The sequence below is a fragment of the Rhamphochromis sp. 'chilingali' genome, assembly GCF_963969265.1.
Source record: "Rhamphochromis sp. 'chilingali' genome assembly, chromosome: 16".
In the NCBI taxonomy this organism is placed as follows: Eukaryota; Metazoa; Chordata; class Actinopteri; order Cichliformes; family Cichlidae; genus Rhamphochromis; species Rhamphochromis sp. 'chilingali'.
This window is the reverse complement of record NC_137943.1, coordinates 19854189-19998367: the sequence shown is the minus strand read 5'-3', so window position 1 is coordinate 19998367 and position 144179 is coordinate 19854189. Positions and strand designations below refer to the sequence as shown.

Sequence of the window (144179 nt, the reverse complement as noted above, 5' to 3'; positions counted from 1 at the left end):
ACTCCTTTTTTCTAGGAAGAAACTGTGAGGTGTGATTATCCCACCGGCAGCCCACCAGCCACTCTATTCAGTTCAGTTCAGCTTTATTTATATAGCACCAAATCACAGCAGCAGTCATCTCAAGGCTCTTTATTTAGCAAGGTGGAATATTCGAGAGAAAACCAAATCAATGAGGGTATCCCCTACGAGCAAGCTCTTGGCAACAGTGGAAAGGAAGAACTCCAGTTTAATAAGAAAAGACCTCTGGCAGAATCAGGCTCAGGGAGGGGCCCCCAGACATGGGGTGATGGGAAAAAGAAGAGAAAGAGAGTGCACACAGAGACAAAGACAACAAACAAACCCTTGGAGGAAAGAGAAAACAAACGTTAATGACACACAGTAGCAGCATGTACAGTAAACGCATCAGGGGTCAAAAGAGGGGAGTGGAGAAGACAAGCTCAGTGCACCATGGGAAGTCTATTCCAGCATGGTTCAGGGTGACCTTATCCAACACCCAACTTTATAAGCTTTACAAAAAGAAACATTTTAAGCCTATTCATAAAAATAGAGAGGATGTCTGTCTCCCGAATCCAAACTGGGAGCTGGTTCCACAGGAGAGGACCTGATAGCTGAAGGTTCTGCCTCCCATTCTACCTTTAGAAACTCTGGGAACCACAAGCAAGCCTTCAGTCTGAGAAGCAATTGCTCTGCTGGGCTCTGTTGGCATTTTCCCCCATTCAGCAAAGTGTTATTCTGCAGCAGTTCCCTGCATGCTGTAAAATTACTCTAAAAGGGTACCTGGAGTGTTAAAATGGGACGAGAAGGGGTTGTGACCAAGCATCAGTACATTATTGACTTAGGAGTAGGAATGTGTTGATCAAACACACTTCATCTCCATTTCCTGACACTGTGCATCAGTCAGGCATGGATAAAGGTAAGCCCTGAGATGCAGTGAAACAGTAAATGCATGATTAAATTTCTCTTTCATTCAGGGTTCAGTGGAAATAAAGAAGAGTGAATATTTGCAGAAAGGAAGTGTGCATCAGCAAGCAAGTACATCCATAAATGGGGTTTTACTTACTGATTAGATCTCTCCTTGGGAAAGCAAAGACATGTGCAAACTGCTCTTGACTGACATTACTTTTACCCTGTGATTGGTTTTGTTCTATCTGTTCTACACTGTCAAACTTACACCGGACAGTTTTAAAGATGTAATAAAAATCAATTCAGCAGAAGCGGACATATAAATCCCTAATCAAAATCTGGCTTCTGCATTACCCACAATAAAACTCAGCCTGTTATGATACCAACAGCTAATGGAGCCTTAAGACATGAGGAGCACATTTGAGTTAGGTCACCTCTTTCTACGATGATTTTTAAACCATTTACAAGCAGGTAATCTTTACAAAGTCCTCAATAGCTGTCAGCAGACGTGGCAATTTCAGCCACTCCCTTATTTACCAAAGGGTCGCCACAGCAGATAGATCCCCCTTATTTGATTTGACACATTTGCCTTTGCTGACACAACCTTCCCATTTACCCAGGTTTGGGACCCTCACAAGGAGTAATAATAACAATAATAATGGTAATAAAAACCTTTATTCATTTAGCACTTTTCTTTTCACCTTTTTGTCAAACTACTGTTAGCAGTGCTCTACGTAAACTACGCCTGACAACAACAGTAGATGTAAACATTAAAAAAAGTATTCAGTAACTATATCCTTCCAATAAATATATATTTGTCTTTTACATGTAGATATATTTGCACACCTCCAAATAATGAATTAATGTCTTTGCCCATAAGTACAGTGTTGAGCAACTGCACTTGTTACTTCACGCCACTGGTGAGGAGGGCTGGACTGTCAATGGGAGCAAATCTCCAAAGATCAATGGCCAGTGAAACAATGGCATTGGGAGTGAATGCAGCAAGTGGCTCTGAATCAAATTCCCGTTTGCACAGGAAGCTGTAGAAAACCAGGAAAGACACTGCCCTCGCTCTTCCTTTGGTACGTCAAAAATACTCCAGCTCACGGCACCAGACGCTGCCCGATCAGGATCCTGTTTTCACTCTTTCGTTTTTGTTTTTTTTTCTTCTGTTCAGCATTTCTAGCTTCCAAACAGGAGAAGGGTCAAGATATCATTAGCTCTGTGCCATACATGTGACTCCTACTATAAGGGAAGTTATAATATCCTAGCAAGGCATCTAATTTTAGTGGATACATATGACCGAGTTGGCTGATATCTAACTGTACTGTAGTCTAAAGACATTGAAAGATTTGAAGAGTTTGTTCGGTTTGAGGAAGTGATTACTGCAGCACTGCAATGATTCACTGAGCTATTTCTAACTCATGAATACTAGTCACATTATTAAAGTGACAGTGATTCATAAGTCACTTGACATTATTAAAAACTGCTCGTGAAAACTCGAGCTTTTCTCTCTGACCTTTAAGATGTCAGATGTCCAGTGTTGGAGTTGTTGCTTATTTTCTCTCCAAAGAGGGTAACCTGGTAATAAGCACGACACATTACACAACATGGTCTAAGATGTTTGCAACACAACATAAATGGCTAGACTGCACTTCATTAGATATACTTTTCTAGTACCACGCCTTCAACAAGGTGCAGTTAGTCCAGATTTTATAATTGCACCACATCCCAAAAATACTCTATTGCCTGGAGACCTGCTGACTCTGGAGGCCATTTGAATACAGTGAGCTCATTGTCGTGTTCAAGAAACCAGTTTGAGATCAGTTGAGCTTTCAGACATGGTGTGTTATCTTGCTGAAAGCAGCCATCTGAAGATAGGTTCACTCTGCTCATAAACAGATGGTCAGCAACAATACTCCGGTAGGGTGTTGTGTTTAAATAATGTTTAGTCGGTACTAAGGAGCTCAAAGTGTGCCAAGCCTGAACTGTTGATGCAAGGTAGGATGGATCCATGCTTCCAGGTTGTTTACACCAAAGAAATCAAGAATAATAATCTTCTGTTTGGTAAGCCTGGTTGAATTGTAGAGTTTTCTGTTGTTAGCTGACAGAAGTGGCACCTGGTGGGGGCTTCTGCAAGATTTGACATGTTTTGCTTTTAAAGATGCTCTTCTGAATACCTCTACCTGTTGTGTCCGGTGGTTATTTGACTTACTGTTGCCTTCCTTGAAACAGACTGACCAGTCTCCAGTCACCCATCGACTCAGTGCTTCTGTCTGTCACACACACACTGAAATGAGGACTGAAGGAACTGGAACTGCACCACTAAGCTGCCTGCTAGCCACAAATCCTTACCTTTACAAGGATATACACAAGATGCTAAATCTCACACTCTAGTCGTTTCACACAGCAAATTAGAAGTACTGTGAACGCCAGAATTTAAATACGCTTGACACAAGATCTCGTAATTATGAGGTGCATATGTGCTCCTTGGTAAATCCTGTGCACTTTTGCATTGCTAAGCATTAGTGTTTTGTTTTTGCTTGTAGCTTCCTAAAGAAAGCTCTATACTGTAGTCTTACATCTCAGGAGTGTCAGAGTCACCAAAGACTTAAAATTTTTAAAAAAGCACCAAGTACAGTTTATTTTTTTAATGCTTTGAATGGGTCTGACCCTTCAAAGCATAAACAAGCTTCATCCATCGGTATTAAAAGTTATTTTCAGCAATAGTTTAGCATTTGATGCTTTGAGCACTTGTTATTGACAAATGTGCTACTTGCAATGAAATATTTCTACGTCTGAGTACCTTCTGCACCGCTGAAAGCACAGCAGCAGCTTGGCATACAACACAAGTAATGAAACAGAAATGGGAAAGTACCATGTAATGTAGTATCTGCATTCAATCTCCATCTCCTTCCTTGTTAAACTATAGCTGTGCTGCACTCCTGCTAAGCACAGAGGCTAAACTTCCAGCTGGAAATGTTCTATTGGGCTTTGGGCCCATTTCCTATAATCTTTGCTTATTAAAAGCAGCCCCTCCTGCTTTATTCACATGCTCTGTGCGACAGAATACTATAAATCCTTGTAAAAGACTGAATGTATGCGAGAGACCAAAAGACAGAGAGAGAAGGAGGGAGAACAAGAGAGTGAAAATGAAAGAGAAAGAGGAATGGGCAGAGCAATTATTCACCATCATTATTACCATCTTGATCCATTATCCTACTAATTACTGGCTCTCCAAAGCAGGACAGGGGACAATACTTTAGAGTGAACTCAGCATGCATGATTCTTCATTTGTTCCACTTCTTTTAATGACAGAATGTATTACCTTATGAATAATTTGCAAACTGCTGGACAAACACTACGACAAAAAGGTGATTCGTGCAAGTTTTTATTACCTGATGTATGGTTTTGATATTTGCCAGTGATGAATGCGAACAGGACATCTATAATCAGATCTCTGCATAATCAGGTTTTTGGGGCTTTTATGTTGGACTGAATGGAAAATGACAAATTAATAAGACCTTTCTAATAGGAAAAATATGCAGTTTTAATTAATCGTTTGGGGTATATTATTGATACCGATCGTGCTTCACTGCACAGACATCAATTTGCAACACACTGAGGAAAACTTTTTTTCTTCTTCTTCTTCTTTTTGGAAAATTAGTTTCAGACTTTTAGTTTGTTTTAGGGTGCATAAATTTCGTTGCAAATCAATGCTAATAAAGTGAATCCATTTAATTAGAATTTAATCAAATGTTTGCATAAACTCCAGGGCTTGTTTTTCAAATTACCAGGCGCAATATCACATGTCAGGACAATCTTCTTACAGCGAGCTGGGAGGATCCAAGTGATACACATGTTCAGCCACGATCCGAAGGGACCTCCACGTCATTCCCAGCTCCTAAAATTAAAATCAAGATTCCTTTGAACTTCCAGGCTTCTCGAGCAGTTAGAGATTTTTTTTTAAAAGGTTATTTCTGGCGAAGAAGAAAACAAAGATTATCGAGCAAAAGATTTTTTTGATCTTTTCCTCTTATTGTTTTTTTTAAGGGCATTTTCTAAATTTAGATTTTTTTTTTTCATATGTTTCAGCTTCATGGGCATGAGTCAACATGCGGACAGGGGCTGTGGCAGCATGCTTCCTTAAAATAAAAACAGGGGTGCAAGTCACTCCATGAACAACACAAAGAGATCAATAAATTGCGTTTGTTTGTGCGTGTGGGTGGTTTTGTGTGTCCCTCTGTGTGTCGTGGGTGGGGAAAAGTCATAAATGCACACACACAAAAAAGAGACTGCGGATGAAAAGCTACATAATCCTGAAAGTGTAAGCGCACGCGTGTGTGTGGCGTTTTGTGTAGTACTGAGTTTGCATTTTCTCTAACAAGGGTCTGGCGTCCCCACAGCCGTCAGTGGGATCCACGCTGGGCCCTTTCGCAGTAATCAGCCAGACTGTCTTGCTCTAATTGTTTCCAGATTTGTGTGGGAGGTCAGAGCCCCAGAGTGCTGATCCTTGCCAAGTTTATAAACAGAGCAGTGTTTCCAGATGGCCACTGGCTCCAGACTGGCTAGCAGGTTGATTGGGACCAGAATAATAACAGGTGGAGAACAGACAATGAATTCCTTGACACTTTTTACCTCGCGCACACACACACAAATGCAGACACGCTCGCAGACGCACCGACACTGTCTCAAACGCACAGTAACACGCTTTCAGTACGGTGAGCAGGAGACGCTGCCTTTGTGGTTCGACCTCAGCCGAAAGAAGGTCTGAGAGAAATCCACAGCAGCCTATTTGAATATTTTATACACAAGAAAACGAAGAAAAACGAATGATTTTAACATTTTTAGCTCTGAATTTGAAGATTTAGTCCGTTTTAATCTTGCGCTGTTACAAGAAATGACTTCTTGAACTACATTCAAAAAAGAAACCAGTTGCAGATTTGACTTCTCTTTTGTGTTGAGCGATGTGTGACGTGGTTTTTGTTTTTTTATTTCTTACAGTGTCATTTTCCGGACTTGGCCTTGTCTCAGCTTTATGAAACCTTTCCTTTTTGTGAGGAACAATGTCAGCCGTGAATTGCAAAAGACGAGATTACAAAATATCAGGTTCCTCCAGGAAACCATCTGCTTTCCTATGTTGTTACTGGATACCATGTCAGTTTGTGAAATGATTTCAAACCTGCAAAGCTTCCAGTCATTCATGTTTTTACATTGCAATCATATATATTTAAATATATTTATACACACACACACATACTGTAAAATCTATGTATAATTCAAATCTCTCCCTCAGTATTTTTCCCTTTATAGTTGCCACTTTTCAAAGTCTTCATGTTGCAAACTTTGTCAAAGCTGAAGGTTCACTGTGTTCATACACACACACACACGCAGTCACACTTTCAAAGTGGAGACTTCAGCAGATCACATCATTAGCTCCAGCATGTCTCTTAATGCTTCTCTCAAGTTTTTGTTTACAAAATCCAGTCCTTCCAAGGTCTTTATAATAGCTTGAGAGATCTGCACTCTGAAGAGAAGGGGGGGGGTTGAGGATGTGTGTCTGTGTGTGCGGAGGGGCTGCCTTTCATCGGCTTTGCTCGGCTACACTTGTTTGGGCCAAGGTTGGCCCCTGTTTTTCAGTAAGCGTACTCCACTCCAGATGTGCGGCGGCTCCAGAGTGGCTGCCATGTACAGTAAATCGGCATCTGAGGGCTCGTCAATCTGTGGGGTAGAGCGCTGCGGTGTCGTCAGCCCCAGCCACTGGTATAAACGGAAATTTGTACTGCTGAGCTCCCACGAGGCCCCGGGGGAGGTGGAGGTGGTGGTGTTGCAGGGGAAAAGGAGAAAAGGGGGGTATTTGGAAGTGAGAAGACCAAACTGCAACTGATGAGTAGCGAGGGACGGGGATTGTTAACATGCACAAAAGATGCAGCAAATGTCTGAATATTCTCATCCAAAAGGGATAATGAGCTCAGCTGGCTCAGCCGCGGGTCGCTAAATGAGCAGAAGAGGATGACGTCGATGGGAGACTAAATGATGACTTTTGCAGAGAACTTTATCCACCGCTGAAATAGGAGACATGAGTGTGGAAGCAGGTCACAGTCGGGGTATTTCAGGGCGCTTTCAATCAAATCTTCCAGCTCCAAGTAGATAAAATGATACAAGTTCATAAAGCGAGGAAACAAGAGCGTTCAGCAAGCAAAACCAAATAAAACCTGATTGTGCAGGAGGATTTTACAGAGCTGCACTGTAGCTGTTCTTGTGAGTGGAAGTGTCTGAGCCAAGCGATAAATACAGAAAAATGGAGGTTATTAAACAATACAATATGACTGAGTTAATGTAAATACACAAGGCTTGAGTCATAGTCAGACTTGAGTGAGGACACAGAGCAGACTCTGGAGTGTCATCAGGGTAGACAGCATTTCCCCCGCACATTCCTCTCTTTACATTTTCCCATGCTCTGAGCTCAGGCCCTGAGTCAGCGCCATTATCGCTGAGACCAAGTCATCGGAAAGCTGCTGATGACTTGCAGAGTGAAGCCCTCATGTCCAGACTAATGTTTTAGCTCCACGTTCGATGTGGTTTCCTCCCGCCTGATGTTACTGATGTTAGTGAAGGTCAGCCGCGCTGCAGTGTGAGGCATGAGAACGCTACAGCTATGAAAGGAATTAAGTGGATAAGCCACTGATTGTGTCTGGACTATTACCTGAGTAAAAGCTTTATTAGAACAATCAGCGTGTTTGTGTACACTCAGATGACTGGGTTATGGCTTTTGTATGCTGTGTAATTTTGGGCTGACGGCAAATTTAACACCAAACTTTTCACTGTGAAATTTAGAACAAAGATCAGTGCGCTCCAAGTTTTGCCAGACAGTAAGTGGTCAGCTCCACATCTTTAATGATATGAACAGATGCAATCTAATGAATAATTTTTAAAGATATTTAATATCATTCTTGATGCAGAACTTCAGTCAAATTTCTCATAAGCAAGATATATACAATTAGTAGGAATGCAATCTTGTTATTGTTGAAATTGCTTAAATATGTTACAAAATATTTTGTTTTTGATCACCTAATTAAATATCTGTGGCAAAACTTAAAATCCCAGTGCTGCTGCTCCCCTTGTAGAATTAGTTTTTTTCTCTAGCTTATGGATCGTTTTCTCTACTTACTGTTTCATCAAGCATCCAGATAGATAGATAGATAGATAGATAGATAGATAGATAGATAGATAGATAGATAGATAGATAGATAGATAGATAGATAGATAGATAGATAGATAGATAGATAGATAGATAGATAGATAGATAGATAGATAGATAGATAGAGCGAGAGAGAGAGAGAGAGAGAGAGAGAGAGAGAGAGAGAGAGGGAGAGAGAGAGAGAGAGAGAGAAGTGCCCAAAAGGCAGACTTTCTGAATAAATGATATATGAATTATGAATTAATGATTTGAATTAATGGATGATATAAATTTATAATAACGATTTCTTTAATAGGATCTATGGGCTTAGGTGACTAGAGAAATCTCCTTTCAGCAGCTAGATTGAATAACCATGTAACCATGTTTCTAATCTCGTTCTAACATCTACATGTACAAGACCAAACGTGGGTGACTGCAAAGTAATGGATCGTCAAAGCTGCTGGATACCGAGTGCATATCTTAATTGTTGCTCAGTTGTTATCGTTGTGTAGGAATGCCCACATCATGACCTTTTCCTCTTTGAAAGACAGACTCACTGCCCAAAGTCTGTCCCAGCTTTCCTCTGGGATCCCCCACACTCAACTTTGGGTTCCCTCCCCTCCCTGCCCGGTAACGAGGCAAGGCGTCAGAGGCCTGATTATTTGCACTGACCCGGGTCTGTCTCCTCAGGGCGGCTGCCTCGGCACAGTTGCACTGGATCCCATTGACACGGTGAGAGGGAGAAGACGGGGGGAAGAAAACAGGACCTGGCTCCAGTCAGTCGGCCCTCCTCGGCAGGTTGATGAATGTCCAGGACTTCACGAACTTTGCCACCCAAGCCAGTGGAGTCAGGCTACAATGAGTTACAGTCTCTAGGTTAGAAAACCCTCCTGCCTGCCACCAACACCACCACTAACCCCCACTGCCCCACCCCCGTCAGCCAACCCACGAGCCCCACAGTCCCCCCAGAACCCGAGCTGGCTGGCCTCCCTCCCTGCACAAACACTGGAGGTCTATCCTTGACTACACCGCGCCGCACTCCTGCCACCACCTCCCTCGTCCTTTGCGCGTTTCTATCGGGTAGCACGCACACACTCGCAGGTACAACCACACAAGTTTGCCCCAGCGTGCCACTTGGAGCTGCTTATGGCTGCATTCATGAATCTGACACCTGACTGTGACTGAAAACATACCTTCAAGTTAATTGTAGTTTTCCCATGACGGAAACTGCAAAAAGAACATTTTGTCCCCCTGAGGGTGACACACATCGCCACCAGCTGAAATATACTAAATAATAAATGAGATACATATTTTTTAAACCCTCCGCCTTTCTTTGCTCCTTACATCACAATGCGTCTACCTAGTAAATGCAAAACAGAGGCAAAAACGTGTGCCTGGGATGGCCATAAAACTAAAACCGCAATGGCAAGAGGAAAACAACAGCATTGTTAAGATCAGCCCCCTGCTGCTACAGCTAATTGTGTTTCAGTCACAGGCTATTCAGAGTCACAGCTACAGTAGCTGGAGGCACGAATCAACTGACTAAGAAATTCTCGCTCAAGTGTTTTTTCCATCATTTGTGCTTTAATAATGAAGAATGGGCTGATGATAGTGGCTCTGCAGAAGGATGAATGTAATCACAGCCTCATACAACTGCTGTAATGTTTCGTGACACTCGCTGTCTCGTGTGAATGCAGTCTCCGAACATGTTTGTGTCAGTAGGCTGAAACTTTGCTGATAAGCTGAAATCATTGGAATGAAAGGGGGGGGAAAACAGCGGGTGGTATGATGCAACACCACAGAGCTGAAGGCAAATATGCCATGCTATTAGAATTGCAATTATTCATTATTACAGCAAAGCACACTCATTATGTTACCCTACAATTGAGACTGGCAACATTCGCGGTAATTTGATGACGCATAAGTCCTGATGCTTTTGGCTGAAGCGAGTCTGAGTCTGAGTGTTTAACGCCATTTTTCCATCTTTAGCCAGAAATCCAGACTGACCTCTTTTAATCACCGCAGATTTTTCCCTCTTTCTGACTCGTTGGCCTACTGGGGATTTGTTTAATGTGAAAACATTAGAATAATTCCACCAAGTTCTGACGACGTTGTTTCTCTGAGAACTTTATTCATTTGTTAACTCAAACCCTATGAGACATTGTTGGGGGAGCACTGAGTCAGCACTTGACTTGAATCTAGAAGCAGGTTAAAGTTTGTCTTGTATGAATACGTGTTGTGCACGCAGACATTTGTATATATGCCTCTCGTCTAAATCAATGCATGCATGTACCCTCATATCAGGGTTAAATGAACCTGTATATGTCACGAAACCATTCATTTATGAAGATTTGGGGTAGATTGATATATCAATCATGACTCTTTGAGGATGGAAAGTTTTAACCCTATAAACTCTAAACCATGAAAAAAAATCTCTAGCAAAATTTTTGAAAATGGATTGTTTATAGAAACTTCTGACAAATTAATTTAAAAAAGAAATTGAATATTCATTTGCTTTTATGGATTTTAATTTGGACCAAATTTTCTACATCCGGCATTTTTTTATTTTTATTTATTTATTTGCAATTTAATGTTTAAAAAAGTATCATGGAATTTATTTAGGCTTTTTGGGGGTAAATGATGTAGAGGATTTAAAAAACTCACAAACACGTGCACGTCAAATATGGTGTTAAAGGGTTCATTTTTTTAAGTTTCACTGACCTGAATACAGTTTGCGTTATTCAAACCACTCTGAATTCCCTAAAAGTTCAATTAGATAATTTCAGGTTTGTCTTGTCTTCCAATTTACACGCAGTACAAAAACTTCAGCAAACGTTTGAGCTGTCACTCGAGAAAGGATCGTGCCAAAAACAACAGAAATCAGTTTTGACTTGAGAAAAAGAATAATTGAAGAATAATTGCTCACAAAGCAGGAGATGGATATACAGCATATATCACAGCGTTTCCAAGTGTCAAGAACTGTAGTGAGAAGTGTCATCAAGAAATTCAAAAAGAGCGACACAGTACAGAACAAGCCTGGCAGAGGTACGAAGAAAAAAATTTCAAAGTCTTTGGAAAGAAAACTAATGAGAGATGTATCTAAAGACCCAAGAACAACTGGCAAGACAAAAATGAATGACTTAGCCAAGTCACCAATTGTAGTCTCAAGAACATAATCACTAGAAGACAGCACAGGAATGAACTGCAAGGTTGCAGACCAAGAAAAAACCCAAAGAACAGCATCCCCAGTGAAACACAGTGGTGGTAGTATTATGCTGCGGGGATGCTTCGGGGCATCTGGAATTGGGAATGTTATCAAGGTGGAAGGACTCATAAAGAAAGAAGAATAAGTGAAGATTTTAAGAGAAAACCTCAAACAGTCAGCAGCAAAACTGGGTCTGGATCATTGCTTTGTCTTCCAACAAGACAATGATCCAAAACATACATGAAGGACTGGCCTGCAGAAAACCCCGTCTTGAATCTCTCTGAAATCCAGTGAGGTGAACTGAAGATCAAGGTCCATGCCGCAAGACTATGAAAGGACTATGAGGAGCTTAAGAGCTTGAGAAGAAGAATGGGCTGGGATTGGTTAGGAGACATGTGTGAGACTTGTTGCAAACTACAACAAACAACTGCAGCCTGTTACCCAGCAAAAAGAATACGCAATTGTCTATTAGCATCAAGGGTCGTAATAATTTTCGCCCTGGTAGTTTTTGGTTTTTGTGAAAAGTTTCAAGTACAAAATAAAATAATGTAAGCAAACTAGGCTGTTTCCTCCCTTGAGATACTCTGCCAGGCTTTTTCTTTTAGTTGCTGCTTTAGCTGCTCCCTGCCTTCAGTCTGGTATTTAATAACTGAAGAGCATGCTCAGTTGGGTTGAGATTAGGTGACTGACTTCACCACTGAAAAATATCCAATTTCTTTGCTTTGAGAAACTCTTGGGTTGCTTTCGGGTCATTATCCATTTGTTCCGTGAAGCTCTGTTCAATCAGTTTTTGGTCTTTCATGCCTTTTGGTGTTGCTAAGCTGGCCGGTGCATTCATTCTTTTTAAAATTGGCCCAAAATTGTTGATTTGGCCACTTGTAGCGTTTTTTGTATCTCTCTGAAAGGTTTATTTTGGCTTTTGAGTCTAATGATTGTCTCCTTCACTTGGATCAACATCTCTTTGAACCTCATGTTGAGAGTTTCGATAAACAACTACAAAATGTTACTTCGGCACTTGATTTTCAACTTGATTTGTCATGAAATAACAAGAGAACGGGCCTCGTTTGGCCATGAAGCTGCTTTTCAGTCAATTGACTAATTAATTTTGAGCCTCTGAAAAAATCCTACAATCACATGTGGACTCTTTGATTTAAAATCTACTGTTGTTGAGTATAGAGGCAAAGTTATGAAAAACAACAACATCCTTAACATTCCTCAAAATATAGTGATGTAGAGGAGTTCTCCAGAAGGAAGTAGTAATGGAGAAATTATTAGAAGTTATTAGTTTTGGTCCTTAACTGGATTGGAGGACTAAACAGGCAGACAATGTCAATATAACACTGCGGTGTCTGTGAGGCTGAAGTGTTTCTTCACATCAGAGAAAACAGCCAAAGGACTTGTAATCAGCTGACAAAGTCTCTGTCAAAGGACTCTTTGAATGGCTGTTCAAAGGAAACACTGTCCGCACACGGTTCATCCGTCTGTTCCCTTTAAACCATGTAACTTCCGCTCAGCTGCCCCCCCTCTGGTGCAGGAGACATTCCTCACAAGACGGTTGAATGGCAGTCCTGTTGCAGGTCAGCCTAGGCGGCAACAACAGGCGATTTACAGGGTCCCTGCTGTGCAGAGCTGTGACCCGGCCTCAGAGCAGTGCTCCCAGGTGACAAATAAAACACTGGCCCTCACAGTGGCTGACTTCAGGCTCCACAATGCTAATACAACATAATGTGTCTAATTGTAGCCTATTCCAGAGTGGCTAGCAAGATCCTATGCCAGCCATTCAGAGGATTACTGCTAATTGGGAAATAAATGTGTAGTAAAAGAGTCCGGGAAGAGGTAGTTTATGTGGAGCCATCTTAATGGACACTTAGAGCTTATTAGGTTCATTCACAGAAAGTATTGTTTGATCAGAAAGGCACAATTATTTTCTCTTCATGGGTTCCTTGAGATTTGGGATGCAAATTGTTTTGGTAGGCGCCACCAAAAGGCAGCAGCAAAGATGTTAAGTACGGTAATGTTGCTGCTAAATATCAGTTCAGCTATCTAGTCAATTTCATGCCATGCATTAAAGCATAAGAAGTCATGAAAAAGTGTATTTTAGTAACAGACATGAGCTGCTATAGATACGGACTGGTCATTAACCAATCCAGAGACCAGACGGCTGCAGCTTATCGTTGATGGCTTTATTTGATATTTTGTGGAGCAGCTAATGTGAGAGCAGAAACTATGGACTCTACCAGTCCTTTAAGCGTATGCCAGCATTTGCACAACATGATCTAGAAATCAGTAGGTAGGCAAGCCTCTTTTAAAGGGGTGGCTGTAGCTCAGATGGTAGAGTAGTTCCCCTACTAGTTGGGAGGTTGGTGGTTCGGTCCCCGTCTGCTCTAGTCTGCATGCTGCTAACCCCAATTTACATCATGGAACCATGCTCTTAAAAACTGGCATAGATGTAGTGCTTTGAGAACATGTGCAGGGACTCACCCTACGCAGCTGAGATGGGTTCTGGCTCCTTTGTAACCCTGAACTAGATAGGTGGAAAAAGATGGATTTTCCCACATAGGTTCAAGAAAACATTCAAACTTTAGGTGATGCTCTGTTAGGATTCTCCTTAATGTTTGTTAATGCTGCACTGAAAGCACTTGCATGAGTTAATTGATGGCTGAGAGCTGCTTTGCCGTCTCAGGTAGGTGTTTTTATTTTTGTGGCTGATCAGTGTAAATCTGTAACTGTGATAAATCTCAAAGTGATTTAGCTCATATAAAATTACACAGTCTTAAAATTGCTGTTATTTCTTTCTATATATCAACAGGTGAAAAAAGCTTGAGATCTATGATCTTATTTCTGTGTTCTGTGTTTTGACTTCAAATGATTTATTGCTTCAAATTTATGTATTTTTTAAAATAGACAGTTTCCAGTCTGACCCAGAAGGTGTTTTGACCTAGAAATAGCTGCCCTATATGTTGGTAATATAAAATTGCTATCATTTCGGAGGCAGTGCTTTAAAATAACACCTATCTGCTGTGCCCTCAATTTCAAGTTTGGAACATCAAATTGAGGGCTTAGGTAGTTTGGGTCATCAATAAGACATATGGTCTATAAAGCGAGACTCACTCTGAAACATTGCTGCATCCCATTTGTTTCAGCCAACAGCACAATGTTGTTTCCTTCTCAATTAAGGGCATGAAGATGGCCCTGAAAGCAAATTGAAACTGAGTGTTAACTGTGTAGGGATTAAGCTGAAAGTCTGTGGGGTAAGAAAATACCAGAACTGGGCCCTGACCAGATATGCTGTTGTTTCAGTGGCTGATGAGGCTCTTATTTATTTGTTTCCATTCACTTGTTGCATCAGTAGCTTCAATTATTCAGTGGACCTCAGCAGACTGCAGGATAATATTTTGGTAATTACCTGCGTGACAAGAAGAAATCCACAAATATGAACCCAATATGTTTAAAACATGTTCAGCACATGGCACAGGAAGCCTGTTGTCTCCATGCAGGAGACTGTTCATGTAACACCTACATCTTGTAACTTTCACTGACCTTTTGCATTTTTAATAAACTGCGTCTCTGGTTTACTCAAAAGGTCACGCTGGTGCTTTTGCATAATTTCGCCAATTCAGTAGAAGTCACATATACTTTGCATTTCGCTGACCAATTTCCTAAAGCAAACTAGAGCTTTTAATACATTTATCATTTTAAAACAGCTGCAGTCAACTGCTAAACAGCAAACGTTGTGATTAGAGTAGTTTCCAAATTCAATTACTGTCAAATGAGGCTTTTCATAAGAACCACATTTGGCTTTTGTTTGTGGAAAGAATTTAGAAAAATAAAACTTATTTTCATTCAAAATGTCTGCACTGCATTATGTCATAAAAGCAACGTCACAATGATAAATGCACTCGCCGGTCACGTTATCAGGCGCATCGGTTCAGCTGCTCATTAACAAATATCTAATCAGCCAATCACAACTCAGTGCATTTAGGCATGTAGAATGGGGAAGGAAGGTGATTTAAATTACTTTGAACCTGGTGTGGTTGTTGGTCCGAGTGTTTCAGAAACTGCCTGTCTGCTGAGATTTTCCCACACAAGCATCTCTAGGATTTGCACAGAATAGTCAGAAAAATGGAAGTCGTCTAGTGAAAACGTCTCAGACTGCACTGAGCTAAACACTGTTTAAACACCACCGCCTGCTTGAGTATTGTTGCTAATCATATCAAACCCCTATGACCACAGTGTGCCCATCTCATGATGGCTACCTCCAGCATATCACAAAACTCAGATTATCTTAAACTGGTTTCTCAGTACTCAAATGGCTTTCCAACTTCAACAGATCACAGTCCAGTAGAGCATCTTTGAGATCTGATGGTACAGTAGATTCTCATAGATGTGCAGCCATCATGCCATTTGCATCAACTTTGTGATGCTTTCACGTTAATAACATTTTCCAAGGAATGTTTCAAACACTTTATTATAAGGTAAAAGGGTTTCCAACCAGGTACTAAAAGGTGTACCCAATAAATAAGTGTAAATGAAACATGTTGCTTATTCTTGTATTCAGTTGATTTTAATTCTCTTTTATATCAGTTATACACTATATACCTGTCATAAAACAGTAAGTATTACACCATTACATCGGTCAGGTTATTGACTTGAAACAGATCAAGGAGTCTTTTGTCATCATGAAGTCATGTGACCATGTGTCAGGTTTTATAAGCATCAAGTAATAAAGGGTTTATTAATGATTAATCAAGAATTTTATATAGCTCTCACAAGCTCTTAATGTCATCTCCTGGCTCATTTCTGGGTTGCACAACATTCCTTTGTGTTTGGTTTTATTGCTTTTCAAACAAGGACCCTTACCAAATGTACGATTATGGACTGGATTTTTTAAAAACATAAAAAAATATTTTTTTCTGATGACCTATAAAAACTCATGTGCATTTATTAATAAATTACCAACAATTATTCTTGAAATATTGTCATATTTTGAAGCTATATAGGTTTTTATTAATAATATAACATGAATGTATAATAAATAACAATTATTATATGCCCAAGAGAAACAAACTTTAGCACTAATAGCTATTTCTGTCTTCCTTGAACCATTTTTTTCAGTAAATTGACCTGCACTTGCCTCTAGTGTGAAGAAACTGAATCTTGAGGATTGTAAATCTCATTTTGATATGCAGAATGAGTCGCCTCTAGATCACCTACCACTGAGATATCCAAGAAAGCCTCCCACAGAGCAGCCTGCATTAAAAAGAAATAAAATCCTCTTTTGGTATATAGGACAATGAGTCTGTGACCTAAAATTGCTAGTTTACATATCAAACTTGTTCCTGACTTTTGAATTAAACTTGACTTTTAAATGTGTCCTTTATGTGTCAGGTTTTTTTTTTTTTAATATAGACACATAAAGACACATGTTTTTATTGTTGGTTAAACACACTTTAGTTTAAAGGTTGGATATTAGTGTGGATTTGTATGAAAGAAGACCAAACATGTGCATACTTATCTATAGGATTATAAATGAACTTTCTGATATAATCAAGTGGAAGACGCTGGTTGTAAAACAGTCCCAAGCAGGCTGTTTCTGGGATCAAATGGGCAGGTTCTCAGCATGCTATCAGCACTGTTAACATTGGCTGTAAACCAAACCTCCCTGAAGGTCAAAGGTCGAAATGTTTGGGCTTCAGAGAGACGCCACAGCTTGAGCATGGCCAGGATTTAATATGAAGTATGACACACAGTTACTGCCTGTGAATAAGTGACCCTCACATTCACTCTCATATATGGAGCAAGACAGTGAGGAAGTCCAGATGTACATCATTCAGGCATTATATGTGTTATATAAACATATAAAACATATAAACATATAATATGTATTGTGATATATAATTATACATACTTCTTCACAATATTGTTTGTTTTTTAGCAACGTGGCAACACTCTGTGGATCATGTTGTTGCTGTATAACAACTGAGGTTATTATAGTTACTACAGCTAAACTAAAAACTAAAAGTAGATGTCAGAAGTAAATGTCAGAAAAATGTGTTTTTTCTTTGTGTGCTTACAAAACTAAGTGAAGTATAATAAAAATGTGATCCCTTCTGTTTTAGTGTTTGTGCATGCGGTTGAAAACAACAAGTGTTTGTGGGGCAATACCCACTCTGAACTTCACCTAACACAACAACTAATAAAACTTCTAAAATAAAGAAACATGTTTCAAATAATAAAAAACAAGAGAACTCACTGGAAATTGACTGAAATTAAATTTGAAAATGAAAAGTCAAAATCAAATAAAATTTCAAACTAAAAATTTAACCTATTGAAAAAACTGTAACTGTAACCACTGTAACAGCTCGGTGGGTTCCTGAAGGAAATAAGTGTGTAAAAGTTCTTAATAAATATTGAATTGATCATCATTAGGTTTAATGCGTTTGTCCATCTTCCCCAGTGGGAAAAACTGTAACACTCCTTTTCCCTGTTTAGGGCCAGTTAGCAAATGTTAGCATGTTAACATAATAAACAAAGAAAATAAATATGGTAAATTCTTCACCTGCCACGTTAGCATTGTTATTATTGGTATATTAGCATGCTAACATTAGCATTTAGCTTTAAGTTGTTACTGTGGCTAAGATCAGGTGTTAAAGTTGGCCAGAACAATCCGGAATGGCCTATTCTCGTTTAATAAACAATTACATCTGATAGGAAGGTTAACACTTAATTCTGTCAAATACGTTAATCATCAAGTGCTTCCACTTACACACACAATACATACTTTTGTCTTCTCACCCCTCACAGTAATAAAATAAAATCCATAAAAATATGTTACAGTTTACTATTTTAAAATGAAAGAATTTTCTTTAACAATTTTTTAAGAATTTTTAACCACATATTGACATTTACCACTTACAGAAACTTCAGAGGAAAAAATGATAATGTACTGACAGAAAGTTACCATTACATTTTGTTTGTTTGTTTGTTCTTTTACTTGACCCCCACTAAGTAGGATGTTGTAAGAAAGAGATGACAGTAGAGGAATTATTTCAAAGGTAAGGATTGCTCAACAAGTGAAATTTCATAAAGGGCAAATTTTAAGTTCCTAAATAATTTAGAGCTTTTTAATCACATGATGTGCATGATGCGTGGCTGAAATAGTTTTTCCATGTTGTGAAATGTCTTTTAAAGCAAACTGAAGCATACTAATTTTGTGTTATTCAAAGGCCCCGTGAGGCAGTTGAGTTGAGGATAAACTGGTTAGTTTGCAATACTGAGGTGAAGTCTATAGTAATGCATTATGTCAGACTGGTGCAGAGCAGGCTATGGTGTTCATGGTCAGTGAAAGGTTACATTGAGGATAGTGGACAGTAATTCAAATTTGAGGTGATGATGCTGATTAGATTCACTCACCTTCATACTAGATGTAGTTTACCCTATGTGGGTTGAAAATCTATGGAAGCTTGTTTCCACCACTGAAAAAGAAAAGGTTAATTCAAAATTTCAAGTTATTATCTAAAGAATTTGACTTACCTGAGTAGTATGAATTTCAAGTACCTAACTCAAAAGTTTGAGTTATTAAACCAAAATTTCAACGTATGAACCTAAACTTTTGACTTTTGAAATCAGCTATGGCCGCTGATTTAACATCTGCTTTTGTCTTGTTCAGTTCAGCTGTTTAAATACACAAAAATGTACTGGAACTCAGATTTCAAATTATCATACAACTTATTTCTTTCCAATTTCCAATCTTAGGATTCCCTCACCTGCCAAATCCTACTTTAGCACCTGGCTATGATTGTTTTTCATCATATTAACAACTATATTTCCATCCACCAACTTAAGTTTGTTATCATTGTTCTATATATTTTGTGTTTCAGGGGGTGGATCAGTTGTCTTCTGGTATAATTTATTAATCACATGTTAAGCTTCTTCTCCAAATAACCCCTGTTCATACTATTTAATTAATAATAATCCATTACAGAGAATAGGCTAATGTAGAAAAGTCAAAAATATACAAGTACACAAAGAGAATAAAAAACAAATGATTAGCAAACAAAACCTATGCTGTTGTAATTATAATCATGGGGAATTTACACCTCTTTCCCTTGACACAACAGGAGAGAAATTAATAATAGTGTACCTCATAGTTGCTGGACCTCGTAAAACACGATGATACATTCAGTCTGGTGAGTGTGCAGCACTCAGTGGTGGTGCTGGATGATTAAACATGATACCACATCAGGAATCTGGAAACTTGTGTGTGGTGTGCATTTAGATTAACCCCGTTCACGTAGACTGGAGCAAGTGTGTCATGACGAGCTGTCCCGTGACACATTCAGGTGAATTTTCTTGTGGTTCTTTTGATTTCATTGTTTAGTCGGTCACCTAAAAGAGAATTTCTTTCGAGTGGTTTTAAACTTGGGTTTTTGTTTTCTGATATTATCTGTAAATTTCCATCACAGCTGTTTCTGGTTACAACTAAAAGGCTAAAAGTTGCTTCCATTGTGAGAATAGACAGAAGCAGCAGTGTAAATACTTATGCAACAGACATAAACAAGGTGGGGGAGTTGTTTCATAAATACTAAGTGACAACATGGACAGTGAAAAAGATAAGCAGTAAGCCCCCAAGCTTGTAATTCATTTTCATAGGTTCAAAGGCTCCATTAAGTTAAACAGGAACTTCACCAGATAGAAAAGCAGTTTGTTGAGAGGACGAGGTTAATTTAAACACAATAGTTTTTTCCCCCTCTCTGAGATGCTTATACGATAAGGCAGATAGTGAAAGTGCTTCGACAACACGGCCAAAAAAGCTACACTTCTACGTGCACTGCCTAATTGAAGGTTGCTTCAAATGAATTATTTCTTTAAAGAAATTTCAGTAACACCCCAGATAAGAGACTTAGAGCACTCTTGCCTGCTTCCCATGCTTGCTCTTAATTTGGAACGCATTTTGGCAGCCACCTCAATGCACTGCGCTCCAGGCTGGTGCAGATGATAAAGGGAGAGGAAGAGGGGGGCAGGGAGAAGGACATCCTCACGATGGGGAGAAGAGAAGGAAGGGAAAGTGGTCTGTTATCAGCAGCTGGGAGCAGGAGCTTTTACCTGAGACGTGCACCTGCTGGTTCAGCGGGTGTACTTGCAGAGGACAAACCTTCCACCGTGCTACATCTGGACACACTTGGAACGTGGAGCCTAATTACCAAGAGTATTAAAGCGTCCTGTGACTGGTATCACAGAGATTTGTACGCACAGCACTCTGCAATGGCACAAAGCCTAATTTTCACACATTTGGAGGTCAACCAAACTGAGCACAAGACATCCAACTACATGCGCACAAACCATGGAGACATGATAAATGAGAATAAAGTACTACAATAGTTTGGTGGAGTACGTGTTTTCAAGAGGAAAACTTACAGCACTCTTATATCTGAAAAGAGCTAGGAGCTCATTTTTTATCAAACTAAAGGTTGTATCTAGTTTGGTCTTTGGGCCATGTTTGTTTGTATTTTGATGTGAGAGTGCTAGGTTAACAACTAACCCTTACTAGCCTTGTTTGCAAGCGGGGTTAACCACACTTACCTGCTAATTAGTGCATATGTGCACTCATCAGCAACTTCCTTAGGTACACCTGTTCATCTGGTCATTAAGTCAATCACATGGCAGCAGTTGAATGCATTTAAGCATGTAGACATGGTTAATACGGTCTACTGTTTCAAACCGAGTATCAGAATGGGGAACGAGGGGGATTTTAGTGACTCTGGCATGGTTGTTGGTGCCAGTGTTGGTGGTCTGATTTTCCCACACTAGAAAATGTCTTGTTTATGCTAGAGGTCAGAGGAGAGTGGCTGGATTGTTTTGAGCTGATAGGAAGGCAACAGTAACTCAAATAACCACTTATTACAGCCAAAGTGTGTAGAAGAGCATCTGAGAATTCACCACTTGTGAAACCTTGAATCAGATGGGCTACAGAAGGTCACTCCTGTCCAGTGTTGGTCAAGTTACTTGAAAAAAGTAATCAGATTACAGTAACGCGTTACAAGTAACACGTTACTGCCCATCTCTGCTCCTGTCAGCTAAGAACAGGCTCAAAAAACAGGCTTTGCCTGGTCTGTAGAGTCTTGATTTCTGCTACAACCTCTTTATGACCACACTGTACCCATCTTCTGATGGATGCCTCCACCATGATAACTGATTTTTTGAACATGACCATGAGTTCTATGTACTTAAATGACATCCAAAGTCAGCATAACTCAGTCCAATGGAGTACCTTTGGGATGTGCAGCCAACAATTCTGCAGTAACTACTCGATACTATCATGACAACATGGACCAAAACCTCTGAGTAATGTTTCCAAGACCTTGTTGAATCTTTGCCATGAAGATGTACAAGCCTCAGTGGCTTTTGGCTTCATTTTCCCACCTTGGAGGGAGATTCCACCTTGGCCTGACTCTAGATGAAGGCAACACAATCCATCTATCATAAAGCTTATTTATGGAATGGATATCACATTAATATATATAAAACCCAAAGCGTAACAATCACACCATTGTATAAGATTAACACCATCTTGTGGCTTGATTTTTAAATCAAGCCACAGCTAGCAGTTGGTCCAGCTAGCAGCTGGTTAGCTTAACTAAGCAGGAAGTCTGGAAAGTAAACAGGGTGGAGATCTAGCCTGGCTCAGGATCAAAACTTATTTTTATATCAGCATGCTTAAAGCTCAGTAATTAACATCTCGTATCTCAATTGTTTGATCATTTTCCAGCTCGATTTTTTAATATGGATTTAACAAACATGATATAGTGGGTTAACTGGTGAGCTTTAGAGGTGCTCATACATGGATTATGTTATCTTTGGACAGAGCTCGGCGAGCCATTTCCTCCTGTTTCCATGCCAGGCTAAGTTAGCCAGCTGATTGCTGCAGCTACATATTTATTTTTAATGGTATCACACTTCTTTGGCAAGAAGCTAACTATTTGTATTGTGTTATCTTGTTGTCAGCTTTACTCATAAAAGCTAATCAGTTGTTTCTTCATTTGTGTCTTTGTGAGGGGCTGATTACCCTCCTGTCCCTCCTGTGTGACTGAGCCCAAGATGAGAGCTATTGTAGGGCGCGCTAATACAAACCAGATGTTAAACTTGTGTCCTCAAAATGAATGGGTCTATTGGGAAACCAAAGCGAGTCTCGGGGGACATTCCACTGGAGGCTAAGCTGATTGGTTCATATTGAAACAACATGGCCAAGATAAACTGGGATTTCAAGAACGGGGGTCTCTGGACGCTGGAGTCTAAAATAAATCGTTAGGGCTAAAGGAGGAGCTTAGCTCATCCTCTAAGGAAAACAGTGAGTTTTGCAAGTGACTGACACACATGATGACTGTGGCGCCAGGCAACCTCAGTCTACAGCCCAGTTGTGGGCTGCATGGGAAGTGGAGAGCATCAGGGGCCATGCTTCTTTTGTGCTGATGTCACAAAGCTGTGGGGTATTACTTTTTCCAAATTGTTGTATTTATTTTCCCCTCATGACTTGACTGTTTTTGGCAAGAAGAAAACTATGGCTCAAGTGGTCTTGTAAAGACAAAGATTGCCCTTTTAATCATAAATTTAAACACTGCTCATTTGTTTAATCTTGCATAAAGACATCAAAGGTATCATGTGTGACTTCATAACTTTGGAGACAGAGCTCTGTCTTAATCTGCTCACTTTAACACAGTTACTTAATTCATAAAACGGATATAATGAAGAGCAGAAAACCATTTAACGGTCTATTTTACCTCTCCAGTTGATTATCATTTCAAATCCTTTGCTTTTCATGTCTTCATCATTTAAAGATTTGGCTGACACACAGCCATACAGAGTACAGTGTTCACTGATATATGTGTGAAAGACTGAGACCTACATACAAAGACAAAAAAAGAACATTTTAGAAGTAGAAATTTAGCAAAACTTTAAAAAATATGTTATCATAGATGCGTAACTGCTGCTGGCTCCAGTCTTGTTTTCGTGTCAGGAGGTCATTTGCCGAAACATTAAAACCATTTAAAACACATTTTATGATTTAGGGTTTAACCCTTTTGCAGATTGCATCGAAGGTAAGTAAGTGTGCACTGCATACTTTTATTGGTAAGTGGGAGCGCTATATTTAAGTGCCACCATGTGTAATGGTCTGCTTTTCTTGCGTGGACTGATGTTGTCTCTTGTTTGTAATCCGGCTATCTTCATATTCTTGACTTACTAGACTGCATTTTTTTTCTCCAGGAGTTTTCCTACTAATTAATCTATAACTGAGATCACCAGATACTTTTCTTTTCTCGGCTTCTTCTTCAGTGAGCGTTTCGGTTCCACATTCGGTGCAATTAAGCTTTTTCTTTGACGTTGCCTCATTTGCCCTGCGTGAAAACTTGAGGTGCAATCAGCAGTTTCTTATGCAAATGATAAAAAGGGGAGTTTCTGCATCAGGTGAAAACAAGCTCGTGCGTATCCCTAAAAATTTCAGGTTGATTGAGATTTATGAAAGAGGACTGCATGCGTGCACAGCTTGATAAGCGTGAAGAAAAGAATGCATATGCACTCCTCAGTTTTAGTCATGAAATGAGCTGCATGCATCTGGGCCCTGGACTGTTATGACCCTTCGTTGGCATTTCCTGTTCTTCTTCTTCTGTCTGCTGCTCCCTTTGGGGGTCGCAGCAGCAGATCATCTGGCTTCATCTTACCCTATCCCTACCATCCTCCTCTGTCACACCAACCCTTTGCGTGTTCTCCTTCACTACCTCCATGAACCATCTCTGTTTGTAAACCATATTTTCTATTTTAATCATTCCACATAAAAAAACCTAAAAAAAACCCTCTACAAATGTGAATATTTTCGTCAAAACTGAATAACACCTCAGGGTGCTTTTTCCTAATTAAAACATAGAGTTTGGGCGGCTTATCAAGGAAGCATGTGCACAGGAGTGTTAACAGCAATTAAGCTGATGATGTAATAGCGTCATTGTGCCCCCTGCTACATATATCCACCATAGAGCTTCATACATTAAAAAAATGTAAAAGAAATCACACAGATACCAATTATAAGAGGTATTTTATGCCAGTGAGTTTGTGGATTCTCATTATAGCATTTCAGCATCAGTGGTGCGAGCAGTTTTGTAGCCATGTGGTCGTCACAGTGCTACCACAGCTTGCTTCCTTTAGACTTTTTTTTTAACCTTTATTTAACAAAAATTGAAAATACAAAGAATAAAAGACCAACGTATCTTCCAGGTCTGAAAAGTGAAGTCCTTGAAACCTGTATTCTGTTTAATGGCCACCAGGAGCAACTATTCCTCTGGTTTCCCAAAAGGCACTTGGTCTTATTGAGGTTTTGTAGACACAGGACCACTAACCAACGGACGTTAACTTGCCCACCGTTTTGGACGTGTCACAATCACGGTGACGGTGTAGGATCAAGTGAACAAGGCCGCAGTCACGCAGGCTTAGAGAGCCTGACACCCAGCGGTCAATAAGGATACATTTGTATTCCCCATCTGGTTGTGAATGGTAGCTTTGAAAATTATTTCTAGCCCCAGTCACACAGACTCATCATTGGCCCCCTGACAACCACCTGTCACGGGAGAAAAGTATGCATTTCCCAACCAACCTGTTGGCAAAAACCTCCTTGTGACTGATTTGGCTGTTAGCATGTTGTTGTGGTCGTAGTTTGAATGGAAGTGACACATTTGTCTGAGCAGTATTTGAACTTTGAAAAGTGCAACGCAAACTGGAAATGTTTACCGTCAAAGTAAAGAAGTTGCACCTTCTGAAGCAGGATGGCTGCAGCTTTGAAGCACAACTTGTACTTTAAAGTCGAACCTTCTCCAATTCTAGTTTGTGTCTCTCTTTTTCAAATTGTATTGCTGCTGAGCTAGTAGTTAGCAAGTGCTTATAGACAAACAACAAAAACTACATGCAACAATGGCAATCTGCTAGCAACCAAAGCAATCACTAGGAGGTTTTTGGTGCAGCGGTGCAGAAACTTCTTTGCAACTAATGTCCCCCATTGACAGCCAGCAACCTCCAGGAACCACTGACAACCACTCGGAGAATACATGGTTTTCCCTAGCAACCAGAGGTTGTATCACGTCCAATATGGCAGATGCCCATGATGTCACGTGACAAACCTCAGTGGAAGTCGGTGAGAAAAAAGCCCTCACCAAAGTGGATATTATACATAGTTATGCTCAGGATATGTTGGCCAATTTCCACTGGAAATGCCTGTTGGTTAAACAGCAAGGAATTTGCATTTGCACTGTTAAATTTTTATGTAGCTTTAATGCACATAAAAACAGCTGCTTGTTTAAGTGAAAATACACTCAGTGGGGTTTTTTGCACTAATAAAGTTGTGGAGTTGTAAAGTATTTTGTCTCGCTTCAATTATATCATCAGTTATATCATTCTTGCAAATTTTCAAATATATATCGTGATAAATATTTTGGGCCATATTGCCCTGCCCCACCATGAACTCATCAGGTAAATCTTTACTGAGGTCATGGACTTTGGTACTAGTTTTGAGTTCATTTTGTAAACTTTGGTTATTCTAATGGCCGAAAGCAGGATTATACAGGGAGGGTGTGCTGACTGGGTAATAATTTGTGACTGACAAGTGTTTAGCCAACGAGTGTGCAGTTAGATCCACCTTTTGCTTATCACGTCCGCTTTCAAAACATCAAGGCCGTGACGGCAAAAACATTCAGCTCGAGGGTTGGAAAAAAGACTTTGTCAACCAATGTGTTACATCACAGTGGCAACGTCAATATTTTATACTCTCTCTGAGAGTAAAACCATTGAGATAAATAATCTCTTTTCTCCTGAGCTATTAAAGCTATCAGGTTATCCTGGCAGGTTTTTGGCGGTGGGAGGAAACTTGTGCAAGTACGGAGAAAACTTGCAACAGCTCACCGGAGCTTGGGACACTCTTACTGTAAGGCAACAATGCTAACCAGTGAGTCACCGTATTCCTGTGTGCTGCCCAGAAAGGTTGCGATATAAAAATAATAATAAAATTCTCAAGGTCACAACAGTGGCATTTAATTACCATCAGTCAGTCATGGAGGTAATTGCTGGTGCCATGTCCTCCAGTACTCTGAGATGTCAGACTTCACAAAGAAAGATCTAAAAAGAGAAGCACGCTTCCACACAATAGCTGGAAAGCGGGAGTGCGGCGGTGCTTTCCTCTGTCAGTGAGCCGGCTGGCCTGTTTTGTAAGCACTTCCATCCTGTGAAAGCCCCCTGGTAGACCTCCACCTGCTAGCTCGCCACTAGTCTGCTGCGACTTCTCAGAGAGAACTGAGCCAGCCTCTCCCCCTCATTTCACTGGCGCCAGTGCTCAATGGGCCCTGCACTTTGATTATTTGTGTTAACAGTTAATTTAGCACCACAGACACATGTGCCAAAGCTGGCTTCACTTCCTCATGCATCACCAACAAATGTGACTTTTATGAGTTCCTTTTCACAGGGCCACCCCCCTCGGCTAAGTTCTCGCTTCTCGGCTCAGTCTCCCCCCACCCACCTCTCACCCTGCGCACACATACGTACGTTCACCCGTGCAGACACCATCTCCTCACCTCCTCCTCCATCTCATTTTCCAACCTCCTGCCTCCACTCACTTATTTCTTTGGTTCAGTCTTAATCTCTTCCACATCTTGCCTGGAAGAGTTATTTCTGGCTCCCCGGTTCCCGATGTTTGCATTATCAGGAATACATTTCATGTCAATTTATTCATTGGTTAAATACCACAAGAGAGTGGCTCTCTGGGAGATTTGAACTGCAGTCGAGAAGAATGATTATTCCCCCAAAAGAGGGTCCTCTAAACATTTTGTGACTGCTCTTTCCACTTGGATCAGATCTTGCAAAAATAACTACTCGGGAGGAATGAAAGAACAGTAAGCTCACTTAAAAAGACATCGCAAACCACAAAGCATGCACGCTTTATTCCGATTGATGATAAATGTGGCTGTCCTCCAGAACACTGGCTGAGAATAGCCACTATTGAGCAAAGTGTACCAGATATTAAGTAAAACCTGAGAAGTTGACCTGCACTTTTCACTATTAGGTAACGCAACGATATAATCTGCCTTTATGAAGACCTCTAGCCTCAATACCAAGTGGAGCCACAGTCTGGAGGGGAGTGGGAAAGGGAGCACAGAGGACTTTGTCAATGCCTAGTTAGCACTGACATTGATACTTACAGACTGGGAAAGAACTGTGCTGAGGGAGCACAAACTAGCCGCACACCGATGAGCTCATGCCAGGACTATGCAAGCAGAAGGCCACAGGAGCCATGGAAATATTTGGACATCTTTTTTGCTCCCCCGCTTGTCTGTAGTGCAACCCAGTGCATCATCTTTTGTGGTCGAGAGACACGTTTTCAAGTGGCCAGAGGCAGAACCTTAAAAGGTCGGGCTTGCATTTTTTTTATTTATTTTTTTTTTATTGTGCGACTGCATTTCAGCCACTCAGCAGGAGCAATTTGCAACCACATCACGACACCAGATTCTTCTTCATTAATTCCCCATCCGTGCCATGTAGTCTATCACTGCTTGAGCGCTGATTCATGCCCAGTGATCTGTAATAGCTTAGCTCGGCCACTGTAACGCCCTGTTTTCAGTCAGACGAACACGGTCGCTGCTTGTATCCTGAAGCGGTGTTATATGTGACGAAACAGGTTGTGGAAACACGAGAAACTCACACGTAATCGCTGCTGCTTTAACATGTTCACAAAGGGTCACTGACATAAATTAAGCTACATTTCAGTATGGATTCAAATGTCATTCGAATTTCCCGTATCGAGAGGAACAAAAAAAGTCTTGACTTCAACTATCAGCATTCATTCAACCAACATATTTATTTTTATGATTATTTTATGCAAATATTTACTACATGGGCATACGGTGTTGTATTAGCAAGTATTTCTAGCTGTGGCTAGCTTGGTTAGCAAGATGCATTCATAATTGTCTGTTACATCACAAGGAATCCTGGTTTAGAGTTGTGAAAAACAGGATTTAAACAAAATGCACTTACTCTAGAAACAGCTGACTGCTCAGAGTAAAGGCAGATTATGCACTTTTCTCCCAGAGCTGTTCACAAATTCACCTCACATACAGTCAGGTGAAAAAGCAAGCTTTCACTTTGACAAAAAGAAAGTTATTCAGGCCTGTGAAAAACTAAGTACACGCCATGATTAAAGAGCTTACAGAGCCAGTCGCTCAGGTGGTTTTGGAGGAACTTTGGCCCACTCTTCTTTACAACACTGCTTCAGTTCAGTGATATCCTTGGTCATTTGTTTATTCTGTCTTAAGGTCCCCCCACAGCATTTCAGTGAGATGCCTGAAGGTGCCTGAATCATCGCCCCTCCACCACTGAGGTGTTTGTGCTGATATGCAGTGTTAATGTTTCTCCAAACATGGTACTTTGCATTATAGTCAAACATTTCCGGTTTGGTCTCATCTTTCCAAATGTATTTCGTCACCCTGTATTCATGCATGTGTAATGACAATAAAGTTGAATCCTAATCCAAAGGACACTGTTACAGAAATATTGTGGTTTGTTCAAATGCACCTTTGCAAACCTGTGAGTCCCATAAAATCTTTCCGATTCCACAACTATGAAATGTCAGGAATTGTGAAATTAGCTAACAAAAGTGGCTTTCATTTCTGCTGGGAGTCTATGGGGATGGACTTACTTTTGGAGTCAGCCTCAAGTGGTCATTTGAGAAACTGCACCTCTATGTTGGCTTCGTATTTTAGCACCAGAGGTTTCTGCTGGTTTTAAGTCTAAAAACATATAAAGTACCATTTCTACATTGCTCCCTCTGCTGATGTAAGTAAACTTGAAAGGGAGTTTTTCAAAAATTATTATCATAAATGAACCTGGATGCTACAAATATCTCATTTTAAACACATTAAACTTAAAGTTTTGGGCCAAATCATGAAGCCAGCATGGGCCTACCTCTATTAATAACAAAACCATGAATTGTACAAGTGTAGGAAGTGTGAGTCAATATGTCCATTGTCCTCGGTCTACATTAGTGTCATAAACCACTTGTTAAGAGGTTCAATGTTGCGTATAAATGCTAAATACGGGCATTTAAATAAAGCTTCTGAAGCCAACCAAGTGATGGGAACACCTAAATTAAAAATGAATAATACCGCAAAGTAGCTGGACAAGAAGCAATCTGTAGTCTCGTTCCTTGGCCATGCAAAATGCAGAGGATGACAAAGTCTATCCTCCGGGGAAGTGGGGTTGGAGGGTGTCACAGGGGAGTGCTCTCACAGACACCCGGCTGACCGGGCTTCTGCACACAGCTCCGGGATTCCCTCCTCTTCCTTCCCAGTATTGTCTCACATCCTGCAGGGCCACATCTCCTCTCCTCTGTGGCCAGCGCTGCCACAATAGCATCAGCGGGCACCGGGCATTGAGGGGTGACCAGAGGGACACCAGCAGTCAGCCTGACAGGATGTGACACACTTCTCTCAACAATTAATGAGTACAAAAGGAGCAGCTGACACGACATGACAGCTTAGCGTGGCACTTCAGGCCCTAATGGCTCTCTGAGTGGCAACTTCACACGCGGCCATCGCGCTCCGAAACAGAAATGGCCAGCGATGGAAAAAAACACGATAAAATGTTAAACTCGACAGGAGGTCGTGCTCTTGTAAGGGAGAAAAAAAATGACACAGCATTAGGAAATCGGTGACAAAGCTCATGCTCACTGGTAAAAAACAAGTGCACTTGTGGATAATTGTATGTAGACATTATGATTTAGAGCCAGAAATGTCTTAATAAACTGCACCGGATTGCTTAAAACACAGAATACTGCATGCATAGTGATGCCCTGGCAATAATAACCCAATTTTATAACACTTACAGCCAGCTGCCTAATGAATATTTAGACTTTTAATACTTAAAGTACAACTTGCTGCTCAATCTGCACTTTTATTTCCTGCAACAAAGCTCTTTCCTAGCAGCAGCTTTAAGTAAAATCACTTCACCTTCTCCAAAGCCATTAAATAGTAAAGAACAAAACCTTGGCCCTCACCGAACTTAAAGCAAAGACAGTTATTTGTTGTTATATCTGTCAGGAAGAAGCCTGAAAAGGCGCCAAGATAAAAACCTTCAGCAAACTAGTATTGATATCTTCTTTCCCCAGTGACTTCTCTGGCCTCCGTAAATGAGCATCAGAGCTGAATTACTGCCTCCTTTTGGCATCTGCTGCCTGTGAACAGCAGCTTTCTCAATATTAATAATAATATTACCGATGGCAGCGCTGAAATAAAAAAAAAAAAAAGAGGGATTAGCGCTCATACTGCTGGATGAGAAGTCACTGCCTGGCTGGTATACGTGTGGGGATTTTATTTGACTTTTCTTTAAACACAGCGAACGGGAAGCCAAAAATCTTTTTCATTTAAGAGCAATTAAGTGGATCCCAGAATCACTGGCTCCAGCACGCCGCCGAGGCCTTTTTTTCCCCCTGGTTTTATTACCCATTTCCTCTCCCTTGCGCCAGCAGAAGGAATGCTCACTTTTCTCTCACAAAGCCACATTTCCAGCGTCAGAATCACACAGGGACCACCATGATTAAGTGCAAACCAGTGCTTCCCTAAACATGTGAGACATTACGCCCCCCTCCTCCTCAAAACACTGGAGAAGTGTTGTGTTCCAACATTTATGTGAAGTAATTAAAAACATCCACCAGTAATTTAATAGTTCTCACCAAGCAGAGACATGAAGTCTACACAGTTTTTTCTTTTTTTCACTCTGTATAAATAACCTGGAATGCAGTGAGTACACAGACAGACGATTTGGTCATTTTCTCCCCCCACCCCTCCCTCCTTCCTGCTTTTTGCAACATTTTGTAAGAAGCCCTGTTCTGTGTCACTTTGACCCGCGATGAGGTTGTTCACTTACAAGCAACACGCTCGGCTTGACTTTTAAATTCATGTTCCCGATAGCGTACGTCCATACATCATACGCTGACGGCAGATTCAAATCAAAGCTTCCCTATAAACTGCAGGCTGTCACTCTGCGAGTCTCTCTCGACATCAGCGAGCATAGAAATGACCTCGAGCTCTCGGCGTTGCATCCGAATGTGGACGGCTGTGTGAAGTGCATGTCAATAGCCCAGGGAGCAGTGCAACAAGACATGTGGTTCCAATCTGTCTCCTTTCTCACAGCAAGAGTGGGAGCGTTCATTTATCTCGCTGTAAGTACAGCACTTAAACACTTATGCACACACGTTTCCAAGCCCCCAAATACTGTCTGTGTGTGTTTGATTAGCTTATGCGAGCAATGTCACTGTGTTTTTTACCCCATTCTTTGCCACCATTTAAATGTATTATTTGAATCTGTTTAATGTTTGGATGCAAAACTCTGTTCCACATTAAATCCTCTGTTTGTTAGATGGGGTGAGGTAACTGTGGCCCAGGAGGAGGTGAACAACCGGACTCCTTCTTCCCGCCTGTTACGACCCGGTTATATTTTCTTATCAATTAAGAAAATATAACTTAATTGATAAAGGAAGTTGAATTTTCTCGTTTAGGGTTGCTGCGACTATCCACCTGTTTGTGATTAAAAGGTGCAAGAGAAGAAGAAAAAAGCCTGATTAAGCTGGCTGTTTTGTTTTCATGGCACATGTGTTTGCTTTAGCCACAGCAGGGCAAAAAGCTTGGATAAAAGTCGATATGGGACCCGATCAGTACTGCTGATCCCAGTGGAAGGTCTGGCAGCTTTGCAGTGTCATATTTCCAAGAAGCAACCTGAGGAGCTTAAAGTGCAAGAACCTGCATTTCCTCTAGTGGCCACTTGAGGCTGACTTCAAAAGTGAGTCAACCTCTATAAAGTGCCATGTTTAAACATCCACTATACAGAAGTCACAGCTGGGTGTCACATCTCTCCAGTTAACCTTGTTCCAGTAGCTTTTATCGCTATTTCATGTCTATTGTGTGTGTTGTGTATAGATACACCTGTAATTTTTACACCTGCCCGGTATTTTCTAGAATTGCTTTAAGCTTTCCACAGAGATTAGTATTACAGAAGATATTCTAAGCACTTCCCTTAGTCACCATGCATATATAGAGAGGGCCATCTCTCTGGAACAGTTTACCTAAATCATTAACAGTAGCTACATTATCGCTGTTTGAGAAACATCCAAAAATGTTTACAATTAAACACTTTTTAAATCATATTTTATATGTTTGTCAACATATCTCTTATCTAAATGTAATTTTGTTGGTTCTTTTAATTTAAAAGCTCTCTTCCACAGTGTGTCTTTTGTCCCGTCTCCCTCATCTCACTCCCAACCAGTCGCTACAGACAGCGTCCCTGCCTGATCCTGATTCTGCCAAAAGCTTCTTCAAGTTAAAAGGGAGTTTTTCCTTCCCATTATCGGCAAGCGCTTTCTCACAGGGGGTCGTCTCGTTGCTTTCTATTATTGTAGGGTCTTTACCTTACAATATAAAGTCTCTTGAGCTGATTGTTGTCATGTGGTGTTATATAAACAAAATTGAATTGAACTGAATAAACTCTTACTGTTGCCTGTGTTGATATTTAGAAGGGTGGTGTCGTAGTGCGTCTCTTTTGTCTTCTAACCTTCGTCCTATTTTATTTTACTTTTACAATGAGTTTATTTCTTTTTATATAATGCACAGATAAACTACAGTAGTAGTTGGGAAAATGCCCTTTGTTCTCCTCCAAGCAAGGCAGAGTCACTCAGCTATCAGCAGCAATACAACAAACACAAAGCAATGCCAGTGTTTTTACACCCAAAAGTGCTGCAGCAGCACGTTTGCAGATAGAGCCTGGCTCTTTCTGTGTGTGACTTGTTTACTGAGTCACAAACACAATACAGTGGTAGTACAGATTACAAGTTTTGCAGTTTTACTGCTCATGCTCACTGGTGCCATCTTGGATTGCAAAGTTGGGGTTGGCGTGGCTTCTTCAACTTCTTGAGTGAGAAAGCTGCCTTGTGGGCCCTTTCCAGATAAAAATTTCCACCATCCCACTTCAAATGGAACGCAGGATAAAAAGCATGGACTCTGTGGATAGTTTACACTATCAAAACAACTCTAGGTGAGGTACAGCTTTTATAGCTCATTCATCTAGATACAGGAGCAAGAGCTTTAAATGATAGGGGTGCCTGTGAACAGGCAACTGGTGGCTGAGGTGACCTCACATTTGCTTCACTGAACTGTGCTGTTGGTGCCTTTTTTCAGTGGACTTTATGTTTTGTGCAGTCCATCCAAGGAATCAGTGCTTCAGTTTTTGTGAGTAAGATTTTAGTCTTTTCTTAGTCTGTTACTGTTTGTGGAGTCAGTAAGCATTAGCTGATATCTTAGCACTCCGCCCTTTTGTCCAGATAACTTAAGCTAACATGAGACTGGAAATTATAGAGTCTATATAGGATTCCCTCAGCACCAGGTGGCGACCAAAATAGAGAAAAATCAGAATCACATACAGGATCTAGATTCAGGGTGCTACAAATTACAATAAAACTTAACTAAAGCAGGTTAGCTTGGAATAAGTAAGTCAACATGTTGCTAAATGGGTCAAGGATGCAGTTTTCTACAATTTTACAAAGTGCTGTTCTTCATATTCACAGGTGATCCTCTGGTTCTCATCATGCAGGATCTATGATATTCTGCACGTTCAAAGGAGCCAGTTAAGGTGGGTCGGGCATCTGGGTAGGAGGTTTTCTGGGCCAAATGATCTATCTTGTCTGGCCTGGGATCACCTTGGAATGTTCCAGGGAGGAACTGGAACGTGTGGCTGGGAAGTAGGATGTCTGGAATACCCTGCTTAGGCTGCTGCCACCAAGACCCCACTTTGGATAAGCGGGAGACGATGGATGGATGGTACAACACATGTTCAAAGAACCTCAGTGCAAAATCTAAAATGTGTCTGACGCCAATATCAATATTTTAGAGAAATCTGACATTCTGCATTAGTGAAACACATGAATAATTTCTACACATGGGTACATTTTTTTCATATTTATATCCTGTTCATAGCCTGTACATACTTATAGTTATAGCATATTCATAACATACTTCATACCGTGTACATTATAACATACCATAATAGACCCATTTCTGTAATATACTTACATATCTATATTATTGCTAATATATATTGTAATACATCTATATCACTAAAGCACTTCTGGATGTATGCAAAGTGCATTTCGTTGCCCTGTACCTGTGACATGTGCAATGACAATAAAGTTGAATTCTATTCTATTCTATGTGCAAAAAGCCAGTATCTGTTAGCTGCAGATACTATAGATATTTATGACTTAATTACAGGGGACTGTTGGGAGTATGAGGTTACCCTGAATAATGGAGATTAGAAAGGCGCTCTTCGCTTTAAGACTCAAAATGTAAGTGCATGGGGAACAAGTAGGGTTTCCCAGGAAGAAGGACAGTCTCTTTTTAGTGGACATAAAGAAGACAAAGCTTTTTACAGTATCAACAGACACAAGACGCGCCCTTTTGGCCCCTCGGGGCAAAAGGTGAGAGCTCTGGGAGCAGAGGCCTGGTTCCAGCAGTCTGCCGGCAGACGAGACGTATGTCCTCCTCACCGCATTCCTTCCCATCTTAGATCACTGAACAGCTCTCTCCGGCTTTGTGCCTCGAGTCCCCTCCAACCCAGAGCAATATAACTCTTTATTTTTGCCGGGATGGCACCTTAAAAAGAAACTAAAATAGCACAGTTGGTACAAGTGTAATAAGCTCAGTTGGCTTCCAGTGCTGCTTCAGATGGTGCTTTTGTGCAGGTGCCTGAGTCTAAAATTCAGATTAGTCTGTTGGGACTGGAGGTTAAATAGTCAAGCAAGGATTTCCTACCTCCATTCAAATGAGATTCCCCCCCAAAAAAGAAAAAAGTGGTTCAGAGAAGTCTACTCTAAAAATTCATGTGGTGAATAAAGGACTAAGCCTGTGTAACCTGGGGCTCTGCCTTTTATATATATGGGATGGCTGAGCCGCTGAGTGAACTGGCTGCAACACAAGCCACTTCTGATTTCATATTCATGACTTCCAAGGGGACAAGAGGGAGGAAAACAAACAAACAACAAGCAGGGAGAGTATAGCTGATGGAGGCTAGGCCCATACACTAACTGTCACATCCAGAAAGTCAAATCCCGTCTTGCACAGACTGAGGATGAGCGAGGTCATCCTCCGCAGCAAACACTGACTCATCTCACACCCACATGCACGCACACCAAGTCGAAACAGGAACATTTGCCAGCTTTCAGATATCCATTGGCTTTATAGTAGAAATGCTAGTTAAATGTGCACAACCTCAGCTACTTTTATAAAGACACATGGGGACACCAGCTAGGAGCCTCTGCACAGCAGCGGGGCTTCAGCTCCCTGAGCAAAGTAAAACACATCATGTTTCTAAAAAGTAATGACAGCATGCACAAATGGAGCCTGGAAGCATCGCTGCCTTTTCAGACAAGCCATGTCCTCTAAACACAAGTCCCTTCTCAGGGCACTGCTAGGGACATACGTGAGTTTGGAGCGCCCTCTAGGGGACAGAGCTCTGATTTGAGAGGACACAGTGTGGCCAAGCACACAGACACACACAGACACACATAAAAGCTTATTCTTTGCAAACAAATTAGGAAACAAGTTACTCAATCATGTCTTGTTTTTCTATAAATGACGCTTTCTCAATTATGCAAATGTGTAATTTCCTGCCATGTAATTAAAAGATTCCTTTGTAATTCTATTCACATTCAGTTCACCTGTTTTTTAAGTAGCGTATTTATTTAACATGTGGCTTAAGTCAAAAGGCAGGGTTTTACCAGCTATTTAACAAGCTGCAGACATGGCAGACAGGTGTGCATTCATCTCAGCCCCGAGACGAGACAAGCTGCCCACAGGCCACAGCGAAGGAGATATACAGCTGGGAGGTCACACAGGTTGATCTAGGACCACTGCTCATCATTTTTAGAGGTCACACGCTCACTTGGGGCCTGATTAATAAAGAGCTATGGTAATTTAGAAAAGTGGCCTTGCACTTTTTAAAATTCAGCATTCATCGTTGCAGCCCAGTGTCTCACCTCCACATAAAGGAAGAGTTATGAAGACATTAAATGTCATTTTCACTGGGATGTAACTTTGTGTGAATGGGCCAATATTAATCCTTTCAAAACACGTTCAGCCTGCTTCTTGTTGATTGTGGGAATTTAATTCAGCAGAAATAATGCAAACTGCAGTGTTAACCCTTCTTTCACAACCCAACACCCTCAGAGGAATAAAGGCTGCAGTCTTATTCAATCTTCCTGGTAATTAAAGTTTCAATATTAAGATTCAGACACCTCACTGCACAGTTTGACAGATAAACTTAATCTGCTACATATACACTCACTGGCCACTTCAGTAGTCCTACATTGTTAGTACCAGGTCAGGCCAACTTTCACCTTCATAGGTGCCTTAATTCTTTGTGGCATAGATTCAACAAGGTGCTGAAACTTTCCTCAGAGATTTTGGTTCATATTAGCATGAAACGTTGCACAGTTGCAGCAGATTTACATCCCAAAGATGCTCTATTGGGTTGAGATCTGGTGACGGTGAAGGTCATTCGTCGTCATGTTCAAGAAACCAGTGAGATAATCTGAGCTTGACATGGTCCTGCTGGAAGCAACCATCAGAAGATGTGTACACTGTGGTCACACAGATGGGCGCAGTCAGCAGCAATAACGAGGTGGGCTGTGGCGTTTAAAAGATGCACAGTTGGTACTGTGGAGCCAAAAGTGCACCAAGATAATATCCCTCACACCATTACACCACTATCAGCCTGAGTCATTGCTACAGGGCAGGATGGATCCATGCTTTCATGTTGTTTCTGACACCATCATCTGATTATTGAAGCAGCAGTTGAAACTCATTAGACCAGGCATTTCCAGCTGTCCAGTTTTGGTGAGTCTGCTTCACGAGTCCATCTGCTACAAGGTTTGACATGTTGTGCTTTCAAAGACCCTCTTCTGCATACCTCGTTTCTACTGAGTAATTGCTGCCTTCCCATCAGCTCAAAACAGCCTGGCCCTTCTCATCTGACATCAACAAGTCGTTTTCACCCAGAGAACAGCAGCTCACTGGAAATTTCCTTCTTCAGACCATTCTCTGTAAACCCTACAGATGATTTTGCAGGAAACTGCCAGTAGCTCAGCCGTTTCTGAACTACCAATCACCATGTCACATCTAAACTGAAATTACTTTTCCTCCCGATTGTGATGCTGTTTGAAACTTCAGGTCCTCTTGACCTCATCTCCTTCTAATAGCACCAAGCTGCTGATTAAATATTTGAATTAACAAGCAGCCTAATAAAGAGGCCTGTGCGCGTAGATCATCACAGCATCTTCTTTAAACACTCCGATATGCTCATTTGGTTTATTAAACTTTACGGCTAATCCCACAGCTGCACAGAGGAAACCTTGCTTCTGCTTCTCAGAACAGATAAAAAGCTTTTTATTATTCTAACTGGCACAAGTGACTGCAGCGTGGTTTGAACCGGCTTTCCCACGGCATAATCCACGAACTGTGTATGTATCCGGCTGTTTAGAGGAAGCCTATTTGTCTGGCAGGGCCCTCTGGTGGAAAAAATAAAAAACACTAGGTGTGGGAGTCAAATACACGACGAGCCTTTTTTTGCAGACAGTGATTTAATTTGAGAAAAATCACAAATTCATACACCTGCCATTTCCACTAGAAGTTAAATGCAAGGGTTTCAGAACCGAACAGGCTTCAACGTCTGTTACATGTCAAAGAGCCGCAGAACAGAAACATATTGGTATCGTGTCAAATACAGATATATATATATATATTTATATATATTTATAAAAAAAAAATCTTTCTTACCTTGTGACACTACTTTTAGACTACAGCCACAGTATTCAATATTCAGCGATCTGCATGATATTTCAAAGAACCTGCTAAATTTTACTAACATCTCAAAAATGTGGCTTCTCTTTGACTAGGTATTAGTTACAGAACATGCCTTCATACCCTTCCCCCAATCTTGCCTTTTACTTCAAGCCATTTAAACAAAAGTACTGGGACTCTGGTACAGCCTCAATGTGGCATCATGCTTCCCTCTTCAAGCCTACTCAAGCTGGAACCGGTCAAAACACAAAAGTCATTGTCAAAGAAACTTTATTATAGGCAGATAAGTGTGGTCTTGTAGTCTTTTTACTATCTATTCAGTGCTTAACTGCAGGGACTTTTTTTCCATTTTTTTGAATGAGCTATGTAATAAGAAAGTCCAATCTTGCTCTTGCAGACGATACTGTTGATGTGCGAAGTGAGCCTCATGATGATTTTACACAATATTTCTAAGAGAGTAAGGTTTAAGACAGAGGGTCGAAACAATCCATTACGATTAAGTGCTGTAGGTCTGTCCTTCTGGTGGTTGTGGAAGCTTCATATTTTCTTTGGACATCATTAGACGCCTTAACTCTTGAAGAACAATTTTAATGGTATAAGAATTCTGCCATTTTGCTAATATTGGTATGCTACGTGAATCCACCTGCGAGACAAAAGGGGAGAAACAAAAAACAAAAAACAAAAAACAAACAGAATCAGTCATTGTGACAAGACTGCTGACAGTGAGTTATTGCACGGCTCGCATCACAAAGCTGCGAAACAATTTCACAACTCCCGAAATGATAGAGAAGATAGCGAAAGCCATACATAACCTTGACAGATCTGTGATGACACTCACCGTCCCGTTGGAATTATTTATCCCATTCATGCTAATTTTTGTTACAAATCTAACGGTCGGCGCTGTCTCTGGGTATCTAGGTCCACATTCCACTTTCAGACTGTATATCCTGTTCTCGTAATTGGTCTGAGGAAGAAAAGAACAGAATGGCTTTGGTTACGGTGTCTAATATGAATAGCGGGCAGTGTGTTCATTCACGAGATTCCCGTGCTTACTCTCGCTGGTCCGATGATCATGCCTGTCCATCGTGTGAGAGTCATGTCTTCGTCATCCTCCAGGCCCCAGCTGACTGTGCCGTCGCCTTCGCCCTTCTGGCCCTCTTCAAGCTCTTCCAACAAGCGAAAATTGCGTGGGACTTTAACTCCTAAAATAACAGAGGAACGAAGAGAATACGAGGATCGATTTAAAGGTGTTTGCATGGCCAAAAAAGACAAAAACTAGCCATTCTTTAATGGGTTGAAGAGATTATGAAACTCTCGGCTGATAACAGGACTTAAAATAATTTGTCTATTGGTCGATGGCATTCGTTTTCTTGGGCTATTTTACTTAGACAAACACAAAATCCCCATTGAATCTTTCAGCTCTTCATCGTGCCATCTGTGAACAGCAAAAACACATCAGCCAACGCAATAAAGTTGCGTCAAAAGAAGCAACTATGTGGCAACCAGAGGCCACATGAAGTCAATGACATTCAGCAAAGTCAGCCAATGACAGGCAAAATAACTGCTGGCAAAGTGAAATGTACATTCCCGAGTTACATCAGCAACTTTTTTTTTTTTTAATAAACACTGTCTACCAGCGAGGACGAATGATACTACTCACTGACGTATGACAGTGTGTCAAATAACGTGGAGGGTTACCCAGGCAACTACTGCCTAGAACAAGCCCTAGCAACAGCTACAAAACCACTACAGTGAGACGTCAAGGGACACATTTTTATAACTCATCCAGCTGGATACTATTTAAAAAAATAAATAAATAAATAGTCGCGCATAAGACAAAATTTAAGGTCATTGCCTAAAAAATGTCCTCAGATTTTGAGTCAAAAAGGCAAGAATTTTGAGATATGCGACTCAAAATTTGGAGTTGGATGTCCCCGTTTGTCCTCGCTTTTTCAGGAATGCATTAACTCAGGAGTGACATTATTCCCAAGTCGAACATCAGAGTTCCGAGGTATCCTGAACAATAACCTGAGCGATAGCGGCGTGGCTGCTCTAAATGACACATGTCCAGAGCCAATCAGCGTCGCCAGGCCTCATCCACTACTTCAGAGTCATTAAACTAAAACTCTCCACAGCATTGGTGCCTTTTGCAGTAACGCATTATCTGACTAATATTAAGGCTTGCTGCATGCATAACTGGATCGTTTATCACACATATCCTCAGGAGGCAGTGATCTTAGGACTAGAAATCGCTAACAGGAGAGCGAACAGTAGTGAGGCTCAATGAAGTCATTGTTTTCTATAAGTTTAGCTTTCACGAGATTTGTTACTAAAGAAAAAACTAAAATATTCATAAAGTATAAACAGATGTGTCCATAACAGCTGGTTTAGAGCTGTAATGATCACCTGGTTTTATGGGAAAGCTGCATTTTGTTATGTAACATTTGTCACCTACTGAAAATCCTACCAGTCTGAATTTGCCTTTTGCTGCTTGGATGCAAATCACTTTTGTTGACAAAACAGTTTTAAAATGCCGATCTGAAAACGATTTTCACTGTATGACAATCTACAGGTCAAAAGATCAATTGCCTGACTGAATATATGGCAAATTAATTGGTACAGCGCACGAAGCTGAAACAATTAGCTGACCGGCAGGAAAATATTCAGCAGCCACCACTCTGATAATCTGCGGTCTGCTTTTTTCCGTTGCTAGTGTTTCATGAAAATTTGACTTCACACTTCGGATCAAAACATGCAATCCATGTACAAGAGTGAAGCAGTTAAATGTGCGTAAAACAGGACAAGCTGATACAAAAAAATAGCTCGGCAGACCGCGGCTCACAGTATGTTACGTTCACCTTCTGTGCCTCGAATTTGATACCTTGATCAGAAGTCACTCGCTGAAGACATGCGATGCCGCGTTAACACTGAAGCTTGAAATATATCGGCGCTTTGACAGCTGTTTGGAAATGGTCACGAGAGCTGAAGCACATGGGCCTATACTGCTGATTTTTAACACCTGATTCAGAGTAAAATCCATCTTATGACCAGCGTCTTAATATCTGGGCCGATGAGAACATCGCTCAAAACTCTTCAACCCAATGTTTGGCTGCTCGGAGAGGAGGGTATTCGTAGGGGGGCTGATAAGTTGGCATAAAACACATAGCCTGACAGGCACTCAGCAGACTGTAAATGATGAACTTCTTAGAGGAGCGGTGGCTGCGCATACGTGAAACTACTCACGATCCTAAAGACAAACCAGCAGAAAGGGAAGTGAAGGGAGTTATTTTCTTCAAAAAAGAAAAAAAAAAAAAAAAAAAAAAAAAAGACCACATGCCTGGAGCGGAAGGCGAAGAAATGTAATCTTTCATTTCACCTCATGGTCAGACTTCAGAGATAAGTTTTAAAGAAAAAAAAAATATCAGCCCTTCATCTGAGACTGCAATGGCTGACTCTTAAAATGTCTCTGCTCCCTAGAAACTGTTGAAAGATTTCAGTCATTGCAGAGACACCGATGTCAACAGGACTGTCTGTAATAGGGCTGTGCGATATGACCAAAATCTCATATCCTGATATAAGACATCTATCATCCCGATAACAATATAAATCACACAAATCTAACATTTTCTGTAAATTCTGTGAATCTCAGGCAGCTCGACTTGCGTGAAGTGTTTCCAGCTGGGCGTCGCGTACCTGGAGTCGAATGTTTTAACCGATGCATGATACTATACATTTTTAGACATAAGTTGTAACGGCCGCCGTTTTCTTTGTGAGTATTTATTACACGGTGTGCTGCGGGGAAAAGCCTGTTCTAACGTCTGAGTCTAAGGTTTATTTTTTAGCACCCGATGGCTCTTTTTCGCTTCTCATCCATAAATACTCTGCATACTCTTTCACGTGATTCAGTTTATTTTGAAAAGTCTCAACAGGATCTTGAGCTTTATTGTGAAAGGTTTATGTGGAAAATAAGTAAGCCACACGCAGGGATTTTACCGTCGTTGTTGCTAAAGACAACGCATAAAAACAGGCGCTTGTCCATCTGTAGTGTGGTTATATTAAATATAAGAGAAAGAAAGAACTTTAAGAAATTAATATAGCCACTACAGTGACCATCAAAACGATGAAAAAATATTGCCGTAAACAGTTTATTTTGCGACACCACGAAACAAACGATAGCATAAAATGAAACGATAGACGTTTTTATATCGTCATCCGATATATCGTTAGCTTCATAGCATAATTGCCTAAGTCATTTGACTAAGTCAATGACTTAGGCACTTATGCTATGAAGCTAACGATATATTGTTATATCAAACATCCCTAGTCTGTAATAGCAACATTATAACTGATTGAGAAAATAAATGACAAGTTAATTGACTAATAACGGAGTTGAAGATCGTCAAAAGATGCTCAGAAATTCTAATGTAAGACGAGGAAAAAAGCAAGACATTACATTTATATTCACTGTGAATGGCTTTTTTTGTGCAATTTGTTTTATTAAACAAAAATTATTTATACCTTTCTGTAAATACTTAGCTAATTACAAAGTTTTAGCTCTGGGAAAGAAATTAAATTCCCAATGGGAAATTTGTTGTTTGCGTTTTCTGGTAATGGTCTGTTTTTCAAATGGAAGATGAGCCACTAAGTGCAAGGTTTTGGTCATAAAACATACTTTGTTTGTTTGCAAAAATTCAGCAATTAAAAATGTAAAATACTGATTTATCAGTCAATATTATCTACATATACACACACCAGGGTAAAGTTTAAGTGAAAGAAAGATTAAGTAATAGAGCACAGGAGCGATCTTGAAATGTCAGCTGTGCTAAAAACAGTCAAGAGGAGCAAAAGAAGAGGCTCTAAACCAGTTACCAGCATTTTTGTCTGTATTGCTAATTAAAGATTATTCATTAACACATAGATACGGACACAAATGCGACTGGTTAATATCAGCAGACTGATTCATCAGCTGGTCTCCACAACAGCACGAGCCGAGTTGGTGACTGTTGGTCTATCATGTCAGGTTGGTGCAAAGGCCACAGAATAAAGGATCGGCTTAGTAATGAGTGTGTTCGCCACATCCATCACAGTCCAAACTGAATGCTAGTTTTGTTGCCCTCACCTGTCTGACAAGTATTATCAGTTGCAGTCACGGTTAAAGGTAGTGCTGCAATTCAAATTAAGAACTCGACTGGAAGACATCTAAACAGCTCCCCACGTCCCCACATGTGTGTCGTTAATGGGGCAACTTAAATCTTTCTCTACTTCGCTCCCTTTTGCCGTTTCGTCTCCGTTATGGTTGCTTAAGATCTGCACAAAAATAAAAGCCGTTTGCTGCGACTTGCTATTATTCATTTGTTTTGTCGTTCAGGGCGTTTATTTTGCAAGTTTGAAAAGCCACGCTTCCTGTTGGAGCGCTGAAGGCAAGCACGGGCCCCGACTACTTGCTGAAACAAAGCGTGCCCACTACAGCGGTTGTAGTTAATCGATCTGGTGCTCGACTATCTTCCCCGCCCTACACCTGCAAATACCCACCTCGTGTAAATACAATACATTTTTTACCTAATGGAAAACGGGTTAAACAAAGGCGTTAAGCGTGCCACAACAATAGCGAGCAGCGTGCTAATGAAAGCAGAGGCGGAACTGCTCCCCACATTAAAACATTTCCGATACCATTATGTGTACTGCCGTGTGTGATGCTTCATGGAGAAGCTATACAAAATTTCTCATAAAGCATGTTTAACTGTTCGGTTATTGTGCTTTTGTTGCTATTTAATCACAAAATACGCGTTTACGACATTCATATGCGATAAGAATATTCCGATCAAGCTAGCTGGACAAAATGGGAGTGAGTGCCGCGCGGTGCTGGAATATTCTAGTCGCTAAGTTAGCTTCACTAGCTAATGCCATCTATGGTTGTTTGCGAAACACATTAACAGAAACCTACAAACCAAATCAAAAATTTATACTGGATTTTTATAGCTAACGTTTGTTTCACATGCACGGTGTCCGTATGGGCCACAGCGAAGACCACCTTAAGCTATTTCAGCTAACTCACGGGGCCAGCTAGTCACTCCTTCGCTATATAGCTAGGGTTAGCCAACACACCAGTTCCGTGACATAGATGGCTCCCGTGAGGCTCACTGCTTCATCGACTGCAGTAAATTACAAATCAAAGCGATTTCATAAACCTCTCTCCTAAGTAAAAAGTCTCAGTGTCGTGACTGAAATAACATCGAGGCCTCGACTTGTGCTGCACATTGCGTCGCTGTATATGTTAGTTTGAAGACACACAAACCTGAGGAGGCCGCCATCTTCTTCAGCCGAGTCCAGAAGCACACAGATGTGTGACATCACGGCGGTTAAAAATCGGGCGAGCAGCATCACACCGGCGGAGAGCGGCATTGCACGCTGCTGACAGGCTGTTCGCACCTGTCCACTCTCACTCTCGTTCCATTCTTTCATGTTTCATATCGTCAAACTAATTTCAGTGTTAGACAAAGGTAAACACAGCAAATAAAAAGTAGTTTTTAAATGATGATTCCATTCATTAAGGTTACAAAGTTACTCAAACCTGCCTGGACTTAATCCTGATTACTGGTTGTGGCACCCTTGGCAGTAAGAACTGCAACCAAGCATTTGTAGATACTGGTAATGAGTCTTTGACATTGCTATGGAGGAATTTTGGCCCACTATTCTTTGCAGAATTGTTTTAATTTAGCCATACTGTAACCTTTTCATGTATAAACAGCCTGTTTAACATCATGCCAAATCTGGACTTGGTCACTCCAAAACCTTCATTCAGATCTTCATCCTGCTGCATAATCCAAGTACACTTGAGCTCCGGGAGACAAACAGATGACTGAACAGTCTCCTCCAGGCTTTTTTAGTAGCGTTGTTTCTGAAGTACCATAGTAGCCCCAGACCATCACACTACCACCACCATGTTTGACTGTTAGTGTGATGTTATTTTCTTTGTTAGTTTGTAACAAAGAAAATGTAACAAAAGCTTCCCAGAAGTTCAGCTTTTGTCTCATCAGTCCGCATAACATTTCCTCAAAGGTCTTGGGAATAGTCACCATGTTTTTTTGGCAAATGTGAGACGAGCCTTTGTGTTCTGTCAGTTATTTGATTGTATCGTCAGAAGACGGCTGCATTTATTTGTTAACTTGCTTCGTGTGGTTCAGATTCTGTGCTCTTACAGTAGGCCTTTAACTTGCTTGGTACCATCCTTGGCCAACTGGGGCTGAGGGGCATTAACGATTGGAAGTGTTTTTACATTCAGCATATAAAAGAGGGGCACAGCTGGAGTTTGCAAACCAAAGCAGTGGCAGGACTTGATTTAGAGTCATGAGTTAACCTAACTGGTCACAGTCCAAACTCCATGTGTTTGGACTGTGAGAGGAAGCCATGCAGGGATGGGGATCATGGAAACTCCACACAAAGCGGCCTCAGCCAGCCAATGCATTCAAACCCAGGACCCCTTTGTTGTGAGGCAGCAGTGCTAACCACTGCGTCACCATGCTGAAATTAAAGTTAAGACTAAGTCAGTGCAGCTTCTTTTTGATTAGGATTAGAGCCTTAACAACTTCACTAACAGATTTAATATAAATATGTGCAGGCTGTATTAGTTTTCTATCATACCCCCATACTTTGGACATTATGACCGACAAAAACTATCATCTTTTTCTGGTAAATTTCAGCCTGGTTTCAGCTGACAGCTCGGCAGGTTAGGATTTTGCACACGTCACACATCACCGTTCAAAATTAAGCGAGCATCTCCCAAATTGTCGGGCTTTTGACCTTCTTAGACAAAACCTCGTCTGCTGATTTGTAGAGTTCAGTTACATTTAAAACAGGATGAGAAGGGTCGGATATTTCACAAAACAAAAGATTTATTTTATTTTTGAAACTTTAAACACACTTTTGTGGATAATACAGGTGTCCATTCCAGGTCCAGAATTTATGCAGGTTGCACTGTTAGAAGGAAAGAAACAGTTAAGCTATCAAGAGCAGAGATCTGAGAGATTCGAGACACATCTGGCTTAACTGCATCTTTTCAGTGGTCAGGTTATTGGATAATTTAAGCTTACAGATCTGGATTAAAGGTTTTTCTCCCTCCAATATCTTATCCATTTATTTGGCTAATGTCAGACCTGATAAAATTGGACTACAATAAAAATACAATAGCAAAAAACATACTTTTTACATTTATAATCAGGCCAGAGATTAACTGCTAGAGGATGTGCAGCAGATTTGGGAAGCAGATGAAGTGTGGTCACAGATAAGACAAAATGGTGGATGTAGCTGGTCAAGTCACCCACTCTCATCGCTGACTCGGATTGCTGCCATGTAGCTGTAGTTGCTATAGCAACACATCATTCTGGCTCCAGCTGCAGGTGTACAAACTCCGGGGTCTCCGCCATAATCTGAGATAAAGCCACAAAAAAGAGCCGCTTGGCACGTCCGTTTAAGCATGATTTTATACGACAGCAGGCTCTCGCGCTCATGTTTTACCACTTCAACCCCCCCCCCCCCGCTGAGTAGGTCAAACTAACTTTTTTTTAAATTCATGGCTCCGATTGCTTCACAGATATTGAGCTAAGCCAGTGTGAGTGAAGGACTGCACCAAAGTGCCAGGGAGCACAAAAGCAACAGTACACTGAACACTGGGACAGAGAGTCTGACTACATTTATTCTAGTTTGGGTCAAGATAAATGAAAAATGGTTGGTTGGTTCTAGTTTTGATGATATGGCACAATGCTACCAAGACCAAAAGTTCTTAATTGAAAGCAGAAATGACTATCATACATTTTGACCTTTGGGGAAAAAATGACCTAAAATAGCCACTCTTTCTGAACTAGCCATCTAGTTTTGATTAAATTGGACTCTCCTGAATAATCAAAGTATGAAAGTCAAATTAAAATGAAATTATGATTTTGACCCTTTGACCTCAATTCTGACCTTGGACCTTGACCTTCTGGGAAATGTCTGGGAAACTCAGAAATGCTTGGAGAGTATATTTTTGAAGTCGTTTTAAACCATACTCAATTATTCATGCACCAGTGAAATGCTTTCAACATTTGCATTTCCTCTGCTCGAGCCCTACATTGTTAAATGATAAAACGGGTTTGGTAGTGGAGACCATCATAGACAAGTAGACACATGACGAGACCAGCATGTCTACATGTCATTATTTAATGGTTCACAATAAGTCTCTGTATACTTTTATCACTTGTTACATAATGGAGGAAAACTGCATTACTGTGTAGAGTGGCCACACACTGATCATCAGAACAAGGAAGAGAGATGCCTCAAGTGACTTGTAATGTGGTGTGGTTGTTAATACCGTTTCAAAAACTGCTGGTTACGAGGATTTTCCCACACAGCCATCTGTAGAGTGTACAGAGAACGGTCCAGAAGAGAAAACATGCAGTTCTCTGGGTAAAAATACCTTGTTGATACCAGAGGAGACAGCTTTGAACTAATAGGAAGGCAACAATAACTTACATGATCACTCCTTACAACTGAGGTATGCAGAAGAGCATCTCCAGACCCATGGGCTATAGCAGAAGACCACATCAGGTACAATAAGAAAGAAATTAAATTGGAAAAACATGTAATAAGTCAGTTTCTGACATGTGACTTGGATGATGGGGTCAGTATCAGTGTAAACACGAAAGCTTGGATCCACCCTGCCTTGTTTCAATCATTAATCACTGGCTCACCTGCACATCAGAAGCCTATTTGGCCAGGATACTGGAAACTGGAACAAATCTCAGTCCATTTACTACCAAGATTTACCCAGTAAAGTCAGCAGTAGGCTCTTCCGCATAGATGATACAGCTAGCAAACAACTTAACATAGAGAAACTGGTGAAATATGCAGGTCAGAAGTAAGAAACCTTTAGTGAACATCATTTTATTTATTCTCTATAAACAAATAGTCAACATGAGCTACTCAATCCAAAAGAAAAAACACAAAATAAGTTCAAGCTTGCTTTAACAGTTTCTTGAAGACAAAGTCTGCGATTATAATGTACAAGTTATCCAAAGAGCTTTTTAATCACAGCACAAAACAAGTTAACAAAGAAAATAAGTACTTTCAAATATGAGCTCTTTAAGTCAACACTGGATGCAGTTTTTACACATTCCTATAAAAACTGCAACAGGAAACCAGCGTTTAATGAGTCATTGGGTCCTTCTGAATCACCAATCTGGGGTGCTATAAACATCTAATACACCCAGATATTCAGCACATGCTGGTTCGGTTAAACAAATACGTTTTTTTACAGCACGAGTAAAGAAGTCGACATGGGATAGGATTTAAAATTAAGGACTGTACATAATTGCAGGGTGTGCCTCAAGCAAGGAGACGAACAGTCTTTCCAGTGACTGTCAAGTAATCCTCGTCAGCCAGAGCTCGCAACGCCTCGTCGAACAGCTCCTTAGTAATCGCCTGCAAACGGGGCAAGACAGGAGGAAGCCATTAGAGAGGAAGTGATGCAAAAGTGCAGCAAATACTCAGAGAGTGCAAACGTGTCGACGGCTACTCTGGCTGAATTTTGTGATATTTCAGAGGATACGGAGAAATGTTAGAGCTTAGCTTTTGTTCAGTCTAATGAGGAACGAGTGCCATGCTACAGCCATAGCGATCGCCATCTGAAGAGCTGAAATCAAACTGATATTTGAGCTTTGACTTCATGCTGGCTTAATAAAAATAAAGATTTAAAAGACTCACAGTTTCAGACTGTCCTCTGAGGTCATCGAGCAGCTGCTGGTATTTCATGGCTGGCGTCTTCCCTTTGGCCTGGATCAGCTTCTTCAGGGCCTGGGCTACCTCCTCCTTGCGCTTGCGTGCTGTGGCGCTCATGCCTGTAATCAAGCAAAGAACAATGCATTGAAATGCAACTGCAGGACTGAACCTAGAGGTTATTTGCATAATTAATCTGGGGTTAAAAAGTTGTCCTATAAAGAGGCCGGAAAAGCCCAAGTGGCACCTTCACAATGGAGAAAATGGAACTAGTATTTCAAAGCAAGGCCATTGTAAAATGAGCCTGACCCTCATAAAGTGCATCTTTAATTTCTCATGTCAGCACCTTTAGAAATACATTCACTGTCTTCCGTACCTGTTGTCAGAATAGAGATGTCTACAAATCCTGTTCTAGGATCTGTGGCCGACTGTTTCAAGGCCTCTCGGTGCAGCCGCTTGGCCTCCTCCACGTCAATGGTCTCCACTTTCTCGGAGAAGCGTACCTTGGCGTGGGCCTCTGCCAAGCGGATCAGGGACTCCAGCTGTCTGGGGTAGGCGGACACCATCCCACGGCCGCTGCCTATCTTTCTCATGTCAACATAGGCCTGCGGATGAACGTAAACAAGGTCAGCTACATAGAACTCTAAGAATTGACTAAAATGTTTGCTAAAAGGGTTAAATTAAGCCACAGAGTTTCCACAGACCTCAATGAGGGCCTGGCTGGCTTCTTCGCTCAGTCTTGGGTTGATGTACGTTCGCGCGTACGCGATGTAGTCCTTCAGCACGGCCATGTCCAGGAACTCTTCCTCCATCTGCTCCTCGGTCTGGTAGTAGAGAGACACCAGGTGGTGAGCCAGCCTGCGGTCGTAAGCCTCATCCTGGGGATCCAGCATCAGGAAAATGAGGTCGAATCTGACGGCGCAACAAACACAAAGTTACGTTTAGTTTGCAACACAGCAACATGTGGATCGGTGCATCGGGAGTTTCAATGCAGTGATGTTCACCTGGACAGGAGAGTGTGAGGCAGCTGGATGTTCTCGATTGTGGTCTTTTTGGGGTTCCACTGGGATTCCACTGGGTTGGCAGCAGCCAGCACGGCGGTGCGGGCGTTCAGCTGGCAGATGATTCCAGCCTGAGGGCACGAAAACACAAACGCCGTGAGACCGAAAGCTCCTTCCGTTTGCGTACTTCCAAACGATTACGTATTAAACGTGGTGACATATACCTTTGCAATGGAGAGGGTCTGCTGCTCCATGACCTCGTGCAGCACGGAGCGCGTGTTGTCGCTCATCTTGTCGAACTCGTCGATGCAGCAGATGCCGTTGTCGCTCAGGACCAGCGCGCCGGTCTGCAGCACCAGCTGCCTGGTCTCTGGGTCCTTCATCACATAGGCGGTCAGACCCACAGCGCTGGAGCCCTTTCCTGACGTGTACTGGCCGCGGGGCACCAGGTTGTAGACGTACTGCAGCAGCTGGGACTTGCTGGTGCCGGGGTCTCCGCAAAGCAGGATGTTCACCTCGGCACGGAAGTTCCCGCGGCCGGTCTGACTGAAGTCCTTTCGAGTGCCCCCAAACAGCTGGAGCAAGATGCCCTGGTACCAGGAGACGGAGAAAGAGACACAATCGAATCACAACTTTAATCTAAATTCATCTTCAACCAAAACTTTTATTAGGGCATTTCTGCATTTCACCTCTGCTTAAAATGTTCTTTTTTTAAAAGCTGCAGCAGAGTGACCGATATGCAGGAAAGAGGGCGTGGCTGTTGTGGGCCTTTTTGGCTATGTGATAGCCAAGTGTTTCCACCTTAACAAGTAGCCTTTGGTCTTACCTTTTTGATGTCTTCATGTTCGTAGATGCTCGGTGCAAGGGCAGAGGAGAGGCGTTCGTAGACGTCCGGCTTGGCTGCGAGCTCCTTCAGGGTCTGCACGCGGTCTTCGGTGAAGAGCTTCTGCTCGGCCTCTTCGTCCAAACCGTGCAGGCGCTTTTCGTCTGTCTTGCGGAAGTGGATGGCATCTATGTGAGTCTTGTAAACCGACTTCACGTTGCTCTGGCGTGGGTTAACGCGCATTGGGACGGCTCTGTAGATACCTGCACAGATGACAAAGGCTGTTAGTGATCCGACCACAACGTGACCTTCAACGACCACCTTGCAAATTTTTTTTTTTAAAAATGCTTTAATTTCATGCCAAACACTTTAAATCCACCTGATGACTTTCTGCAGCCAGGAGCTGCCCCCTGCTGGTCATTAGAAATATTGCAGCTCAGCTCTTGCTTCCATTTTCAGCCCCATCTTTTACTCTTCATACAGGTCATCATGAAATTAATATTATCAAGATATTAAAGAAATCTCACCAGTGATGTTCACCCTGTCTCCTGGCTGCACTTTGTCAACTAGATCGTTGTGAGCGTAAACGATAGTCGTGTGAGGCGTCTGACCGGCCGGCATGTCTTCGGGAGATTCCTGAATTTTTATCTGTTGCGAAAGGAAGAACGGTAAACAAACAGTCGCCATGACCTCCGCAGCAACACATCGGCGATTACCATCCGTGTATTCTGAGATAAGGTGTCGCTGACTATGAGCAAACTCTCACCATCTGTTTGTCTGAGAAGACAGAGCGATTGTGAATCAACGCCAGGCTGTGGGTGGTGTTGCAGTGGCGACACACAGCCGGCTCGGCGATGCGCCCGCGATCCACCTCCACGCGGGTGCTGTAGGCGCACACCTGGCACTGGAAGAACGCCTCCTGCATCTCAGGGATGAGCTGCGAGGTGCGGATCACCATGCCGCTGATGGTGATCAGCTGATCGATGTCTGTGGAAGAAACACAGAAGTTGACACCTCACTGTTTACAAAAAACAGAAGACAACATGGGTCCCGTAACACGTGTGACGTCAGTTCAAACCTTCTGGGTTCAGGCTCCTCATGCTTTTGGTTTTCACGGCGTTGTAGGGGCGTACTTGGATCTGATACTCAAGGAAAGAGTCGGGGAAACGCTCGAAGAAAAGCTCGTTGACCGCCATGTCAAAAGTTGGGATGACTTCCTGAAAACGACATAGTTAACTCCATTAATACGCAGCCAAATTCCACAGAATTTCTTCCACGGAAACAGGGAACGATTTAATCTTTAACAGAGTGCAGATGCCAGTGGTCCTGTGGATAAAGTGACTAATAATATTATAGATGGATATAATAAAAATGTAAATAAACCCCTCATAGAACAAAAAGTAAAATTTGCTTCTGTATTTGTCTTTGGATTCATTCACCTATCCATTTGTTTTCTATATAACCTTGTTTGCGTCACATTACACATCACTTCTCCCTTTGCATTTGCATCCACTTATTTTAGTTTTATTTATTCAAGACATCACCGTATGGCATTACTTCATTATAAAAATCAGAAGGCCGCCATTTCACTCATCAGGGGCTCAAGGTTTCATCCTCTGTTTAATCCGTACTCACGAATACACCTAATGACGTAATAAAAACAACAGCAATGAAAAAAAATAAACAAATGATGGCAGATGAAGCGAGCTTTACCTGTGGGTAGCAGGTGAGCTGTCTGTAAAGTTCTGCATCAAAGGACTGCACGTGGCGGCAGTTCACGTTCATCACAGGATCGCCGACGACGCTGATCTGTGGGACGAGAGGAGAAACATTGATATTACGTCTTTGAATGCAATCCCGCGCAACCGCCTCCTCCTGTATTGTCTCATTTCTTGGCTGTTGTTCATCATTCAGAAACACCATCGTGCAGTGCGAGTCTGACTTAAAAACGTTTGGAGCAGCAAACAATAAAAATTGCACCTCCTCCAGCTTCTGCATGTATAACGGCTCGTTCAGGTCCAGACCAGCGTTCTCATCTTCAGTGGAGGTCGGGTCAACAAACCTCTGGAGAAACCTCTGGAAGCAGCGAAACGCAAAGCATGCCGATGTTAACTCATGGACTCCCTACAGGACATTTATTATGGGATCTAGCTGACTCGGCTTCATACCTGAAACTTTTCCTTGCAGGTGCCGACATTCACATCAGTCCCCCAGATCACCAGCCTCTGCCCGGCGTTCGACTCGCTGGCCACGGCGCCATCTGCGCTCGGCTGAGAGAAGATAGCGAATAGTTAACTTCTGAGGGTTCAGGCTTCATGTGAGCTCAATACATGACAAACACAAGGTTACTGACCGGCTCAGAGTGAAGATCAACTTGGGGAGCCTTCCTGACTGATCCCAGATCAGGACGCTGCCTGGCTGGTGTGCCCCGCACTCCGCTCCGTGGGGTTCCCTCAATCCTGGAGCTGGGAGTCCCGTACATCAAGGGGGAGCTCATGTCCACCTCGTTAGGAGGCACTGTTAAAAGGAGGCAGATTTATAAAACAATTTAAGAATCCAAACTTGAGTCCACAAGACCACAACAACTCAAACATGTCATACCTGAAGGTCGGGGGCTGGAGAGCAGAGACGTGTCCTGGGGTGCTGCAGGACTGAGAATGTCCGTGGCTGGGGAGGTGGGCATCGGCATCAGGTCCCCGGTGGAGGAGTCCTGACCTCTGCGCCGCTGAGAGGGAGGCGAGGTGGGGTCCTCACTGCTGGCTAAAATCGCACAGACACGAAGAAAAGTAGGCAACGGTCATCATACAATCACAGGAGGTCCATATGCAAAAGGATGGAGCAGGTGGGGAACTTACGTGTAGGTGGATTGGTGTTCCTTCCACGCTTACGGCCACCAGGGGTTGAAGCTGGAGAAGACATTGCTGCTGGGAAATCAACAAAAGGTGACACTCAGTAACGGAAATGTAATAACACTTACATACTGTCGCTCTGGCTGTAGGACATCACTGATGGCTTCAAGTTTGACTGAGCATTTAGAAAACTGACATTCACATATGTGGCTGGCTGAAAAACTTTAACTATTTCCTTTTTGTTTTATTAGATCTTTTTTCAGTTTTGTGGAGAAAATGACATGAGATGGATATAAACTGAGCAGCCTGCCTTTCGCTGCTTCGTTAACAGCCCGGTTACATTTACATGCAATGAGGTAATATTTGATGTAGCACAAATAACCTTGTGTAACAATTAGTCCAAGGTTGGGGCATGAAACAAACCAACTGTTTTTCCTTACATTTGGTACTTGGATCTATGTTATGAATGCGTGCTTGAATCGCTTCCAGATATCAGTCAAACAGCACGAAAAGTTCACTTAACTATACAAACAACACTTCCGGCGCGCTGATGTGCTACACTGCGTGTCTTTTTTAGATGTTTTGAAGTGTCTTATTTTCACTAAAGCACTAACTGCATTAAACCCTCGACCTCCATTTGACATGTGGCTGCAGAGCACACAATAAGCTGATCCTCGACTGCGACGATTTAACATTAAACGTCAGCGTAAAACAACAAAACACCTTCGTGCACGTTTAAGTCAACCTGATTAACGTGTCACGCTCTCACGAAACCACCAAAACTACAGATGTAATAAGCTAAAAAATATCATTATATACGTCTCTTCTTACCTCTTCTTGTGTATACGTCCGAGCGGAGAAGATGTGGCGCGAAACTGCGGGTGACGTTATTTTCGCGGGGAACTTTGGGCCAATGAGAGGCTGGGATTGACTTTCTTTTCTTTCCGGTCGATCCCTTCACCGAAAAAGGGGGGTTCTTGTTCAGCGTTTACTTATCCGGCTTCAGTTTAGCATCTTGTAGACTCAATAAACAAACAGATTAAATAGGAAATAAATAAATAAATTTACTTTTAATTTTTGATATGTCAAATACGATCTGCGTTTCCTGTGCGCTCATGTGCTCCATCAAACCCTCAATCGATTTGGTTTGGCCCAGCAGTAAGAGACTTTTTTTTTGCCCCTGCCCTAATCTTTATTGTAACGATGCAAACGACACGCAAGTGTGAAACCGCCTCCCAAATACTAAATGACAGCAAATCCGTGACAGGCTACGGATGTAAAGATGTAACATTTGAATTAATACAACAGCAGAAGCTAACCGGGAAGTACTATTCACCCTCTTTTCCTACTCTACATGTAGGATGTATGTTCACCCGGTTATGTTACAGCGGTGGTTGTAGTGGTTTCACTACAGGTAGAGGTACTCATGTATGCCAGTGGGTGAGAAGAAACAGCTCTCAGTATGATGAGGTCCAGCGCATCCCATATTTCTGTGTTCACAGTAATGCACAGAAGTTTGTGTACACTCATTGTGGCCATGACTGTCATGATGATTTGGGGGTTTTATTGATTTCTTTAACTGATTTTTTCCCCCTGTGTTGAATGATTGTACAGCACAACTCTTTAATGGCTCCACATGCAATCACTTAAATCTTTTTATAACTGGTGCTGAAGGTTCTGCAGTGTCTTTTGACTCAACAAGGAAAGGGTGTATTAATTTCCCATTGTCGATTATGATCGACTATAAGTAGTTCATCTCTCCCAGCATTAAATTGATTTATTTAACAGCACTCATTGGATTGACCAATACTCAGAACAATAGGAAAGTCCAAGGAACTCAGTGAAAATCCAAGAATGAGATTTGCAGATTTCCACAAGTTGTGAAGGCTTATTGGAGCCATTTCCAAACAACTGCAGATTCCAGGGTCATCAGTTCAAACTATTGTAAATAAGTATGTGTTATTCAGATGTGTCAGTTCACCAAGGTCTAGAAGAAAACCCTTAATTGTCACCCCCAGATTACAGGAAATTGGTTAAGATTTTCAGGAACAACCCAGAAACCACTAAACGTCAAGCCTGCCAGCATTACTGCCCACAGTGAAGAGATTTTTACATCAGCATCAGAGACAATGCTGACCAACAGAGAATCATTGATGGCTACCAAAAGCATCTGGGTGAGATGCAACTTGACATTTGACCAAATATTAGTAGGGCTGTATAGTATATCTGAGTCTGTATATATACATTGGACCCTGGAAAATGAACAACTCAGAAATCATTAAAAAACTCAAATTCACCATGACATCAATGCCCATGATGAGCATGTGCAAACTTCTGACCACAGTTGAGACTCGTGGATGTAGAGAAGGAGGAAATGCAGAGGTTCGGCGTGACAGAGGAAGATGCTAGGGACAGGGGGAGATGGAGGCTGATGATTCACCGTGGTGACCCCTAAAGGGAGCAGCAAAAAAAAGAGAAGCCTAAAAATAATTTGAATAATTTTACATGAGTTTAATACATTAAGTCATGTCATATAAAACCAACGACTACAAAGCATCTGCACTTTTTGAGCTGGTTAAGCAAGTTTATGGCTTTGATCATATTAGCACTCTCACCTGTATCCTCTCCATGAAGCACAGATTCAGATGCATTCACGTAGCTTTGATCTGCTTCACCCACAGTGAAACAGGTGGTGTACTCTGCACTGAATCAGCTCCACCCTGACCAAGGAGAGGCAGAACTCCATTCTTCAGAGACATGCCCCACCCTCTGGTTTGTACAACATGCAGCAAAATAACGACCCCAGAAACACCTCAAACTCTACGAGAAGTACTTGCACACTAAAGTGTAAAGTTGAGGATTTTGCTCCACAATCACCTGAACAAAACAAAGTTTCACTCACAATTTCAGAGCTTTGAACCCCACTCTTCCCCCTTTCAAAAGAATCCTGAACAGAGATATTTGAAAAGTAAGAGGACCAAATGTTTGTCCAACTTCAAGAATGACTTTGCCACCTACAATACTATGTAAACCTCTCAAGTCATCTCTTTTTTTCCCCTCCAAGGATCCAAACATGTGGTCTGGAGCAGCATTTCTCCAGGCTTTCTGGAAGTCAGCGAAGGTTTTTCTTTGTATTTGGGCTACTTTTTCACTTATTCTCAGTAATCCCGGGTTTGAGGTTCACCTCATTTTGAGTCAAGTTATCGTACATCATGACCACAGTTTGCTCATTGGAGATGCCATTCCTGTGGACAATCTGGTAGGGATGGTAAGCACTGGTCGGCGCCTGTAGTTGTACCAGCTGTTTGAGTTGGCCACTGCTTTGCGGTGCCTTCCTCCTGGGTGGGAAACCCATTAACAAGCCCAAAAGTAAGACAGAGCAGAATAGGACAGACCAACACATCTCCTTGCCTTCTGTGGTATTCGTTTTCTAAAACAACACAGGTGGCTCTGGCTCAGGTGGTAGAATGGGTCATTTACCTCTCGGAAGGCTGGTAAATCAATCCCTGCCTTCTCCATCCTGCAGATACTGAACCTCAAGCTGCCCCCAACAACATTCACATTTTCCAACATTCACAAACACACTCACACTGGGTGTGTTTGTGAATGTTGGAAAGTGCTCATGTATAGATAAAAGGGCTGTATGAATGTGGGTGTGGTTGGGTGAATGCGAGTTGCAATTGAAAATGTTTTGATCGCTCAACTGAGTAGGAAGGTGCTATAAAACTACCACCCCATTTATCATTTAAGTCCAGTCTTTGTACCTGAACATTTTCAGAGGAATGCTTTTTGTTTGTTTGTCTGTTAAGCGTCTTCACACTGATCTATGAATCATTCATGCGTGGAAAAAAAACCCTAATTCAAGAGATGAATGAGTGTCGTGCCTACATATAACAGACAACTTAGTAAAGATTAAATTTTCATTTGTATCTTTAAGCACTTTGTTAAAAGTAGCTTGTCTAATTTCTTCCCATTTGTTTGAATTAATCTATGAAAAATAACATAGCTTGACAATGTGATTCATAAAGAACTATAAGCTGAAAGCCCTGCGGTGTGCAATGCGTCCTTCAAAAAATCTGAGGAAACTGGATGAGTGGAGGACAAAAGAAGAAATGGAAGGCCTAAGGAATATCTATATCAGGTGAAGAGTTTCTCAAAGTTAAGTCCTGAAATAGAGAAAAAGACCTAACACAGGACCTGAGAGATCCAGCTCTTCAGTTGATCCATCTACTGTTCACTGATGGCTCGTCAGAAGCTTTCTCAGAAGCCATTCTTGAGGAAGGGAAACGGGGAGAAAAGGCTGAGGTATGCCAAAATACACAAGAACTGGACTGAAAATCAGAGGCGACGGGTTGTTCAAGTAGATGCAGCAAATATTAGCAAATATTAAAGATTTGTTTCAAATCATCAGTAGAGGTCAGCAGAGAGCTACAAGACTGAGTCTCTGCAGTTATCTGTAAAACACAGTGGAGGCTCTTTCAGTCAGTGGTGTTGGAAATCTTGTGAAAAGTGACAGAATTATCAACGTAGAAAATTTCTGTCAGATTTTGATCCACCATACAACAACATCTGGCAAGCACCTGATTAGCAACGGCTTGATTTTCATCATTACCCTAATGATCCCAAACACACTCCCAATGCAGTAAAAACATAGCTCACAGACAAACACACAAGGAAACACTATCAGTCATGGACTGGCCTTCCCAGAACCTGGACCTCAACATCATTGAAGCAGTGTGGGATCATCTCAACAGAGGACAGAACAGAAGTCAGCCAACATCCAAAGAAGAGCTTTGAATGTCCTCCAGGAAGCCTGGAGAACTATACCCGAAAGCCAACCAAGAGAGTTCAGCTGTGTTGAGGAATAAAGGTGGTGATACTAAATGTCGACTTTCAAGCCTGTTAGAATTGTACAAACTTTGTTTTTTCTTATATGCTGTATTCCATTTATGCTTGCACGTTTCTGTAAAGTACCACAAGTGTGATTTCCCATTTTCCTAGCAAACTATGAAGAAGTGAGGAGAGACTCAATACTTTTTCACAATTCCTGTTAAATCCAGAATCTAATTTAAAATCCCTCTCCTCACATACATCCTCTTTAAGAATCAGAGCCCATCTTATCTTAGAGATCTCATGGTACTGAATCACCAATAGAGCTCTTTGTTCTCACGCTGCTGGCTCACTTGTTCCTAGGATATTCAAAAGTAGAATGGGAGGCAGAGCCTTCCGGTTTCAGGCCCCTCTTCTATGGAAGAGGGGCCAAAATCCCAGTTTGGATTTGGCCTCTCTGCTTTTAAGATTAGGCTTACAAATTTTCTTTGATAAAGCATATAGTTAGGGCTGGATCAAGTGATCCCGAATCCTCCCTTAGTTATGTTGTAATGGGTTTAGACCACTGGGAGCTTCCCATAATGCACTGAATATTCCTTCGTCACTCACCTTTTTCACTCACTATGTGTTTACACACTACTCTGCATTTACTCATTAGTTATTATCAATCTCTGTCACTCTTCTACAGCATATCTTTTATCCTGTCTCCCTGCCGTTAAAAGGGAGTTTTTCCTTCCCACTGTTGCCAAGTGCTTGCTCATCAGATTACTTGTGTATTATTATGGGTTCTTTATCTTACAATATAAAGCACCATGAAAGCACTGTTTCTGGGACTAATAAGAGTGTGTGAGGGTGACAATAAGTGTTACTTAAAATATCTGCAGGTGCAAACGGGGACCAGCGTGTGGCACTGTTTCCATTTCAGAAAGGCCAATGAAAGAGGACAAATACTGCAAACTTCCGAAGCGGAAAACATTGGAACAATTCCCAGAAGTATCGCAGTAGATATTTGATTTATGGATAATATTCAAAATATATCTATATATGTAGAGACAGTTGAAAAAAAAAAAAGCTTTAAAAGTTTCGGCACATCTAATTCGAGGCTTTCTCGTTCACTATAAGAGCTGAATGAGTGCTTTACAATGTAAAACTATTTGAAGCATGTTTAGCTCCAAACCAGCGCTGACTCTGAGCGCTGCTGGGAACTGGTTTGTGTCAGAAAGTTGACTCAACTTTTGAAAAGTGATTAGAGACGTGTGCTCCCCCTTGTAGTTTCAAATAATTGTTACATGAGTTGCCACACATCTTTATGATGTAACAGCATATAACTACTGCCACTGCAGATTGTGAATGAATGTCTGTAGGATAAATGGGTGTAAGGAAGGCAGCCTGTGGCCTTCGGTTTCTGCTGGTTTCCCCTCCTCTATAACACCTTTTGTTAACTTGATCCCAGAATCGAAACTTAATCGCAAATTAGAAATGACGTGATATAAAAACTGAACTATGAATCTGAACTATTATGAAAGTCTATTTAAAGCTAACTAGAGAAAAATAGGACTGTAAGATTGTTTGTTTCAGTGAAATTTCTCCCACTTTTACACTGTTATTACCTATTATTAAACTACCCAACATTATAAATAGTAGCTAAACTGAGCTTTACTATAAAAATAAAGCATCGATTAAGAATCCAATCATACATGATATTAATATTGATATTATGTATTGTTACTTTCATTAAATACTTTAATTACAGTGTCCGGGTACTTGCAGTATGTTTTAACATGCTATGGAGTATTTTTCTTGCTTCTTATACTTCAGTAATATTCTGAGCACTTCCTGCGCCACTTTTTATCTCTGCTGTGAAATGAGTGCTGGTCCCAAACAGCCAGAGCCGAGCCTTCACTATGTAAACAACTCTGCACCATTCATACATCATAGTAAGAAGTGGGTGGCACGAGCAGCACGCCCCTCGCTCCTCAAATGGGAAGTTACGGTGCACCACGTGACAGCCTTCTGGACTTGACTGGCTCGTGAAAGGGCGGCGTGTGTGACGTCAACTGGTGCAGACGATACAAAACACTGCGCGAAAGTAGAGCCGCTTCAGAGAAGTGACAAGAGGTGTGTTAGGGTTGAAAGGGACGGGAGCCTGACAGTCAGCACCCAGGGATAAAAAGCCAAAAAGTTTTTTAATATCGCAAAAAGGGAGAAAAGCGCCTGCGCAGAAAGAGAAGCCGCAGCAGGATTATCGCGCTGCAGAGCTGTCACACCTGAGGGGTATCTCTATAAGAAAAAAGTTTATTTTCTCTCTAAAACCCACGTGGGACAAGTCAGCAGGGTTCATGTGTGACATATACAGCCTGGACTCGCACTGCGTGTCTCCACAATGCAACATGAGCTGGTCCATGGAGCCTGCTAACTTCTACGACAGCACCAAGCTGGGGGGTCCGCAGCAGGGGGTCTGCAAGCCGGGCAACAGGAGTGACGGCCCGGCGGAGGACGGCACCATGGTGGAGCTGAGCACCACCCCCGCCATGTACGACGACGAAAGCGCCATCGACTTCAGCCAGTACATCGAGTCCATGACAACCGTGCCAAACTTGGAGCTGTGCAACGATGAGCTCTTCCTCGACCTGTTCAACACCGTCAAGCAGGAGAAGGCGGATTTCCACAACATGCAAAGCTCCGGTCTGCCCGGTGGCATGCAGCAGCTGTCAAACGCCTACACAGCAGAGAGGAAGACGGACGGCGCGCTGGGGAAGAGCGCCTTCAGCGCACCCATCAAGCAAGAGTCCGATTGGAGTGACAGCGACATGTCTTCATCCCTGCCTTCCCAGATCGAGACCTGCGCGCAGACCTCCGTCAGCCTCCCCACGGGGCAACCGACCCCGCCGACCACCCCGGAGCCAGTCTCCGCCGTCAGCTCGGCCAAATCCTCGCCGCGTAAGCTGGGCAGGGAAAGGGGGAAGAAGGCGGTGGACAGGTTCAGCTTGGAGTACCGACAGAGGCGAGAGAGGAATAACATTGCAGTGAGGAAAAGCAGGGACAAAGCCAAAAGGCGCAACATTGAGATGCAGCAGAAGCTGATTGAACTGAGCGCCGAGAACGACAGGCTTCACAAAACCATCGAGCAGCTAACTAGAGAACTCACCGGCCTCAGAGAGTTCTTCAAGCAGATGCCCAGCTCCAGCTTTGCGGGCTCCACGAGTGCAGAGAGCCGGTGACAAATTCTCGAACTGCTTTGAACTGAACTTTCAAGAGACATACCTCAACAGACACTTGTTTTTTGTTTTTCTTACCATCTGTACCAGATGTATTAAGCTTACCATAATGGCACTGGAAAATATGATGCTGCCATATTTTTGTGGGATTTTTCCCCTGTATTAAATTATTTTACCACTGCATTTATGTGTTGTTATACCTGATATGGTACCTTTTTTTTTTTATAATTCCAAACTTTCTATAAGAGCCAGAGCATGATCTTTTATATAGTTTGTATGAAACCTTGAAAAGTTTGTTTTTGTTATCTGTAATAAAAACATTGCTGGAAAAATTACAGAACTGCCTGGTCTGTGGGTAATCTTTGTGTATCATGATTTATGCTTGAGGAAACTGACACAAGAAGTGCAACAGGAAACAGAAAGTAAGGTCAGCAAAAATGAGCCTTTTATTGACACAAAGCGAGTTAATCTTAAACACAGAAAGGATGAAAAAGTTTTAAAAAAGACAACATTTAAACCCAGAAATCTGAAGTTAATGAACCCACGTGGGCTCCTTTTGACAGCCTGCATGCCACTGCTCTACCCTTGGGCTGTCAACCCCTGGCTGGTTAGATCACATATCATTAACACAAACAGGACCTTGTCTCTTCACAGCCTGTTCCCTTCAGCAGAGCCTCAAGCTGTCAGGGGGAGGCCTTCAGAGGGAGGGAGGAGGATAAACTGGCTCGGACCGAGGCCCAGCGTGCAGATCCTTGGAGCCAGCTGAAGCCTGAGGATTGATCTCATTAGTTCCTTGCCCTGACAGCCTCAGAGGCAGATTTCTTCCAGGCCCATCCACAGGGCAGGCTTCCTAGTGATGACTCGGACATAAACGGGGATGGGGCCCACCTCTTTTCCCAACACGGCCTCCACATCGTATCCTGGGAACTGAAACAGCGAGGTTAAATCACTTGGCAGTGTTAGAGCGTTCAGAAAGCAATCAACACTTAAAATAGCTCCCTCCTATATCTCCCATACATATAAAAAAAAAAAGTTTGACAGTAATATGCAAGCATCCTTAAGCCCCCTGACCTCTGCACTCTGGCTCAGCAGTAATTCTAGTGATCTAAGTCTGAAAGCGCACATTGCATTTGTATGTTAAAAATAGCTCCAACAGCACCAGTGGGTTCTTGAGGTTAGTAAAAGCCAAAAAATGATAATCAGGCCGGGAAAAAGAGTGTGTCAATATTTTGGAAACCAATTCCTTCAAACATATCAATGAACAGCACGTTTTTTGTTTTGTTTTTTTCACCTCAGCAGAGAAAACTTAATGCTGACTCATGACATATTGACAAAAGATCAATGCGCTCTTCAGATGAGCTCAGAGTTATGTAACAGCTTGATAAGCACACCTACCTCACCCCCTTCCACCTCTGCGGCATTCAGGATGGTCATGATCGTCCTCTGCTGCAGCTGATTTAAAAAAAAAAAAAAAAAGAAGACGTGGACACAGTAATGACTTTTTAATCATCACCTCAGTGCAGTAAATCCAAAACCAATGCTGCACCAGGGAACTGTGCCCTCCGCTTAGTGACAGCTCTCAAGGGTTAATGTATCAGCCGTTCGATAAGAACAACTCTGATAACTTTATCAGTTTGGCTTGCTTAGCTTTCTGATTGCAAAGTCACACACCAGCCTTTCCACAATAAAATATCTTTATGCAGATGTGCTCAGCCTTTAACTGTGCAGAATGTGGTTTTTATCTTTATGAGTCTTGCTGTAAAAGAAGACCAAGGCAGCGCGGGATGATCCACTGTCCTCAAGGATGGACACCTGATCTATTTTAAATTCTGTTATTTAATTTTTTTTTTTTAAAGTGTTGCTTAAATCAACAGCTCAGCACCTAAAACATCCATTCATTTATCTTCTTATCGCTGTCACACCTGTGTAGTCAATATGAGGCTAGGCTAGATTAACTTTTCACTTGTTTGTGCAGTGCAAATAGCTACCCGTCTCTGTCCAAAGGACCTTTCTGATTATATTTTGTGCACGTGTAGCTCAGTTTTTCTGTACTTTGAAGGTCCAGCTAAGGTTGGGCATTGCAAAGTAGCTTGGGCTACAAATGCTGCGGTTTGTGGCATGGTTCAGGAGACTAATTAAGACTTTATATCTGATGATCTGCTGTTCAGAGAATAAGAGAAGTCACTACGTGTGTCATTACGCAGACTTGGACAAAAAGTGACACCAATTTTCACATTAAAAAAAGTGTTTCTGCGATAAGTGGTCATAAATGTTTCTAATTTCTAATCTGGCAATCGGATGAGGAAGTGCTTTCAGTATCAGATTTAATATGACTGCTGTTGTAGCTCTGTTGCTTTCATAGCATTAAAGAACATAACAGACAAAAAGTTGAGGAAGTGGCCGTCTTATGGTGGGCAACAACAACTGCTGACTGCTACAGAGGGACTTTTCTGTTGGGGGACTGAATTTCTCCTTTTTGAAAGACCTCATATTACAGATATTGACCAGAAAGTTACTGTCCCAACCCAGAAGAACCGTAGCACATCATTCCCTGTAAAATACTGAACTGTCTTTTCAAATCTCAGGTTTGTGTGGACTGAACAGACCAGATAATCTGTCTAAATCAGTGGCCTGGTAGGTGGATTCACTTACGACTCAACCTCCTTGCAACTAGTTAAAACTCATAGTTGCCTGGCGACTGCATTACATTTTTTTTCCTGTTGGAGACCGATTTCAAGTGGTGCAGCCAACTACTCCTTGGCCATTGCATGCAATTCATTTGTGGTAATACGATCATTAACTGTGATAAACAACTGAAAGATGCAAATCCGTTGATGTCTACGTACACAGAAATTCACATAACTACTTAAAACTAATACAAAATATTTACAAATAACTGACTGTAAAATGACATGAGTGCTTGTTAACCTGCTATAAAATAAGACAACCAGAGTACAACCAGTTGGCAGCCAGCTGAGTCAAGTCCCCAACTGCAAAGAAGATGAGTTGCAGACAAACTGTGTTCATTGATGTGCACCAACTCAAATTTATTGCAACATGCTGGCAGTCAGTGTTTATAAATTAGCAATTATTAGCAAACCTTCGCCAATCTGTGTAGGAGTGACTGCAGTCAGTGCGAGTCAAAATTGTGATTGTTTTGAGACAGGTTGCCTCCCACCAGGCGATCTGTGCAATCGCCTTGCAGTCGAAAGGTTGCTGGTATTGCAATATGCATTGGTGAGCTTAACTGGTTGTATTCTCGTTATATCTTTTTATGGCAGGGTTACCACGCACCTTTATTATTTTGCAGTTGGTTATGAGCTTCTGGCTGAAATCTGAATCGAAGCATTTGAGGTTAATCACCATATTACCACAAAGAAAGTGCACGCAGTGGCCAACTTGATCATATTCAGTTGCAAACTCACATCAGACTGAATTGGTCTTATTGTTGCTTTATCACCATCTTGAAGAACAAAAGCTGCTTTGAAGAAGAAGGCAACTGACTGTGAGTGCTTGCACACCTATCACTCTTTTCCCTTGTGTGACTGTAGCATTAGTTCAGAGCCAGGCTGATGCTAAGCTAACTGTCTTCAGGTTGTTCTGTCATGCACGAGTGGTAGTGATCTTCTTATCGAACGGGGCAAAGAAGTACAGTGCTTAACAAATTCATTAGACCACCTGTCACAAAAACAAGAAAACGCCAATGTTTTTAGAAATGTTACGGCCCTAGTAGGGCCTCTCTCTCTCCTGAGGGTGCCTGTGTGGGCGTGTCCCACTACCTCCTGCCTGAGGTGCCACCTTTCCCTCCTGTACAGCTGACTCCCATCAGCAATTAAGGGTATTTAAGCCCAGAGCAGGGTGAGCTCTGGGCCAGAGTGCCATTTTGTGTGGGTACAGCTAGTGAGCTGAGTGTTTGCGGTAGTTTCCAGCTAGTGAGCTGTGTAGTGTGTTGTCCAGCTAGTGAGCTGTGTAGTGTGTTGTCCAGCTAGTGAGCTGTGTAGTGTGGTTTCCAGCTAGTGAGCTGCGCTTTCCTTTTGACTTTTTGCTTTATTTGACCAACGCCTGTGTTTTGTTGGTGTTTTATGGTGATAACGGCTTGTCCGTCTCTTTTAGTTGACTTACTTCAATAAAACTGTTTTATTTAAACTGTTTCGCCTCCTTGACTCCTTTTTCTGACCCGGTCACTTTTGTTACTTCCCCCTCACCGCCTAGACCCCCCCCCCAGGGGAACGTAACAAGAAATCTGTCAGAAACTCTGAGCCGGCACAGTGGACTTCTCTGAGAAGTCGAAAAATTCATCAGGGTGTGTTGATTAACCATCACAGAAACATAAAATGTGAAGAAGTAATAAACAATATATTTTTTAAATATTACACTATTCTTTTAAGTACAGCCCTGAAACACTTGGATTTCTTAAAGCCTGCGATGCTGTTCTCACCTTCACCTTCATGGTGCAGTTACTTAATAAAGAAGAAGTCAGGAAGACTTCCAGCTGAGTCTTTGTGTGCGGCTTATCCACGGCAGACTTACAAGAAACACAGTGGAACTTCTGACTGCAGAAGAACACAAATATGATGTGATACATCTGCCAGGATGACAAACATGAAGCTAGTTTGCTTAATTGTGAGGACCTACGGCCTTTCAGCTGAAAGCTCTAAGTTGTCACTTCCACAAAGATTACAGGCAGGCCACGAGTACGCCGTGCTCTCATCCACACCGACAACCACACCTGCAGACAGAAACAAAACCATTAGAAATGACAGGGGGGGACATTCATGCATGCTGCACAGCTCTGCAAGACTTTAGTTTCTGTTTTTAACCGGTTCTTTTTCATTTCTTGATATTTTTAGCCAAAGGAACAGTGATAAATGTTCGACGCACAAGTTTGAAAATGTGTGCATGCTGGTGACAGGGTGTAAGCGATAAACACATCCCTTTCAATTTTTATCTGAGATTGTCATGATAAATGCAGCAAAGACGCACTCCCTGCCTAAACATCATCACACTTGACAACCACAGTTGCAGCCCCACGACTTTGTATCCTTACACAGGATACTAAATTCAAACCTGATAATAACTTCTTGTACTTTCCATTTTGGGCCTTTTTTTTTCCACTGGTGATTTCCAGAAGGTGTGAGTGCAAGACACAAGCTTGTTTTATTTTCATTCAGCCATCTGACCAAACATGTAGAGCAACAGAGGCCAGAACACAGTGTGATTTTCGCCCTCCATGCTGACATGAAATCAGCAGATGTAGATTATTATCTGCTTGAAGCAGCTCTATAATACACCACATTTACATAATTGGAGAAAAACAAACCAAGAAAGCTTCAAAGCAAGGATGTTTAACCAAAGTAAGTGAGGTTGGTGGCAATAAATTTAATTAGTTGATATATACTTTAATTAGAACTCATACGAGTAGTTTATCATTTATGTTTCAGATGTGGCAGCTGGTGGCGATCATAACTGGTGTTAGCAAACATTATAAATCCCTAAAAGCAGCAAGACTGCTTGTGTGCACAAAAAACAATTGAGGGAAAATACCAACGTTCCCTCAAACTGTAACTCATTGTCACCAGAAGTTTAAAGCTTCGGGGGAGGCAGGCGGTTTAGTGAAAAAATGTAACAGGAATGGACAAGAATCCAGTCATTTTTCATGTTTTTGTTTGCAAAAAAATCCTTTACAATTCAACCTGAGGACAGTGACTAACAAACAGAGTGCAAACTCCTGCATCCACACCAAAGCCTCTTCTTGCGCTGTAAGCACACACTTGCCATGTTCTCCAGGAATTGAGCTAAATGGAAAAGCACGGGATCGAGTGAAAGGCAGAAGCAGACCTGTGAGAGTGCAGAGGGAGTTGGGTGTGGTCTCCAGACTCAGTGGATCCAGTCTCGCAGGCTGGGGCAGGGTCTTCGCCTGGGGCTCAGGCAGCGACTGCAAAAGTAATTCTGGCCTGTTTGTGGACTCGAGGCAACCGTCGGAGCATACCTGAATAACTGACTGCTCTGCACAGAGAAGGACACCTGGAGGTGCAAATGCCAAAAATGAAATATCACATTGAAAGAACAAGTTCTAGTCTTAAAACTGCTACTGTGGTAAAGATGTAGAAACTACCAAGTAGAAACTGCCAAGGGAAAACAGGAAGCACCGCATGCTTCTGATGGCTGATTTTACAGGTGGGCTTCAGCTGGCCATGCAGAAGTACAAAAAACAAAATATAATGTAGTGCAAGTACGGTTAGGTTCATAAGTTTCTGGGCAATGACGCGTTTTAAACTTTTCCCCTGTTCACCACCACAAAGGCTTTTAAATAAAATGCAATGTGATGTAAATAAAGCGCAGCTTTTCAGTTTTAATATGAGCGGTTAACCAAATGTATTGGAATAACTGGTCAGGAATTGCAGCCAATTTTATACTTTGTCCCCCTTAAAGGCTCAAAATTAATTCGACTCTTGGTTGACAAACAGTTTTGTGACATTTTCGACATTAGGCGAGTCCCATTTTCTAATTTTTCCACAACAAATACAAGCAGATAAAAAAGTTTTGATGATGTGACTGATAATAGAAGTAACAGGATGAACTCTGATGTTTACATATCTATACTCTCTGCTCAGATTCACAGAAAGATAATGACCCAGAGCAAACTGTAAAAGCAACCCTAAGCGTTTCTCAAGCCATCACCTGATCTCAACCCAATGAAATATGCTGTTCAGTTATAAAACTGAACGCAGAGAGACCCACAAACGAGCAGCAACTGAAGGCGGCTGCATTAAACCCCTAATAGAGCAAATGAGGAAACACAAAACTCAAAGGTCTATGGATCCATGGTTTCTATACTTCAGGAAGACACTACAAAGGATTCTCAACAAAGTATTAAAACAACCCTGATATTTAAAATTATGCTAGTTTGTAACAATTGACTTTGAGGCTATGAACATGGGTTACTATGAATACAAAAATGACTGCAATTTTGAAACAGTAATGGAAATCCCCTCAAATTAAAGCTGAATGTTTGCACTTTGATCACATCTTGATTAGGTGAAATAAAAAAATAAAATAAAAAAATGTGTCACAGTCTGAAACTTATGGACATAACTGTATAAATACTGAAAACTAGTGACTAACTTCTGTAAAAAAAAAACCCACTTTTTTTTAGTATAATTCTTGCAGCTCAAACCCTGGCAGCCTCATCTCGTCACATTTCCCATACCAGCTGTGAATCATGCTGACTTTGGCTAAATTTCTGGAAACGAGGACTCCTTCTGGGAGCAACTGCACTGAGCTCTCCGGAGCTTTCCAACAAATGTGACTTTTACAATAATAAAATGTATTTTTTAATGTCTGATTAAGTAATAAGTACAGAGCTACAACAACCACAGTGATGGGAACTGTGCCTGATTGAAATTTAAAACAAAATCCTTAAACTACAATTTTGAGGTACTTACACTTTCCTAGTTAAAGCTTCAAATGTCTGTGTCCTGTTATCAGTTTCACCAGAAACATTTCACCTCTAAACTTCTCACCTGCTTTAACCTTTCTACCACTGCTTTATTCACAGCGCTCAGGTCCTCAGACCAAACTCATGTTTGCAGTCGTTAGGCCTTTTGGCTGTGCCCTGCAGTAGGCACCTACTGCCTTCCTGGCACCTCCATCCTCAACATCCTTTATCCAATATATCCATCTGTACAAAGCTGTCCAAACCATCTCAGCCCTGCTTCTCTAACTCTTCTCCAACAAACTTTTTTCTCAAGCTGAGTTGTCATTTTTATTCCCATGCATCCTGGTCACTCCAAATCAAAATCTTAGTATATTAAGCCCCGCCTCCTGCCATTTTTCTCAGACCTCAGGGATTAATAACTATGAACATACTTCTTCCTCTTCTATTTCAAACTTGATGATTGGTTATTTAGATTTTGTTTGAGCACATATGTGTAAACATCCGTATGCGTACTTGTATAAACAGGCATCTGTCTAGATGTGTATATGTATAAATTGTTGTTTTATGTCTGAAATGAAAGGTTATCAACATCATCTGCCCTAAAAAAGGTATTTGTATAGCAGCTGCTTTGATGTATGACCTTTGTTGGGGTCCATCCATGTGGTTGGGAACTACTGAATACCACCTCAAACAGTCATACAGCAGTTTAACAGTGTAACAAATCATAAAATTTGTAACCATAGATGCTTTATTTTATACCTACCAGTGCTACAACACTCTAAGTTTATGAAGCTGATGATCCCAGTTTTGATTTCGTCATGAACACAATTTTAAATGCAGCTCTTTTGCTTTCCCTCCCTGAGAGTGACTTTTGCACACATGAGGCCACTGTTAATGCTCGAATGGTTTACATAAAGCTCTACCGTGTTCTTTGATGGCATCGCTGAACGACAGGCGACAGACAGCGGGAGAGTTTAGTGTTTTGAGGACGGAGGAAGTGAGCACACAGGAAGTGTTCACACACAGAGGCACAGTGCGCCTGCACGGCCTCTCTGACTGCTCCTCCTGTAGACTCGGGTCGGTGAGCACCAACCAAACCTCACCCTGGCCTACATCAGTGTTCTGCAGAAGAAACAGAGACAAAGACAAAGACAATAAAGAACACAGGCAGGGAATTACGTGGAAACCCAAATGACCTAGAAAGAGGCCAATTAAAGGAAACATGACACAACATAGCTTACAAAGCAGAAATCAGATGGTATTTATCACTTCTGTAGAAGAATTGCTTGAAAAGAGCTACGAAAAGAGGAATCAATCAACAAACAATGCTGCTGAAGGAGTGCAAGAACACTAAAAAGTTAAATAACTGTGTTTCAGTGCGGTGAGTGCATGGCAAAGTCCACCACTTTGATCTGAGCTGTTATCTCATCTTGGTCAAAGTTTAAAGGTTTCACCAATCAATGGTGAAGAACAGCGAGGCCTCGCACAGGCTGTCATAGACCGGGCGATATGAACTCTGCAGTCTACGTCAGAGCTTATCAGCACGTTAGTTCAAATGATCTCAACAGGAAGACTGCGGCGCTCCAGAGGGCAGAGTGTTTGCTCTGTTCTTTAACAGAGGTTCAATTAAATTGCTCTTTTTGTGGCGTGACAATAAAGATACAATACCTGCATTCTCTTGTATAAAACAGTGGCAATAAAAGTGCAGCGGCAGGTTTTCGTCTCGCTCTGAAAAAGAAAAGGTTTGAATCAATCTGCTGAAGATAACTTATCTCAATCTGCTGAAGATTTCTGTGTGCGTGCTCTGAGAAACTGTTCACCTGCAGTATGTCTCGTAAGGTACGTTGTGCAGGGTGAAGGTAAAGCAGGGAAGCAGTCTGATCCTCGGTGGGCTCCACTGAGCTCTCCTGGCCTGACAGCAGGTAGCAGAAACTCGGAGATGGAGCCAAAGATCGGCTTTCCTGTGGACACAGGACACGGCTAAGTCACAGAGCGTTCTCAGCAGTCTACTGCCTTCACACGGCCCTGAGAGCTCTACACACTGAGACCAAAGGAGATGAATGAAAACACATTTTGGAAATTGGCAGTGTGGATTTCTCTTTTTGACGTTTTCATGGTTTCATCTAATTTAATTAAGCTGCTCTATGCTGACTTCCCCTTTGTTAAAATGATCCGTTTGACTCTTCAGCAATGCTACATTCCTGTTTTATTGCAAGAAAAAGCTGGAAATAAGAGACAACTACAAACTCAAAGTGGTTCCAGAGCTCTGTGAACCACCGCCCACATCTCAAATTTGATATGTGATTCAGGCAGGTTGGGTGGTGTGTTCAATAATGACCAAGCAGAGTTTAGTCAGTGGGTGGGGTTAAGAAGGGTGATTTTATCTGTGCTAAAAGTGCTGTGAGCAAGGATGAAACAAATGCAGTTAAACAAAAACTGTGACTCTGAAATGTCTTTCTCCTATTTTCTTTTGTTTTGTTGGGACAGACTTTTCACCGAAATCTCTACCGCAGGTTTCACGTATGCTGGAAGAAAACATCAGCTGGTTGCTGCCAACTTATAGATCGCATCTCTGAATGAGCGAGCATGAGGAGGAAAGAAGTTCAAAGTTCAATTTGGTTATCAGGATGTCAACTAAATTCACAGTTTATATAAAAGCAGTTTCATTCCTGTTGCGTTTCAGTTGTCACAGTTTTCGGGGATTTCTTTCTGTGTTGTATAACAATGCAAACTGAACATATGTGTAATTAATTAGGGCTGCAACAGTAGCTGAATTCATTCATTATTAGTTTGTGGTTTTACTTGACTCGCAACGTAAGCATGGTCAGTCCACGTCCTCTTGTTCCTGCTTTATTGGAGGGAAATATTTAATCTAATTTCTGATCACCGAATTTAAAAAAAAAAGGATTGTACTTGGAAATAAAGCATTGCAAAATAAACAAAAATTGGTTTAGAAATTATTTTACTACAGTGCTAATGATTTTGTTTGGGATCTGAATTAAAAAAAAAAAAATAGACATTTCAATCACAAGTTTTAAATGATACCTTGGGCCATTTTAAAGGCTTAACAACTGATCAGCTGAATACAAAACTATCAGCAGGTTAAATCTGGTTTCAGCTCCTGTTATAGGGCTCAGCTGAATTATCTCTACAGTGAGGACTTACACTTGGCATACTAAGTGAGTCTCCATGATCCTTGAGAGGCATCGCTGGGGGCCACAGGCTGTCTATCAAGCTGAAAAGCCTGGAGCTCCTGGGAGTGAGACAAAAGAGAGAGAGAGAGAGAGAAAATACCTTGATGTATGCTCAATCATTCAGGTAATCAACAAAAAGTTGCTTCTGTTATGTGGATGTTGTGTTTTCAGTGGGAGAAACGTTTTATCACTCATCCAAGTGACTTCTCTGGTCTCAGCTGAATGCAGGTTTCTTTAGGGTTTATAAGGTTGCTGAAAATACTAAGACCAGATGAACTGAATCAACTTTTTGGGAGAGAGAAAATGTGAAAAGAGGGGCACGGGGGTGGGGGGATGGGGAGGTGAAACTAGTGAATAAGTGAGATGGGGAGCTTTCACAGCCAGTTTCACTTCCACTGAAACAGTTTTCTGCTAAAACAGAGCTTGTCCTAACAGCACCTAGAATTAACAGTGAGCATGCTCGGGCTGGCAGAGAGGAGAACCACGCTGAAACTGCTTCTTACCGGCAGGTTAAAGGCTGGGAAACATTCACACCCTGTGCAAATTATGATATTATTGTGGCACAAAAATAACAAGGTTTGGAAAACCAATTACAAGTGACATGAATTGTCCGTGACTTTAAGCCCTGATGACTGACATTTGCCATTTCTCACCGCAGTCTTAATCACCGGAATGACAGACTGGAGCAGGATCAAACTGGATGTGCTTTTATGATGTTTAAGTGACGTCAAACTCCAAGTAAGGACTCAATAATTACAAACGGGGGAATAACAGCAAGTCGCAACTCCAGCATATCACGTCAGTCTCCCGCTCTTTTGTCTATTTTCTAAGACGCCCCTTCTGAGTTCTGCTTAGGTGAGAGCTGCCAACTTGTGCATGTGTGAGCTGTCATATCACCCAGTGGTTAACAACCTGTTAGTCAGCCTCTAATCACAGAGTTTCTTTGTGTGGAACTGGTTCTGCAGCCCAGTTGAGTCCAGTGAGGACTGCTCAAGGATGAGTAATGACAAGCTAACAGGTCTCATTCAGGACGCAGGGATTTTAATGCTGCCTTTGAATACTTAGTTTAACAAAAGTTAAGCACACGCATCTGAATGCAACAAGTGGTAATGGCCACCGCAGTCTGTTGTTAGTGATACTTGAATCTCTTTTGTTAGTGGGTGATGACTGATCATTACGCATTTTCTATTTGATTTTGTTGGCAAATCTCCAAAAAAAAAACAAAAAACAAAACCCACGATCAATCAATCAATCGTTTCCTTAATGACAACCCATACAGCTCACATGCCAGGCTGATACAGTAACAGAATAGTTCAACCATTGTTCGGTGACAAGGGCTTATTGACACTCACATATCTGTCTCTAAAATAACATCAAGTTAGCTCGGGATACGATAAAGACCTGAGGAAATCTGATAGCCTAAAACAACTAAAAGATACCTAAAACAAGTGTCGTTATGTTGACATACAGCCCTGCTACATGTAGCCTGATATTTAATGTACAGACACGAGAGTTGTGTTAAACTTCTCATGTAACAACTGGCAAGACAGCAATATGTTTGCTAGCTGAAACGCGTGCAGCAGATTTAACTGATCTCCATCAATTTCAGATATTTCTGGTTTGGCCAAAAAAAGATCAAACCAAGATCTGCCATATAACTGGTGTATGACACTATGAAGTAACTATAACCAAGTGAGCATGAGTTGAGGTTCAAAAACAAATACAAAAAAATTGTTCTCTATTTATCAGCAGCAGTGACTTCTTGCAGTCTTGTTATCTCAGAGGTGTTAATTAGTTTGCTTTAATGTGGATTTATGGTCTGTCTGAATGTTAGGTTTTTGGTTCTGGGTGTACAAATCTATCCCACTTCAACGTTTCACATCTTTAAGACACACTATGAACAGACATGGGTGGAGAGCACGTCTTGTTGTGAGAGACTGTAAATTTCTTTTTAGGGAATATAAAGACTAAGAGTATCACTCCATGCAGTATCAAACATGCTGTTTTAGTTCCCTTCCCTCCGTTTTTAAGCTACCTGCTTAAGCCTGTTCCTCCCAAACAGAAGGTTTGAACAGCAGGTGGGTGGGGCTGCAGAGCTGTGTTCCTGAGAAGACCATATTAGGCATATCCACCCTTACTGACATCACACAGAGCAAAGAGTTAAACAAACTGTCTGAAGCTGAGTCTGATCCACCTCATTTACTCGTACATACTCTGACCACGATTAATATGAGCAGCCACCATTGCAACAAATGACAAAAATAATAAGGGAACACATAATAGGTCCACATTACGGTATGATTTCTAGGATATGCTTAGAAGTCCAGTAGTCACAATTTCTCAGAAACACATGCCTGATTTAACTCAATCTCACGTGTTTTGCCACTTGAGCTAATAAGATGGTCAATGTGCACCTCTGAAGATAGCCCATCCATCAGAGTCTCACCACAGACACCCTCTGGGGAAATTATAGGCTGCGATGGCACTGAAAATACCAAGGATGTAAACATACCTTCAGTCGGTGTCTAAATGTACTCATGTCAGTTCTTCTAACTGCTACTAATCTGGGATCTTGACTATGGAAACTCACGAGGAAAAGCGAGTATGCACCTCAGTATCATTTTACATGTAAACACAGTCACACTGCTGGCAGAACAAAATAATCTTGTTCAAAGCCACAGCACTGCCAGTTCTCACTGTATTGTAAATGTGGTTGTTAATGCTTTAAAAAAATCAGGACATCCAAAGATAAGCATACTGGAGAGTCACTGAGCACAGCGCATATGGTCCCCAGGCTACTTTACAAACACTTCTTAAAAGGACTTGTCTATGACAAGCATCCACCCAGGGCAGTTTGTCCCTGATGGCTAAAGACTGACAAGATAACCTGTGAAGCAAGATTGGTATCAGTCATAGCACGAACTTCCCCCAATTTCTGGGAACTGAAATGTAGATAAAAAGGCAAAGAGGACTTTGTGTGTGCGTGTGCTCTTTTTTAATGCGCTATTATTGTGTATCCTGTTAAAACCAAATGACAGCACAGGTGGTGAGGGCGAAGAAAGGGGAAGGGGGACTATGGGTTACATAGTTCTTAATGCAGGGTGATTATGCGATTAGAACTGTATAATATTACAATATTACAAAGAGAAGTGGAAGATATGGGTCTCACCTTTCTCGTGTGACCCGCTGTACCACTTTAATGCCTCTCAGCATGCAGGTCTTCCCCTGCCACATCTGGCAGTACCTGCTGAGGTCATCCTCACAAGGCAGGAGTTGCAGCTGGATCACACTGAACATCCCGTAGCTGTCCTGGACGAGCACACACAACCTGGGAAAAGTTAAGTGATTAACTATTAACATATTAAGTAAATCACTTTTTTTTTTTTTTTTAATTTGTGAATCTCCTTCTATAACCTTGAAGATACGTATTTAATAGACATGCCTAATGCATTTCCTTCCTCGTAAGTGCTATGCTTATTTCAGACTCCTTCTTTGACTGAATAGAGTAAAAAGAAATCTAAGGTTCATTTTCTATCTTAAACAAGCCGTTCTTGCTTCTCTCCCCTTAAGCCTGCTTTCTTCTGATTGGTTGACCACCACAGACAGAAGGTTTGAACTGTAGGGGAGTGGTAACAGAGTTGTGTCCCTGAGGTGAACATTTAGGTGATGTCTGATCTAGGTGACTTGGCCAAGAGGAGAAAAAACAGAGCAGTCTGGAGCCTAAGCTTTAGGGCTTACAGGGCTTATTTCTTAAATGTTGACCTCACTTTTTCATTTGAAACTGGATATGTATTGTAATAGATACATAAACAATGTGGTATAAGGAGGATAAGTGCATTTGACTCTTGTCAGTGGTCAGAGATTTATAGAAAACTATAAATATTTGTCATAACACCCTCTGAGAGGATGAAGTGAAGTACACCTGACAGCTTGAATCAAATGACGGTATTTTTTCAGGACCTCCTAAGAAGTCACTTTTCTTTCAGGACTCTCTGCATTAACGTAAGGTTCAGTCGTTCACCTCTAGCTGGCCACAGATGCCTACATTAGGTTTGTCCTCCATTTCTAATTGTTGTTGATATCAAGAGAATCACTGACAGGCCTTCGGGACCAGCATGAAGCTAATTTTTCTGCCTAGTTGACAAATTTTATCACACATAACTGGCATGAATTTGCGTCTCTGCAGACTTTTAAATGTAACCATAGTTTAGTTCATTTGCATTTAGCGTGAACAGACCGAAATATTTATAGACAGACTATATGGCCATGATATATATGCTAGAAGCAGTTTATTTAAACTGCTTTCCACAGCATGTTGGTGTGTTTTTTTGGGACACCATTCACCACCTTCCAAACTCCAGATATATTTAAGACGTGTCTTTGAAAAGGTGAACAGTACACACAAAACCAGAACCCACTTAAACAGCGTTGCTATTTTGTACCTCAAAACTTCACGCAATATCCTTTGAATGTATGTTTACACGTTATATAGATGGATTTTTCAAAAGAAGCAGATAATTACAAGCATTTTCCACCAAATACTTGTCAGGGTTTGTTATTCTGTAACAACAGGATTACTTTAATCAAACTCAGCAGCAACTACTGGCTTGTTACATGGGTTGATTGTAAATGCAAATTAACTGATCAATAAATAATGTCGAAATAAATGGTTTAGCACAAGTGTTTGTGTTGAAAATATTAGTGTAACATATTTTCTTATTCCCCTTTAAATGAAATAAAATTTTTATTTACACCCATGTAGTTCAGGATTAGTCCTGAGATTTATGACTGTTAATGCTGGTGGCTGGTTTGACAGGTTGCCGCTGACACAGAAGACCTTTGGCATACAAAGTTATGAGGCAGTGAACTGCTGTGTATGCCTGCACTCTGCTGCTCCCATTGAGCGAAGAGCTTGAACTGCTACAGGCTCCACTATCTCTCCCAGTCAAGCCCAGACACAGCCCTGTACAAGCCCTGAGAGTAAACAGCAGAGTTTATATCCCCTGGTTAGACAAGCAATGGCCAGAGAAGTAGAAGAGAAGGAGGAGGAGGAGGAAGAAAAACAAGGGAAAAGGGAGGACTGTCCATAATGCATGTGGATGCATGTGCATACAACAGACAGAGGAAAGTTTTGAGACTGTTTTTAACCGACTGATTGGGCCTACAAATGTTTTCTGTTGCTATACTTGGGTTCTGTCTGTATTTGTTTTGAAGGACCTGGAAATAGATATCTAAATATCATTCCAGACATGACTCTCGGTGGTATAAGCCAAAGATTTAACCAAGATTATTTTCAGTTGTTTGCTTAATCTAAAATCCCAAATCAGACATATACAACACTTTGTTAAATTAACAAGTTATTTTTGACACACCAGACCGAGACAAATGCTGCCCTCTCTGGGGTTTTTTTTCCGCTTACAAAGCTGTAAACATGAGTGCAGAAGTTCAGCCTGTATAGCACAGTAAATGAACCCCTGCTCATTTTATACATGATGTTTATCAGAGAAAGGAACAGCCAGCAAGTCAAAGACAAAACTTTAAAATTCTTCCAAAACACAGTAATGTTTAAAAACACATTTATATCTATATCTATATTGACTACAGCTGGAGGAAGCATGGACTCCTACTAACACTATAACTTGATTAACCAGTTCTTTTGGAGGTTTTTAATATATAGCCACACCTCGTCTGAACCTTGTTTTCAGTCCTATTGCCACCGGTGTATCAAATCCAGCTCGTAGCCATGCAGTCTGCCTTTACAAACATTTGTAGAAAAATTGATAGTTTTAAAGAGCTCTCTAAATTTGAGTGTAGTTCTGCAATAGGATGCTGCCATTGCAGCAAGTCTGTTTGTGATATTTCTTCCCTCCAAGATACTCCACCCTCAGCTAGAACTGATATTACTGTAAAGTGCAACCATTTGCACCTTTTCAAATTCTGAAGTGGAAGCATTTAGGCAAGTCAGCCACAAAGTGTTACACCACAGAAAGTCACAGAGCAAAGTTACAAAGTGCATAAAATAGAACAGACTCCCACATGAATCCCCACTATAGCGAAGCATTTTATGTGCCCTAGTAATCCTATGAGGTATGTTGCTGGGGTCAACCTGGTAGGATCTCCAAATGCCTATTTGTTTTAAGTTAATAGGCGGGCAAGGTGATTTTTATGGAGTTAAAAGAAATAAAACAATGGATCGTGGTACCTTGCCCAATCCAGGAGCCAGGCCCAGGACAGAGGCGTGCACGAGAGTGTCTGGTGGTCGGGTCACAGGGGCCACCCGTTCTGTAGACCTATACCTTCCCAATCTCCGGTCACTCCATTGTCCTACTGAGCAACTTCACCTCTGACATGCGCAATGATACTATGACCCTTTGGGGTGTAGTTGGATGTGACACTGCAAGATCTGAGGGTAGCATGTTTAAAACTGAACTTCCAGATCTTACACCAGTCTTCGGGTGTTTTCACACCTCTGGTGTTCAGTCAGTTTAAATCATACCCTTGATGCACTTTGTTTGTGCAGATTGAACACAGTGCAGTAATTGTACTCTGGTACAGACCAAAACAACTGCACCGAAACAACTTTGGAGGAAGTGGTCTTGATGTGGTTCCAAATGAACTCCGGAGTGATTCGATTATGATGTGAACAGGACCCGACCTCTATCCAAATCAACTACCAATTGGTTGCAAGTTTGACCGAATAACCTTCCCGTAGACAACTATGCTTTATATTCCAGGATGCGGCAAGGTACTATAAATGTGGCAAGGTCTGTACGGGCAAGCAGCTAGCAGTAAAATAAAGGTAAATTCTCCAGTAGCCCAGAACACAGCACCTTCTTGCTGTATTTACTTTTGATGCTCCCACCCCAGACACATCTGGCCAATAAGTGGACTGAACATTCTCATGTAGTTTGTAGAAACACATTTTGGTTCGCTTGGATTTTTCTCTGTGTGAAAACAAACCAAACCACGGGGAAAAAAAAGAACTAACCAAAGAAAATGAACTATAGGTTAGAAAACACCATCAGAGAGGAAAAGGGGCTATGCTTCTTACTGCTAATGGGAAAAAAACTGTTACTTTGTTGGTTTTGGACTTCATTGTTCAGAATCTGGTCCCAGAGGGCGACGGGAAGAATAGGTGATGTCTTTAGTGGGTGTGATCCATTAGGATACAAATGGCTTTCCCTCGCAGTGGCCTAGTGTGACTATTACCAAAGGAGTGTAGAGTTCCACTGATAACACTTTCTGCCTTCCTCACCACCTGTTGCAGGTCCTCTCGGTGAACCACACCATACAGCAGTAGGGCAGAAGGCTCTCCAGTGCTGACTAACAGAAGTCGGTCAACATGTGATAAAGGAGGTAAAAGTTATTGCTGACTCAATAACATCAGCATAAACTTCGCACTAGGGGCTTTGTGGCATGGGTTTCCATGGCAAAGCAGCTCCTGTAGGTGTAATGTGTAGGTGGCCTCGTATGCCCCTAACATATTGTGTATTTTGATCAACTAATAACTAAACCTCGAATCAGAGTCATAGAAAACAGAGCAAAGCAGCAAACTTCTCACTCAAGTATGTGAAACCACAAACTGCGAGGTATTTTAGATAAATGGACGACTTATCAGTCATTTGCTTAAATACAGGATGAAGTATTTTTTATGACAAAACAAAAACTTGACTGTTAAACATATCATTAGCACTTGGGAATTCGCTCTCTAATAACTATTAAATGGTTTGCTTGATTGTATCATTTAGATATGTTAGTAATACAACTGGCTCAACTTTAAACGTTTTTAATATCTCGAGAAAACAGGCTGGCTGTATTTTTTGCATGTTTGTTTGTTGGTTGACAAATCCCATGAACAAGTGCAAAAGTAACAATGCTTTTCTGTTTGTCCACACCTGACCAAGCCTGGTGTTTTCTGCTGGAGGTGTTCATATTTCACTGATCCAAACAATTATTTTCTTAAAGGACATAAATTGCAGTTTTTCTAAACCAGGAGTAAATAAAGTTCACATTGAAAATCTTTTAGTTCATTAATACACATTTCTAATGTTCTATTGAGTATTTATTACAGCACATTTGCTACTGATAAACACTCAATAGAACATTAGACATTAGAAATGCTAATCACAGCTTGTTTTGTGATTCTTATGCACTCACTAATAGTTTTGGAGGTCTATAGCACAAAGTTTTTAGTATTTTCATTTAAAAAAAGAAAGAAATTAATCATTTAAAACCACAGTTACCAACAGCACAAAGCGTGGGTGATTAAAAAAGCTGCATTTTATCAAAACAAGCCAGACATTGTCAACAAATCAACATCTGACCTTTCCTAAAATATAAATACAGCTGGTAGAGTCTTGCTTGGTGTAAATACACTTTTACTTTTCGTAGAGCATGTTCAGTCTTGAAGCATGAAACTTGATAGGACACCTGACAGACTGGAGAGAAAAGGGTGACGGGACTTGTTGTGGTGCTGGCTTGTCATAAACAACTACCTCCCCCCTCTGTCAGCCCTTTTAGCTGTTCAAAGACCTACTTCCTCACTCCCACAAAAAAAAAAAGAAGAAGAAAAAATATCCTCAGTGACTGGCCAGTTTTAGTTACAGGCCATTTTCAGGAATTTGTTTTTGTGAGCGATCACAGAATTCTCAGCAACTCAGGTTTTCTTCCAGGAAGTGCGATCCACTGGGTCTGTGCTTACACACATATGAACTCTTTCAGGCACACTGCGAATGCATGGAAGCCAGCGCACATTCACATTACTTGGAAAAACACCAAGTTAAAGTCCCACACATTAAGAATACAGCAGAGAGGCCTCATTGGCGGGGGGCGGACAGGCGGGATTCCTTCCTATGTGCTGTCCACCAATCACTGCAGGCAGAGTGATAAACACGTTTGTAACAGGATCCCTGCAGCACATCGTGTTCCTGCTCAACGAAGAAAAAAAGAAGGAAAAAAAGAAAAAGAAAAAACAACCAGTCTCTCTCCACTTCCTGCAAACAGTTAATCTCCTTGTTTATTCCATCCCAAATTTACGGGAACTTAACATCTTCTTCAGGCATAAATATCATACTGGCCCGTCTCCCTCGTGTTTTAACACAGTGGCTAAACAAAAAAAGGATCAAATAAGAGCGCTGACCAGGCGAGTGAGTCATAGAGGCCAGGGACACAACATGAGAGGTACAAACTGTCCTCGTGTTTACACAGAATGAGCCCAGTGGGCTGCGAAGTAAACTACACCGCTCTCCGCAAAGCAGCCATGTATTCTGAAAAAAATAACACAAGCAACAGATTGTAGCACATGATGTTACTTCTGAGCAGCAATGCAAAGCAAAGCCTCTCATAAAAAGACATACAAGTGATCAAAGTGATGCAAAGCTTGCCCATGTTATCAAAAATAAATAAATAAATAAATAAATAGTAAAAATTATAGTAATAATAACAATAAATTAAATTCAGGAACAGCTGGGAAACAAAATAAACTTTGTGTACCATCTTCACATCTGTCACAATAAAGGCGGCTGAGTCATCCTGATATTCTAAACTTGAACCCTCGTGATCGACTGCTAACCTCAGCCCCACCTTCATCCTATCACTATAAACCCGAGGCTGCTGAATCTGGTCGAGCCAGAGAGAAACTGAGGAAAGGGTAAGAGTGTTTCCGGTCAGAGGGCAGCTCATTTGTTTACCAGCCACAGAAGCAGCATGGCAGGAGTGTCATGTTACAACCGCAGCTCATGTAGCCTGTCAGCTGACCGGGGGTCTCCTCCCCTTACCGTCGATGGTCCCTCGGGTCCCTCTGCTTGGAGAAACCGCTGCTTTTATTACTCAGCAAAAGGACAAAAACAACATGCCTGGGGAAGGCCAAGGAAACTGAAGGTCATACTTACTGGATTTGCTTCAAATGTAGCACTTACTGATTTGTTAACTACTACAAGACCACACAAACAAGTCATTTCAGTAAGACTGGAGGATTTTTGATAATTTAGCATGTATGAAACAACAAAAAACAGATTTTCTTGTATCTGCAGTGGAAACAAACCTGCATTTTATGTGTGGCAAATCCACAGATTCATTACTCATCCCTGGTAGTAAACCACAGCTCTACTGAGCATTCGAGCATGTTTCATTTCATTGCAACTTCACTGTTTTAGTTCAGTCTCGGCGCGCTCATCTGCGTCATTTGCTGCCGCACTCGTATGCAGCGCTACATACAAAGTAGGACATTTGGTAACTGAGGAGACAAATATTTACCTCAGGCATTGTTGGAAACAAAAACAAAGCTTGAAGGATTTTTATTTTATTTTATGGGTGGCTTCAAACACATCTACAAAGAAACGCTAGTAGACGTGAGACTGAGCGGCTACCACTTGGTCATGGCTGAAGGAGAGACCTGTACCTCGCTCACATGACTTAATGGTGATGCTCAGCAAAGTGGAAGCGAACAATTTGGTGCATTACGGTAATCAGAATCAAACGGGAAAGAAAAGCTACTTTCCATCCTTAGTGGACAAGTATCCTGTTTACAGCAAATAAACTTTAATGAGCCAATGACTCAGTCTACGGAAACATGATCCATACTGTCAGAGGATCATAAACATGTAAAAAGCCTCAAGGCAGACGATGAAATACTTACAAAAAGTAATCAGATTTATGTTCCTGGAACTTGACTTCTTCCTTTCTTCATTTACTATTTTATTGTTGGTGTCATAGCTAATCATTCAGCTACACAAAGTGATGCTGTTCCAGGTCTAAAAGGACAAAATATGCCCATATTTTTGGAGCCTAGTCGGGGTGACGTAAGTAATTACTCCTCTCATACCAGAGACCGCAGCTCACTTCCCACACATCGTTTTTATACTTTCTTTGGAATTACTTTAACACTTCAGTTGCTTTTTTTTTTCTTCAAAATTCTTTCTTTGACTGAGTTTAGACAATCAAACTATTTGATTAGGGTTAGAAAAGGCTAATTATTACATTGAACACAAGAACACAAAGCTGGAACTTCATCAACAAGTGCCCTTGGTATATTACAGTTCAAACTCAATACAGCCTTTTCAAATTAAAAGCAGTCTAGTTAGGTGGCTTTTATTGTGAAATATTTGTAGTCAGATATTAAGAGTGTGAAAACCCCCCAAAACTGAGTGAGTCTCTGAATGTAAAAATCTGTTCGATTTTTTGCAAAGTGTAACTAACTGGTTATTAGCAGCAAAACAGTTGTCTACAATGTCATAGGTGGGTGACTCTGCAGAGCCCAGGAGGGCAAACCGCCTTTCAAATACACTTCACAGTAGAAGACCACACGGTTGTCAGTTTCCCATCGTTTTCACAGACCACATAACAACTCAGAAGTGGAAATACAAAGACATGTGAACAAACTAAGTTCTGGGCCCTTACGATCCACATACAGCCCTTCTGTAGTATTACAATGACTAAAAATAGCAAATATCTGCCAGAGAAACAGTTTCACAATGATTTAGAAATGAACTGTAAATGACATACCTACGAAAAAAAAAAAAAAAAAGTAAGGACAGCTATATGCATTTTCAGGTAGGATGGGAGTGAATTACAAGGGAGAAGAAATTCCTCACCTGAGCCAATTAGGTGCATTATTTATTTATTTTTCTGTTCGTTTTAGGGCTCACAGTCTTATTTATCACTGAGGGCAGACAGGACCTGGAGCTTGGCAGCTGGATTACAGTTGTACTAGTCTGTCATTGTGATGAAAGAAAGTCTATCCAGAGGCTTACTCTTACCCACAGCCATGAGCTTGTGACTAAAGGGATCACATTCAGACTCAGGCCTGATTTAGACAGGGAGGAATCGTTATAGAGCCTACGGCATAACACGCACAATTTGCCAACATCTTTGCCGGAATTGACGCTTGTGCATGTGCATGTGCATTATGGGTTATTTACTATGTGGTGGTGTACCGATGACTTAGAAACAAATAAAATGCTGGAACTTTTTGCATCCTGGGTACCAATTCTTTGTTGGGGTTATTTTTTTGTGGGGCGGAGCTTAAGTTTTTCTAGTGATTTGTAGATTGCCTCACGTCCAATGTGATATTTGGTCCAGGAATTTGCTGACATATGTGAGTCCTAAAATTGATGCTATAATTATGATCCCTTATTATTAAGGCCATGATTGTTATTCTGTCACTGATCAATTTAAAAACTGTGTTTAAAGAGGAGCCTGAAATATACAGGACAAGAGGAGTCAATGATACTAATGAGGCCCATCACAACAGTCGCGGGCAGCATCGACCAAATGTGTAATTACATTTCTTGGGTGCAGTGGTTCCAACATAATAGGACATAGATTTCCTGGTGAAAAATCCCCAGTCGGGAGAGGAATCCCTGCATCTTTCTGGTGAAAAAAAGCCAGAAAAAGTGGTGCAGGTATCTGATCAGGTTGTTGCTTGAACGCCTCCCAAGGGCGAAACATGGCAAACATAGTTATACTGTGCAACTCTTTTGGTCAATGAATGCTAGAGGATACTAGGCTATTTTACCGAAACAGCAGAGTCCATAAGGAGATTCTGAAGACTGCAGATAAATGACTGACAGGCGACACACGGTGTAACAGTTAATGTTTTGTCTTAAAAAAAACAAAACAAATGAATAAAAAGATTCTTAAATTATTTGCTGATTAAATGAAGGAAAAACAAATCTGCCTCATTTGTTTATGACCATACATTTTCTGCAGTACCAAGAGGAATTATGTTTTAACATGTGAAGGAAAAACACTTTGGTTTCCCCTTATTAAGGTAAGAAAAAAAAACTGCTACAAAGCTGCTCCACCCAGAGGAGTGCGAACGGGCAACAATTCAACTCAGACTTGCTGGTGCACGAGATTCTGAAAACATCATGCTGTCTTTCCTGAGAATTGGCCAGAACCATTCACAGAGGGGCTGGATTCAATTAGAAATGTTTGTGTCCTTTGTCAAGCAATGCCATATGGCTGGAGACAGCGTGAGCACTTTGTGGGGCCTGCTGTGCTGTGAACAATAGCTCGACCGCTGAGACACATCGTGCCACCGAGGAGAAGCATGCAAAGCCCGAGAGCAAAGAAACTAGCATGAAATCTGAACAAAAAGAATAATCTCAATTGGGGCAGAGCTCTCACAGCAGATAAAATACGATTCATTTTTCCCCAGCTGTTTCTGGCTTCATGTGACAAACCAAAAGGCCTCCCTGGGATCCCAATTATGAGCTCGCCCAACAATACCTTGTTTTGCCTTTCTCTGCAGGAGGAGCTGTAGAGGACCTGAGGGGAAGTCTTGGTTTGAGGATGGACACAGGAGAGCAGTCAGCAATGGGGATGGAGTAAACTCTCTGCACAACCACCTCTACATCTTGCTCCACAGAGCCAGCCTGGCCGAGACCTTCGATAGCTTCCAGGAGAGAGACGCAGTATCTTGTCAAAACTCTAGAAGGCCCCAAACTGCACTGAGCAACCTGTAACAGAGAAACACAAGAAAATAACATCACATCGCCCCAAAGTGTGACTTCTCAGAGCTGAATAGGTTATTTAATCAGTTAGCTGACTGGTAGAAGATTACGCTGATAAGTACTTTGATAAGTTTGTAGGCATAAACAGTCAACTGTCACTTGTCTCAACATCTCAGATATGAATGAATGAATGAACGAACATCTGGATTTCTTACTGAGCTTAAAATCAAAGTTAACTGGATAAAACAATACATGTATTGAATCTGGAAGTTAGTGATAAGCAAACAATTCATTCACTGATAAGATAATCAATAGATTATTTGATATTTAGAGATATTTTAACATTAACATTTTAACATTTTAACATTTAAAAAATGCAGGCATGTCTTATTATTAGAAAATGCCCTATATGACACTCACCAATACATTCAAGTATGAATATAAGACACATCTTTGTTGGAAGAGAGTGCAATAAGCTCCTAGACTTTAAGGTTGTTTGTGTTTTTAAATAATTAAGCCTTTTTTTTTTTAGGATAAATGCATAAACAATACATAAATACACAGACGAACATGGCCAGTTTACACTGTTCTTAAAACACTCAGACAAAGAAATGAAAAAAAGACTATAAAAGCTATATGGGCAAAAGTACTGGGCCACCTACACATTTCACAGGCGGAGGTTGGCTAATGGAAATGCTGTGTGGCACACAGTTTTTTGTGCTGATGTTAATGTCAGAGGAGTCAAGCAGCTCTGCAGCTAGTGGGTCTTTTTTATTTATTTAATTTGTTTTAAACACACTATATGTCTCAGCACTCGGTAACCTCACTTTATAATGTTACGTGGTCTGGCACTTCTTGGCTGAGTTGCTGTGGTTTTTAAACACTTCCACTCTGTAACAATACCACTTACAGCTGATTGTGGAATATCTTTGAAATCTCACAAACTGACTCACTGTAACAAAGGCATCCTATTACAGTATCATCCTTGAATTCACTCAGCGTCAATGTTTGTAAAGGCAGACTGCATGGACTTTATACACCTGTGTTACTTTTGTCCATGTAGTGTATGATCCTTCACAAGTAAAAGAGAACTACAATTTCTGCCTTTCTTAGCTCCATAAAGGAGAAAACAGCTAAATGTTCTTTTTTTAGTTGATCAACTAAACTTCATGAAAGTACTGCTATTAAAACTCACTCAGTGAATCAAACATATACATATATCAATCACTTCTGATTGCTACAGCAGCAGAATAGAGTGATTCCGCATCCAACTGAGACCATTTATTGTTTATATCTGAGATCTGTATAAAGTGAGCATGATTAAACCTGGGGGAAAAAACAACACTCTTTCAGTGTTGATTTCATAATTATAAAGTCATAAAAAACATTGATGCAAGCCTCTGAGTGTTTTGTGTTTATACATATTGACTAAACCTGAGCAGAAACCTTACAGCCAGTAGAAACCTACTGCACACATAATCATAAAGTGCAGTCATTTTCTTAAACCGATGACAGGAGTTTTAGAGGCATAATACGGTTTGTATAATCTCCTAAACGCCTTCCTCTTTATGTCAACAAGTACTTTACATTTTGAATTGAAATAAAATGTTACACACTTGACTGTAAAGGCGATAAAACACACACACCTGCTTCACATTGCTCTCCTCTGTGGTCCTGCATGCATCCAGCACTCCGAATGTTTTTCCCAAATAATATGGCATGCGCCTTTCTGCAAAGACTGGGCCTCTAGGAATAGACGCATTGGCCGATTTGGAAGCACAGAAGACCTTCTTGCTGAAGTGTGTGTTGAGAATAATAGGACAGCTGAAGCCCTCAACAGAAAGGCTCTGCCTGCAACAAGTAAAGTTCATCAAGTTTAGATTCAAGGCAAATCTGGTATAGCAGCTGTTTGAGCGTTTCTTATGCTGGTTCTTAATAAAAGTTACCACGGGGTTTGAGTATTTTAATATTGCATGAAATAAACATCTATAAAGTTGAAGGGCAAAGATAAACAGCTTTATGTTATGATTGTCTTGATAACACTTGAAAACAGTCAGATTGTGAATTAAATGGAAGAGGCTGTTGCATAAATGTAGAGGGGTGGGGGCTGCTAGCTCGAGAACCTTTTGAATGTCAAACTCAGATAAGGTACCAGCCACCTCCACAGGTCTGTTCGCTGCGTACCACCCAGCACAAAGTACAAGTTCAAATACGTTAACCTCCTCCAAGACGAGAGAAGAACGCAACGGATGCATGCGTCCTCTTTTACTTTACCTAGTGAAAGACAAAATTTCCAAGTAATTACATGTCGCAGTGCTCAATCTGGGGGATGCGGGTGAGAATACTTTCCAAATGTGATGTCATGTGTGGAAAAATACTTCAGTCGTCACAGTCAACAAGCCTGAGAGTGAACTGATGAAAAATCAAGCTCAAAGTGTGTGTATGTGTGACCTGACGTGCTGATCTTGCTTTAATTTTTTTACTGTTATCAGCTTAGATTTCACTCATCTGTAAGTGGCAGAGATGCTGAACCACTCCTTTAAAACCTAAAAAAACAAAAGCAAAAAAAACCACCTCAGGTCTGGTACTTTGGCTCATTGACATAAATACGGCCCATCTGAGTGGCACCAGCTTAAAAAAAAGAAAAAAAGTAGGATAACAGTAATTATATAGCACTGTGTTGTTGGTAAGTATAAATTACGACTTTTTCCACATGTAACATTGATAATACCGTGATGACGGCTTATCGCTGAGTCAGGGCCAAATGCACTCTGTGACTGGAACCTCTGTGCATGTCGCAGCTCGCCCAAGACGTGTGGTGATACTTAAACACGCAGATAAGTGTGGAGGGGGGGACTATTTGTTTAGACATATAATGAAAACACCGTGGGAAAGAATTTATGAGCCAAATTATTAGATTCACACGGTTTATGTGCACCCACATTTAATGAAAGGGAGTCTAATGTGACCTTAAAGAGTTCAGACTTCGAGAGTTCTGGATTTACAGGAATTACTTTATTTGCTGGTCAGTTTGGAGGCTTTATTTTTTTTATAGTCCTTACTGTATAGTACTGATGAGTGTTTCTAATATTTTACACTTGTCCACTTCCACATGTCTTTATTAAACAGACTGTAGCTGTAAAGTAGAGCCATGTTTGACAGCAAAAGAAGAAATAAAAAAAAGCTAAACCACACAAGTATAAGTTCCTGCCACAGTGTTGTCCCTGATTGCGCTGGACTGTACATACTGTTACTGGCATTGTTTCCATCCCCTGGAGCATTTTTGTCATGCAAGACTACCAACTACACAATGACTATGGAGAAAATCCAGTAATGGGTTTTTACCAGTGCAGGTGGAGACATCTGTGATTCATCCACTGCAAAATAATCTACCCTCTTAATGGCAGGTATATATCAAGTACACATATATGAAAAGAAGTTTTTCCTTTCTTGGTGGCTCTATATCATAAAACAAAGGATAGTAGACTTTTTGGGGCCAGAGACCCTGCACAGGGGATATTTTCTACCACAGCCTCAACTTGTTCGGATTCAGTATCACTTGACAGTGCAGACTAGTATTTCCTCTGCTTTCCAGCCAAGCAGTGGGCTAATAAAGCAAGATGCTTATCAGCAGGGCAGTTTGTTGCACCTGAGAAGACAGAGGTGCTGTGTCACAAGCATATGAGTTCATAGTGGCATAAAATTATGACACAAGACACACTATGCTAGCTTTATGAACACAAATTGCCCCCAGTCTACAGCTTTTAATGCTAAATCAAAACTGTAGGATTAAGAGTAAGATATTGTGCAGAGTTCTGGTGGTCTCCACTTAAAATAACCACTACCATGAAATCTCTGTGATATTTTAAAGACCTTATATTGTAATTTTATCTTAACAGAGCATTTTACTCTCAGACTGTAGACTGACAGGTTCACGGAGTTCATAGCTATCAGGATCCTATCCTGTGGAACCAGCTCCCAGTTTGGATTCATGAAACATACACATTAAGGTCAAGTTTAACCCTTTCCTTTGTGATAGTTAGAGTTGTATCTTGCAAACCTGAAGGACCCCTAGCTATGCTGCTACTGTTTTACTTCCTGTGACGCACAGTGTATCCCCTGCCTATTTTTTTTTAAATATATCACTACTGCATATCATGAAATTGTGTCTTCTCTTTTCAGTGGTTTGTGTTTTTTCTTCATCTCCCTATGGTCTCCTTTTTCCTCACTTCAACTAGTTGTAGAAGATTGCTGTGCCTCCCTGAGCTTGGTCGTGTCAGAGGTCTCTTCCTGTTAAAAGGGAGTTCTTCCTTCCCACCGTCACCAGTTGTTTGCTCACAGTGGAGTGAACAGCGCTTGAGTGTTGAAGTTGTATCTCTAAACCTGTAGGTTTTTCTCTTGCATTATAAAGCACCTTGAGGCAACTGTTTTTATGATTTGGCACCATATAAATAAAACTGAATTGACCTGAATTCATTTGAAATGTCAGTACATAGTACATGATGCAATGTTACCAAAAATAAAGGAGTTATATGATCTACACTATTAAAATAATACTTACATTTTAATGCATCAATACAATAGTATCGTTATCTGAATATCTGGTTTCTTCTTTTTGTCGTTCAGCAGCATTTAAACCAATTCCTGTGTGGTTTGAGTGAGTGTAAGTATTTCTGGTGTACTTTAAATAAATTTGCATGTTCTGAATACCTTAAATAATGTTTGCCAGTGCTTTTATACAAATAAAACTTCTGAATGCAGGACTTTCAACTTGAAGTGTGGTATTTTTAGAGCGACGGTACCTTGTTTACTCTGATGATGGGATTAGTTTTTTTTTTCCACCACAGCTGAATTTTGCCAACCTTAAAAAAAACTAAACTAAACTAAACAAGCGCAAGACAAGCAACGATTAAGCCTCAGCGATCGTTATCTGACAAGAGATCACAACAACAATCTGTAAAAGCCGTACTCTAATCTTAGCAGAGCAGAACGTGCTGTTCATATTCACATGAACAACACCCTTACAGGAAGCATGATCCATTGTGAACAGGTGAGTGGGCAGTTGTCATCATCAGACAGATAGCCAGGTTAAGGAGTGGCACTGACTGCTTGCGTCACAGCTTGTAAGTGAATAATCCCTGCAGGTATTTCCGCTCGGGCCTTGGCCCACTTAAAACAAGGCGTGGGAGGTGGGAGGAGTCAAACTACTCGTTGCAGGAATTATGGGGGTGGTTAACCCCTCGAGTGTCGCACAGGAAACTGATAAGAGGAATTTTACCAGACAGGCTGCTCATCTAATTTCTGTGTTTTTTCCACTTTGGCCTGGCCTGTAGCTGTTAACACATTAGACTCAGAGAACATCCACTTTTTCTTGCTGTTATGATGTGCTTTTATACAGGCAGAATACTGATTGATTTAAACTGTCAACCCCACACATAAACAGAAAAATTTTAAGATACACGCAAAAATAATGCTTTGAAGGAGTAAATGGTTGTGGCTGAAGAGAATAAAACAGGAAAGGAGAGGTGCTAAAGCCAGAGATCCTCTCAAACCACCATGTGTTTTCAATCTCAGGCCTCTGGCTCCCTCCACTCTCTACTCCCAAATGCTCCAGAAAATAATCCTACTGTGTTTTTTCCCCGGCTTGCTGGAAATGACCTAACTACTGCCAGGAAGAGGAATGCGAAGCATTCCCTGGAGCTGTTTGTGACGTCAGAGCGCTGAGGAGGCCCCTGCGCTTCCGCCAGCTTGGATATTCCAGATCAACCCAAACTCCCAACAGCTGGAGTCAACCGCTACCTCGCTCCAACTCCCAAACAATCCCAAAAGCAATCCCCCCATGTGAGGCACTGTTCTTCACATCTGGCTCTCGAGTATTTACTATTGTAAAATGAGAACACCAAGTTTTAACACTTAAAAACACACAGTTGTACAACTTGAAAGATTTTCGACGTGCAACTTCCAGCAAACCTCCTATTCAGTGTCTTCTGAGCTCCTTGCCCTGCATGTACTGTGTCACTCGTGCATTGAGTAATTGCCCGCAACAGTGTATTTTGCTCTGTAGGTTTTGAGCGTCGGCCAAGAGATGATTTAGAAAGAAAAACCAAAGATGGGGGAAAAAATGGTTTCACTGACCGATATAACTCCCCAAATGTGTCACCCAGTCCCAGTGTTATTTTAGACATTAACAGAAAAAATGCTCTAATTCTTAAAATTTAATTATGTGCCTATTACAGCAGATATAATTCATCCATTATTCCATTAAAAAAAAATAAAACAGAGGTTTTTCTTCTGTCGTTTGACCATCTGCTTCTCAGTGTGAGGAATTTCTTCTTCTCTGCATTTTTTGACATTTACATGGGACCTCTAAATTTAACCAAGTACCCTCCAGCACCACATGCCCAGATTCAACCACATGTGCCTAATAATATAAGAGTTTAAAAAAATTAGGACATTAAACATTTAAAAAAACCATTCATTGTTATTTTAAATCATAAAATAACATAAGATTATGTACTTTTAAAAAAATCTTTCCTCAAAATTTGGTCCAGAGTTAATTCTCTTTACTGTATTTTTGACCTTTGCACATCATAACAATGGCTGCAAACTGGTTTTGACACAATAGGATCGTCTTGTATTCACAAGTGTACATGTCTTACATGTTTTCCCCCACACACCTTGCCTCTATCTGTACAAAGACACTAAGTAGCAGGGCTGGTCAAGGGCAACTGTACCAGTTTACTTCCTTGTCTTCACCAATGTAAACTATCTGCCAGTTTTAAGCTCTTAATACTTTGTCGGTTCTGTCTGAATATTTGTGGTCTGAAGTTTAGTTTCAGCTCGGTCTCCTTGTTTGTACCGTCACAAATCAGCCATATTTCACACTTCAGTGCTGTATTTTCAGGTGCATCAGAGAAGTCACAGCTGATGTAAACACTAAAAGCTTTCCACTGGTAAATGTGGTGCTTTTTTGTGGAGCAGTTAAAGTAACTATGATGTGTTAACCACAGACTGAGCACATCTTCACTATCAGTTTAAGTGGCGCAGTGGAAAAATAAAACGCTGCTTACAGCTGCTCACAGCACAGAACTATTAACACCAGAAAAAATATAAATAAACAAACTCTGCATTATTCACAGTTCAAATTAAACCTTATTCATCTTATACTGAACTCTGGTGTGTTAGTGGGCCTCAGCTTGTCTTCTTTTTAAAACAAGTTGTTTAGGCGGCCATATTTCTTAAGGTTGAAATGTAGCAGCTTGGGTTCGAGTCCAACCTGCAGCACTTTGCTGCGTATTTTCTTTTTTTGTCTACTTCTTCACTCCTGAACTGTCAAATAACCCAAAAATAAATATCTTAAAAAATAAAATGAACTGTTTAGTTCTGGGTAAGGCCCAGCTTTCTTCTGAATGGCTATCCCTCATGTTTGAACTGCAGCTAAGAGAGTTCTCTATGCTCGTTTTCTGACTGATACCACCATAGTAGGAATATCTGCTCTCAGTGACATCACAGAGAGCTAAAAGTAGAAAAAACTGGAGCCACCTGCAGTCCAAGGTTTTGGCTCACTGGAATTATTCTTATATACACTGACCTTTTGAAACTTAAGCCACGTTTAATATGTAACTATAACTTTGTAACAGAAAATAATGAAAGGGGTCAGCTTTAAAAGTGTGCCCCGTGCACCATCTGCTTACCATGGTGGATATATGTGGATGATGTCACTGGGTGCAGGAATCAGCTGTGCAGCTGTCTCTCTGTTGAATAACACCAACATACGAGCGCTCTCCTCAGAGACCGGGTTAATGTGTTGGTGGCCGTCTCCGGGGGGTTGGTGGTGCTCGCAGTGCGCCAACTGCATGCTGCACTCCTCATGAACCTCCAGTACCTCGAGCACCAGCACGCCAGCCTTGTCCACTGGAGATCAGAGCAACAACAACAACACAGATGTTTAATGCTTGTGTGTGTGTGTCTGTGTACACAGTGTACTCATGCTCTCTGTGGGACTCATTATTCATTATGAAATTTTTTTTTAGCATCAGAACAACTTGCATTGCATATCTGTAAAGCTGTTACTGACTCAGCCTGAGCTGGATACGAGACGCAGTAAATCCCAATGGATGACTGCACAAATATTTGGAATTTCACCACAACGCTGATTGCTTGGCGTGAACTATAAAGTCCACAGAGATACTTAAGAAGAGCAAATCACAACGATGCCCTGCAGCTGTAAACCAAAGCGAGATAGGAGGGAGACTTGGCATCATGAAAGCGAAGTGTGTAAACTTGATTGCATTGAATTGTTAAAATTGCAGAAGAGAAGGGGCAAAGTCAATGCAGCTCATTGTGTGTGTGTAGGTAAGTGGCCAGAGGGGGAATTTTAATATGATACGAATGAATCAGATCAAGGAGACTGTTGGAGAGGTATTAGGTTTTAACAAGCATTTGTCCAAACATGAATGCTAAGTGGTTCATTTGTGCTCTGTGCATTGAGATCCCAAATAACAAAATCATTACAATAACACCAGGCAGCACTCCAAAACCGAGAGAATACTCGAGTCCTCCTCTTGACCTGCAAATTCAATATTTTAGGAAACAACTCAACACCTGCATACTTGTTTTATTGTGGGGTATTTATCTTACAATATAAAGCGCCTTGAGGTGGCAAACCAGGAACAGACTGTTTGCCTTAAAAGTGAAAGTAGCACCTTTTAAAACGTGTTAGTTTCACGAACATTCTCCATTTCCAGTTTGCGTTGCACTTTTTCAGTTTTCACTATTGCTCAGCAGCTAGCTAGCACTGTCTGCAGAGAAATTCGATGTGCGTCATGCAAACCATGGGCAACAAAAGCAATCACAAGAAGGTTTTTTAATGCAGTACCATCTTCGTGACCAGGTTCACCTAGCAACAGACAGCAACCTCCAAGAAACACTCGCAATGAGTCGGGAATGCACATTTTTTTCCTTTTGACCAGAAGTTTCAAGGGCATCGCAGACAAGTGTCTAGGCCTATGTGACTGAGGCTTTAGCAACCTGCATCCATAACCTGCTAAATCTTGCTTAAAATGCCAGAATTTCACTCAACAAAACAGAAGCACAAACTCCTCGGCTGAACTCTACCACACAGCGTAGCATTTACCAGATAAATGCCATTAAAATGCTCCGAAAGGCACCAACTACACAAACGTGGTGGAGAGGTGCAAATAGGGCTGGGCGATATGACCCAAAATTCATATCTCGATATTTTTTAGCTGGATGGCGATATAAGATATATATCTCGATATATTTTTTTAAAGCCATAAAGTAAGAACAAAAAGAGAGTTCTTAGTCAAAGCTGTGTCCCAGATGTCACACAGGCACTTTTATTAACATAGAGCAGATGTACATAAAATTTACTCAAAAATAAATTATGAGCATTTATTAAATAATAATGCTCCATAAATAAAAGAAAACAATGTTGTTTTTGTGCATAACAAAAAGCTCACAATTGTGCAGTCAAAATGTAAACTAACAGACGAGCACAATAACAAAGACAGATTTCACAGCTGCTCTGTTCCCAACTTGTACTGCGTGACTGACAGCCTGGAGTTTGAAATCCGCTTCGCAACCGCGTCTCTTAACAGGTGCCATTTATAGTCCTTATACACAGTAGGGTAATATTACGTTGAAGCACAGTACGTATCACTCCGCGAGGCTCAGCCGTAATGCTCCGACAATCCATCAAGCGGTGCAGCTCCGTAGCTTACTAAAGTCGTACTAAAACATTTTTTGACAGATTGCTGAGCGCCGTGTTCCACATAAAATCGGTTCGCGGCCATCAAGCACAACCAGAATTCATACATAAGGCGCGCTGTCAACTTTTGAGAAAATGAAAGGATTTTAGTCCGTGCAGCCCCTCTGGGCTGCATGGCGTTAGCGTGGTTAGCTCGTTAGCGTGGTTAGCTAGCTAACACGTTGACGCCGTCCAGCCCCACGCACGGGGCGATGCGCAGTAACTCGTTAACGGAGATTTGCCGTGTCCATCTTGTCGCTTCCTGCAGGTGAAGCGATGGGGGACGAGGAGTTGTGTTCAGTGAAGGAGAGGCGAGGCCGAGTAACATTGCGTAAAGACGAAAGTGGACGAAAGAGAGGCAAACCTGCGGCTCCACAAGTATAATTATAACGTAACATAGACTATATCGATATAAAGGATATTGTCACATCTTATATCTCGTATAAAAATATATCGATATTTTTTAAAAACTCGATATATCGCCCAGCTCTAGGTGCAAACCAGGTCCAAATTAGCAGAGAGGCCTAGGAGACAGAGACACTCTGTACGTGTGTCTTCACACGTGTCAGTCAAATTGGCCATTCTGTGAACTCTGAGCCTTATTAACATCCAAATGTATGAGTCAGAAAGAAGTTCACTCATATATATATATAATAATGAAGGAAATTATTCAGAGAGGCCAAAACTGCCTTTGTATGAGGCTGAAAACATGACTTTTAATGCTACTTAATTGGTGATTTGAACCATTGATTCCATGGTGACTGTTTGGCCTACAGTTTGCGGGTTGAGTGTAGCAGATTAAATTGTGAAAAATGTTCTGGAAAAAGAACATTTTGCACCAAAAGATATATATTTTTTTATATTTAAAAAAAATCCTGATGTCAGCCATGTGACGTTAATGGGTTGAAAAGACTAAACAAACAAAAGTCTTTGTGCAAAAAAGACAAAAGAAAGATCAAATATTGATTAGACTTCGAAACCAGGTCAAGTCAAAATAAACTCCTACATTTCAACCCATCTTCGTAGCTCGTTACGCTAGTCAAACCATCGACTGACCACAAACTCTAAGTTAGATCAGGTAGGCGTTTTCATTTTCCACAATCAACTGTCACCTCTGAGTCAATGCTCATGTCCTATTACGAGGAGATACTTAACAACAAGACAATGCAAGTGGTTTGGTACGCCGCGGAAAGGAAAAAAGAAAAAAAAAGGTAGGCAAGCAGCTTCCTGTCACCTACATGTCGAGTTCACAGTTCAGCCAGCATTTCCTCAGCGTGGCCCCTAAGTACAATCACATGTATGGTTAAAAAAAAAAAAAAAAAAATCACACCTTTCAGCCAGGCTTCATCCCACTCACAAATCAAAGTTCACTGTTAAACTTTAAGTGATGATTCACAGGTTTATGTGTGTATGATCCTGGTGTGATCTGGCAGAGGACTCGTGTGACGTGGATCACCTGTTGTGGTTGTTGCTGCCGAGGAACCAGAGATGGACTGGTGCTTCCAGAAGCTGATAGCTGACCTCTGCCTGCACTGAAGTCGATTCAGCCTTTCTGCCAGACCTCCACTGTGAAAAACACACACGCGCACGCCCCCCACCCCCACAGAGGTAGATGATGTAATGTGATAAACTCACAGAGCGCAAGCAGTCTAACCAACGCACAAGCAGAAATGTTTATTTCAAAGTGAAGTAAAAGATTTTCTGATGCACAGAACCAGCTGTCAAAGACTACAGAAAGCCATCTGTCAGATTTGGTGGGCTTAGAGATTGCAAACGACATTTAGCACCCACATTGTGCCACCAGGTGTCCCTTTCATCATCAGTTCTGCCGTGGAAACATTGTCACCAAAGTCTGTCTATCACCTGGCTGCAAGCAATACATCTTGCTTTGTTTGTTCGTATTGTGAAGCAATGCACTATCACACATATTATACGCTCAGGTGCAATTTTTATTAAAACTAACACCGTCCTGCAGAAACTCTAACTCCATGAAGGCTGCAAAGACCAGTGCGGTTTCTTGAGCGTCACTGACATAACTTTATGATAATTTTGAAGGCTCACCTGTGTGAGGTTAATGTTATGTAACTTGACTGATATCAAACTTCTATAAAACTAAATTCGGTGCAGTAATATGATACGCTCATATGCTGCGTATCAGCAGAGGTACTAGGCATTTAAAAACAGTGGACTGGAACAAAAGTCACACCTTTGAAACTTTCTTCTCTTTTTGGCAGAGTCTTCTGGAGTCTTGGGTTGTCTATTGACTGGTTTCTGGGGCGTTTGCAGCATCGCCTGAGCAGATCTCACCCAGTTGCTGATTGACTTTTTGCTGCCCTCACCAGTTTGGAAAGGAAAGATCTCAGAGTCCAGTCTGCTTGAAGTCATTGGGCTGCCAATATCCTCTCCATCAGACACATACCCTGAGATCTCAAGCTCTTTAACCTGGGAACAAAGTAAGCATTTGACGTGGAGAACAGTTGTAATTTTGTAGTTTGACATTCTTGAATGAAAACGTTAAAAATGCTCAACTGCAGTCAAATGCAACTGTATGTTATATGCTGACATCCAGCTCCACATTTCTCTTCTAGGACTCTAAACACGCTCTGAATGATTTACATCTCAAAGTAACCCTTATTTGTCTTGGTGCAACCTCTCAAAAAACTTCATACTAGAAACTGCCAAGGGTTCATTTTGAGCCCTTTGGTATTTTAAAAATCCTGTAGGTTTGTTAAATTAAAATTCAATCATGTCATATTTTCTGCCATTTTCAAAAATTGGCTTATTCATCAAATACTCAATTTTGGGGTGTGGGCGATCAAAAGAATTAGGACAACTTTTACCAAAGCCGAAATGTTATGTAATGTAAAACCACTACTGCAGCACAGCATGTTGCTTAGAAACATGATTTCTTTACACACATTGTGAGGTTGTGTGTAAAGCCTGTCACAAAACGAGTTACAGCTAGGTAGATGTGACTGATAAATACATATAGAGAGTGACTGTAGTTAGATAACACATGAATAATTATTGCTGGGCACATGATGAGTTGGAGCAGAGCGGGGAGTGTTTGACCGAACAGGGCAGGTTGCTGGCTGTGCAGAGCAAGTAAAGTAAATCCAGAGCACAGCTACCTGTGAGGTCAATTCAATCTCATTTACATTTATTCTAATGTATATTTTTTATTTCACATTCTGTAAGAAAATGCTGTAAATCATTAATAAAACTAATAAAACCCCTTAAAATGAATCTTAAATATGTATTTTGTCAAATCTTCCTTAATATTATAAAAATTTAGATGAAAATTAACAACCTAACTTCTTCAAGAAATGATACCTTTGCTATTACTGCTGTTGTTACTGCGGTCAAAATGACCCTCCTAGTGTTAAATTCCTTCCCCTTTCTTCTGATTGGCTGACCCTTGTAAACAGAAGGTGTCAGCAGGTGAGTGAGGTTGCTGCATTAATCACCAGGATATCCTCTCCCTGTACAGAGCTGAAATAGAAAAACTGTCTGAAACAGTGTTTAAAGCAATCAGAAGTCTAAGCTTATTGCTTGCACATACACACATTTCAACAATAGGAGCACCCATCCCTATAAAAGTGTAAGTGTGTATATTATATATAAAGGCAAAAAGTAACGCTTTTAAAAGGGTTCATCCACCTGTAACATATTCATGAGTAATTAATGATTAATAAAAACAATAAAATCAATATCAAAAATCAAGAGGATGATACACCGACATGCAGTCAGGCTGATTAATTGTCAAATTAGTGCACTAAACAATCTTTCTTGCTGTATCATTGCTGGCTACACCTGAAGGAATCTGTTCTCATGGAAAAATCCACGAGAAACCTGAGTTCCTGTCATGTGCAGACAAGACCAGCATACCAGGCCCTGTCAGCCAATATGCTCTCTTCTTTGAATCAACTTGACCCTGCTAGGCAGCGTGCCAGCAGACGTCACACTCCAACCAGCTACAGAGAAAAAGGAACACTATGTTCCTGGCCCCGGCTCAAAAATGTTTTCACCAGCACTGAAAGCATTATAAGTACACAGCTCTACGCAGCCTCTTCCACTCACTCAAGTTCTCCTGAACAAACAGTAGTAAAAAAGTTGTTTATAGCCCTTCTCGAGCTCTTATGTGGTGTGGGTGGTTGACCCTTTAAGCGCCGATGTCGGTGGGTGTCGGACCGAGCAACACACTTCATCTGGGAAGCAGCCATCCCCTTTGGCCTTGAAGCGCGGAGTCGCCTATACAGCTCCGCCTGTCCTCTCTTAGCGGCTAGTACAAAAACACAGAAATCTGGCAGGGGCACATTAAGTGACTCAGCCATGCGTTTATCTGGAGTAGTAAATTTTGCCTAGGATTAGGATCCTTCCCCCCTCCCCCTCCCGTATCCTGTTAGATCCGGTTTGATTTACAATTGGAAATGTGTAAGTGAGCTTTCCGGGCAGCAAATAAAAAGTCCAAATAGGCCAGAACATTCTGATATTCTAATTAAGTCAATATTTACTGTGCATATACTAAATTTAATCCCACTGATAATCGGATGCAAGAAAGCTACGTACTATTCCTTTCAAATATGTAACATTTGATCTGCCAAAACTACCACGTGCACATATTTCAGTGCGACTACATTAAACTATAAAAGTAGGACTCTAAAGGCTTCTTTCTAGAGGCCCTCTGACCACAAGCCTCCTGTTTGTTGATCTTATATTTTTTTGACCCCAAAGAGCTGATAACAGCAAATTATAAGTGTGACAAGAGGAAGTAGCTGGGGTCTGCGGGACTGATGTTAATCTCTCGTCAGGCTTCCTCTCGATATATCAAGTTAGTGCTTTTTGCAGCCTCAATAAAAGGACCGTAAGCGACAGGCAGAGGCTATACCAGTACCGAGACAAATGATCACCGGCTTCAATCTGACCCATCCTTGTGTTCAACGGTGTTCTCACAAACCGCTATCTAGTCAACCGCATTCATTCAGTTTTGCCACAACCTGCTGATCTTTTTGTTTTTTAAATTGTAATATGTGCTCTAACAACTAAACTGCATGTGTGTGGTCTATGAGCTAAACACTGTCACCACTCCTTGTACATTCTCACCATGCCAGCCCTGCCTTCAACAAACAGTACCTCTGAATGGCTTGTGAGCGGGAGCAGTCGAGCCACTGTGGGGGGGGGGATCTTTCATTACACCGTTGAATCTGATGGTTCAGTTTGCATGAATTATGTTTTGTGTTTTGGCTTTAAGAAAAAAAAAGAACAAACACTTCAAAAATATTTAATTTACTTTGACAAAGTACAAAAAAGGAGCGCAAATCTGCACATTTGTAAACCTGAAAGGTTCAAATATTACTCAATAATTTCCATTTTCTCTGTGTCGCAGCTCTACAGTGTTTTTATTTCTATAAATAACACGAGTGGAAACTATGCAATTCTTTACATATTGTACTTAAAGAGAGGCAAGTGCTTTTTTGTGAGTTTCACGTCACGCATAAATTAGCCCCAGTGTTCAGATCTACTTTGCCCTTCACATTAAACCTGTGTTTTACTGCTGGCTCAGCTTCTGAACTTTGACAGAACATAACCTGAATCTAGAAACTACTCTGGTTTGAGCCTATGGGGCCTTCTTAGGACATCAAAACATGGCTGAGACAACGCTCCACCTAGTGGTTTCAAGGCTAAACATTCAACTGCGACAAACTGAACAAAAAATTACTGAAAAAAAAAAAACAAAAAAAAAAACAACAACTTTGAGACAAACACTAAAATATAATATCTACATAGTATCTTGCAAGAACACAGGCTTTCATGCAGCATCTGCTACAGCTGCAAACAAAACCATCAGATTAGCAGCGAACAGTATTCTCCAGCAGGACGCCAGAAAAGTTGTTAAAACACACAGATGAGCACTTCTTAGACAAATGCATCAACTGGCAGTCAGCTGATAATTAGAAACACAGTTGGTAATATACTGGACTAAGGTATTAAGAGCTTAGGAAGGCATATAGCCCCACCTAGTGTCCCCTAACACAAACAGCACTGATCTACAGATCAGTGTGCCTCACTATGCAGGTGTTTTTAAAAAAAAAAACAAAACACTTTCACGGCACAGATAGTTTAAGGTTTACTTACATCTTCAGTTTTAGAAGGGAAGTCATTTGGCTTCTCTTCAGAGGAATCACAGTCTGAGATTTGTTGCCCACTGTGCTTTTCAACATCTTCCTGAGACTCATCACCCAGGTCGCTGTCTGTGTCAATAACGGGAAGGTCATCTAGGAATGAAAGAAAGAGCTGTGCTAGTGCTGTAAATTTTATCTTATGGCGTTTATCAGACTATAGAGATAACTGAGCTGTTAATATATAACAGAAGTTTATCACCTTAAGTCAGTTGCTTTTATTAAGAAAAATCTGGAAATGGACCACAAAGTAGACTGAGTTAAAGGAACAGTTAAGCTTTCTAAGAAATTAGTTAATTTACTGTATTACCCAGCGTTACAGACAATAAGCATTTTTTTGTAAATTTGCATCTGTACACCAGCACAGTAGGTTAAATAATGAAAATCTGATTGAAGGCCACACTTTGAGATTTTGATTCAAGGGGTTTAACAAAAGCGGTGCATTAACTAGTCCCGAATTATAGCCAATACTACACTTAGTCCAACTAGCCCATTCTTGGAAAGCAGGAATGCACTGATCAGCTCAGCAACACCAACGGAGCTGGAAAACAACAGAAGACAACTTTCTCGAGGAGTTAAAGTTTACAATAAAGACGTGCTTTCACTTTTTGCACAATACTCACTCTTTTGCACATTTCAATTGCACTGTTGTGTCTGTATTGTTCTGTTCTCTCTGGTGTTGCACTGTTTTTGTTGTGTTTTTTGACAATTTTTGCACATTGCACTTTATGTAGTCCTGTGTTGATTGTCTGTTATATGTCATATAGAGCACCATGGTCTTGGATGAACATTGTCTCGTTTCACTGTGTGCTGTACCACTGCACATGATTGGAATGACAATGAAGCCACCTGACTTGACTTGATAATGACCCAAAACATACTGCAATAGCAATCCAAGAGCAAAGAAACGGTTGTCACCTGATCTCGAGTGAATAAGGGACGCTTTTCAGTTATTAAATAAAAAAACTGAAGGCAGAGAAACCCACAAACGAGCAGCAACTGAAGGTGACTGCAGTAAAGGCCTACGAGAACATCTCAAGGGAGGAAACACAGCACATTTAATAGTGATGGGTCGGTCGCGAATGAAATGGCTCTTAGAGCTGGCTCTTTGACGTGAACGACGCGAGCCGGCTTCTTATCGAGAGCCGTTTTTTTTTTTTTTCTCTCACCCTCAAAACTCCAAAACACGTAAAAACTCCAAAACACGTAAAAACACGTACAAACTCCAAAACACATAAAAACTCAGAAGCACATAAAAACTCAAAACACGTACAAAAGATAACAGAACTGCTCCAGGATGCTAGGGGCAGTGTTGAACTTTTGTTACCTAGTGGCTACACAAGCCAGCAAGTACCAACGACTGGATTTGGTGTGTGGTAGCAAAAGGTAAATGAACATTTTTTTTAAATTATTATTTGACTATATATGAATGCTTGTGTATAAATACACAAACAATACACATATGCTTTTAATTGTGTAATTTAAGTGATCTAGGTAGCTCTGTTTTGGAAGTTCAGCTCATACTAGAAATGTGTTTTGGAGTTTGTACGTGTTTTGTCTCTAGGGGCCACCGCATATATTTATATATAAACATATATAAATAAAACCACTTGTTTTTTTACATTAGTGATTCCTTTTGTGCATAATTTTATATTGTTGTTAATAATAAATTAATTAAAGCAACAAAACAACCTGAAGAGCCGGTTCGGAGCCGAAAGAGCCGGCTCTTTTTAGTGAGCCGAACCGAAAGAGCCGGTTCTCTAAAAAGAGCCGGAAATCCCATCACTAGCATTTAGTAAAGTCCATGGGTTCTAGTACTCAGTCACGGACTATAAAGGATTTTCAGCTAAATATTAAGAACTACTTTTACATTTAAATGTTATGTTGGTTTGTCCAATTCATTTTGAGCTTCTAAAAATGGCAAACTGTAAAAAAAGTAACTGTAAATGAAGAAGACTGATAGTACACCAACATATGTTTTTTTGTCATAAAGACTGAAACAAAGAATGCGCTAGTTTGACCATAAAAGCACCTCCAAAGGTCAGAAACTATTTGTTTTGTCGTTAAAAAATTGACAAAAAAAAAGAAGAAATTTTGAAGATAAAGGTGAACTTCAGTTAGAATAACCTGAAATGTAAAATTTCTCCCTCAGCAAGTCACAACTTAATTTTATACCTTTATCAGTGCTGAGCATGAGCAGTGCTCTGCTGTAAGACTGAGTGGAAGCTGTGGGTCTCCCTCGACTGTGACACTGCTGCTGCCTCTGTGCAGTAACTCTGGATGGATGCTGCTCCTGGGTCTCATCATCAGCCTGCTCAGAGTCACTGGAGCTCCATGCAATGTTCACTGGGTCCTCCTCACGGTGAGGGGAACTGCTCTGAACTGGGAAACACATACAGAAGGGGACAATGCAATGTTCGAATTGAATCACTATGAGGTGCTTGTTAAAACTGGAGACTTACTTCTGAAGACTATTGAAGAAATTACAAGAAAGCTTGCCTATAACAGTTGTGGCTGTGCTGAAAAATAAAGGTGGCTGTATAAATACTGACTTTCTAGCTTGTTAGAATTGTACAAACTCTGTTTTTGCCTCAGATACTATTTCCATTTAGGTTTGCACATGTTTTAATAATTACTATAAATCAAGCATGCCCCATGTTTTGTGTTATGTGCGCATATACTAGGTATCACGTTAAGAGAAACCCACTTAAAAGTGATCTTCAGGTGAAGGTGATTTCAAGATTGACCAGTACATTTAATCTGTCATTAATTATGTAATGATTCATTAAATAAGCAATGATACAGAAATCAATATGAAAAGTAAATTTCAAATGACAACTAAAAATATGCAAATATGACAAATATATTAATAACCCTTTTTAAACATTTCCATTTTAAAAAAACGTGTACAAGAAATTCACCGTTTCCACAGACTAATTTCAATTTAGATTAAGAGCACACACCCCTAAAGTGTTTTCCAGTCAATAACCAAAAAGTATGATTTTGTATTTCAAAGTAAAAGAAATGGCATATATGAGCTCTTTTTCATCTGGAAAGCTTCAGAAAGCTATGATAAGGATACTTCCTGTTTCTACTTAGTAATTGACCTGGAGTAATAGGATACACCCTCACAGTGTCACCCAGTCTAATTGTGCATTTCAAAGTAAAAGCCCTCTGAAACATCATACATTAGATATTTCTTTTCCTCTGGAAAGCTTCGGACAGCTATTATAAGGAAGCTACCTGTTGCCACAGACTAACTAATTTTATAACTGCTGTACATATTTCCCATTTTCCTAACAAATTTAAAAGAAATGAGTGGGCCCTGACTTGTGAACAGTACTGTACACTTAAGTATGAGGTACTTACAGAGTATTAAAAGTTGTGAGGTAAGATAGAAGATAGAAAAGTCTGAGATGGACCATAGCAAAAAAGGCCAGCAAACTGAGCAAGATACCTGCAGCAGACAACTGTTTCAGCTTCTTTAGAGTAGATAGTTTTCTTCCTGAAGACGGAATGATCTGCAACAAAAAATAGAAATCCACAGTATGAACACAGTTGGGAGTAGCAGGGTGATAATGCTAAGAGATGGACGGAAAGCTGTTGATCTTTATCACCTTTGTCACCGGACTATCCAAAAAACTGTCTCCACACTTCTCCCAGCTCTTAGCGGATGAAAGGGAAGAGAGCGAAGAGGGCTCCCTGCCCACTTTCGGGAGAGCATTTTGGATATCATCGGGAAAGAAAACGCACTTTATGTCCCTGGAGTACCTTTTACGCTGCAGAAAATTAATGAAGAAGTAAAAGGGGTTAGCTTAATAATAATAATTTTTTTAAAAGCCTTTAACGGTTTTTGCTAAGATAACCCTGCTGGAGGCTTTAATGATAATTTCACCTGTATTTACTCTGACAACTGAATTACAAATGACAGTGGCTATATTTGCTGTTATTAATAGTTAAAATATGATTCTAGCAACACATGCCTGGCTAGTAAACCCCTTTCCGCTGTGGGCGGGCAAAACCGGATAACATGGGCTGCTAAAGCTAACTAGCTATACTCCATTGAGTAGCATTAACTGGCTAGCTAGTTACCAGACTTCTTACCTTCCTGGAACTCATTGAGAAAAAAAAAACAGTCAATGCAGAGTTACTGAAGTGGTCTGTGTGCGTGTCCCCAAAGCGTCATTAGAAATATAATATATCTCGAACCCATCTTTGTGAAGTTACCAGTGTTTCCTCCCTCACTAGTTTGCTAAGCGCAGGAACAAACTAGTGGCGCTTACCCAATCTGGAGGTGCGTTTCATAACTCACCAGCGTGGACCGGAGGCGGATATGGGTGAGATTCTCACACCAAATCACTCAGTTATGCCTGTAAAATTTAGATTGATTCACTTTTCTTGAAACTCTTAATACAGTTTTCTTCTTGAGTTTGCTTTTCTGCACTAGGCTGAACTGCACAAGTTTAAATACGTACCAAAGGGTATATTATTCTACTGATACAGGTAAAAGTCCAAAAATCATTACTACAGTAAATATACAGGCCAAGTTACTACTCTTTATAAAGAGTCATATCACACTGTCATTATTATTTTTATCATTATTATTATTATTAATTGGAATTGGAATCTATGGTGGAAGCCTCTTTAATGCATTTCTCATTTTTGCATGGAAGCAAAGGGACCTTCTCTTTAATAATAACAATAACTGTTTAAAAGTCTTTAAGCTTTTCAAGCTTTTCTTCCCTGCCCAAGCATTCAATGCCCTTTATGCCTCATTCTCCCATTCATACAAAGAATGTTAGAGTAGCCCAGACATACATACAAACACTTAAGCACTTTGACACATATTCACACTCTGATGGATGCATCGGAAAGTAACTTGGAATCAATATCTTGTCCAAGGGTATCTGGCGTGCAGAATAGAGCAACCAGCAAACCACCAACCTTCCAAGTAGTAGATGATCTGCTCTACCTTTCTGAGCTACAACCACTCCCATTTTGAATCCAATTATTGCACTTCTTACTCTTCTACTTCTTACTACTTTTTAAAATGCTTTAGTTATGTATTATTCCGAAAATTAAGTGGATTATTATAACTCAAGCTACTAAACAACATATAAATAGTTAAAATAATCAATAGCTGCGACATGAAAAAGACATAGACAGCAATAAATCAGTAACTGTTATCCAATGACGTCATGTATATGATTCTAAAAACTGTCATTTTACTTCATATATATTACAATGTACAACCTCTGAACTATTAACCTACTTTAAGTAAAATATCTAAACACTTTTTTTCTGCAACTGAACTATCCATCACAAATTTTGGTTTAAATACTATGCCTTATTGTGTGAAAGGTTCTTTTTACACAATAAGAATGTGATAGGATCCAGGGCTCCATATGAGCTTGAAAATTATGACAGCAATGAAATGAGTCTTGGCTTGCTAAACTTTGCATGGCCACAATCTTGATTTTTGCATCACTGAAGTAAAAAATCTTGAGCAGGACTGTGCAGAGACCTCTACAACAGAGGGAGCTAATTCCTTGGGATGTTCGACTACATATCCACTTCCACTGCTTCTTAAATGTTGAGTTGACCAGACCTTTCTAACCTTGTGTCTTGCAAAATTAGTCTGTCACACTGCTAGCAAAACCTACACATCAGTTGCAAACATATTTTTTCATCAAATAGTGACTTATGTGAAGGAGAGGATTGTAGAAGAATTGAGTTACGGTACCAAATACTGTAAAAATAAAAAATTAGCACATCCGAATCTATAAAGAACTGTGTCACAAATTTGGATCGAAATATGTGCTTCAGACTGTGATGGAAAACAATGATGTGACTGTCGTTCCAGGCATTTTGGAGGCCTTAAAAGCACAGCTCAAAAAATCAACCCAAGAATCTTCTCTTCCATGTTTTGTGGTTTAAGGAAGACAGTCGCCTGCTGCATAACCACTGAATAACAGAGACAAGGAAATATTTATTTACATGCGAAGTTACAACCCTCTTTTCAAAATATAAGTACATAGGCTGCAGCAGATGACCACCCCTTACCACCTGGTTCTGCCAGGGGTTTCAGTCTGTAAAAGGGAGTTTTTCCTTCCCGCTTGGTGGTCCTTGGTGGTCCTAGGTGGTCCTAGGTGACACACTGGAAAGATTACATTTGTCTGATTGTCAATTTCCTCCCTAATACTGTGAGTAGAGCAGGGGGATATGGCCAAAAATATTTATCACGATATATATTTGAAAATTTGCGATAACGATATAACCGACGATATAATTGATGCGAGACAAAATACAACTCCACAACATTACTAGCGCAAAAAGACAACCTTCCATTTATTTTCACTTAAACAAGAAGCTGGTTTTTATGTACATTAAAGCTTTATAAAAATATAACAGTGCAAATGCAAATTCCTTGCTGACAGTTTAACCAAAAGGCATTTCCAGTAGAAATGGGCTGACATATCCTGAGCATAACCATGTATAATATCCACTGAAGTTAAAAAGAGGTGCTTTGCAACATTAAACTGCAGTGTGCAGTACGCATTTTTCGGACCATAAGGTGCACGGGATTATAAGGCACATTAAGCGAAACAAAGCAGTCAGATAAATCAAACTTTATTAAACTCATTCTTCTTGCTTCCTCCACTTCTGTACCATTGATTCATTAATGTTGAATTCTCTGGCAGCTGCTCTATTCCCATGTTGCTGCAGTATATTAATGACTAACCTCGTATTGTGGATGGATTATCTCAGTTGTTCTCCTGACTGAAGTTTGGTCCGTTTACAGCATCCTGCCATGCGATTGCATTTGTCTCTAACCATGAAGAACCTTCACGTTAACTTTTATAAGTGGAAAAGTGTTAGTGTTCGTCCTCCAGCTTCACTGTTTATGTTATGCTAACATAGCTGTGTCGCTAGCGATCACGTAGCACATCATTATACCAGCTAGCCCAACTTCAGTAACCCTACAAACGTCACTGCTGTTTAGTTTCCCGTCTTCATTTATGTTGGAAGTGATAGCAGAGCTGTACGTTTGATTTTTTTCAGAAATCTCTCAGTCAGAACATGCAATATCATGCTTAGGTAACTAGCGAAACTAGCGAGCTAACTTCCGCTAGCTTCCTGCTAACTTCTAACTCCGTTAAATGTAATAACTTTTGTTTTCATGGATGCCTGGAAGTTAAACTTCATAGTTACACCTGGTAAAGCAGCAATGCTGATCGTTTTATTAAAGATGAAAGAATTTAGACAGTTTTTAACTCTAAGTGATGCTGCAGTGTTGTTTGACCTGAAGCATACGGAGTTTAGGACCCAGATTACTCCCAGATTTAAGAGCATCTTAGTCCGACAAATATGACAATAACAACGGCCGCTTGCATGTTCTGCAAAAAAATGTGCTTTGTTGTGTATCTGATGGACAAACACCAAACCAGTTCCACATCACTGAAGTTGCACCATTTTTACAAACCAATTCTGGTTCATCTGTTTCACTCAACAATCGGCCATGTGCGTATGAAAACAAAGGCACTGCGCACGCGCGTTTTACTCCCATTCTATCGCGATATTTCATTTTCCTATCGTTGCCTAACATTATACCGGTATTACCGTGAACGGTATAATATGGCCCAGCCCTAACTGTGAGGTCTTTACCTTGCACTTTTTGGACACTCTAAGTTGTTCACATAAATTGCCTCTTAATTGGAAAATAAAACTAAACAGAAAACGAAATAAATAGATGTTTGTGATTTTCTCAAGAACATTTGACTTGAAGGCAAAGGGGAAAAATGGTTTGTAGTAAATCTAATAAATGATAATATAGAAAGAGGTTTTTTTGGTTGCTGATTAAAACAAACTATAAATGCTGTACTAGATACACTATATTCAAATTCAAATTCAAATTTTATTTGTCACACACACACAACCATACACAGTATGACATGGGGGTGAAATGCTTGTAGCTGTACAATGCCCGACCATTAAATGACAGAAGAAAAGTTCTACAATATTTACAATTTACTACAAAAATTTACAAATTAACTTAGGAATTTACAGTAAAGAATGTGCAAATAGCAGAAGAGATTATAAAGATAAGGATTATAAATTATAGGAATTATAGGATTATAGGAAATGTGTGGTGGTGCGTGTGGTGACGTGTGTGAGAGTCCAGTCTTATAGTGACGTGTTTGGGAGAGTCCAGTCCTACACCTGGTTCAGGCCCCGAATAGCCTGGATAGCCTGGATTGCCCAAAGTATTCACTCACTCACTGTGTTCCAATCACTTCCATAGACACAGGTGTGTAAAATCAAACACCTAGGCATGCAAATTGCTTCTGCAAACATTTGTGAAAGAATGAGTCGTTCTCAAGAGCTTAGTAAATTCCAGCGTAGTACCATGATAGGATGCCACCTGTGAAACAAGTCCTGTTGTGTAAATCCCTCAGTACTAAATATTCCACAGTCCACAGATGTAAAGAAGTCCTGTACCTTCTACCTGTCCCCTTAAAGCCCCCGATTAATTTGGAAAATGAAGATAAAATTTGATTTGTAATTCCTTTTGTCTGAAATCAGCTACAGAATAAATTAAATCTCAGGTCATGCTAAATGAATTCAGGCTCATTCTGTGATGATACTGGATATGACTGGGTCTTTTTAAAGCTTTTTAATTTTTTTGTCATTCATAGATCTTTATATATTCTTGAGTATACTGGCATCTTTAGTTCTTGTTGTAGTTAAGTGTTCACTTAAGCTTTAGTTATGTTCTCACTTCCTGTTTCATAGTTTCGCTTCTAGTGTGCTTAGATGGCGGCCCTGCGACCCGGCCCCGAGTAAGTGGAAGAAAATGGATTGACGGACAACAACCTCCCGTGGACTCAAAAGGTGATTTTTATTACAGCAAATCCATTCGAATCTCAACATCTTTCAAAGAGCAGGTTAAACATACAAAAGCTCACTTAACATGTTTTTTTTTGTTTTGTTTTTTATTAAATATGTAAAAAGCAGGTCAAGTTATTCACAAATAAAATGCAAACATGCAACACGATTTTTTGTCGGGGAATGCATAATGAGTGGGACATAAAAAAAGAAAACAAAACATTTACCATTCATTAATTATTGACAGTACATGTTTACATTCTTTTTCATTTACACAATAATATATGACTAAAGCATCATGGTGCACTGCCCAGTTCAATATTAGTAAATGCAATATTAAGAAAGGGTATACAATGTACTTACTGGAATATAGTGTAACAAATTGCTCAGTGAACTGACATCTCCCTAAGACCTGTGATTAAAAAAAAAAAATAATAAAAAATATCCCAACAGTTCCAGCGGAGGTTTACAACTTAAAACTGCTGCTTCATCATAAGACTACTCCACAATGTTTCTTCCTTCCCTATGTTTACGGTTTAAATCTCTATCACTAAAGCCACCTTGTGTGGTGGGAACAAACGCTAAGCCGAGCACACTGATTATCTGAAATCTTGTAATTTGTAATGACAGCTGTGACACAGTCATACAGTTGGGATTTAACTACATTTTATTATCCTCCTTCACGAGGATGCAATTCAGATCCTTGCACTATTCCTAAGTCTTAATAACAACAACAATAATAAATACGGTGAGGGTCTATGGACAGATTGTCCAATACGAAGTCAAATGTCAGTGCAACATATGGAAGGAGGTTAAATAAGAGCTACTACGAGCCCTTCCAGGGCTTTGCTTATTGCATTCTTATGATTAATATTGTTGATATGAAAAAAAAAAAGAAAGAAATAAAAATAGCAGGGAGTCTAACACTTGCACTGACAGGTAGTGGTTACCTGTCTAAACTTCAGCATTTCATCACATCAACTGCAGGATTTGAATTGACTTTGCGCCCACACAGTCCTCTGATGGTCTGAGCTTGTCCGCTGGTGGAGCTCATTGCCACAAACCCGCCACAGCAGTTCACCAAAAGTCACAAGAAACATTGAACAGTGAGCAGAGGGGTACAAAAAAACCCCAAACAAAAACCTGTGATGGTGCTTCTTTCAGGAGGCTTCTTCATGTGCTCAGTTTCGGAGAGGATGAAAAATAAAAATGAGGACAAATGAAAATCCTTTAACAGTTCTCACATAGTCAAAAAAATTAAATTAAAAAAATAAAATAAAGAGAGAGTGGGGTGTAACTGCGGTGAAGGATGATGGCAGTCAGTATTCATCCTGCTCCTCCTGCTGATCGTCTGGCACCTCCTCGTGGGCTTGCTGGTCCACTTCCTGTCCGTCGCCCTCAGCTAGCTCCCCTCGTTCCTAAAAAAGAAAAGAGAGAGTTGAGGCAAGCGCATGTGACTGCACACAAACACTGAATTAAATCCACATGATTTCCTCAACAAAGAATGAGCACGATCCTGCTTGGATCAATCTAAAGGCCTGGACTGACCTGCTCATCGGAGGCGTACAGGATCTCCATTAGCCGATCGACAAACGGGGCGTTTTCCTCCCCCTGTTCCTGACAGAGCAGCTCCACCTCTCGCAGCTTGCTGAAGTAGTAGTCTCGCTCCTTCTCCACTCCTTCCAGTGCCAACTTTAGTGTGTTCACCTGCAAAAATAAATGTTCAAGCATTTCAAAACACACAAACTCTGAACAGACTCACAACGTTAAAAGATAAGCAGAGAAGAAACACAAAGCTGATTAAAACTGATCCGAATGATTCTTTCTAAGAAAACGACTCAAGATAAACTGTTTAACTGATACAAGTTGTCTTCAGTTACATGTGATTTGAGCACTAGAGCAGCTCTGAATGATTGAATGCAATCATTATATCAGTAAAGGATCTACCGATCAGTTAAGTCTTTGTCTTCTATTCACCAGTTTCTGCTTAACAAATGTACATTAAAAAAAAAATCAAATAAAAAAATCAAATGCTGCCTGGCAGCATTTTCTGGCTTGTGGTCACTGCACAAGAGCTCCAAGCCCGCTTCTTCTTAGTTTAATCCTTGGCTTGAATCTGACATGTACTGTACCAAATTTAATGCAGCCAGCAACATTTTGGATCTCAGAGTGGAACAACTACACAATATCCACACAGCATTTAGCAGCTTTGTATGCACAGGGGTTTTTTTTTGTTTTTGTTTTTTTAAACCAACCACATACAGTGCCTTTAAAAGGCCTCAGTGCTATTTTTAATATTTGGAAACAAGTTGAATGTCTGCTAAGATTTTAAATCTCTAGTACTTTGAATCTCCAAATATGACGCGTCAGGTGTAACATTAATCACAGCCTATTTCTATACCAGCTTTCTAAGGAACCATTAGTCTATCCACAGAGTGAGAAGTGGATTTAGGTCTGACTCCTAATTTGACACAGACTGTATATAAAAGATAGATGTAGCTCCAGATCTGAAAAGTGAAATGTACAAGTGCCTTAAATCTGCACCCTTTCTTAGCCAGCAGGGGGCGACTTTGGCCATGTTCCACAAAGCAGGTTTAACAAACTCAGTTTGAGTTTTGAGTGCCACAGAAGTTGATCACAGCTATTAGTTATTATTGAATCATTTCTGAGTATGTTCTCTCTCAGTCAAGCGTATGTGTAGCAGAAGAAAAGCCATCATCAATGGAGCTCCAATACCAGGATTCACCATGGCAACGAGTAAATGAAGAGACGACCCTCCATTTTAATCCAGTAGACGGAGGAACACGAATCAGTGTCAGTGAGGACCATGCCAGGAAGCTAGAAAACAGCAATTTTATTCTGTCATTCGCCCACACTGATTACCAACCTGATTCAGTGAGGGCCAACCAACCAATTTTACATTGGACCACAACCACGACCAAACAGTTAAAGCCTGGATGGACAACATGCAGACAACTGAAGATAAAACTATATCTTATCAAAGAGAAAAGACAGTTTACTTACAGACCTGTAATATTAGACCCAGTAATACAAATGTGGGCAATTTGGAGTGAAAAATGTGTCAAAACTCCTGCACTTAACGACTGTACTTCAACATGAAATGACTCGTCTTTCAAATTTAGTTCCATTCAAAAATATATACATAGTAAATTCAGACTCAGTTTCACATCAACTCCAACACGATGCCAACTGTGACGGGCAGTTTTCCATTAGTGCAACTGATTATGACACATCAAATATAATTCACATTGATTAGTGGTTGTGTGTCTCTGCAGCTTCATGCAGGCTGATTTACACAGTGATCACACCACAGTAACATATGGGAGATTCAATGCAGGGGAGCTGGCTGACAGCCTGACAGAGACAGAGTCTTCAACCCTATTTATGCTCGCCGCATTGGTCACTTCTCACACCGATGTGCTGATATTGCACAGCTACGTCTGTTTCTACTCGTCACTGTGGCGCTTTTGTCTCTTTGCGATCTTCTTCAGCTGCTGTAGAAATCTTTCTCCATGAGTTCTGTACCATATGGGAATCCCTGCATACATGTGTCATATATATGCCCATATAGACAGCCTTGCCTCAAGCCTGTCAATTTTTTTAAATAGCTGAGGCTGCAATAGCTCCAAAGCTACGTAAACTGAAAAGGTGCACGGCTGGCCGAAAAAAATGCCAAAACATGCCATGCCTTACTGCAAGTGACATCACTTCTGTCATTTGGTGAGAGCAGTGAGCATAAACTGGCCCTTAGATAAACATACAATAAATTCTACAGTCTATCATTCTATGATGTTAATAAATTAGGATCCAGTTATTTGAGTCACAATAACATTGAGTAACAATTTTAAAAATGCTAGGTGACTTCCTACTTAGTTATTGCATTCAAAAGATTTTCAGAAAACTTGACCTCTGACCTTGAGGTCACTGAGATTCAAACTCATCCAAGATTTTAAATAGATACACCTGTGTTATCACTTTCAAAATCCTACATTTCCTCATTTTCAAGTTATCACATTCACAAATGGATGTCCATGCCGCCACCCGTTACGGTATTGTTATTGCCCTACCAGCCGTTTACAGCTGAAAGGTTTATAAAAGGGCGATCGTGGCTCAAGAGTTGGGCGTTCGCCTTGTAATCGGAAGGTTGCCGGTTCGAGGCCAGGCTTGGACAGTCTCGGTCGTTGTGTCCTTGGGCAAGACACTTCACCCGTTGCCTACTGGTGGTGGTCAGAGGGCCCGGTGGCGCCAGTGTCCGGCAGCCTCGCCTCAGTCAGTGCGCCCCAGGGTGGCTGTGGCTACAATGTAGCTTACCATCACCAGTGTGTGAATGTGTGTGTGAATGGGTGGATGACTGGATATGTAAAGCGCTTTGGGGTCCTTAGGGACTAGTAAAGCGCTATATAAATACAGGCCATTTACCATAAAAAATTTACATTTTTAAAAAAGCTCACAATTGAGCTGTACACAGACATACCTGCTCAGTAAGATGCGTGACTTGTGCTTCCAGTTCTTTCTCTCCTTTGGCAGGAGTTGACACGGATGTGGGGATCTTTTTGGCGGAAGAGGGTCTGGATGTTGGCGTTGAAGACTTAGGAGTAGTAGAGCTCGACCTGGATGCTCCTGCAGCGAAGAAATATTTATGAATAAAGGGTCGCTTGTCACTATATCTGAGTGTAAACTTGACAAATCAGACCCAATAATCACAGGAGCTGATATATGAGCAGGAAAAGTAACAGTCTAGCCATTTGATACCCTATACATCCAGTGCAAAGGTGTCAAAAAAAATGTGCAGATAACAGTAAGCATACATGCATGATTTATAACCTTCGTTTTGTTTTATTCATCAGTTGAATCTTACCTGCGGTAGGAGAACTGGCTGCATGGTGAGACTTCTTTGGCAGGTTGAAGATTTGCTCACCGGGATCAGGCGGGGGGATGGCATCCTGACCCTGCCTGGCTGCAACTGGGTCGTAATCTTTGCCGTCGTAATTGGCGTCAAAGAACTTCTTAAACCACTGGATGAAATCGAGATTGTCCTGAAATCTGCCTTTGACCAGTTTCTCCACAGGAATAATCTGAACAAAAAAAAAAAAAAAAAAAAAAAAAAAAGACTGTTAAAACCCCCGAACAGTAAAGCGAGGTGAAAAAAAAAAAAAGAAAAAAGAAAAAAAAAAGTAAAAGATATTCAGGACACTCACCTTGTCCACGTTCATCCTTTTGAAGGATGCCTGCAGCAGTTTGAAATTGTGAATGTACTCGTGTTCTAGTTTAGCTTGAAACTTGACCTTCTTAAGACTGATGCAGCCAGGGAAGAGCAGATCCATGAACTGGCAATAAGCAGCTCCTAAAGAATTATTAATAATAAAAATAGTTAAGCACCACAAGAATAATTATGTATGTGGGGGGTGGGGGGGGGGGGGGGGGGGGGTGGAGAGCAGAACACTGAAAAACATGCCGTGAATAATCCTGACCACACTCTGCACCACTTAATCTCTAAGACTGATTGTGCTACCACAGTTACAGGAAATCTTTTCTACTCGTGCAATAACTCTTTAAAATACACACGTCTGTCGGGCAGGGAATCATCTGTTCTCCCGTGTTAACAGCTTAAATAAACTCTGCAGTCAGAACACTTAAAACTGTGTACAATAAGCAACTTTATTGCACTGCACTGTTATACGGAGTCACTTGAATGTGATTTGATATTTACTGTGTTGTTACTACGTTTAGCCAGCTTTTTTTTTCTTTTCTTGGTTAAATTTGAGATATTTTACTTTGTTATAATATATTATTACCTATTATTTCATCTTTCCAGCCTGTCCTGGGTCTGTCCTGCTAGCAAGATATGTACAAAACACTTCACCTAGGAGTCATCCTAGGTGAACCACCTCAACTTGGTCAGAGGAGTAGCGGCTGTACTCAGATTTCCTCCTGAATGACCGGTTTTGTCACAGCGCATTTTATCTTATTGATCTATATACTATAAACCCATTTTCTTAAAGGCAGTGTTTAATCTTAAATTTTAGCTGCTGTAACATAAGCATTCACAAAGTTTGGAGATAAATAAAGTACATCTTATGTTATTGCACACAGTCTACGATTCTTTTTTTTTTATGCCTGCCTTTGTACATGTGAGGCTTTTCATGTCCAGATCCTTGACCTCATTTCTTTAAAAAGACAAATATTAATGAGCTTTCACGTTAACATGGCTCACATAACCTGAAGCTTAGTGATCCATTTGAAAAGAGGACACCAGCTCAACCTTAGGTAAAGCTCACATGAACCCAACCAGGGAGCTCATGAGAAAACCATCTAAACCAAACCACACCCTGAGAAAAAGGGGGTGGGTGTGCATGTGTTTGTGTAGGCAGAGGGTGATTGAAATTGGATTACTTGGTCACAGCAGGAGAGCACACGGCAGAGTTTATTTATAGACAACTCTCTTCCAGGGAGAGGTGAACATGTTTCCACAGGTTGCTTTAACCGCCAGCTTACACCGAAAGCTATTCAGGCGAAGACCAACCACTAAAAACACCCCCCCCCATTTCAGACAGCGAGTCGGGCACAGGAGGAGGAAGGAAGAGGATGAGCTGAAGCGAGAGAGAACAAGTTTTTTTTCCTTTCTTTTTAAAGGTCCGTCTGTTCTCACCTGAGGAGAGCTGCTCCACTTTCGTGTAGTTTAGGCAGAGGATATCGTTAACCCAGGCAGTAATGTCATGCCTGCTCATAGTCTCCTGGGTTATTGAGGTAGAGTATACGTTGACCGCCATCCCCCAACTGCAACAGAAAGGAAACAACACTGAAAAACAAAAGCTAGGTTGCTGTGATAGATGTCCTATTTCTTTCTGTCTCAAGTCAGTTTGTTGGTCTTCAAAAATGGGACAACTTCTTAAATAGGTTAAGATTTTAAGACATGGTGACAAGGGGCTGCTATTTACTGTGAGACGATGTATTTTTTTTTTTTTTAAGTCTCCTCAGAGACTCAGCTATCTGCAGTCCCTGGGAAAGTGAAATAAGAATTGGTAATACACAAAAAACATCAATAAACAGTTTATACTAATGCAAATTCAGTTGACTATTCAATATACAATAAAACAGCCCAGCTTAAATTATTTCAAAGCACAAAGACGAGATCTAAAAATCAAATCAAATTTTAAAAAGGCCACAAAAAAAAGAGCTGCTGGACAGTTAATGTTGGTTAATTAGAACAACTACTGGCCAAACAAATCCTAACTGCTTTGCTCATGTTTAGCCCAATCAGTTAAACTATACAGAATTGTATAATCTCTTAAATAAAATCTTCAGCCTGGAAAGCAAACAGTGAGACTGCATCTAGACATAGCACACGAGTTGATCTTTAGCATTTCTCCACATGCCCAGACTGACCCGCAAAGAAGCCCAGCAGCATAAAACATACTCTGAACCCCCCAATGCCACCCGACCCCTGGCTGCTACATGTCAACAATACTAAAGTCCACATTATCATCCTCAGGTGTGACACACAGAGTCCAAAGCCCTCCCTAACAGTCTGTCATAGACTGTTAGGCAAACTATAACACAAAGCAGTAGAGGTGCAGATAAGATCACAGTTTGATACTGGAAATACAAGTTTGGGCTTGGAGATTGAAATCTGGCATGAATCAATGTTATCTTGGGCAAAATGATCTCTGCATGCAAGACTATCTGCTTAACAAGATAAGTCACATTAAAATAACCACACAGCAGTGGAACACGGGACAAAAGCACAGCAATAAATTCAAGAAATTACCCTGGGTTTGTGGGGGTAACTTTGTCTGCAAACTCAAAGCAGATTCAATTATCTCAGCATAAACAGTTCTTTGCTATACACTTTAAGAAACAGTCATATCTGAGCAGGGACTCTCCGCCTTTTGGTTTTAGAACTGAAAAGGCTTCTCGGATGAGAGGTGAAATGTCTTTAAGAAGTCCAGTCCCTTTATTTCCAAGCTCCTTAAAATATCTGAGCAGTTTTTTGTTTTTTTTAACCAAATCAATGACTGAGTGAGGTGATGATCTACTGTAGATACTTATAATTAGAGCTGGGCGATAGAACGATAACGATATGTATCGCGATATAACTTTTACTCGATAGAGAAATTAAGCTATCGCGATAGACTTCGCCGCTCTTGTCCTTTTAAAATAAAAAACATTTTTAAAAAAAGGTCAGCCAATCCAAACTAAGTAGCGCAGAGCCGAACCAATCACAGCCGCAGCGTCACGTCGCGTGACAAGTGCCAAGCCGCACGTGTGTTTGTTTGGGAATGGAGCCAGCGCATAATGGAGGAAATGAGTGTGCCGACTAGAAAAATCAACCGAGCGTGACCGAAGAGAAAACAGATGATGGTTCCAATGCCAGAGAGATTGTCGAACGGAAGAGCCAGAGAAGTTCCGTAGTGTGAAGGTATTTCGGCTATTTCAAGTCTGACAAAAAACCGAGTAGCGTGCACTGTAAATTGCACGCTACTCGGCACGAAAGCAAGTCTGGAAATACAATAAACTGGTGCATGCGTCACACTGCGCCACGTTATTGTTTCGGTGAAATGAATTTCTACAATACTGTTACTGTTAATTCTACTCTGCAGTGTTTAAATGCTTACATATACACACAGTTACTGTCCCTCCACACATACGACTCGGTTCTGCTTCTATGCCCCAGCTTTGTTTACTTTTTCCCACCGAGGCTTCTAGACTTCTGATTGGCCAACATTTCTGCACGGTTAGGAATCTAGCGCCACCTGCTGCTTTGGCATGTTCATAGCAGCGTTTTCCTTCATTTCTGCCTTTGTGTGTGGACGGGATTATTTTTTAAAACGAAAACGGAAAATCTCCGTTTTCAAAAACACCCGTGTACGTGTGGACGTAGCCTCAGTCTCTGACTGGAAGCGCTAATTCGTCATTCGGCTTTTGTCAGACTAAAGTAACTGTTAAAACTGTTTGAAAAGCTAAGCTATACAACAAGGAGAGATTGAGAATTTCCTTTTAGTTCTCAGTTTATTTGATATTGACAAAAGTTAGTTTTGTCTGTTCTTCTGTAAAACAAACTAAGATTTATTTTTAGAATTAATATTTTGTTTCTAAGTGGAATTGACAATTTAGTAGTCTGTTTCGTTTGTTCTATTTTGAAACTTAAACGCTTTAGCGGCTGCCTTTTGTGTAGTTTGCAATATTTGCCTTTATTTATCTGAAAAAGTCTCATGTTCCTTAAGTACATCTACCCTGTTGAACTTATTATGGGAAATAAATATTTAAATCAAAACAAGCTGCTGATTATTTCACATTTTACTTGTGAGCAACGGCACATTTAAATCTTACAAATATAGTTATTTGGCTTATATCGTGATAGATATCGTTATCGCCTGAAATGAAAAAAACATATCGTGATATGAAAAAATCTCATATCGCCCAGCTCTACTTATAATACATTGCAGGATGAAAAAGGGATCTTTTAATTTGACTTTTCCTGCACAGCGGAGCAGACAGAAGCTGTTGCAAAGGCTGATTAGATTTGATCGAATTGCAAAACTGTGACTTTGGAGGCCTCAGGGCACCTGCTCTACTTGCAGTATGCATACTGAAAGCATGCAATGTGCCAAAGATACATCAGTAAACTCAAACTTTGACCCTTAAGCTACACATTTAAAAGAAGTCAACAAAACAGTTATTTCTTCCTAATTCATTTGTTAACTCTTAGCGTGAGATATTGTGGAAGGAAAGTCTGCACATGAGTGGACATCCCACCTGAGAATATCTGAAATATGAAAAAATATCATTCAGAGAATTGCAACAGAGCATCATAATAATGGAAATGAGCTCTTTAAAACACAATCAGTAATATATAAACATGCAAATATGTCATTGCACATATTACTGCAGCTTTATAATGTTCCTGTGCAAGGAGCAAAGCTGTGCAATGAATTAAAAAAAAGAAAAACTAAATTCAACTACAATATTGACTTCCAACAGCAAGGAAAGCAAGATAAAGCATTTATTTTCTCACTGACTGCTGTTTTTGCCTTGAGGCCTTCTCTAAAACCCACAATCTCACTTCTCCAAAGGCTGTTCGCAGGTCTACAATCCTCAATGCAAGAAGTTGAGCTGATCTCAATACTGATTCTAATTTTTACAACATTTCACAGACAAGAACAGCTGCATTAAAAGAAACACCCATCTGGTGGTTTTATAACCGCGATAATATGGTGCCAAAGCATCCCCCTCAAACAGACACCAGGATATGCAGCATAATAATAACCCCAACCATTCAGCGTTAAAGTTGGGTTATCAGACCACTGCAGCAGCAGCAGAGCCTCGGCTCTAGGAAGGAAACTGGGCCAGCCCCTCTCCATGTCAACAAAGCGGATGTATGCGCCGCTTAGCATGCTTTGTTAGCCTTGCAGGGATAGCCTGCCGACACCAGGGCTGGGCATGATGCTTCAATTCAATAAGAAGAAACCGGGCTTGTGCGGCAAGTCTTAGTAGAGGGTCTCCCCCTTACAGACACCCACAGTACAACATCACCCAGACACATATTAATGGCGACAGTGGGGGGGATTCAGTAGCTGCGGAGTGTCAAGTCACGATGGGAATATTCTAGCAGCAGCAGCAGGAGGAGGAACAGGAGGAGCTGTCTGTGTAGTCCTGTCATCTGACAAGCTGGACCCACTCCTCCAAAAAACGTGCCTGTACCATTGCGCACCACCAAATACAATAAAACAGTTGACAGCGTTACATGCTAGTCCCAGCAGTGGTTTCGGGTGCTACTGGAGAAGCAGGGGGAGGGTTTAAGCTAACTTAAGAGCGATTTACGACACAGTGTCGGGTACAGAGGGCTAACATGACAGGGGAGTGTGATTGGTGAGTGGGGGGAAAAAGCGGATGGGTGCAGGGAGGAAAACGCCGAAGAAGAGGAGGAGGCCGGATTGCGGGTTTTTTTGGGGGGGTCTGCAGCGGTGTGATTTTCTTTTCCTGACATTAAACCAAATGCGACATTTCACTGGTTTACCTGTAGGCGCGCTCTCCTCGCACTGTATTTTTCCTGTAAGGAATGATGTTGGTTCCGTTGTCCTGGACGATGTCGTTGTTATTCTCTCCATTTGGGGAAAGGGCTTGGGTGGGACCGGGCATTTGGGTCTCTAAAATGTTGAACAGAAACTCTGTTCTCTCTCTGGCCGAGGGGGGACGAGGGAAAAAAAGCAAGAGGAACGATGCAAAATGCTAAGAAAGTGCCGCACCTCCGGGGCTCTCTCTCCTTCTGTCTGCTTATTCCTCACAAATCTCTGCCCTAATGACGTTGCTGCTCCCTGTACCACGTGACTCGCGGGGTTGGCTGCCTGTTTTCCCTATGGTGGGCTATTTCAGTACACCAAAATTTCATTGATTACTTGAGTGCTGAAAAGTATCGCCGGGGAGGTCAGATCGATGTGTGATGCTCGTCGCTTTTTGAGGTGCGGCGAGGGGATTTATTAAAAGAAGGGAAAAAAACAACAACAAAAAAACTCAGAGGCGACAACCAATCAACTAAAAAGAAGGGATGGGAATAAAGGGAAGACGCAGCACATCCACTTCACCTTAATTAGATCATCAGATAGCTGATTGGTATTAAAGCAGATGTAGGCAAACGATACCCAGTAGTGTTGGTGATGAAATCATGTCCATTCATGGTGTGTGATAAAATGCTGTTTTGATTACTAACTGAATTTCAGTCAGAAGTTTACACACGCTCATCATGGGCATGAATATCCGGTTAACTTTTAATGATTTCTTTGAGTTGTTCTTTTTCCAGGGTGGAAATACTGTACAGCATACATTTTTAAAAAATATGGTAGTGGTAGCATTATGTTCTGGGGCATCATGTCTAGTGGTACTGGTATTAGGGGTGGGGGGGAAAAATCGATACTGTGTAGTATCGTGATATTTTGTTTGCTAATAATGTATCGATACAGGGACAGCAGAAATCGATATTTTGTTACAAAAATGGTTTTTGTGCTCAGAGCATGTTGATCCTTTTTCTGAGCAAGAATCCTGACATTCCTTCACTGTCCAAATGTGTTTAACTTTTTTTTGGCAGCAATAAACATGACAGTTTACTTATTTTAATTTAAGATATGTTTTATCTTAATTAAGTTTAAAACTTTTTTTATTTAATGTAAATTTATATTTTGTTTTAATTTACTTTCAAATTCTTCAGTTGCTGAATGGGCTGCATAGTTTTCATAAATTGCATAGTTTAGAATAGCTATAATTGTACCAGATGGTTGCATTCAGTTAAGTTGGACTAGACTGTAATACAAACCGTTCAGTTTGTCAACAATAAAACTGACTGAAATGAGAGAAAGACTGAGTGCGAGACTTTGATATTAGATAAAATGAATATTGATAAAGTTTAACTTTATGTACAGAATCTGAATATTGCAAAATATTTTATTTTTTTTTTAAAATCGCAATAATATCGTATCGTGCGTTAAGTATTGTGATAATATCGTATCATGGGATGTATGGTGATTCCCACCTCTAACTGGTATATTGCACAAAGTGGACAGAATAATGAAGGAAGACTATCTCCAAATTGTACAACTTCACCTAAAATAGACTCGAATAGACTTCCAAAACCCAAACCTCAATGCCATTGAAAATTTATGGACTACGCTTAAAGCTAGGTCTGTGCCACGAAACTAACAACTCTACCGATTCTCGTAAGAAGTGTTCAAATATCCAGCCAGAGTTATGTCAGAAGTTTGTTGATGACTACCAAAAGAGTCTGGTTGAAGAGCAACTTGCTAAGAGACATATAACCAAATTTTAGTGGGGGTGCATGAATATTTTTGAGGGTCTGCGGATTAGAGTAAATCCAAAATAAGTTCAAACCAGTTCACAAAATTTAGTTTTTTAAAAGTCATTTAAGATTAATGGTTTACAACAATTCCACCCTGGAAAAAGAACCGCTCAAATGAATCTTTAAAAGCTACAAATTAGCATAACCCTCATGACCATGATGCATGTATGCAAACTATCGATCTAATCAACATCAATTACTCGGCATCATCACCAGTAAATCAACCGAGAACAAGAATCCATTTTATTTTACTTTTTAAATGATCCGAGGAATCTACTTATAATCACAAAATGTCCAATCAGTAAAATAAAATAAAAAATATCACCATTATTTGGGATGTACCAATTGTGAAGCTAATGTGAAAATCAAAATTATGTCATTGACGATAGTCATTTCACCTTTGTTCCAGAGAAACAAAGCAATCCATCCATGTTCTAAACCGCTAACCTAATTTGGGGTCACAGGGGGGCTGGAGTCCAACGTAGTGGTCATACAGTGAAAGCCAGGGTATTTTATTATTTTAAATGTAATTTTAATTATCATCTTGTTTTTTAATTTTTATCTTTATTTTATTTTATTTTTTACTTATTCAATGTATCATTTCTGGCATGTCAAGTGTACACCACTTCGTGTTCAGCTGGGAGTTGTTCTGAAAGTGCTATATAAATAAATTGCTTCCTTGCTTATACTTTTCTAGCTCTTTAGTACATTTTTTTAAATCATTTAGCCATCAAAAACTGATATGACACAAAATATAAACACACCACTTCAATCACTGATACAAGCCACAAGGACAAATACTGGCCTTTATATATCAGTGCATTATAACCATTACCCAAAATGCAAGTGGTGTCTTCAAAGGTCATGAAATCTAATGTAAATGTAAATGTAAAGCCTTTAAAACTGTTATTTCATATTATTTTTGATTTGATTGCCTGACACAAAAGGGGAAATGAATAACAAACAAGACTATATGAACAAATATGATAAATCAGCATCAACCATAATTTGAGAATAGGTCCATTCCCAATTTCAACATTTACAGATTAATTTTCTGTTCAACAGCAAACCAATTAATCAGTCTATAATTCAGCTGTAACATACGTTAAAATGTATAAAATGTGTGTAATAAATGTAATTATAAACCACATGAACATCATAAATCAGTATGCACGGGTCTGTGGTTTAAGCGCAAACAACAGTCCTGTGGTTGCTAAGCTCTCTTCTGTTTGTGTTACCAATGTGTTGGTGTTAAACTGCTTTGTTTTGTGTTGCTTTTATCACTGCTGGGCAACCACAGTGAAATGGGACACAGAAATAAGGTCTAAAAAGTGAGCTCTATATATTTTAAACACAAGTGTGAGTCACTCTCTATTGGTTTTAGTTGTTGTACAACGCTTTGTAACTTTTATGTCTGTAAAAGGCATTACATAAATAAATGTAACTAATACAAATATCTCATTTGTATTGATTTTAAAAATGAATTTCTTTTTCACACTATAAGAATAATGATTTGTGCAAATAGCCCAGCATTAAACTGATAATATCAAAATAGAATCAGTCCAGCCTGTTATGGTTAGTAATCAAGAATGCAATAGTACACATGACGGTATTTAACAGGGATGATGAAAAGCTTTATAATAGCAGGGGACTACGCTACCTGCTGAAAACAGTTAAGCAAAGATGCAGGGATTTTATGCACAAACTATGTTCAAAGGACAAAGATGAAGCATTTCTGCTCTTCTGTTCTATTGCCTTGATTTCTTTCCTACTGTTTCTTATATTTTCTCTGCCACTCCTTTATTTAGAAGACCCAATTGCTATTTGAGTCTGAGGACAGGCCTTTACAGTTTACATATAAACTTAAACGGTGATGGTGCAAGAAATACAGGTACAGATTTTGAGGTCTATCCTACAATCTATTCACCACCATCATTGGTCCAAAGGTAAACTCACACCTGAGGTGACTGGACTTTTTCATGTCAGCATGTTTTTGGCCTGCAATGTAAGGGAGCAACTTCCGTTAAACATTAGCAGGGCTTATTTACTGGAATTTGATCCTCAAGTCAACACTCACTCTGATGCAGGGGCCAACAATTTTCTGTCAAAATCAACAATACTGCTTCTAATGTCAAATACTCACAATTCAGAGTCAACAGTCTTTGTGCTCAGCTGAAACTCTTAAATAGAACTCTGGTGCCACCATCAGGCCAAAGCTGAGGTCACAGTTATAAATCAATAAATTTAACTCTAGATGAATGTTTTAAAAATGGAAAACGATATATATAGTCCAGTTTTATTCACTTCTTGTCTTTTGATAATACAATTTTCAGTATAAATATAAGGACTTTCTTTTTTAATTGCCCCATATGTACACTCACAGGCCACTACATTAGGTACACCTACTACTCATTAACATAAATTTCTAATCAGATCATTACACAGCAGCAGCTCGATGCATTTAGGCATGCAGACAGGGTCATGGCGACCTGCTGAATTTCAAAAAGTTGAGAATGGGAAGGAAAGGCAGTGTAATCAACTTTGAATTTAATATGGTTGCTCGTACCAGACAGGCAGGTCGGAGTATTTCAGAAACTGCTGATCTACTGGGATCCCAACATAACAGTCTCTAGAGTTTATAGACTAAATAAATGGTCAGAAAAAGAAAAGCTCATTGTCTGAAAATGCCTCAGTGATGCCAGAGATCACAGGAGAATGGTCAGACTCAAAAAGGCAAACTGAGGTTACAATTCAGTCACCAAAATGGGACAACAGAAGATTGAAACTCATCAGACTAGGCAACATTTTTCCAATTTCTGTTGCTACATTTAGGCTACGTTCACACTGCAGGTCTTAATGCTCAATTCCGATTTTTTGATCAAATCCGATTTTTTTGTCTGCTCGTTCACACTACAAATAAAATGCGACAGCAAACGCGCTCTAGTGTGAACGCTCAAAGCGGCCCGCATGCGCAAAAGAAGCTGTCACACACAACGAGCTCTGTTTAGACCCAGAGCAACAGTATTGTTTGACTGATGGCCCTTAATATGCAGACTTCGGACTTCGTTTCCCAATTTTTGCTTTAAGTTATTTTGTTATTTACATAATAATGTAAATAACCTAATAATGATCCTTATTGCTGTTTAAGAGAGGAGCGGTGCTTCAAATGATAGCTGCAGATTTCTGTCAGAATCTGCAGATTATACAGTACAAATAAAATGTTCACATTGTCTTCCCAACAGTTTCACTAACATCTACACTGGATGGCCAGGAAGCGTTCGCGATGTCTTCTCGGGCGCTTCTCTGGCGCTGATAATTGGCTTCAGTCTTGTGTCGGTGACGTAAAAGGCGGATTTAATGCGACTTGACCGTTCAAACAGCAGTCGCTTTCTAAAACATCGGATATGTATCGGATTCAGTACCACATACGAAAGTGACCCAGATCGGATTTGAAAATATCGGATTTGCGCCGTTCACACTGTCATAGCATGATCGGATATGGGTCGCATAGGGTCAAAAAAATCGGATTTGATGCGCTTTCGCCTGCAGTGTGAACGTAGCCTTAGATGGTAGGGTCAGACCATAGAGCCATCCAGCATTGCATCAGTGGTTTAACCCGTTTTTGGGATATTGTCGTGGCACACTTTGGGCTCCTGAGTACCAACTGAGGATTGTTTAAATCCCACAGCCTGCTTCAGTACTGCTGCTGACCCCGTCCATCCCTGTATGACCACAGTGTACCAATCTTCTAATGGCTGCTTCCAACAGATAACATACTATGTCACAAAGCTCAAACCCATTAGTTTTGAAAGCAAAAGGAGATCCAATCCTGTACTAGCATGGTGCAAGTGGCCAGTGAATATACAGAGTTTTATTAACTTAGTTATGAAATGATATAGGACAACAGCTTTTAACATTTTTTGTATCCAAGACATACCAAAGGGCAAGTCAAAGTTTAAAAAGAACACTTGTGCTTACATGTGCAGAAAATAGTCATCTGTTCTCTATCATCTGAAATTTCATTAGTTCTTTTTTTCATTATACTGCCAGGTGATGAAAGCACTTTTGAATATAACACCTATCTTTCTTGCTCCACTAGCAAACAGCTTTAATACAATCAAAACAACAACAACAACAACAACAACAACAACAACAACAACAACAACAACAACAACAACAACAAAAAATAAAACAAATCAGTTTTCTGTTTCTGGTTCAATTTTTTTTTCTTTTATGTCATCTGCTGAAGGCTGTGGACATCAGCTTTTCCAGTTTGTATTTTACAGACATACACAGCCAATACAGTTGTTTATATGTAAAAAAAAAAAATCCATCTCTGTTGGAGAAGCAGCTGAGGCATTGAAGGCTGTACTACCCAGGGGGTGCAGTCAGTTTGTTAGCTTGGAAAGCACCCGCTAACTCTTCCCAAACAAATGACAGAAATGTCACTTGCTGAAGGATGTGTACATTTCTGGTCCAGAACACAGGACAGGTAGGTCTTACAGCAGTTTCTCCTGACAGTTTTATTGCTTTAGGTGTATGTTGTTTTCTCCTTCTGTGATCAGTTTTTACCCCCCTACAAATGTCCACATCAGTATAAATCAGGGCCTTCAACATGTCAAAATTCCATGCATTACTTTTTGTACACTCACAACAGTAATTATACGGCTTCAACATTTGGACAACAATGCAAAAGAGCTTTAATCTGAAGCTGCAGATTCCTATATGATTTAACTGTGAAGTTGCTCCCATAATTTACACTATGAGTCTTATTTTTTTCCATTTGAATCACTCAGATGGAGGTAACAGAAATAAATCAAGGCAGTGAACAGTATGCATAATATTAATCTCTAATTTAACTTGGGAATCTTGTGCGGTCACCCTGAAAGACATTCCCTCTTCTTCTTCTGTAAGGGTGTCAAACATCCAGCACAAGGAACACCCAAGGGTCCAAATTGTGAAATAAATGTAAAGAAGTCATCGATACTTCCAATTAGTCATTAAAGAGTACAAAACAGTTCATGACTATGTCATGGCAGTAAACTAAGTGTGGAAAGCTGAGTTTGCTCTCATTTTTCATAAAGACTGAGGCTGCACTTCATTATTTGTTAATTTACTGAATATATTTGGTGTGAGGTTTTTTGTTTTTTTTTTAAATGAGATATTAAGAACTAAGCCCACATTGCTAGTAGTTGGTTTTACTGGGCTCAGCTCATTTGAGAGCAAACTCAAATGCAAGCAGCCCGCAAAACTGAAATGAATTTGACACCACTGCTCTGCTGGGTCAAAAGTAGTCTTTGTGTAGTAGTCTACACAAATTCCTGCAGAGCTGAACACAAGGCATAACCAAGACTAATCTCATTAATGACTGAATTGCAGACACTTCCACTGACAGCCACAGGCATGCAATGCTACTTTTCCACTATGGTAATGCTAGAAGCCCTTTCAGACTGACAAGTGACAGCCATACCGTAGCACGCTGGGCACAACACAAGCACAGAGGTCTGCTTTGTGTCTGGCAGCAGCACACAGTGAAAGCATGTCATGGTCAAACTTCAGGGAAGGCATGAAAACAGGAAAGTGTGCTCGTCCCAGTGGCCAGAAACTGTACCCCCACCATACCGTGTCACTGCAAGGTGGGTGGGTTAATGTCAACTCTAGGCTGTCACAGGAATAAACTTATCACTTCCCAATCTGAAGGGCTTGAAGAGGTGGAGCATGCATAGCTTTTTCTAAATATATGGTCAGGTTGTAAAGCCCTAAGAATGAAATATAAACACACACATCCTCTGGGTCTATTACTGCTTACTTCAACTGCAGAGGGATGTTCCTCCGTGCTGCACTTGACAAAAAGAAATTGAAATAAGGAACAGAAATTTTCTTAAATGTGTACAGTATCATCGCAATCTGAGGCAGGTAGCTGATGCTTACCACTACATTACAAAACAACAAAAAAACAACACACTTATAGTTATTGACTGAAATAAAAAGTAGAGTAGATCCATTAACATGAACGCCTATTAGATGCTAAAACACTGTATGGTAGGTTATAAAAACAAAAAAGGAGCAGGAACAGGGAAGCGTAAAGTGCACATCTTTTCTAATTCACACAGGATCAAAGTATATATACAGGCTCACAAATATTCACTCACTCAAATCTTTTCATAAGTGGTACTGAAGGTTGTTGATGGCTACCAAAAGCATCTGGTTTAGATGCTTTTGCTAAGAGACATTTAAACAAATCATTAGTGTGGGTGTACATATATATGTTTGAGGCTGATTGCCATGATATTCCTGCCCATGATGAGTGTATGTAAACTTCTGACCAAAACTGTGGATAAGTAACAGCGACATTGCTTGATTAAGTCATGGCAGTGGGACAGTAGAAATAAAAGGTTTGTGAGCTTTGCTAGATTGTTTTGGCTCAATTTTAAAGGACCCAATCATGAGGTGAACACAGTCATCCCTTTACAAAAAGCATCAGCATGTTTGGACTAAAATATCCAATGCTGGAGTTTTCCAACTAAAAGTGTGTCAGAAGCTTTTTTCAAAACGGTCTCTTTAAGCTGTGTGGATGCGAGACAGATTAGGAAAAATTACATGTTTTGAAAACTAAAGCATAGTTTTTAGTATGGATGTACCCTAACACTAAAATGAAAATATATACATCAATCAAATGATGTGTCACATAATGTAATCTTGAGAAACAGCAATCTTATATAATCCCTTGAAATAGTTTTAAATGGGGTAAGACAAGGAATACTGAGAGTGGAAATATGGTGACCATTTAACATTCATTCATGGAATTTTAGGAGTACAACTATAAGTTAACTCATAAGTTTTACTAACCTAATAATATGTTAGTTGAGTCAGACTTGAGTAAGACTATGAGTAAAAATGCATTTAGGCTGCAAATTCTTTATCTTTATTCAGTTTATTTATATGACAAGAAATTAATGAGAAATCCAAAAGGGTATAGGTTAAAGGTGAGACTTTTGGAACACCTAAAATCAGCAAAAAAGGAACATTTTAAAAAGAATCGCAACTAAATAAGAAAAAGAAATAAATCGCTCATGTCAAATCCAGCTACAGATGAACTCTCAGTACTTAAAGCATCTTCACACTAAACTGGATAATCATCATCATACATCGTCATTTGTGTTTGTTATCCCTCATTTTAAACAGCTTCTGGATATTAAGTGGTAATTGTGGATTGCATGCTTTGTACATCATTTAAACTATGTTATAGTCTACTAAATCTTTGAATTTCTGTGTATTTAATTGAATAAATAATGGATTTACTGACTAGTCATAGAGTTTGTTATCATTCATATGGCTTTTTTTAGTAGTAAAAAGACTGCTCGCCTTGTGTTTCCCCACATTCCTACACAGTACGTCATATATAGAGCAATAAGTGAATCTTTTTTTTTTTAAACATAAGTCTTTAAGTGTAAGGGAGCAGCCAGACAGCCGAGAGCTTTTTTTGTCTTGTGAATGCTGCTTGCTGAGGGTTTTGTAAGGGTGGGGTAGCATGTCAGCCCACATCTGGAAGATGATGCTCTTACAGTAAGTGTTGCTATACGTTAGCCTGCAATGAGTCAACACTGGGCTGTGAAGCATCAGGCAGAGTTGTGCTTGCCCTTTTCCCACTAAGAGCTAACCAACCTTTGGTAGAGGATCCCAAATGCACCTCTGTTAATCCGAGCTGCAGGTTGTAGAGGTTATGATCTCCAGAAAAACGGGTTAGGATGATATTAAGGGAGAAAAACCCTGTTAGACTGCGAGGAGTCTTTTCCTAAGACCTGAGAGATTGTTAACCCGCTACTTTAGAAAGAAAGTTTTCCTTTGGCATTTAGAAAGGGCATTATCTGCACCCAAGACAAAAGGCGACACTCGTCTATGGTGACCCCTTCTTCATTTCTTCTGTCCCTTCTTTTAGCTGTGGTTGCTGAAGAGGGAAAACACCAAACAGTGCTCCTCTTTTCTGAGATTTTTTAAGCGCCTCCACCGCCACCGAGCAGCTAGCTGCTGCACCAAGTCTCGTAAATGAAGCTAACTCAACTTTGTATTAGAAATGACAGACTGCCTGGAAAAGCAAGCTAATGCTATCAAACAGACTTTTACGAAGGTAGACGTGACTTATAAATACAGTATTACATCTTCTCCGGCTAACCGTCAAGTTACAGTTGGCTAATATTTTCTCCTGCCATTACTTTGACAGTGCTGTGACAGCCGACGTATGTCCTGACTCCGGGCAACATCACGGTACAAAACAGCGACCGCCGCTTAAATACGTTCATATTTCTGCATTGATTTTCGCCGTTGCACGTTTCAATTCAAATTCCACAGTGAAAATTTTCAGTAAAAGCAAATCTCACTCACCAGTGAACTCCGATCCGCAGGTTACAAGGTGTTAAAAAAAAAGGCTGTTTTCCGGCTGAGTCACCCCACCCTCAAACGCCCATTCTCGTAAGACGGTGAACTGCGAGCGGAGAGCTGAATGGACAGCGTCTCATCGCTCTTTCTGCTGATTGGTGCGTCGCCGACCTCTGTCATGATATTGACCAATCGAGTTGTGATGCGTTGATCGTTCACAACAATCAGACAGCTTTCTGTCCTGTCGCCTCGTGTCACTTCACTTTTACTCCAGGAAAATGCAAATCGTCCATCTGAAGATGCACGCAGCTGAACACCACCGTTTATAAAATAAATATGTAAAATAATACGAATGAAAGACCTCAATGGTAATGTAGGTCAAAAGACCTACATTACCACACCTACTGCACTCTATGTACATACATTTCGGTGTTTGTTTGTTTTGTTGTTGTTTTACAGTGTATAATGACCATTTGTATATAACATAGTGTTTTGGCATCTATGTACACTATTCTTGTTATTTATTTTTCGATTTTTATTTTTCTAATATAACTAATTCATTTTTCTTCCTGACCCTTGTAATAAATTAATGTTCCCAGTGTGGGATTAATAAAGTCTATGTTTATGTCTAAATCCTGGAAAACTTGTGTATATAGTCAGGCATACTGAGTGATACAATGATGGGGGTTTTTTCTCTTTTCTTTTTTTTTTTGCACTGAAGAAAATGGTATTGCTGCTGATATGAGACAGTGGATGCATTTGGCTGATTAATTAATTTCCAAATAATAACTACAGGGGTTTAATCAAGCAAAATTTCCATATATTGTCCGTTTTCAGCACTTGAAATGTAAGACTGGCTGAATTATTTAAACTGAGTATCTGCATATTCTGAGCTGTTGTTCCCTCTTGTACACGCTAGTGTATTGAAAAACCCAGAATGTGATTAAAGTGTAGACTTTCAGCTGTAATTCGAGGTACTTAACAAACATTTTGCATTTACTGTTTATGCTTTTTCAGTGGCTCATAAATAATTGGGCAACTGACTAGCAAGCAGTTTCATGACCAGGTGGGGCCTTATGTATATCTGTGTGAAAAATTCAAATAAACCTTTCACACAGTTGGCAAAAACTGTAGCAATGGCTAAATTTGATACATGTCTAAAAACAAGGAATGCACTGACTGACTGTCAGTAACACCAAAATGTCCCCCACAAAACACAAAGACAACCAAAAGGGATGATGGCAGAATTATTTCCATGAAAAACAGCTTCACAACACCTAAACAAGACAAGAACGCACTCTGTGGAGGCAGGTGTATTGTCCACGACCACAATGAATGGATGCATTCAAGAATGGAAATGCAAATGATTTACAGCAATGTGCAAACTACTGGTTACACTCACTTATCATAGAACATCCAAAAGAGCCTAAAGCTGAAAATCAGTTCATTATCTTGAGCATACCACATCATATATCAAATATGGTGGAGGAAGTGTTATGGTATGGGCATGTATAGCTGCCAGTGGAACAGGGTCACCAGCATTTATTGATGATAGAAGAAGTAGGATGAATTGTAAGGTTAACAGGGCTGTACTCCCTGGTCCGATTCAATCAAATGCTGCAAAACCAATTACACTGAGCTTAACAGCACAGATGGATAATGGCCCAGAGCATACTATAAAAGCAACCCAAGAGTAAAGGTAAATAAAAGGCATAGTCTTCAATGGACAAGTCAGTCACCTGAACTCCACCCAGCAGAGCACGCTTTTCACTTACTGAATGCAGAAAAGCAAATGAAAAGCAACTGAAGGCGGCTGCAGTCGAAGCCTAGCAGAGCATCTCACAGCATTTGGCGATGCCCATGGGTTCTAATCTTTAGGCAGTCACTGACTGCAAAGGATTTGCATCCTGGTGTTAAAAACAATCCTGATATTTAAAATTGTCATACATTTTCCCATTACTTCTGAAAATGTATGAATCTGTATAAAAACATCTGTAATTCCTTAACAGTTCATGCGAAACTGTTGCACTTCAATGTTTTCCTCCCCCAACCCGGATGACCAACCCTCCCCAAGCCTGGTTCTGCCAGAGGCTTCTTCCTGTTGAAAGGGAGATTTTCCTTCCCGCTGTCACCAGGTGCCTGCTCATAGGGGGTTGTCTGTTTGTTGGAGTTTTCTCTGTATAAAACACTTCGAGGCGACTGCTGTTGTCAGGTTCTTCTATAAATAAAATCTTCGTTGATTGAATTAAAATCCACTGTGGTGGTGTAAAGAAGCAAAAATACAAAAAATAAAAACGTGTCATTGTCCAAAAACCTATGGACCATAATACATCTTTAGTTTTTCAGAGACACAAAAAGTGAATGTTTCTGATTTATCGTTGAAGCTGCACTTCTCCGCGTTTACCACCAGGGTGCAGTGATGCACTTTTGAGACAGGACAAAAGTGCCTTGGACTATATTCTTTGTTGTATTGTTAGTTTTTGTTACATATTTTACCTGAGTACACACAACATGGAGCAGATGAAGGCAGAATATATTCTTTATATTGTGCTGTCATAAAGTGGTTAGTAGTCTGTAAAGAGTTGGAGATGAATGTTCAGTGTGTATCTATTTAAGCGGTCTTCAAACGATCAAATGATTGGCCTTCGTTTGTGTGTTTTAAAAAAAACAAACAAACCTCGAACCCATATAACAATAATAAAGCCTAAAAATCAGTTAATTCATATGCTTTTGATGGCGCCTGAGCCAAGAGCAAAAATCTCCCTCCTAATATGCACATGACTATGAGATTCAGTGCCGGATGGCTGCTTTTATGTTACCTCAGATGGTGGGTCTCTGTGATGAATTATAGACAATAGGTTGAGGGCAGTCAACAGTGCATTTATGACAGATAATAAATGTGCACTGCCAAACCAAGCCAATTGAAGTGTGCCGTTCTGGAATGGAAAGGAGTTCATAGGCGAAAATTTTGATATTGTGTCAACACTTTATTATGCACCACCACCATGCAAAATCACTGCTATGAACTTGCTCAAAAATCAAACTAGATATTTCACACATTTATGATTTTAGATTGGCTCGCCACTTTTCCTAAAGTGACTGGGTAAAGTTTGGTGCACACTCAGAAAATACATTGAGTGTGTGTGTTTGTGTGCAAGTCACAAAGATTTGAGTGACTAGCAAAGGGAACAATGGCAGATTATCTATGATTTAACCTTAATTCATAAACCACTGATAGTAAATGCAGTTTCTTCGATGCCCTCATGGTTGTAAATCTTTAAGTTTGAGTGATTTGGATCCATTTGTGTCATCTCTTCTTCCACTTTAAACAAACATTCCAGACATCAGAACCAGTCATCTATATCTTATATTTAATTGACATTTAATAGACAGCATACATGATTGCAGACCAGTTCCCTCTGCAGACAAACAAACCCTACTAGTATCAGTATTATCATCTCCAGTGAAGACTTCCAGCATCGCTGCAGGTTTTGTTGAAAGCTACATGCTGCACTGACAGGTTGAGCAAACTCCATTGAGAGGTCATCCAATCAGCTAAGGCAGTGTGAGTTATTATTAACACTAATGTATCAAATAAAACAAACGCATCTGATTGGCCAGCTCAAAAAAAAAAAAAAAAAAAAAAAATGCCAAAGCAACTCAACAGCAGCTGTAAGAAATATACTAACATTTGTTCATGGTAACCTGGCCAGGGCAACACGTTTACAAAAGATTTCAGCTTTGATCATTTACATCATCATCATCATCATCAGCTCCAACGTAATCCCAGGCTCATTATCACAAATTATAAAGAAGATGACAACAATTTGACTTCAAAGAATCACGGTGTCCACCCTGTGCTAACAGTGCAGTTGTACATTTGCTAAACAACTGATATATAGAAAAAAAACAAAACAAAACAAAAAAACCCCGATAAAAATTAAGAAATAATTTCCCAAAATTGTGTTCTTTCCTTTTTCTGTTTTCTTCCTTATGGCACCTGTGGTATAAGAGACAGCTCAGGAATTAATCTCTTTACATAAGCTCACAGAATTACCTTAAATATGTGCTTGGTTAAAAATATATATCTTTACATAAATGTATTTTATGGTTGGATTTAGCATAACTTAAATTCTTCATGTCCGCAGTGCTCTATACTGTCGGCCAAACGTCGTCTCGTCCAGTGTCTTCAGCTGTTTTTGCTTTTCATATTGCTCGCCTGTGAAGAATAAGGACAACGTTAGAAGGCGTGTGAGTGCGTTATTCAGACAAATCCCAGCTCTGACAAGTGTGCTGGATAAGCGGTAAACAAATTGGATTGATGGAAGGATGACTGTACTCCCATAGTAACATCAGTACTGTAGCTCGTTTGTGCTTCATCCGTCTGCCATGTGGGCAAACGATTCATACATTTCATGTAGAGATCAACTTAAACGTCTTAAAATAAGCCTGATACATCATCTGCTCTTCACTACATGACTGGTGAAAAGAATATATAGCAACATCTGTAGAAAAGTAGAAAGAAAAAAAGAACTTCAGACCAGCTCTTTATTGAAGGGACAAAGTTTTGCTCCCTAAATCATGCACACAGTTTTCAAACTAAGGTGCATTTATTTAAATTTTACTGGAGTATCATCGTAATCTGCTGCTTTAAGAACTTTACATAGATGGAGAGAGGTTTGGGCCCCAAGTCTACATTTGAGACTCTCACAGTGTGTGAATGCGAGATTGAATGAATAGTGGAATTGTAAAGCGCTTTAAGGGTCTTGAAAAGCGCTATATAAATGCAATCCATTATAACTTAAATAATAATAATAATAATAATAATAATAATAATAATAATAATAATAATAATGCTTATTTAACAGCTTGCTATGAAGCTGAAACGGTTCTTCAAACAATTAGATGTCCATCTAAATCCAACTTGGCTAAACAGGAAAATGCAGTTCTTATTTTTGAGATACAAATTACTGAGGTTTTGACACTTCATATCGATTTTAACCATTTCCCACCAAAATTGTTTTAAAGCATTTATTCTGAAAACTGGGAGACAAAACCAGAGATGCACATTTTTGCCAGTTTAGCTTAAAATACAACAAAGTCAGCGTGCTCAGAAGAGTTTGAGGCAATTGTTGAAATTGAGCATGTTACCGCATGTTATTCACAAGCTCAGCATGATTCTCTGCTCTGCGATTGCCAAAACCCCCCAAAAAACTCCTGGACAACCTGCTTCATGGATTTCAGGATTGACAGAAACACCTTTTTAAATTTTGCCTTCACTTTTCTGTAGATCAAACTTATTTCTTAAATGCTCAAACTCACGTCCAGTTAGTCTAGCTGTCCAGTTCTTGGACGATAATAAATTAAAAAGGAAACAAAGAAACAAGGGAAAAAAAACAACAGAAAAAGTAAAATGGTAAGATTGTAACTAAAAGATATCATAAAACATCCAAGTCCAGGCACTTAAGGTCAGCTTGGAAAAGTAATAAAATGTCTTTATTTTACTGGTAGATATTTTCAGATAAAAATTTTTTACCAGTGTATACTGGCTTGTGCCTTTTTTAGGGCTTAGAGATACAAAGATATCAACAGAGCAAGCCTCAGACACCACAGCTGTGCAGCAAGTACTTGCATCATTTTCTTTTGCCTCTAGGGGCAATGGTAAGCCCTTAAGGACATCACCTGACAGTTGTTGAATTATCCTTTGGCCAAGCACTGCACTGAAGAACATCATGGAAGTAATTCAACCCTGAGAGTGTCAGGTATTCAAACTGTTACTCTTGCTGACAGGTAGAAATAACTTACCAGTCACCCGGACCTACGTGGTCACTGCTGCAGAGTCACCTGCGCCACATAATTAAAACCAGCACAGCAGGTCAGAGCAGGTACTGACAAGGGGCAATTTAATAATTCAGAACACACAATATGCCACCTTCTCCTGCTATTTCAGTCTTGGAAAGCTATAACTCACCATGCACGTTTTGTCCGTTTCCTGCCTGTGCTTTTTCAGTTCATCCAACTGGAGCTCATCCTCCAGCTGCCGCTCCAGATCCTTCTCAAAGCACTCCTCATCGGCAGCGCTTGCAGGCCTGTCATGAAAAAACAAAGCAGTTTAAAACTGGGAAAAAAAAGGGATGGATGCGACTGAATAGTTCTCTATAAAAGTCTAATATATGACCTACGTATAAAGTGCTTGGTGTACTCAAAACGGTGAACTGCCTGAATGCTTTATGAAATACAACTAAAGTTCTTGAATTTGCACCCACTCCACTGACATTTTAGCCAAATCAAAGAGAAAATCAGCAGCATTCATAACAAAATTCCACATTTTTATAACCCGTACTCAAGCATAATACTGTTCAAGATGATCACAAATAAGAAGAAGGTGCATGGACTTCCTCTCAGTAAGTAAAACAATCTCACTGCCCTAACTGTTCTCAGTCCCACAGACAGCTGAGCGAAGCAAAGGGCGTGCACGCCCAGAGCCCTGGAGCCAGTGCTATCACTTGGTCTTCAGCTTTTTTCCCCCAATCCATGCATCATTATTATGAAAACTGCAGTAATGGGATTTTAAAAACATACAGTAGTATAGTATGAAAGGGTTTGAAAGGTTAATATATGATCAGATTAAATCATGTCATAATAGTGTAGGTTGTAGCTGTGGGTTAAATGTCAACTATCCATTAACGTGAGGAAAGCATAAACAGTTTATGGGAGAAAGGCGCACTCAGCAGGTCAGCAAAGCATAAACTGTCAGCAACAGCTGTGGGAGTGCTTCAGTTCTGCCTCCTGTGCGGGGGGGGGGGAGGTCACGTGACGCTGCTAGCTGAAGCTCACAGGAGAACTGCAGCTTTGACATTGGATGATAGTGTTGGAGCAGGAGTGTCGGCGCTACCAGAGTAGGCTCAGACACATATTAGCTGCACCCTCTGACGTCTCCTGTGGGGGATAAGGGAGCTTGTTGTGGATTTCAATCATCATTTACCCACAGCTAAGGCTATCTGACGTTTCCTGTCGGCGCCTGCTGAGGTGAAAGGCTCTTTTTGCAAAGGACTGTTTAGGATTAGGATAACGTAAAGATGCCTGAAGAGGCCGTCACTTATCGCTGTTCAATCAAAGCTGTCAGGAACAACTTGAGCAATGACTCCCCCCCCCACCCACCCCAAACAGACAGAAGAAAATCTGTTTTCGGTGGGATAATCCACCAAAGTTTAAGTCCCTCACAAGTATATACTGCTTTTGCATGGGTACATATTATAAATGTAAATAATGTCCAAAGTAGTAATTTAACATGGCAAAACAGAAAAGTTCAAAGCACTACACGGTGCATTTATAAGCAGCCTTTGCTATTGTGTGATCAAACTCGACTCTTTGCATGAGTGGGTTAAGTCGGCTCGTGACAGGTTTGTGACCACGGCACAAAAAAACAAAAAAAACCAAAAAAAACCACAAAAAAAAAAAAAAAACAACCCGGTTGTGATAAACCGTCCACTGTGCCCCGATGCACACGGTCGCAGCCCAGAGGCGGCAGAAGCCAGAAGACACCTCTGTGTGAGTTCTTTAAAATTCTTAGATACTTTAATCTGAAGGGCTTGAAGCCCCCCAAAAATGTTCAGAAATAAACTAATATAAGAAAGAAGATTGAAAAAAATCTTTCTCGTTTATCTTTTGAACTGAGCTAAAATTTCAAACTGTTTGTACGGGCCTAAAATTAACCAGACTTTAACCCTCCACCTCTTCAGACTCTTCTCCACCTGCTCCATACTCTCGCTACAGATCACAATGTTGTCTGTAACATCATAACGCACAGAGACTCATGTCTGATCTCATCTGTCAGCGAATCCATCACCATGACAAACAGGAAGGCGCTCAGAGCCGATTCCTGATGTAGTCCCACCCTCACCTGAACCCATCTGTCACTCCAGGTGCACATCCCGCCTCTATCTCACTGCCCTGCGTGTCCTGCACCACCTTTACATACTTTCACTCGTGAATTCCTCATGCAGTACCACAGTTCCTCTCTCACCACCCTATCATATGTGTTCTCTAGATCCACAAAAACACAGTGAAGCTTCTTCTGACCTTCTCGATACTTCTCCATCGACACTCTTAAAACAAACCTCACATCTGTGGTGCTCAGCATGACTCCTGCTCAGTGCTCGTCGCCTCTCTTATTAACCTAGCGTCAACATCTCTTTCTTATATCTTCATGGTATGGCTTGACAAAAAAAGACTGTGTACTTTTAATAACATGGCTGCTTTTGCAGTATCTTAAAAGTACCTTGGTTTGTAAGTGTAGAAAGGATCTGAGGAGTTTGTGGCCAGTAGTTCACGTCCAAAATCTGAATCCACAGTGCTCTCCGTTTCACTTCCACCCTCTGTTTATTAAAAAAAAAAGATAATAAAAACAGTTAATGTATAATAAGTCTGAATGTGACTACTGTTTTCCCTCCATTCATCTTTACCTGAATTGAGCTCCTTAACCAGTGATGACATTGTATTAGTGATGGAGTCAGCAGCAATGAGCAGGTCATTTCTCAGATTTCTCCTTGGACCTTTTGCGGTCAAACAAACAAACAAAAACAGTTTAAAGTGGGATCCTGTGCAGCTTCCAATAACAAGGACTCAGACCGCTGTAGTGTCGCTGTGTTACCCTGAGCGAAGGCCTCCTGAACGTCCCCGCCCACGCCCATGAGTGAGTCCTGAGGTGTGTGAGTCGGGGTCGTGCCGGCAGAATCCGAGTGGATTGGTGTGGGAATTGGCCGGTTGATGGTGTGGCTGGGTGAAGAGCGCGGCGAGCCGGGACCCTGAGTCTAAAGGATGTACACATTTAGTTTTTTGTGTAAGAAGAAAGCCTGAACGACTCCCATGCAGTATAAGGTAACATGCTGCTACAAACAGAATCACATTCTTAAAAACCACTTCAAGTATTTGCAGAGAACAAACCACAAGATGCTGAATTAATATTTATCAAAGTTTCAACTAATCCGGAACATCATTTGGCATGTAAAGAAATGGAAAATGTCCATTAGTAAACAATTAGGTTTCATATATGGTGACCAATGACACATTATATTGCCAGAAGTATTCTCTCACCCATCCAAATCATTGACTTCAGGTGTTCCAATCACTTCCATGACCAAAGATGTATAAAATCAAGCACCTAGGCATGCGGACTGCTTCAACAAACATTTAAGAAAGAATGGGTCGCTCCCAGGAGTTCAGTGAATTCCTGACAACCTGACAGAACACCTTTGGGATGAATCTGAGTGGAGACCGTGAGCTGGGCCTTCTCATCCAACAATAATGTCCGACCTCAAAAATAGTCAAAATTTCCCATAAACACTCCTAAATGGCATCGGAAGGTCTTCAAAGAAGAGTTCAAGCTATTATAGCTGCAAAGGGTGGGCTGACATCATATTAAACCCTATGCATTAAGAATGGGATGTCACTCAAGTTCATATGCCTGTGAAGGCAGATGAGAAAATACTTTTGGCAGTATAATGTCTGCATCTGATACTGTGGTCACATTATTGTGAGTATAAGACATGTTGTTCTAAAGATATACACACAATGCATTTACAACAAAAACACTTTTCCAAAAGGGACATCTCACTGGTATTGTATGTACGGTATTTATTTCTTGCAGATGCCACACACCCACACCAAAGGTTTCATTTCGAACATGCATCCTGGTCTCTTTTTCCTCTCTTTCACACTTATAGCTTGATTCCGCTCCTCCTCCTCCTGCTAAAAAAAAAAAAAAAAAAAGAAAAAAGAAAAAAAGGAAAAAAGAAAGAATGTCTGACGGCTCATGAAACAGCAGCCATGTCTGTAAAATCGAATCGCACTTCCGCAAAGACCTGGTCAGCACGCGGCTTCCTCGTGCAAGTTTAGTGGATTAACATTGATCCTATTGGGCTAATTAGATTAATATCTTCCCCACTTAAGGCAGTACTGCAGGCAGGCTGTGCAGGCTTTGGGAAACTTGTATTATGTCGACTATAGATCAAGCTCACCCCCCATAGTAGAGGGTGGCAGACATGTCTTCTAAAGCATCCTCTGAATTAAGATCCCATTTAAGTCTGCAATCCGGCACCACTGAATGGCATTGGAAAATATGAAGGAGGGCACAAGTTTTGGATTTTAAACTGTATTTTCACAAGTTTTACAGCTTTTCCTAGTGATAAAGACCCACCTTTATCACTGTTCTCTTTTACAGCAGTTGAATTCACTTTTATTTATAAAGCGCCAAAAATCACAAAAACAGTCATCTAAGGTGCTTTATATTGTAGGACCCTAGAGTAATAAAGAGAAAACCCCAACAATCAAACAACTCCCTTTGAGCTAAAAACTGGCAACTGGGGGAAGGAAAAACTCCCATTTAACAGGAAGAAACCTTCTGCAGTCCAGGCTCAGGGAAGGTAGGCCATCTGCCATGACTGGTTGTGGGTGAAGGGAGGGAGACAGAATAAAAGACACACTGTGGGAAAGAGCCAGTTTGACATTCCCGAGCTATGATGAGTCCTCACAGCTAAGAGAAATAGTAATACAAGGAAAAATCCCTTATTGGAGCATATTGGTCACCACCTGCTGTAAAATAATAATAATAATAATAATTATAATTATTATTATAATTATAATTATTATGTATATATAAGCTCACTATAGCCCACATGTCCATGTTTTCTATGTAAACAGTCTGCGATGGATATGATTCAGTCCAAGAAACTCTGGAAAAAGGAAAAATAGCGTCTGCTCCTTCAGTGATCAGAAGGAATAAAACTAAACTGTTCACTATCTGACTGCACTGCGCTCAGAGATAAAAGGCACATCTGTAGTACCTTGAGAAGCATCATTAGTTGCTCCAGCTGCACCATGAGTTCCCTGCGACTCTCCTGCAGAGTAGACATTCTTTGTTCAAGCTCATCTTTGCGTTGCCTAACAGAAGAAACAAGTTGTACAGCATAATGAAGCCACAATGTCACGTCAGTGGCTCAAACAACCCCCCCAAAACATAATGAACATCTGCAGACTGAAAAACATAATATTCATTACGCATGTTCTAAGCAAAGCTGTCTGTCATAACCCATTTGCATTTGGTAACGCGACGTAGGCGGAGCTACCTGAGGAGTCGTAGCTCAGCGAGCAGGGTGGGGTTTTGCTGGCCCCTGTCTGGTGGCGGCTGGGAAGCTTCCTCATGCTGAAGGCGCAGTCGCTGGATTTCCTGGAGGATTTCTCTGCGATGAGTACAAACATGTGCAAGTGCCACGTCAAACCGCATTTCTGACAGGAAGTCAACAAGATGATCTAAACCTGCAGTAACTGGTATTTCTGTCCACTATGAGGCAGCAGAAACAAGCTGCTCATCAGCTCAGTTATTTATAGCATCCAGCAGACACAGAACAATATAATTTTGTGACTATATCAGTTCAACTATCGCCTTCTCTCAGCTGTTTGGTTTCAACTTCTGTAGGAAACACCTCAGCAGCTAAATGCTCCAATACGAAACCCCTCTACCTTTTGAATACTGGTATACTGATACACCATTGTAGTGTCCACAGGCCAGTATCTGGTTAATAGTACACAAATATTTATTAGGCAAAATGAATAAACAGTTTGACTTATGGATGGCAAAATGTAATTTTTTTTTTCCAGTGGTGGAAACAAGAAAAGAAGTCATAGATCAAAAATACTGATTAGAGCTTCCTAGTTTTGTTACTTTTTACTCAATTAACTGATCCTAATCATATAAATACAATAAAAATATAATATTACTACACAGGTTGAAATAAAATTTAAATCTCTAACTTCAAACAAGCTTCCATAGGAGGAAGATAAATAGAGTCATTAATATTTTTTTAAGCTGATAAGTCCAAATGTCTTTGGTGCAGACACATCAGCTCAGGGAAAAAGGATATGATCCAAGGTCTAGCTAAAATGAATGATTACAGCCTTCTGGTTCACATGTTTTACTCACCTTTGCCTCCACCTCAATATAAATTTCCCTAATTTCATTAAACATAAATTTTTTCACAGCTACTTCTTTTATATTTCTTAATAGTCTTTGTAGAATCATATTTTATGTCTTTTTATTAGCAATTTTAAACCACTTCAAAAAATTATTCAAGAATAATATAACTGAAATGAAATAGGTTTTATTTCCTTAAATAATGACTTTCAGCTGCAGTGTTTAAGTTAGTATTTAATGGCAGCCTGGAGTAGTGAATGCTTTTTGAGGTCTGTTCAGAGATGCCTTCATTCTGAGAGGTAAATTTCAAAAGAAAGGAGGCGAGCAGTTTCTCGGACGCAGCCATGCCAAACCTGTTTTTGCTC

At 40.6% G+C, this 144179-nt stretch overlaps 6 protein-coding genes and 1 long non-coding RNA gene across 17 annotated transcripts in view; 2 read left to right on the top strand and 5 right to left on the bottom strand.

Annotated features, from left to right (window-relative positions):
- Nucleotides 1–37970: 37970 nt before the first annotated feature.
- ube2v2 (ubiquitin-conjugating enzyme E2 variant 2) lies at nucleotides 37971–44598 on the bottom strand. The gene is made up of 4 exons (XM_080861429.1): nucleotides 44505–44598; nucleotides 39263–39411; nucleotides 39048–39173; nucleotides 37971–38852 (listed from the first exon to the last, which is right to left on the bottom strand). The coding sequence occupies exons 1-4, from the start codon at nucleotides 44518–44520 to the stop codon at nucleotides 38706–38708; spliced, it is 438 nt and encodes a 145-aa protein (XP_080717555.1). The 5' UTR covers nucleotides 44521–44598; the 3' UTR covers nucleotides 37971–38705.
- A 3511-nt stretch (nucleotides 44599–48109) lies between these two features.
- Nucleotides 48110–54546, bottom strand: mcm4 (minichromosome maintenance complex component 4). 2 transcript variants are annotated; one of them, XM_080907953.1, is made up of 17 exons: nucleotides 54463–54546; nucleotides 53638–53706; nucleotides 53384–53542; nucleotides 53136–53299; nucleotides 52951–53052; nucleotides 52763–52858; nucleotides 52496–52591; nucleotides 51861–51999; nucleotides 51549–51769; nucleotides 51310–51430; nucleotides 50786–51045; nucleotides 50184–50549; nucleotides 49963–50090; nucleotides 49663–49870; nucleotides 49335–49563; nucleotides 48947–49080; nucleotides 48110–48664 (listed from the first exon to the last, which is right to left on the bottom strand). In XM_080907953.1, exons 2-17 carry the CDS (start codon nucleotides 53699–53701, stop codon nucleotides 48569–48571), a joined length of 2583 nt encoding a protein of 860 aa, XP_080764079.1. In that variant the 5' UTR covers nucleotides 53702–53706; nucleotides 54463–54546; the 3' UTR covers nucleotides 48110–48568. The 2 variants fall into 2 exon arrangements, with proteins under 2 accessions (XP_080764079.1, XP_080764080.1); XM_080907954.1 differs by having other exon boundaries at nucleotides 53638–53703; nucleotides 54463–54544.
- A 6016-nt stretch (nucleotides 54547–60562) lies between these two features.
- cebpd (CCAAT enhancer binding protein delta) lies at nucleotides 60563–62019 on the top strand. Its single transcript, XM_080861310.1, has one exon. It carries the CDS (start codon nucleotides 60801–60803, stop codon nucleotides 61680–61682), a length of 882 nt encoding a protein of 293 aa, XP_080717436.1. The 5' UTR covers nucleotides 60563–60800; the 3' UTR covers nucleotides 61683–62019.
- A 91-nt stretch (nucleotides 62020–62110) lies between these two features.
- On the bottom strand, nucleotides 62111–105985 carry spidr (scaffold protein involved in DNA repair). Of its 2 annotated transcripts, XM_080907442.1 has the most exons (20): nucleotides 105818–105985; nucleotides 105331–105492; nucleotides 105171–105234; nucleotides 103889–104095; nucleotides 101670–101809; nucleotides 97741–97976; nucleotides 96991–97100; nucleotides 93460–93679; nucleotides 87412–87616; nucleotides 85542–85771; nucleotides 75481–75639; nucleotides 72283–72370; nucleotides 70938–71078; nucleotides 70786–70845; nucleotides 70041–70239; nucleotides 67518–67703; nucleotides 66315–66408; nucleotides 66118–66232; nucleotides 63075–63131; nucleotides 62111–62606 (listed from the first exon to the last, which is right to left on the bottom strand). In XM_080907442.1, the coding sequence occupies exons 1-20, from the start codon at nucleotides 105830–105832 to the stop codon at nucleotides 62487–62489; spliced, it is 2808 nt and encodes a 935-aa protein (XP_080763568.1). In that variant the 5' UTR covers nucleotides 105833–105985; the 3' UTR covers nucleotides 62111–62486. The 2 variants fall into 2 exon arrangements, with proteins under 2 accessions (XP_080763568.1, XP_080763569.1); XM_080907443.1 differs by lacking the exon at nucleotides 66118–66232.
- On the top strand, nucleotides 105912–115605 carry LOC308412833. Its single transcript, XR_013974630.1, has 3 exons — nucleotides 105912–106050; nucleotides 110507–110605; nucleotides 115468–115605. It is a non-coding gene; the product is annotated as an uncharacterized lncRNA (long non-coding RNA).
- On the bottom strand, nucleotides 111481–131925 carry mapre2 (microtubule-associated protein, RP/EB family, member 2). Of its 2 annotated transcripts, none has more exons than XM_080907445.1 (7): nucleotides 131850–131925; nucleotides 117270–117397; nucleotides 115819–115964; nucleotides 115479–115695; nucleotides 115095–115240; nucleotides 112148–112306; nucleotides 111481–112017 (listed from the first exon to the last, which is right to left on the bottom strand). In XM_080907445.1, the coding sequence occupies exons 2-7, from the start codon at nucleotides 117388–117390 to the stop codon at nucleotides 111919–111921; spliced, it is 888 nt and encodes a 295-aa protein (XP_080763571.1). In that variant the 5' UTR covers nucleotides 117391–117397; nucleotides 131850–131925; the 3' UTR covers nucleotides 111481–111918. The 2 variants fall into 2 exon arrangements, with proteins under 2 accessions (XP_080763571.1, XP_080763570.1); XM_080907444.1 differs by lacking the exon at nucleotides 131850–131925 and adding an exon at nucleotides 121638–121925.
- A 2884-nt stretch (nucleotides 131926–134809) lies between these two features.
- Nucleotides 134810–144179, bottom strand: part of dtna (dystrobrevin, alpha) — a 28081-nt gene continuing 18711 nt past the window's right edge. For 6 of the 8 annotated variants that reach the window (XM_080861201.1, XM_080861199.1, XM_080861204.1 and 3 more), the window contains 8 exons: nucleotides 144168–144179; nucleotides 142970–143083; nucleotides 142688–142784; nucleotides 140497–140656; nucleotides 140309–140398; nucleotides 140125–140221; nucleotides 137815–137932; nucleotides 134810–136062 (listed from right to left, as the gene is read on the bottom strand). The exon at nucleotides 144168–144179 is cut by the window's right edge and continues 83 nt beyond it. In XM_080861201.1, the coding sequence (XP_080717327.1) occupies nucleotides 136033–136062; nucleotides 137815–137932; nucleotides 140125–140221; nucleotides 140309–140398; nucleotides 140497–140656; nucleotides 142688–142784; nucleotides 142970–143083; nucleotides 144168–144179 (718 nt within the window). In that variant the 3' untranslated portion in view covers nucleotides 134810–136032. Of the gene's footprint in view, nucleotides 136063–137648; nucleotides 137688–137814; nucleotides 137933–140124; nucleotides 140222–140308; nucleotides 140399–140496; nucleotides 140657–140681; nucleotides 141594–142687; nucleotides 142785–142969; nucleotides 143084–144167 lie in introns of those variants that run through there. The other 2 variants (XM_080861200.1, XM_080861206.1) reach the window with 2 other exon arrangements.

Bases quoted from the DNA above. Each gene is read 5' to 3' on its own strand.
- cebpd (XM_080861310.1), top strand. From the start codon at position 60,801: ATGTGTGACATATACAGCCTGGACTCGCACTGCGTGTCTCCACAATGC.
- mapre2 (XM_080907444.1), bottom strand. From the start codon at position 121,759: ATGCCCGGTCCCACCCAAGCCCTTTCCCCAAATGGAGAGAATAACAAC. The intron at 117,398-121,637 runs GTAAACCAGTGA...TTTCTGTTGCAG, and splicing joins CGAGGAGAGCGCGCCTACAG to TTGGGGGATGGCGGTCAACG. The intron at 112,307-115,094 runs GTATGTCTGTGT...TTATTTTTGCAG, and splicing joins TCACGCATCTTACTGAGCAG to GTGAACACACTAAAGTTGGC.
- mcm4 (XM_080907953.1), bottom strand. From the start codon at position 53,701: ATGTCTTCTCCAGCTTCAACCCCTGGTGGCCGTAAGCGTGGAAGGAAC. The intron at 53,300-53,383 runs GTATGACATGTT...TCCTTTTAACAG, and splicing joins CTCCAGCCCCCGACCTTCAG to TGCCTCCTAACGAGGTGGAC. The intron at 52,859-52,950 runs GTATGAAGCCGA...CGCTGCTTCCAG, and splicing joins CCTGCAAGGAAAAGTTTCAG to AGGTTTCTCCAGAGGTTTGT.
- spidr (XM_080907442.1), bottom strand. The intron at 75,640-85,541 runs GTATTGTTGGGC...AACTTTTCCCAG, and splicing joins GCAGAGAAAGGCAAAACAAG to GTTGTGTGTGCTCGTCCAGG. The intron at 62,607-63,074 runs GTAGGTGTGCTT...TCGCTGTTTCAG, and splicing joins CAGAGGTGGAAGGGGGTGAG to TTCCCAGGATACGATGTGGA.
- ube2v2 (XM_080861429.1), bottom strand. The intron at 39,174-39,262 runs GTAAGCACGGGA...TTTCTTCCTCAG, and splicing joins TGATCATCGGACCAGCGAGA to ACCAATTACGAGAACAGGAT. The intron at 38,853-39,047 runs GTGAGTGTCATC...TTTGTCTCGCAG, and splicing joins TAAATAATTCCAACGGGACG to GTGGATTCACGTAGCATACC.